At 36.5% G+C, this 117,163-nt stretch overlaps 10 protein-coding genes and 3 long non-coding RNA genes across 14 annotated transcripts; 9 read left to right on the forward strand and 4 right to left on the reverse strand.

Annotated features, from left to right (window-relative positions):
• Positions 1-11,485: 11,485 nt before the first annotated feature.
• LOC137716203 (indole-3-acetic acid-amido synthetase GH3.6-like) lies at positions 11,486-14,153 on the forward strand. Its single transcript, XM_068455617.2, has 3 exons — positions 11,486-11,986; positions 12,207-13,138; positions 13,260-14,153. Exons 1-3 carry the CDS (start codon positions 11,661-11,663, stop codon positions 13,844-13,846), a joined length of 1,845 nt encoding a protein of 614 aa, XP_068311718.2. The 5' UTR covers positions 11,486-11,660; the 3' UTR covers positions 13,847-14,153.
• A 32,908-nt stretch (positions 14,154-47,061) lies between these two features.
• Positions 47,062-50,176, forward strand: LOC137716177 (multiple organellar RNA editing factor 9, chloroplastic-like). 2 transcript variants are annotated; one of them, XM_068455586.2, is made up of 5 exons: positions 47,062-47,445; positions 48,278-48,375; positions 48,462-48,527; positions 48,609-48,785; positions 49,849-50,176. In XM_068455586.2, exons 1-4 carry the CDS (start codon positions 47,099-47,101, stop codon positions 48,746-48,748), a joined length of 651 nt encoding a protein of 216 aa, XP_068311687.2. In that variant the 5' UTR covers positions 47,062-47,098; the 3' UTR covers positions 48,749-48,785; positions 49,849-50,176. The 2 variants fall into 2 exon arrangements, with proteins under 2 accessions (XP_068311687.2, XP_068311686.2); XM_068455585.2 differs by lacking the exon at positions 49,849-50,176 and adding an exon at positions 48,864-49,175.
• An 8,795-nt stretch (positions 50,177-58,971) lies between these two features.
• Positions 58,972-60,976, forward strand: LOC137716303 (uncharacterized). Its single transcript, XM_068455740.2, has 2 exons — positions 58,972-59,577; positions 60,643-60,976. The coding sequence occupies exons 1-2, from the start codon at positions 59,127-59,129 to the stop codon at positions 60,693-60,695; spliced, it is 504 nt and encodes a 167-aa protein (XP_068311841.2). The 5' UTR covers positions 58,972-59,126; the 3' UTR covers positions 60,696-60,976.
• Positions 60,977-63,241: 2,265 nt separating this feature from the next.
• LOC137715171 (uncharacterized) lies at positions 63,242-65,639 on the forward strand. Its single transcript, XM_068454410.2, has 3 exons — positions 63,242-63,848; positions 64,521-64,707; positions 64,939-65,639. Exons 1-3 carry the CDS (start codon positions 63,484-63,486, stop codon positions 65,323-65,325), a joined length of 939 nt encoding a protein of 312 aa, XP_068310511.2. The 5' UTR covers positions 63,242-63,483; the 3' UTR covers positions 65,326-65,639.
• A 174-nt stretch (positions 65,640-65,813) lies between these two features.
• Positions 65,814-69,840, reverse strand: LOC137715170 (mRNA cap guanine-N(7) methyltransferase 1). Its single transcript, XM_068454409.2, has 12 exons — positions 69,395-69,840; positions 68,740-68,879; positions 68,577-68,645; positions 68,424-68,495; positions 67,953-68,054; positions 67,728-67,784; positions 67,477-67,615; positions 67,144-67,208; positions 66,910-67,023; positions 66,642-66,765; positions 66,476-66,537; positions 65,814-66,360 (listed from the first exon to the last, which is right to left on the reverse strand). Exons 1-12 carry the CDS (start codon positions 69,468-69,470, stop codon positions 66,259-66,261), a joined length of 1,122 nt encoding a protein of 373 aa, XP_068310510.1. The 5' UTR covers positions 69,471-69,840; the 3' UTR covers positions 65,814-66,258.
• A 662-nt stretch (positions 69,841-70,502) lies between these two features.
• LOC148697809 (uncharacterized) lies at positions 70,503-74,446 on the forward strand. The gene is made up of 5 exons (XR_015960562.1): positions 70,503-70,656; positions 71,563-71,750; positions 72,002-73,024; positions 73,283-73,949; positions 74,068-74,446. It is a non-coding gene; the product is annotated as an uncharacterized LOC148697809 (long non-coding RNA).
• Positions 70,942-74,307, reverse strand: BGLU41 (beta glucosidase 41). The gene is made up of 13 exons (XM_068454496.2): positions 74,167-74,307; positions 74,011-74,077; positions 73,852-73,910; positions 73,360-73,435; positions 73,202-73,273; positions 72,946-73,033; positions 72,615-72,870; positions 72,388-72,503; positions 72,085-72,308; positions 71,703-71,734; positions 71,517-71,619; positions 71,329-71,437; positions 70,942-71,230 (listed from the first exon to the last, which is right to left on the reverse strand). Exons 1-13 carry the CDS (start codon positions 74,281-74,283, stop codon positions 71,035-71,037), a joined length of 1,515 nt encoding a protein of 504 aa, XP_068310597.2. The 5' UTR covers positions 74,284-74,307; the 3' UTR covers positions 70,942-71,034.
• A 2,953-nt stretch (positions 74,447-77,399) lies between the features above and the next one.
• On the forward strand, positions 77,400-78,047 carry LOC148697810 (uncharacterized). The gene is made up of 3 exons (XR_015960300.1): positions 77,400-77,497; positions 77,598-77,759; positions 77,861-78,047. It is a non-coding gene; the product is annotated as an uncharacterized LOC148697810 (long non-coding RNA).
• A 6,141-nt stretch (positions 78,048-84,188) lies between these two features.
• Positions 84,189-84,836, forward strand: LOC148697811 (uncharacterized). Its single transcript, XR_015960301.1, has 3 exons — positions 84,189-84,286; positions 84,387-84,548; positions 84,650-84,836. It is a non-coding gene; the product is annotated as an uncharacterized LOC148697811 (long non-coding RNA).
• Positions 84,837-87,471: 2,635 nt separating this feature from the next.
• On the forward strand, positions 87,472-90,795 carry LOC137715917 (organelle RRM domain-containing protein 2, mitochondrial). The gene is made up of 4 exons (XM_068455280.2): positions 87,472-87,767; positions 89,123-89,191; positions 89,275-89,381; positions 90,406-90,795. The coding sequence occupies exons 1-4, from the start codon at positions 87,614-87,616 to the stop codon at positions 90,502-90,504; spliced, it is 429 nt and encodes a 142-aa protein (XP_068311381.1). The 5' UTR covers positions 87,472-87,613; the 3' UTR covers positions 90,505-90,795.
• A 4,693-nt stretch (positions 90,796-95,488) lies between these two features.
• LOC137714698 (uncharacterized) lies at positions 95,489-96,515 on the forward strand. The gene is made up of 2 exons (XM_068453841.2): positions 95,489-95,956; positions 96,241-96,515. The coding sequence occupies exons 1-2, from the start codon at positions 95,646-95,648 to the stop codon at positions 96,290-96,292; spliced, it is 363 nt and encodes a 120-aa protein (XP_068309942.2). The 5' UTR covers positions 95,489-95,645; the 3' UTR covers positions 96,293-96,515.
• A 1,192-nt stretch (positions 96,516-97,707) lies between these two features.
• On the reverse strand, positions 97,708-104,743 carry LOC137716454 (organic cation/carnitine transporter 4). Its single transcript, XM_068455916.2, has 2 exons — positions 103,254-104,743; positions 97,708-98,991 (listed from the first exon to the last, which is right to left on the reverse strand). The coding sequence occupies exons 1-2, from the start codon at positions 103,702-103,704 to the stop codon at positions 97,796-97,798; spliced, it is 1,647 nt and encodes a 548-aa protein (XP_068312017.2). The 5' UTR covers positions 103,705-104,743; the 3' UTR covers positions 97,708-97,795.
• A 3,162-nt stretch (positions 104,744-107,905) lies between these two features.
• On the reverse strand, positions 107,906-111,168 carry LOC137716102 ((-)-alpha-pinene synthase-like). The gene is made up of 7 exons (XM_068455496.2): positions 110,988-111,168; positions 110,503-110,779; positions 110,042-110,417; positions 109,538-109,756; positions 109,277-109,415; positions 108,540-108,788; positions 107,906-108,378 (listed from the first exon to the last, which is right to left on the reverse strand). The coding sequence occupies exons 1-7, from the start codon at positions 111,111-111,113 to the stop codon at positions 108,082-108,084; spliced, it is 1,683 nt and encodes a 560-aa protein (XP_068311597.2). The 5' UTR covers positions 111,114-111,168; the 3' UTR covers positions 107,906-108,081.
• Between the last annotated feature and the right edge of the window lie 5,995 nt (positions 111,169-117,163).

Below are 117,163 nucleotides of genomic sequence, written 5' to 3' on the forward strand. Positions count from 1 at the left end.
GCTCCGATTACAAAAAGTACTTTATTCATCATCACTTAACCAATTTGTGGTGCTAGGATGATCTTCTCTTGTGGTGCTAGTACCATCTTGGCTTACTCTCACTTCTTTTGCATGTCTCATTCGCACCACGTTCGCTTTCTCTGACTTCCAAAAAAATTTAGAATTTGGAGACTTCCCTTCTAAAGGCGTGTTCATAATTTCACGATCTCGTTGAGCCTGTCTTTCTTCTCTAACATGTTCCCTTTCTTGCCTAAGTAGCTCTCTTTCTCTCTCATTAGCCTAAAATTCTCTCTCAATAGCTTCAACTTTTGCGTCCTCTCTAGCCTTATCAGCCTCATATTTCGCCATTTCCCTCGCCAAAGTCAATTCATCTTGGCGAGTAAGTTCTTCCATGAACTTTGCATAATCATTCTTGGAAGCACTCCTTTTTCTCTTTGAAGCCTTATTACCTTGAGGCCTAATTGGATAACGGGTCGAACCCGACGCTTGTTCAGGGAGAGGCGTTTCGGGCACTTCTTCTGCATCATCTTCATGAACATGTGAGCCATGATCGGGTGTAGAGTGTAGAGGGGTGATGTTCATGAAAACTTCTGGACCGATAAGCACAACTCTAAATTTAGGACAATCTTTGACAATATTCCAACATTCCTACCGGTTGAATGATTTATTTTTGCTTTTGGTTTTGGCACCGTACTAAGCTTGTGCTTGAAGTTCCTACACAATGCGGGAGAAGAAATAATTATAATGAAAATAGGTAACAAATAAATAATACAAACAAATAATTATAATGTAAGTAGGTAACAAATAAATAATACAAACAAATAATTATAATGTAAATTTGGGTATAGTACAAACAAATAAATAATATATTGTTACCTGATCCGAGTAATTTTCCTCACTTCGAATATTAGTACTAGCTTGTGCCAAGACGTCTCTCCACGTACTAAACGATTGGCTAAGTAATTTCCAACGACTGGACATCGATTCTTTGGTTCTTTTCCCAACAATTTTCTCAAGATAATTGGTATGAATAAGACTCCACATTTCTCGCAACTGCATCTCATTACCCGTAAGCGAACTATGAGTAACTTCAACCTAGCTAGTACACAACGCAACATCTTCAAGAAGCGACCAATTCGTACCTGCATCAGTAGTCATTTTGTTGAAAAAAAAAATGGATTGAAATTTTGAGAGAAAGAAAGGAATGTGATTGAAAGTAGTTGAGAAAATATGAAATTGTGGTGTAAGGTAGATGATAATTAGAAGGTATTTATAGAAAAGTAAAAACAATTTTTTTTCGAATTTTTTACAATTTTTTTTTAAATTTTTATTCAACTAATTAATCTCTACCGTTGGATATAAAAAAAATTTGAATTCCAACACTCCAGATTATGCCATGTGTCACGATGATAACTTTTTTTAATTTTAAAACTATTTTTCTTTTATTTTTTTATTTATAAAGCAGATTAATATCAACCGTCGATCTCAGATCGAACGGATGATATTAAATAATTTTTTTTTATTTTTTTTACCGTTGAGATCGAACGGTCCAAGTTAAAGAGCCGTTGAGATCGAACGGACTGTGGGAAGCCACGTGGCTTCCAACGGTAACATTTCAGTCTGAAAAGTGGGTTGACTTTTCTAAAAATATGTCGGGCGACGCGCCCCCAAGCGCGAGTAGGGTGCACGTGTCTGACGAAAAGAAAAAAAAAAAAGGACCTAACACCAGGCTGACGTCAGCCTTGACGTCACATCCATTCGGGCTCTTGGGCTGTCAATTCTTCACAGGCCCTGAGCTCGGGCCTCCACCTCCACTCGAACTCCTTCACGCTGGAGCGAATCCACAGGGCCTCGGGCCCTTTTCTCTGGCCTGTCCCCCGAGCAATCCACCACGATGGAGTTGCTCTAATACCTATTTTTGTTTTCGACTGTGCGGTTTTAGGTCAGTGTCATGGTGGAATATCGAAAATTCTAGACTTAAGATTGACGTTTGTGATTGAACGTTGCATATATGCATTGATTGCTTACAACTTATAAGACAGTCTGAAACTTCCAGCTAATTAATTCAGCTCACTTCGTCAAAACTTTCTTATCATCAGTTGTCATACTTCCTTTCCCCTCAACTTGACTACGCTAGATGTAGGACTATTACAACTGATTATATCAAAGATTTTTATTACCGATTACATGCGTAGAATCGATTATACCTAATTAAATTTTCTCGTTATTAGTAGCTTGAGTTACATTGCATGGGGTTACCTACCAAATAGGCTAATAAAGGTGGACCCTTGCAAAAAAAAAAAAAAAGCTCAAGATGCAAGAGTAAGTTAGGGGTCATGGACAAGAGAAAAATTTCAGTGTGTGAGGAATACAGGCTGATATACCAAGTGTCATAATACAAATTGTTAGAAAATTTTCTAGTATCCAACTACTTTATATTATGACACTTGATATACCGAACCGTGTTCTTAGCACATTGAAAAATATCTCCATGCACGTATAGGTTAGAATTTGAGACAAACAATAGATTTTTTTTTTTGGGGTGGGGGGGGGGGGCGAGGGGGGCAGTTGAATTCAACGGATGAGGATCCTCTCTGAATTCTCTTTATGGGGATCCTCATATCATGATCGTTCATAGTATATCGTGCGATCAGTTTTCGTTAGGTACTATTTGTGTTTAATTTTAAATAAATAAATTTAAAATAATTTATAACCGTACGATGTACGATAAATGGTTAGGATGTGAGAATCCCTACAACTAGAATCCGGATGGGATCCAAATCCAAATTCAACTTGTACTTTCTTCAACAACTTTCAACGTGCCACATTTTTCCTGCTTGAAACATGTTTTACAGCCCCTCATCATTTTGTTACTTTGATTACTTTTTCACCTGAAGAAAATAAAAAGATTCCACCAATAATTCAACAAGGTAGGGCTTGCCATCAACCCATAAGCACCAGGGTCCTCATTCCATCATTACACAAATAGGAATTGCGAAAACAATATTCTTGCTTATTAATTTTCTGTGGGCTGGGTGCAAAAGCCGAAAAACTACCCACCATGTAAAACCATATGATTTTGCACCCTGTTAATTATAATGGTTTTTCTTATCAATATATAGGTTAGTTAAAAATTGATTAGAAGACTTTAAAACATGCATGCACAATCTCCAAAGCCCCTTTTCAAGAACTGTCAAATGTAACATAGAAAGTTTACCTTGATCGATCAGCCATGAATCCATAAGTTGCATGTGATAACTAATTGTTTATACAGATTGCATCAAAATTTGAATCCGTTGTGGCTAATTAACTTTTGAGTCAATTTATTTGGTGTCACCTTATTGAATCATGGTAGTTAAACCCAATATTTTACTGTCACGTTAGGGCAGCAGGAAGCTAGCTTTACGATACGGTAATTATTCCTTTTGCATATCCAATAAAATGCTTCCATGCATGTTTGTGCTGTCAGTGACAATTTTTTCCATGTTACACCCAAAGGGCAGCATGATATTAGGGACCACATTACGGGTCTATTAAAGTTAATCATATCTTAAAAAGCTGTTAAACGAAAGATTTAGGTTTTCTGTGTACTCTGTGCTGGAATTTGGTTTTATTGTACTATATATGTGTCAAAGTGATTTCTCATTTCTGCCATGCAACAAGAGAATATAATGTGAACATATACTTGCCCCACAAATTGCAGTACCATCATTGATCAATGTGAATGGTTGTGGCTTTGCGCCTTTTGTAGTACTTGTGCATGCACATTTTTTAAGTCACGCTACGTAGAGGCACCTATAAATGCATGAACGAAATGTAATCCCAACCAATTAATCGATAATTTTTTTTCATTTTAGTTATAATGCTAACACATGTCATTATCGATTTACACATGTTATAACATATAATATTTTAGTATTAATGTCATACCTTAAAATATAAAATTTTCATTCACCATGTTACAATTTTATGACATACAAATTAATAACATCACTTAGCAAACCTATTGTTACACTTTCGTCATCTATTAGTAACTTAAAAATAAGTCGGATAGCTAAAGATGATTTTATGCTAGCTGCCTCAAATACCAATTCCCACCATCTGTCTTAATATTATAATATTTGTGATTTTTTTTTTCCTGTTTGTCATACCATTGATTTTTATACCAAAAAATTAGTTAACAAAAGCAACCGGTCGGTTGTTCATTAGTTTTTTTTTTTCTTTTTTTTTTTTCTGTCCCTAATGTAGTTATTTACATTGACTTGTTGATGAAGAGCTAGCTCGCAGTACTCATTTTCCAAGTATTGTACATTTTCAATGGAGCAATATTGGGACTCATGCTAGATCGAATACTCCATTACTTATTGAATCAAGAAATGTTATATTGCCCAAAATTTGGTTCCGGTTACTCAGTTAATTTCACGCCTAAGTACTCAGGTAGATCACAACCACAAATCCCAAGGATTTTTGTGAGCAACGCATGATTCAAATTACCCAATAAACAACAAGAACATATTAGCTACCACATATTCCAATTGCATACATCTCGGTTTCAAAAGGCAATTGCAAATTCCAATTTGGAAATGCCTTTTAAGTTGAATTGTAGCCAAATTGAAAAAGATTCTTGGCAAAGATTTACAAAGGGACAACATAAAAAGAATTTACATTGATCAATTATTTCTATAACTCCAACGTATATAGGTTTATTTACTTATTTTTGAACAAACACTAGAATATTTACGTAGAAAGAATTTAAATGGGACAAAATAACTCTATAAAACAAAATCATTTCTTTGCATGAGTTGAACATAAAATATGTTTTGAGTAAATGAAGACAACTACCACAGAAATAAAATCGTAACCAATACAACAACCATTGTTGACCTCAAGTTATAAATAAAAGGTTAAATTATAGCAAAGGTCTCTAATTTATACCACAAGCTTAGTTTTGTCCCTTAACTCTACTAATAGTTTCTTCCATCCTTGAATTATGTCATTTGCTAATAGTCATTTTCGTTAACTCTGTCAACTTTTCCTTTAAGTTGAAGGATATAATATGAATTTCATCCAAAAATAAGAAAATGAATGTTTTTTAAGAGAAATACTTGGCTCTTTAAGGATTGAGGAGAAAAATCTCCTTAAAATACTCCGTGATCTATTCACATAACTTCGTGCTTATGTTTAGAGGATTGATTAAATGATTTTAGTCTTAATTGATTATTTGCAGAGGTAATATTTACATAGTGAGGAGTAACTCCTCCTTAAGCACGAAATTCTGATTGTAAGCACGAAATTCTATAAATAAGTCATGAAGTATTTTGAGGAGGAACTCGTCCTTAACCCTAAGGAGCTAAGCTCTTCTCTTTTTGAATAAATTAAATTCTTTCTGTATAAAACGACCATTATACCCTTAAATTTGACAGAAAATAAGACAAATTTAACAGAATGTACGAAAACAAAATATGAAATAAAGTTCAAAGACATTTGATATCACGAACTAGATAAAATGTGAAGAAAACTAGGATAATAACCTAATAAGAGAGTAGGGTTTCAAGAAAAGGATAAAAAGGCACGCACAACTGGACTAAAACGTGGATATATATTGACATATTATGTTTGTATAATCAACAATATACTCTACACATTCATTTCTTTTAATTATTGTCATTATGCAATACATAATGCTATCCACATATGTATCTTTCCGTCTTCCTCGAGATGTTAAATGAAAAATTACTTTTTATGAAAAATATCTGTGGTGGTAAAAGGTCAACGGTCAAAGATTTGCATTACTCGCTCTGTCTCCCACACAGGCACCACATTCCCTTCCTCTGTAGCTTCAGCTTGTATGCAGTGCAGAACTCTATCTCTCTCTCTCTCTCTCTCTCTCTCTCTCTCTCTGTAACATTGACACATTCATCGGTCAGTCGTTGGTATAAATAAACAATCCCAAAATCCTTCACACTCACACCAAGCACTATGCGTCCCACTTGGGCGCGGGCCTACCTGCTTCCTCGGTGCACCCGTCTTCTCCCAATTCTCCTCCCCCTCTTTTCCACCAAATGCCCTGTGGGTACCACTTTCCCCCGGCCCTTACAGTAGCCCTAGAGCTTTGGGTCACATTTTCCCACCATTATTTTGGGGTTTTCTGACCCTGAACTTGCTCGGTTCCCCGCCATCCGATCATATTACCAGTCGGGGGTTTGACCAGTCTTAGATTAGGCCAAAAGGGTGAACAAACGACGACTGAGGTGGGGCTTTGACACGTGGTCAGATCGAGACATCTCCCCGTGGAGTGTATATGGTGACGGGGAATTGCGTCAGATTGAGAAACTTTAATTTAGTTACTTTGTTCATAACAACCATTCTCTTTTGTATTTCTGAGTTGAAAACTTATCGGTTATATAAGAGTAAGTTCTTAACTTCAATTGTATATAAACCTCCATAGTTTGTGCATAGTCTTTCTTAGGGCCACAAATTCAAAAATATTTTCTTCCTTAGACCATCTTCAATAATTGGGTTAAAAGCTAAATTTTTTTAGTCCAGAAAATTTAGCTTTTAGCCCAGAAACAATTTTTCTACTCCAACCGTTCCAACCTAAAATTTTAGCCCGGAATTATTAAAGAATAAATTTAGGCTTTTTTTTTTGTTAAATTAAATTTAAAAATAAATAAATATGTAGACTATCGTACATTAATTTTATGAACATTTTAATCTAAAAAAATTTAAATTTCGATAAATATTAGGTGGAGTCCACTCCGATTTCTGGGCTAAATTTTGGGGGAAATTTGGCATTGGTTTAGCATTTAGCATTTAGCCCAAAATTTCTCCTTGGATTGGAGTGGGTTTGGGGGGAAATTTTGAGGGGTAATTTGACTTTTAGCCCACCATTGGAGTTGGTCTTAGGGTTGCGAATTCAAAACTCGGAAGCCTTTGTATAATAATCACAGATTGTTGTAGAATGCGTTGAATCTTCCATCGGTGAAATACTAGGTCGATAAGGGTTAGATAATTAATTAGTTGTTTTGACTATGATTAGGTGAGAGACTTCCAGACTCTAAATCACAAGAGATTGCGGTCAAGTTAGTAAGAGAAGGATCACAAAATGTTAGATAAGAAAGAATAGAGATGCACCAGGTGAGAATTGCAAAAGCATGTAAAAGGGGGTTTCAAATTCCTATTACATGTCTTTGTAATGCTCATATGGTGCATTTCTAATTCCACTTATCTAATATTTTATAATTCATTGCTTACTAAATTGACCTCAAACCCTCGAAATTTGGAAATCCCTCACCGAAACACAGTCTTGAAATTTAGCTACAAGGTAGCTAATGAGTGCTTCCTTTAGTCGTGACAACTTGGTAGCAATGCTACCAAATGACAAGACTTGTCATTTTGTATTTTAGGTTCAAATATCGTTAATAATGAGTTTGATACAACTTATGCTCCTACCTCTTAATGTAAATATAACATTGTATTAAAAAAAAGTATCATCTTTAAGTCCTTTGCCAGGAGTCATACTCTACTTATATATGTGCACATGGCTATGCTCTTGACTTCTTTGTTATTTGAAAGAGCTTTTTGTACTATGAAAAGCGCTTCATTTTTGTAAAATCATAAACTTGCCTTGCCCTTGCTTGTTTAAGGATAAAGAGGAATTGTTGTTTGAGTTAAAGTCAAATTAAAGCACTGTTGATTAAAATGGTCCCCTAAAATCTCTAACGTTGCCACATGCAATTTGGCATTGCCTGTGGTATGAATAGGATTATCTTTGACCTAAACTTCCTTTATAATTGGACACGTTAGGTATCGAATGCTAGGACTAATGACTGCTACCCCCTTGAGCTGTATGTATAATTTTCTTCGTGATAAATTAGATAGTTTATGTAAGTTGCAAAACAACTTTTTTTTTCTTGGATTCAACCCTATAGTTAACCATTTTCTAATTCCAACAGGGTGCATAACCATTTTCTTTCTTTTCTGTTACATCGGAAGAAATCGAACCCTCAAGCTAATCACGTTCTAACCCATTTTTCCAAACTAATTGTTATTTATTTCTAAGATTTATGAGTTATTCGTTGCATACGTGCAACTTTGAGATAGCCTGATTCCACGTGAAGGTTGACAAAGAAATGTGTTTGAATAAATAAGCTTAATATTGAGAGGAGGCATGTTTTTGCTAAGCTTAACCGAGTAGTGCCAGCTGGTGCTTTCGTCTTTATCCTCCTCTTTCTAATCAAGAAGTACATAAATAAGATACAAACGAATATCAAAACCTTAAGAGGGCAGACCAAACAATATAGGCGAAATTATTTTCTCCCTATATCTGGCATTTGAAAAAGTTAAGTCCACCTTGACGTGTGCGTGTGTCCACTCGTTTCTCTCTTCGTAGGAGCAAAGAAATCATGCATGCCAATCTAGTCACCCAACAATCTGAACAAGGCAAGCTCCAGCTACTCACATATGATGGAAATTCTCCACAAATTTGCTAGAGAGAAGAAAACTTTTGTGGCTTTCGATCTCTAAGGTTTTCTTTTCATATATCCCACTTAAATCGATCAAAGTTCTTCAAGGAGTAACAAAAATAAGATTTTATAAATAAATGACAAGAGTCTTTTTCTTCATCTACCCACTCTACTAGGGTTAGGTTAACTTTCTTTTTATCACTTTGTGTTTATATTATCAAAGATTCAAAATTCAACCATCTTACCACTTCAAATTAGGAAGCATCTCCTCAAACACACAAAAATCCAACCCTCTCGAGTCTTCCTATAATCGCATAATACTCATAATCCCTTGAATATTATGGAAAACGTTAAAGGAGACATCTTAGAAGCGTGTATATATGCAATTCCATGTACTAATTAATGTTCTTCTCTATATAAGGTACTCTTTTGTTATTTTATTATTTTAATTAGAGGATCCGTCATGAATTATAGGCTTACCAAGGAGGACATGGAATATATTGCAAGTCGTCTCAAACAAAATGAAGTTAACCCAATGTAGGAAATTTATGATCTTATCCTCACTCTAATGAGACAACTATTGGTTTAATTAATACGATATTCATTTAGCGAGTAATGCTAAAGAAATCACATTTTGATACCATATGCAGTATTAGTATAAAGCAGATAAAGAGAAACTATGCAGCGTAAGTTGAGATATATCCCTAAATTATATATAAGAATATCTTCCTATAGAATTTTACTCAGTTGTCGTATTCAATTATAATGGATGAAAGTCCAAATATTGGATTAAACTGAGTCGAAATCCCCAAATTTCAATGCCACCCATGATTTTGTTCCCTCCAAAATCATATATAGTTTATTTACTCTTTTGTCAAGCTCATTAAATATTCTCATTAGTAAATTGTCACAACAGTAGTTGGCCATCAATGTCTAAAAAGGTTTATATATTATCATTCATCATCTTTACTGAGCACCTTTAGTTGGATATATAAATGTGCCTTTTATATTGACACGTTCCGATTCTGATGTTCTAAGATATCGGGATGGTCACGTGCTGGCGGACATTCGAAGATGATGTAAGTCATTTAATAAATGCATATGCTGAAAACATCTAAATCATACGTATAAATTTTGTTTATGAAATGTAGCAAGATAATAGAATGTGATTATTTTGGATATCGATACGAGGGCATGTCATATATTTCAGGTTCCGCCCCTTCTTCAAATGGGATGAGATTAATGCTTTAATTATTGGGAATACTCACCATACGCATCAAGAACAAAAAGTAGAGATTAACTTGTCACGGGTTGTCGAGTCGTAGAAATAAATTCTTTGCAAAGCAAATCTGAGATAACATTTTGCAGTATTGGAGGAGTTCCAGCCGAAGAAAAATGTACTCCCCAACAGACTAACAACGTGCAGGCACAGGAGGTCCAATCATACACGTGTCGACAAACCAAGTTGGCAGCCAGCTGGCTGCTCCCACTTGGATACTTGAACAAGTAACCCTCCAAGTCTTTTACCGCACATAACTGCGCACATTATTCTTTTCTTCCGAATTATACTCGCTAAACATTGCTAAACTTGACTAAAGAGTAATGTTATATTTACTACCTATTTGCATTCAAGTTGGTAGCCAACTGGCTAGTCCCAATTGAATACTTGAACAAGTAACCTTTTACGTTTTTTTCGGTACACTATGACACACACTATTCTTCTTCTCTCAGATTATACTTGCTAAACATTGACTAAAGATTAATGCTACACATGTGTACCATCTCTTTAATGAAGGTAGGATCTGTTAACGTATGTAGATCTCATCTTTATTAAAAAAAAAAATAATAATACAAATATGTAGTAAAAATAATAGTAAGTATCACGTTAAAATATCATCGTTACGTCGTTTTTCAATTCTGATTACCGGGTAATGCAACACCACCGGCGATAAAAAATAAATGAAGCGACTGCCGGTATTTTGTGATACATCCATGGTACATGCGCGCATGTAAAGAGTGTACCTACTGCAGGTTTACCGGATATTGCCGGCTGTAAATATTTGTTTAAGAGTTTCAAAGGCCTTCAAAGTTTTTAATTTTTTTTTCCTTGTACGACAAGTACCCTTTGATATGCACTGTAGTAAGCAAGTAGTCCACTACTTTCGCAAGAGGAAAAAGGGGTTTTAAAATGGGTTAAAAACTTAAGCTTACTTAAGCTTCCAAAATGACAAAGTTCATATAAAGGTGATTTCATTTTAAGATTTTTATAAATTAATATTTCATTTTGAGCTAAAGTTAGTGGGATTTCCATGAAATAGAATTGTCCAATTGGGAAAGGGATTTAGGTTCGTAAAGATTTGATGTACATCATAGGAAAGTTGCTTCACTTTTGATTTTATTTTTGTGGTTGCTTTGTTATGTTGACAGAATTTGACTGATTGAATAATTTAGAATAATTGTACAGTTTAGCTAGTAATGTAGCATGTCGATAGTCTTACATGTTATATTCTTAAACTTTTTATTAAATGTGTAATACAATTTAAAAGTCTAATTCAACTAGTAATGTAACACGTTGGTAGTTTGATATATGATGTAATGTAACACTAATGTGGCATGTTATATTACTATACTCTTTGTTGAATGAACGATTCAAATTAACTGCCTAGTCTCTAACACATGTGTTTTTTTTATCGAACTACAATCTTGCATAGCATGTTGCGGAACTCTTAATTAAATGAGGGATTCAAGTTCACAATCTAGTCCAACAACGGAATGAGATACTTAGTGGAATTAGCCAAGGACGGCAATGAATGAATAGAAACTCCATGTTTTCATGTGAGAGTAGCAAATGTTGAGAAAAGGAAAACAAAATGATACTAATGGTGGATATTTACAACTATGCCCTTCTTTTTATTGTTGTATTTACTTTCCCATCCCCATATAACCCTCCAGGTGAAAGCAAAGCCACCTCCATTTTCCTGCTCTATATAAACACCGGTTCTCCCTTCTTTCTCCCCCACACCTAAACCATCATCTAGTTTTCATCACACCATCTCTCTCTCTCTCTCTCTCTCTCTCTCTCTCTCTCTCTCTCTCTCTCTCTCTCTTACAGTTTCAAACCAATCTCTCTCTCTCTCTCATACAGTTTCAAACCAATCTCTCTCTCTCTCTAATTCCAAACTACGCACAAACACCATGCCTGAAGCACCGAAGAAATTTCTGAATCCCACGGAGGACTATAACCTCCAAGACAAGAACAACAAGATCCTTCACTTCATCGAAGAAGTCACAAAAACCCCCCACGAGGTTCAAAAACGAGTCCTCGCTGAAATCCTCACCCGTAATGCTCACGTCGAGTACTTGCAGCGCCACGGCCTCAACGGTCACACTGACCGTGACACTTTCAAAAAAATCATGCCCGTTATCAAATACGAAGATATCCAGTCAGATATCAACCGTATCGCCAATGGTGACACCTCCCATATCCTCTGTTCCAAGCCCATTTCTGAGTTTTTGACCAGGTGCGTTTTTACATTTTACATTTCTTCATGCCTTTAGATTAACTTTTGTAATTGATTATTTGGATGGTTTTGTTGATTCAAGCGATATTAATATTATAAATAATTAGTAAACAACTGGACTGGGATTCGAACTTGGGTGGAGCATACTGTTGTAGCCAACTCACGTCTAGGCCTGCGGTTATTTTAATGGTTAGGCTAAATGGGCTTGTTTTTGTTGCAGTTCTGGCACATCCGGAGGGGAAAGAAAACTGATGCCAACAATTGAAGAGGAGCTAGAGAGGAGGTCTTTACTTTACAGTCTGCTGATGCCTGTGATGAGCCAGTATGTCCCCGGACTGGACAAGGGCAAAGGAATGTACTTTTTGTTCATAAAATCCGAGGCCAAAACCCCCGGCGGACTTGTGGCCAGGCCGGTCCTAACAAGCTACTACAAAAGCTCACATTTCAAACAAAGACCCTATGACCCTTACACTAACTACACCAGCCCCAACGAGACCATCCTCTGCCCGGACTCCTACCAAAGCATGTACTCCCAACTCCTCTGCGGTCTCTGCCAGAACAAGGAAGTCCTCCGAGTCGGTGCTGTTTTCGCCTCTGGCTTCATCCGGGCCATCAGGTTTCTTGAGAAGCACTGGACTATTTTGTGCAAGGACATAGCCTCCGGGACTCTTAACCCCCAGATTACAGACCCGTCAGTCCGCGAGGCAGTGATGAAGATCCTTAAGCCTGATCCGAAGCTTGCAAGTTTCATTGAGGGTGAGTGCCGGAAGGACTCTTGGCATGGGATTATTACCAGGCTTTGGCCAAACACAAAGTATGTGGATGTGATTGTGACCGGGACTATGTCCCAGTATATTCCGACACTGGACTATTACAGCAACGGACTGCCTCTGGTTTGCACTATGTATGCCTCTTCGGAGTGCTACTTTGGTGTTAATCTAAACCCTCTGTGCAAACCCAGTGAAGTGTCCTACACTCTTATTCCCACCATGGGATACTTTGAGTTCCTCCCAGTCCAGAGGAACAATGGGATTAATACTAATCCCGTCTCTGTCCGCAAATCACTCAATGAGAAGGAGCAGCAAGAACTAGTTGATCTTGCAGATGTGAAGCTTGGACAAGAATATGAGCTTGTTGTCACAACATATGCTGGTAAGTGGTAACTTTATTTTTTTTATTTAAATTTTTTGTGTTTTAAGTGGTTTAATTCATGAAATTACAAATTTTGTTATTTTTGGTGCTGAAGATTGACATGGGACTGTTTAATCCGCAGGACTGTACCGCTACAGAGTGGGGGATGTGCTAAGAGTGGCCTCATTCAAGAACAAGGCACCGCAGTTCAACTTCATATGCAGGAAAAATGTTGTCCTGAGCATTGACTCGGACAAGACTGATGAGGTGGAGCTCCAAAACGCAGTGAAAAATGCCGTGAACCATTTGGTCCCGTTCGATGCCACCGTGACGGAATATACTAGCTATGCGGACACAACAACAATCCCGGGACACTATGTGCTCTTTTGGGAACTTAGCCTCAATGGGACAACTCCAATCCCACCCTCGGTCTTTGAGGACTGTTGCCTCACCGTCGAAGAGTCCCTGAACAGCGTCTACCGGCAAGGCCGGGCCTCCGACAAGTCCATCGGACCGCTCGAGATCAAGATTGTCGAGACGGGGACGTTTGACAAGCTCATGGACTATGCCATTAGCTTGGGAGCTTCCATTAACCAATACAAGACCCCTAGGTGTGTGAAATTTGCACCCATTGTGGAGCTCTTGACCACAAGGGTGGTCTCAAACTACTATAGCCCCAAGTGCCCCAAGTGGGTCCCAGGCCACAAGCAATGGTGCAACATTGATTAGGAAGGGATTAAAAAATGAAATGGAAGGGGAATGGAGTAGCTTTTGGCCCACTGATTTTAGAAGAAGCTGCTTTCACGGAGGTTCACAAGAAGTGCTTTTGTAATCATCTTAGGGAAAGAGTAGTAACTACTACCATTTTAATTAATTAGGTTAACCTTATGTTTTTTATTTTCATCTCTCTCATTTTATTTTTTTTTGGAAGTTTTTAGAGTACTGCTTTTTTTTTTTGGAAGTTTATAGCTCCTTTTTCTACCATGTACAAAAAACTGTTCCAGTTTCAAGGAAACTCTTTTTCTTTATTGTTTAATTAGCTGTATTTATTTATTTATGGAAAAGAGTTATTTTTATTTACTTGAATTAATAAGTTTCATGGCCACTTAGATTGTAGTACTAAGTAGCCATGAAACTTTTTTTTTTCATTAAGAAAAAAAGTTTTTCGGTAACTTAGTACCATGGTCTAATAGTATTCTTCTTTACTTATAAGTGAGAGATCTTAAGTTTGCTTCTCGTCAAAGGTGAATTTGAACCACATTATTGTTAATCTATTATGAGGTTAAGTCCAACCGGATAATATTATTTGTTAAAAAAAAAAAAAAAAAAATTCATGGGAATTTGATTCCTAGATCCTGCCAGGATTCCTGTCCACTGAAGTCTCATGTGCTTTATAACGGCACTCGGTAAGTCTCAGAATTCCAAGTCCTTTCTTTTTCACTCAAGAAAAAGCGTCACAAACTTTTCCCATATTATATGTAGTGATTTTTTTTTTGTTAGTATTATATGTAGTAATTGAGTTACTAATATAAAAACAATGAGAAAGATAACACTTTTCTAAAGATAAAGTATCATATTCCTCCCAGTGACTTGTTCCAGGAGCTAGTCAAAGTGACCAAATAATGCGACTTAAGGAAAAAGGTTATGACCCAGATGGAGTATTGTAATCACATGAAGACAATATTGTTTAACCAAGTTGGCTACAGTATTGTACTTCACCATGTGTACTTAAATGTAATGAAACTATATAATTTTTAAACTTAGATTTAGATGAATTTAGTGTACTATTCAATCATTTGTCTAAAAAAAAATAATGTAGAATTTATCCAAGAAAATTAGGCATATGAAGATATATAGAATTGGATAAAGATAAACTAATTCCTTTCTTTGCTAGACAAGGTGACCAAGCAAATATCGTGGAATTTAATTCAAGAAATTATGTATATAGAAGGAATTAAATTCAAGAAACTATGAGGGCTGTATATGGTCATATTGCAAAGTTTGGATTTATATATGGATTAGTGAAAACCAAAATTTAATGTATGAGACAAAATTGCATGCAATAGCACCAATACTTTGGCATTATTTATTTTGTATTTGAGTATTTTTTTGGATTGGGGCATTGATAATTATCCAGAAATTTGGCGCAAACCGTCAAAGACTCAAGGGACAAAGAAGTGCTTGGTGCTTTGATTTGGAAGGGAAAGGACAGATAAGGTTGAAGCAGAAGTTGTTCCCTGTTTGGCCATTGTCTTTGATAGGAGAAAACAAAAGCAGTTTTTGATATTTTTGAATTGAAGGAAAAGCCAAAACGCATTTTCAGAGAGTCCATTAGGCAGACAAAATCATAATAACCATAGCAGACAAACCCAGAAAAAGATGGAGACAAATTTAGAGACAGAAATTCAGGTCTCAAATAAAAGGAGAAAGGCCATTTTCAGAAGCAGTAGTTATGGTACGAGTACTGTTTGCTTGTGAGAAGACAAGATAATTCATACAGCACCAGCTACTGTATTCATATGCCCTTGTCTTCACCATGTTGAATCAAAGCAGTAGTCAAGCACTAAAAATAACAAGACTGTCCACTCCTTTGTTCGCCACCCAACTAAATGCTACTACAACGGAGGAGAAGGATATGACACTGATTAACAAGTGAGTCTGTTGCCACGTACATGGCTGTTATAGAACAAATATTTGATATTTTTTATGACTTTCTTTGGAACAAAAGATAATCGTTCATTGGCTGGAACAAAAGATAATCGAACTCTTAACCTAACAAATTAAGTTCTGACCTAGTTTTCTCTCTCAACGACATACATGCATTCTTCAAATAATATAAACAATTTTTATCACTGAGTCGGAGGAATTCGAACTTTTCTATATTGTTGTTGAGAATAAAAGTTCCACTAGAATAAGAGCAAGATCGCAGAATTATGGGTTATGACTTAATTAATTATACCATGTGAGAGCTTATTTATATTTTACAAACTATAGTATTGGACATAAGAACATTGATTCCATTTTCCTTTTTTCGATAAACAACAAGAACACAGCATAGTGTCATTCGTAAAATAATTTTTTTTAGTTACTATTATTAAGGGGGAGATGGGAGGGTTCAAAAGTATTACATTAATTTTGAAAAGTGGGAGTTTTGAATCTGGAATGCATACGTAGAAACCTAATACCCTATCCTCATTACACATATATCCATCCTATATTCTAAAAAAACCAGGATGGTCAAGGATGTTTACCTAAGCACCTTGTTAGAGAATAATTCCATATCCAAGTTCTTATCTTATGCATGTGGTTCAATATCCTAATGAATAAGATGTTGGGTTTCTATTCATACGTTTTGAGTTTGAAACTCTCATGTCTCTTTAAATTATTGTAATAGTTTCCCTCTCATTCCCCTTAATCATAATAATAATCTCTATTAATTAATGAAACCCTCTTTATCAACCAAAAGACGGTGAAAAAACTACTTAATCTTCTATCACACAAAAAAAAATGATGGGCAATAATGTAATTTCACATGTCCAAATTTTACTGTTTTTTATTTAAACCTTACCTACAAGTGATATTAAAATACCTCTAATATAAAAAATAAAATAAAAAAATAAAAAAATAAAAAAACAAAAACCTCACACTCCCCCCCACGTTCTCTCTCCCTCTCCCTCTCTCCCTCTCTCCTTCTCATTTTCTAAAAAAATGTGTTCATACACACAAAATGTGTAGACAAATGCTAGTAATAATAATAACAACAATAATTTAAAAAAAAAATGGAAAACGTAAAATTATCCCCAATACCAACTTCAACTTACACACATAAGATAAAACAATCTTACACATGCGGTAAATTACAAAAATAGGATAACAACAAATCAATATATCCTATCTATCTTAATGAGAACTTCTAATTCGAGTGACAATCTATCCTATCCCACTATGCAACGCTACATTATGTGGGTTTTTTCTATGGTGGTTGATAGTTGGGTTCTTTCTTTAATGATTTAAAGAAAGAGTAAGTTGTAGTCATGATCCCTTAACTTTAATCAGATTGAAGCAATTGTCCCTCAACTAAAAATTCATTATCATTGGTCCTTTAACTCATTAAAATGTATCGCTATTCTTTTGATAGAGCAAAGTTAGGCTGAATGGCTTACTTCCTAGAGCAAATATAGCCTAAAAGATTTGGCGTCTCCAACTATTCTTCTGATAACGGCATGTAAACTATCCTCGCAAAAAGTTCTTCAAATTTTCTTGCCCATCACATATTTCTTTATTTACGACAATTAAATTAAATAAAGTAAACAAAGATAATGCATATAATTCCCAAATAAGTTTCGTCCTCGCGATTATTGCAGTCGTTGAAATATTTTCGCATGCGGCAAATCGGCGAGGAAGGCTGATTTCCAGGTACCGATTATCTTATACAGTTATATTTACCCTAATGTGGGTCCCGCAGTCCATGCAGTCACGACAAGGGAGGAGCATAGAATACTTTGCTCCCCTTCAACACGAAGGGGGACCGTGTTGGAGATCTGGCCACGTGGCTGTGAGCATGGTTGACCTGACTTACTGGTTGCTTCTGTTGCTCTAAAAGAGAAGTGACCCCACCTTGTTGGGCCAATGAGAGTAAAGAGATCCACGTGGGAAAGTCGTTCCGAGTTTTCATCTGGTCGGCCACAACCTAGACTGTGCAAATTCTCGGCGTAAATGGAATCCGGTGGTGGCAGTGCCATTGGAGGAAGGTGGCCTAGCTTTGGTTTGGTGCGGCCACGTGGCAGAACACGGACACTTTGCATTGATTGGTGGTACCATAACTTTTAATTTGGAAATTCATTTTAGGTGGTATTGACTAATCTCCCAACTCTTGTTATCGAATTATTCAAATTAAGTGTAATGATTAAGAAGTTATGGGTTGAATTTTTTTCATTTTGGTTCAACGGTTGAGATCCGTAATGTTTCTTTAGCTCCTCTTATATGCAAAGTAACACATGTGATCGAGTAGACAAATTCATTTTCATGAGTCACGCTAATTCAAATTAGTTTCAATAGAATAGTAATTGAGTTCCGAGATAAAGTAGGAGTAGCCGAAATTGAAGGAAAGATGAGAGAAAATCGTTACGGTGATTTGGACAGGTAAAACGAAGGCCTACTGACGCTCCGGTTAGAAGATGCGATTACATGGCAGAGGTTCAGGGCCGAAGGAGTAGAGGAAAACCTAGAAGGACTTTGGAAGAGACTCTAAGAAAAGACTTAGAGTACTTGGATCTAACGGAAGATGCATCATAGAACCAAGCACAATAACGTTGTATGATTCATATAACCGACCTTATTTAGTAGGAGAAAATTTTGTTGTAGTTGTTGTTGTTGTTGTATAGCAATTGAGTAGATCAACCGTAAAATAGGCAGGATTGCCTACCACACCATGCGGAGGCATTTCAGACCGACATTTCTTTTCTAATAAAATATTTCATATGCCAAAAGGTAACAAAACTCAAAAAATAAAACTACAAAATAAACAACTCCATATGAGGACGTGGTGTCGCCGTTGCAAGCTGAGTTAATTGCTGCAAGAAGGGCTGTCATGTTTGTAGAGGAGTTGCAAGCTACTGAAGTCGAGCTTGAAGGAGATTTTGCCCTTACAATAGCTACTAAGCAACAACAAGGTGATGATACCTCTAATTTGGAGCCAATAAATGATAATATTCACTTATTCCTTCAAGTTTTCTCTTAATTTAAACTTATTCATGTTAGACGAGAAACAAATTAAGCAGCACATAGGCTTGCAAGAGTAGTAATCGGAGAGCAACATGAGGTGACTTTTCAAGGAATCACCGGATATAATAGCAGACATCTTGATTTAAGATAGTTGTATTAAGTGATTACATCTTTTCTCTTTTATTTTGTAATATTGACCTTTTTTTTCCTTGATTCCGGTTTGAAAGTTTAGGCAAGGGTTTTTTTTTGTTTTTTTTTTTTTTCAAAAAATTCACTTCTTTTTATGTTTTATCCTCTTGTACATATTTTATCAACATATTAATATATATATATATAAACTATATATTATAGAGGAAAAAATAGTAAAAATATAAATTACCCACTTGATTTGCCTAACCTATTGGGAAAAAAAAAATTCACGAGATACAATTGAGTAGACATGTCCCGTCAACTTTTGTAGTACAATTTTGCCTACTTTAATTACCTCTAACAATAGAGATCCTCTTGTGCAGTAAATCATAGGGGATTTCACAACAAAAACTGTTTTGATTATTTAATATTTAGCACATAATATTTGTTAAAAAAATATTTAGCAAAGAATTAAAAAGTTACAACTTGCATCTAATAGACTCTCAAATTCCTCAAAAATAAATAAATAAATAAATAAAGACTCTCCTATCGTCTGAAGAAAAAAAATTCTTGTATTTTCTTCAAAGATATACAAGGAAAAACCAAACTCCAAGATATGTCAATTAGGTTAGCATTCAAGGCAATGTGCCTGCTCTTTACACCCAAGTTCGATTGTTCTTATCCTCTGAGTTATATAGGTGGTTTTATCGCAAACCATCAACTGTGCACTTGAGAAATTTCTAGGCTTTTGAAACAAAAATAATGCAAGCACAAGTACGTACATCATTACTAGCAGAAGGGGAACACCCAGCTATCAATTAGTATTGACGATCAAGGCCACATTACTGGAGCAATTACAGAACAACGACATGTGAGGGTGACTACAAGAGAGATGAATGAGAGAGAGGTGAGAGTCGAATATTGATAGAGAAATTAGACCATGCCTTTTGTTTTGCGACAATTTATCAAACAATGATGGACCAAAGGATGATTGAAGATCAAGAAGAGAGAAATTTAAATTATCGGTTTATTAACTCATAAGTGTTGCAGTCCTATTAGATTAGGAATGTGATTGTGTAAATCCTAGTATATCTAGGGATATCTCTTATATTCCTATTAGGAGTAGATTACCTATTAAGAGTTGTAATCCTAAAGGGTAAGGAGTTAACCTTCCCTACTACTATAAATAAAAGCACAATGGAGTGGAATAGAACACACCCACAATTACACAGCTCTCTCCTTCTCTCTCTATGCCGCACCCTCTCTCTCTTTCTGGCCTTTATAATTGTTCAGTAAATTATGCCTACAACACGTTATCAGCACGCTCTTGATACTGCGCTAAAGAAAGTTTGATTTTCAATCAAGGGAGTATTATGTTTTAATTATTCTTTTTATGATTAATTTATTATTTTGAATTGATCTACATGCTATTAATTCAATTTAATTTTTATGTGTTGAACGTGATACAACGCATTGGAGATGCAATTCCGCGCCAACGAGCAAGAGATACGCTAACACGCAACGACTTTCACGCAGCTCAATCCCTTGCTTTGTTCTAATTTGACCCGGAGTAAGACGAGTGTGTTTGCCCTTCCAGTATGTTTGGTTGCATCTTTGCTGGAGTTCGCTGGTCAGGGCAAGTAGATGGGTCTGAGGCGTTTGAACTTCCTCAAATCCTATTCAATCTAATTAGATATGTCACCAAGGAGGATCTTCTACAAATTCAAAGGCTTTTATTGTTTTCTGTCAATCAAGTACCCTTAAGATAAAGTAAGATACTTGAAATGACCTTGAAGCATAAAAACATTCCCTATGATGCATGAACCCCCCCCCCCCCATGTTTATATTTTCCTTCCGATATTTATATTGTATATGTTTATATATTTGTTAATATATATATATATATATATATATATATATATATATATTTGTTTCATGCATTACACATATATGCTATGTGGAATTGTGAGTCAAACAATAGAAATAAATTAGAAGTAATTAGGGTTTTTCAAACCCAAGAAATTTCGAAAAAGAAAAAACAAGGTTACGAGAATTTTTTGGCTAAGGCCACAGCCTGGGTTTTTTTACTGTTGCTGGATCCGCATACTTGGGTTCCACACGATTGGGCCTGCAGCTTTAATCCATACCTCGACACATCTCCGCAGAAGCTAGCCTTGCTAAGCTTCTTGGCCCAAAACTTGAAGCCAACATGCTGGGCTTCATCCATGCCGAGCCGCACCAAGCCAGTAGCTTGTGCCAGTGTCACGGATTGGGTTTGTGAAAGTTGCTAGGCCTGCAATCATTCAAGCAACATACCAGCACGTGTTGGGCTTTTCCCATCCCCTTGGCCCAATCTGCAACAAGCTTACAGCTTGCACTACAGCGAAGTGAGCTGCTTTGCAGCCATTTCCCCAAGGCCTAACAGGCCTGCAGCCCTGTCCCATGTACTGCAGCTATGTTGGGCTGCATCCCTTTTTTGACCCGATGCCATATTTTGGCATCCCCCGCTTCTTAACCATACCCAAATATTTTTGGGACGTTTTTGGTTAATGCTAATTAAATTATAATTCACTTGTCACTTGGCCCGCCGCCATCTAAAGTGAATATGACCCGAAGTCATTATTTTTGCTTCTACGATTGACCCCGAATGGTCATGATCTATTGAATTAATTAAAAGTGATATGCAGTCCATTAATCTGATAATTAATCTAAAATTATTGGCCTGAAGCCCACTTTTGGACATTAACGATTCAATAATTTATTTTTATAGTTTGAACCGTTGACATACTTTCGTAGTCCCGAAGCACTCACACTTGAGTCCCTGAAGTAACTCAAATCCACTACACTTATTGTATATTGCATTCTGTGTTTCTTGCAGGAACCTCTCTTTTATGAACTAAACGTTCATAAACTAAATTGAACATGTAGTTTTAAATTTAGTGCCTTTGAAACCCGAAGTTTTCACAAAACAATACACCCATGAAAACCTGAATTTTTCATGAAAACCATGTCTTAGAATCCGAATGTTCTAACTTTGATGCTTATGGATGATTCATTCCTATAGCACCAATCACAATCTTGTTCCCTCCAATTCAATGGATTGTCGAACCATCACAAGTTCGATTTTTCTGATTTGGATGTTTTCTAATAGAAACCACTTTATGTGAGGTACAAGACGTGAATCTCCACTTGACTATCAAGAAGCTGAGAAACGATTGAAGCCAACAATGGCATGGAAGAGTTGAATAAGCCTCTGTCATGATCTTCATTCGAAGACTTATGCCCGAAGCATTACCAACGGAAGTACCTCATGAACGACGATTCCATGGCTCTTTGGCTCGCTCCTACAGATTGTCTAATCATGAAAGACATTGCCTAGAGCACACCATGATTATGTCTATGAATGAGTACAATTCTGAAGTTTATAAATCCGATCGAATTTTGACTGCAGAATACTTTTCTCGTTCTTCCATGTTTCTAACTCGCCCCTAAAGCAGTAGTGTAGAAAACGGAAGTTTACCAAATTCTTGGATCTTATAACTACTACAAACATAGGGTAGAATTAGGGCCTGCCAAAGTATGGCATCATGCCCGAAGCATGATCCTTGGTACCTAAGACCTAAAACTTCAAGAATAAAGGATAATATTCTGGAACCTCAACCCTGCAAAATTTACTTCCGTATCGATGGAATAGATCATTGGTTATGCACATGTTCGTGCCCCTACCAAGTGTTAATTGCTAATCCCCGGCAACGGCGCCAAAATTTGATATGAGAATTATACGCACACAAATTAAACCCTCTTTTTATCAATTGTAGTGAAGAATGTAAGTAGGGATCGTTCTGGACCGGGGATTAGGAGGGATTGTTAATCACTTGGATTTGACTCAAAAACGTAAAAACACAATATAAAACACTATACTAGACTCAAAGAATGCAAAACTAAACTTTAAAACACCAAAACAAACCAAAAGACTCAAAACAGCAAGAAAACACTCAAAACTGCCTTAAAAACACAATCTGGGCAGTTTTGAACACTAGACACAACTTTGGACGAAAATTGGTTTTAACTTGACCTAAGACACTTCAAAACACAAACTAAAGTGATTTCTAACTACTATGACTCAACAAAGTAAAGGGGGATTGGTTTTGGACGAAATTAAAAACAAAACAAACTTTTTAAATTAGAACAGATTGTAAAACGAATTTGATGGAATTGAATGGATGGGAAGCTAGCTAAGGGGTTCATCTCCACACATGTTATACTTGCATATAAAACGATTTCCAATTGCTTTTCAATAACCCATGAATTCTCAACGCCCCAGATTAACCGTGAATTGCACTAATTAACCCTCAGACTTTCCTATATCCTTAGCCGTGCATAACATTCTGATAGGAGCATATTTATGCTACTTAGTTATGTTGTTGCCTTGCATTTAGTTACTTAATTACTATCTATTTTAGTCTTTTAAGCTATTTTCGTATGTTTTTAGGTCCTAATGGCAAAAGGAGCAAGAAAGTGCATTTTTAGGCTATTTGGAGCAGTTTTGGGCATGGATTGGATAGCTTAACAATGGAGCAAAGAGGATGGACGAAATTGAAGTCAAGAAGGGCTAGGAAAGGCTACAAATCTGGAGAAAGAAGTTCAAATGCAAAGAAGATAAGGAAATAGCAAGAAATAAGGAACCTTATCCAACCTTATCTTATCCTATCCTAACCAACCTTATCCTTTCCTAACTCTAACATTATCTTATCTTATCCTATCCTAATCTTTTCCGACCTTAATTCCAACTTCAAAGAGGACTCCTTTTCACATTAAATCACCTAAATATCAAGTTCTAGAAGCCCTATTTTCGTGCATTAAGTTTATGCCACATGTAACCCTTCTAGAAGTTCTAGAATCTGCCACAAAGACCATTCCTTGTCCTCCTTGGAATCTAATTGAAAGTATCCTTGTTCTTTGGTGATTTGGAGTCCTAATTCCTCTCCTTTTCAGCCCAAATTCGTGCCTCCTCTTCACCCTATAAATACTTGATGCCACAACACTCAAAAACCACCACCCTCTACCACAAATCCACACCACACCATCCACCACACCTCAAGAGCCTAAATTCACACAAATCCCCATTGTTGGCAGCAAGGAAGGAAGAAGGAGCCACCTGGAGCGTTTCTAGGTGTATTCAATCTTTGTTTTCAATGTTTAATTTATATTCTCTTTGTTTTGTTGTAAACATGAGGAGCTAAACTTGTTTTGGCTAGGGGAGACTTTGAAACCATGATTATATTTGCAATATGAATTGATTAATTCTAGTTGTGATTTCATAAATTGTGAATGCAATTTACTTAACCGTTTGATGGATAACTTATTCTTGTTTGTTGATTAAGGGTGCACACTTAGTTTGCATGCATGAATTTGGGGCTAGAATATAAGGGAGTTTCACATAATCGTTACAAACTTATATTCACAAGTAGTTAAGGTTGTTTTCACAATCATGTTAAGTAAATTCCTAGCATGAGTATCATGATGTCATAGTTACAAGTGCTTTGTCAATACTTATGATTTTCATAGAACGTAATGATCTTTGATTGTATCTCTATTATGATGTCATGTAGGGGACTTTTGAAGAATGCTTTGGGTTGTCGTATGATGTCATCCAATCCAATAACTTAAGGAAAATCTGAGGGTTAATTAGTGATGTCACGGTTAATCTGGGGTGTTGAGGTTCATGGTTTATCGAAAAGCAACTGGAAATCAATTTATATGCAAGTGTGTCATGGGTGGAGAAGGACCCTCTAGCTATCTAATCATCCATAGTTTTTCCTAAATTCGTCCAAATCTCATTTAAGTCTTTTAGTTACTTGTTTTTACATTAATTTCGTCCAAAACCCAATCCCCTTTATTTAGTTGTGTCAAATCTGTCATAAAGTGTGTTTTTGAGTCTTTTGAGTCAAAACCAATTCTATTTTCGTCCAAATTGAGTCCTAGAGTCTAGTTTGAGTCTTTTTGATTGTTTTGTGTTGTTTTGAGTCATATAAGTTTAGTTAAGAGTCTTTTGAGTTTGTTTAAGTGTTTTTAAGCATATTTTTGTATCTTTGAGTCAGTTTTCATTAGATTAGCAATCCCTCCTAATCCCCGGCCTAGAACGATCCCTACTTATATCTATACTACAATTGTCAAAAAGAGGGTTTAATTTGTGTGCTATTATATTTCACATCAAATTTTTGGCGCCGTTGCCGGGGATTAGCAAACTTGCTAATCCCCCGTTGTTTCCCTTTGTTTTTGTTCATTTATTTTAGTTTTAGTTTCTGATTTGTGTTTTGTTTTGTTGATTTTAGGTACTAGAGAAGCAAGACATGGCATTTGCTAATATTCAAGCACAAATAGCGAATCTTACTTCTCTTTTGTCACAAATGCAAAGAGTTGGTGCGTTTGATCATAATCAATCAAGGAACGACATGTTTTCCAATACTTACAATTCAGATTGGAGTGATCACTCAAACTCTATGTGGTGGGAACCTCAACATGTTCAACAAGAAGGATATTGGCAGCCATATGAGGAGTTCTATTCAACACCTATGCAGCCACCACAATCTGCCCAAAACCATCAAAGTACGTCTTTAGATAATGCTACAATTCTTAAGTTACTTACCAATTTGTCTCAGGGGCAAGAAAATCAAAACAAAGCAATGCAAAATCAAGACAAAAGGTTGGACCACTTGGAAAAGCAAATTGGGCAGATAGCGGAGTTCGTAGGACAATTTCGCGACCAAGGCCAACTCCCTATTTCAACCATTGCAAATCCGAAGGGAGGATTTGAAGCTGCCAAGGAAATCATCTTGAGAAGTAGCAAGGAGGTTGGAATAGAGCCTAAACCATCAAAATCAAATTACAAAGAAGATGAAAGATTGCAATTTGAGGAAGAGGAACACACCCAACCCACGGCAAGGGTGGAAACACCTTTGCCGCAGGCACCTATTACCCCTACGCCATCCAATTCAGGTAAGGTTGTTCCAAATTTCATTATTTCTAACCCCGTTCCACCAAATATCCCTATTCCTTGCAGGTTCATGAATTCCAAGGAAGAAGAAAGTGAAAAAGACATCTTGGAAGCCCTTCCAAAGGTGCAAAGTATGGAATATCAAGAATTCGTCAAAGAGGATATACTTGAGACAACAATTCGCAAAGAAATTGGATTTTATGACACGGGACAAGTCATAACTCTCAAAACACCAAATCTAGCTGAATTTTCTAGTCCTACAACTTTCGAAGGGGTGTTTATTCTTGAGTTCATGTCGGAGCACACAGGTAAGCCACCTCCTCCAATTTCAATTTCGTTTTATACTAATATGTTGTTAATGATTCAGGCACCCACTCTAGAATTTAAACCATTACCGGATCATTTCAAGTATCACCTCCCATTCAAAGATCACCTCCATGCCGTGGGCACTAAGGGAGTTTAAAAGGAGGTATCGTCCAGCTGGAAGACGTTAAAGCAAGCGCTTCTTGGGAGGCAGCCCATGCATTCAAATAAAGAAGACCTAGGAATCTCCGGCTCCATAACCAGATTTGCGTTCCTAAACCCTACTCTTTATTGCTTTTATTTTGCCATGTTTGTCGTGTTTGTTAGTTGTGTTATTTGGTTGTTTGTTTGTGAGTCTATGCTTAAAACATTGAGGACAATGTTTGGTTTAAGTGTGGGGGGGTAAACAAAGTGTTTTTCATGCAAATTCGTGGGATTTTATCACCCATCATTTCTAAAGTTGTTTTGCACTGTTTTAAGTGTTTTTAGTGTATTTTGAAGTGTTTTTATGTGTCTTAAACAAAAAATCCGAAAATTTGAAAAAAAATCGAAAAAGAGTGTTTTAAAAACCCAAAAAGAGTTGTTTTTAGAGTCGTTTTTGTTTTTATGTTTGTTTGTGTCTTAGGATACCTTCCAACACAATGATGAGGATTTGGTTTTTAATTGCATGACTGTTGAAGAAAGTTACAAACATGGATGGAAGTTTGATTTGCTCTTTGGTTTATGCTTGGTTGTAGTTGACATTTACGAATTCACATGTAATCACAAAGGAAAAAAAATCAGTTTTTGTAACATGCTTGAAGGAAGGAACTCAAACTAACGCTACAACCCTGAGAGACTTGAGCCTAAACGTTTATTTGGAGAGTTATTAATCTGTGTTCTTGTTTTTTAAAGTCGTTGCATGATCTCATTATTCTTTGCTTGGTTGCTACTTAGAATGCGTTTTATCACTATAGTTCCAAATACTAGAACTCATACCTGTTTTATTCAAAGCATAAAATTGAGTACATAACATAAAACAAGATGAAGTTGTTTAGTTAAAACGAGAGCCAAAAAGCCTTACCCTTTGCAGATGTATTGTATGTTAACCCCTTTGAGCCTTAATTAGCCTAATTTTCTTTGTTAACCACATTATCCTTACCTAGCCTAGAATAGGACTATCCATACCCTTGTTCTTAAAGTATAGTAAAGCATGACTTAGAGGTAATTCCTTTTGTTCTACAATTTGTAGAAAAACAAGTGTGGGGGAAGGATTTTCGTGGGAATCTAGGGGGATGGATGATTTATGTGCCAAAGAAAAGAATAGGGCACGAAAAAAAAAAAAAAAAAAAAAAAACGTGAAAAAGAAGGAAAAGAAAGAAAAAAGAGAGTTGGAAATAAGTGAGAATGAACTCACAAGTGTTAATTGTTGAAGAAAGGGTCCAAAATTTGAAGAAAGGGTCCAAAATTTTGGCGCCGTTGCCGGGGATTAGCAACTTTGCTAATCCCTTGGATTGTTTTATTTTCGTTTGTTTTATTTTATTCCAGATTCTTCATCTTGTTTTGTTTCTTGTTTAGGTACTAGTTTATGACTCGGAGTTCTCATCCGATTCGTGAACATATCTTGGACTTTGACGACGATTTTGAGCGTGAGTTGAGACGTAAGAGGAAGAACCCGGAACCTAGTGAATCAAGTGCAAGTTCCGAGTCCGTTTCTGAATTTGAAGAAGAAGTGGAAGACATGGCAGCAGACAACCGAACAATCAAGGAGCTTTCCGCTTCGGGATTGGCCAATGCCGCACCCCTATGTGTTCAATATCCTAGGGCGGCTCCAGATAAGACTGCCGAGTTCGAATTGAAGTCAAGTTTGCTACATCACATTCCGAAGTACCATGGGCTGTCCATGGAGGATCCAAACAAACACTTGAAGGAGTTTGAAGTCGTTTGCTCAAGCATGACTCCGGTGAACGTGGATGAGAGCATCTTGAAGATGAAGGCCTTTCCCTTTTCTCTCCAAGAGAAAGCGAAATATTGGTTGTACGAATTGGCTCCCGGAACTGTCACATCATGGGAGAGCATGAAACGAGCTTACTTGGAGAAGTTTTTCCCAACTTCTCGAGTCATCCTCCTACGAAAAAGGATAAGTGGAATTCAACAAGATGAAGGTGAATCCTTTCCTACTTATTATGAACGTTTTAAATCTCTTGTTGCTTCATGTCCACAGCATCAAATGAAGGAGGAACTACTTCTACAATACTTTTACGAGGGACTTCTACCTATTGAACGTCAAATGCTAGATGCCTCAGCGGGAGGAGCATTGGTGGACAAGACCCCCACGGCTGCAAAGACCTTGATTGCTAATCGAGCATTGAACGCTCAACAATACGAAGGCGTTGGACAGAGGAGTACCCCACGGCAACACCAAGTCAATGAGGTAAGTGCCATAACCGATCTTCAAAATCAAATGGCTAACCTTACTACGTTGCTTTCTCAGGTGGTGGAAGGTCCAAAAGTCAAAACCGTAGCTTCCTGTGGCGTATGCTCCATGCACGGACACCCTACGGACAAGTGCCCACAATTGATCGAGAATGGAGGGTGGGAGACACTCAATGCCGTGGGATATGGCAACCAATACCAAACACGTGGTGATCCGTTTTCTAATAGTTACAATCCCGGTTGGCGTGATCATCCGAATTTCAAATGGCGAGACCCCCAACAAAGTCAACAACAAAGCGGATTTAGGCAACAACCCCCGGGTTTCTATCAAAAGCCGTTGGCACCACCACAAGCCCAAGCACAACCTGCCCAAAGCAATGTAGGTAATTCAAGTGATAATGATAAGATTTTTCAATTACTTACTACTTTGACGCAGGAAGTCCAAACTCAAAACAAAGAGAGGCAAATCCAAGACAGGAGGGTGGACAACTTGGAGAAGCAAGTGGGACAAATTGCCGAGTTCATGGGGCAATTTCGTGAGCAAGGAAGGTTGCCTAGCTCAACGGTGGTCAATCCGAAAGGTGGATTCGAATCTGCAAAAGCTATGCATTTGCGAAGTGGAAAGCAAGTCGGATCTGACCTCAAACCATCCAAATCACGTTCCAACGAGGAGGACGAGTTGAGAATTGAAGAGGAGGAGCAAAGGCCACTCACGGCCAAGGTGGAACCAAATGTGCCGCAAGTTCCAAGTGATCCCAAGTCATCCAATTCATCCAATAAAGGTAAAAACGTGTCAAGTTCGGTTCCTACTAATGATTTTCCTGCGAATGTTCCTTTTCCTAGTAGGTTTAAGCAAACAAAGAAAGAAGAAGCGGAAAAGGACATTTTGGAGATGTTTCGGAAAGTTCAAGTCAATATCCCCCTTTTGGATGCAATCAAGCAAGTCCCGAGGTACGCCAAGTTCTTGAAGGAACTTTGCACTAATAGGAGGAGGATTTCGACCGAGGAGGTTGTAAAAGTGGGTGAAAACGTCTCAGCCATCTTGCAACGCAAACTGCCCCCTAAATGCAAAGATCCGGGTAGTTTCACAATTCCGTGTGTTATTGGTAATTCTAGGTTTGAATCTGCCATGTTAGACTTAGGTGCATCCATAAACGTCATGCCATATTCAATTTATGCATCTATGAATCTAGGAGCATTGAAAAACGATGGGGTTATTATACAATTGGCCGATAGATCTAATGTTTATCCCAAGGGAGTCCTTGAGGATGTTTTAGTGCAGGTCAATCATCTCATCTTTCCTGCAGATTTTTATGTCTTAGAAATGGAGGATTCGAGCCATGCTCCATCATTGCCAATCTTGCTAGGCCGTCCGTTCATGAAAACAGCCCAAACAAAGATTGATGTGGCCAAGGGAGCACTAACAATGGAGTTTGGTGGTGATATAATTAAATTCAATGTTTATGACTCTAATAAGAATCCTAACGATAGTCATTCTTGTTTTGTCATAGATGTGCATAAAGATATAGAGCAGGAACAATCCACACCTATCAAGAAGGATGCATCAATAAACACCATTGAAGAGGGAATTGGAGTGGTTGCCCAAAAACCACCCAATCGAGCCGAGAGTAGCCATAGTGACATTGTTGATAGGGCTGCCACTTTTGAGCCACCATCACAATATGTTTGTAAGTCTCCAACCCCAATTCCAATTCCCATTTCAATTAATAGGTTGTTACCTTCTTTGGTGCAGATTCCCAATCAATTTCAAGGTGGTGGGAGCATTTACATGGACTTCCGGAACCAAAATACCACCATTAGGGAGGATCACTATCCCCTCCCATTCATAGAGCCATATTACGAAAGTGTTGAAGGGCAAGTTGTGGAGGACATCCCACTCCATGCCGTGGGCTCCAAGAGAGGATAAGAAGAATGTTCGTCCGGCTGTACGACGTTAAAGCAAGCGCTAATTGGGAGGCAACCCATGCATTCAACAAAGGAAGACCGAGAAAGCACTCCAATTCCAGATTTGCGTTCCTAAACTCTTCTCTTTGCTGTTGATTTTGTTTCTGCCATGTTAGGTTGTTAGATGTTGTTTTGTTTGTTTGTTTGTTATTTGTGTGAGTCTATGCTTGAAACATTGAGGACAATGTTTGATTTAAGTGTGGGGGGGTAACCAAAGTGTTTTGATGCAAATTCGTAGGGTTTTGTCACCCATAATTTCAAATGTTGTTTCTTGCTGTTTTTAGGAGTTTTTAGGCTGTTTTGGTGTGTTTTAGTATTTGTTGTTTTAAAAATCCGAAAATCCCAGAAAAAATTGAAAAAATTGTTTTGAAAACCCAAAAAGAGTTGTTTTTGTGTCTTAGGGTACCTTCCAACACAATGATGAGGATTCGGTTTGTAATTGCATGACTGTTAAAAAGAATGATTAACATGGATGAAAGTTTGATTTACTCTTTGTTTATGCTTGGTTGTGGTTATAACTTATGACTTCACATGTAATCAAAAAGAAAAAAAAAAAAAAAATTAGTTTTTGTAACATGCTTGAAGGAAGGAACTCAAACTAACGCTACAACCTTGTGAGACTTGAGCCTAAACGTTTATTTGGAGAGTTAATAATCTGTGCATTGTTGTTTTCTAAAAGTCGTTGCATGATCTCATTATTCTTTGCTTGGTTGCTACTTAGAAGGCGTTTCATCATTTAGTTCCAAACACTAGAACTCATGCCCAATTCATTCAAAGCATGTTATTGAATTGCATAACACATATTCAAGATGAAGTTGTGTAGTGACCACCATAGCCAAATTGCCATATTTCCCTATTTCATTTGTTTTGTAGGATTTAACCCCGTTGAGCCTTGTGTAGCCTACTTTCTTTGTTAACCCACAATTATCCTCACCTAGCCTAGAGTAGGACCAGCCATACCTTTGTTCTTGAAGCATAGTAAAAGCATAACTCAAGATGAATTCCTTTTGATCATTGCATTGCAGAAAACAAGTGTGGGGGAAGGATTCTTGATATATGGGTGTGCCAAAGTCTTGAATAAGGCACGGCAAAGAAAAGAAAAGAAAAAAAAAAAATTTCGTGGAAAATAAGGAGAAAAAAAGAAAAGTTGTGAAAAGAATGAAAAAGGAGTTGAAAAGATGTGAAAAAGTGTTCTCAAGTGTTGTTTGTTGAAGGAAGGGTCCAAAACATTGAATTCGGCCCTAATTGATTGCTTGAACCTTCCCTTTGAGTTTAAAAGTTGATTTCGGCATTCTAAGGGGAATTCTAAGTTCAATTTCATTATGTTGCTTACTATTGCTTTAAAGAACGTTTGTTTTCCCTATCCTTTCATTGTTAGCCAATTCCCCAAGCCCCGTTACAACCCTTGACTTTAATCTTGAGTGTTGTGTGTTTCAAATTGTGGAGTTTGAATTTGGTTTGAGCATATGGTGTCACTGGTTCTCGCATCTAAGTAGTAGCGTTCCATTCATGAGATCATATCTAAACATGTTATTAACTCCGGAAATTGCGTTCTTTGTTATACATATATGTGAGCATTCGTTTTTATATTTACATCAATCTTCTCACATATAACTAAGTGTAGGGTGTGTAGTTAGAGAATCTGAGTGAAAATAGAGTGCATATCTTTTAAGGAATTGAGGAAATTCTCTAAGGCATGTTACTACATTCAAAATCATGTTTTAATTGGTTATTTGTGAACTAATGAGGAGTGACCATGATTAAGTAAATGCTTAAGTGTAAAGATGGCTAAAATCTGTGGGAATGATGATTTTTAACATGTCATGTGCATTGGAAATCCCTGAGGCGATTGTTGGAAGGTGTAGGTTGTGTTTTACTCGTTTTACTTCGTTTATTTACTTTGTTTCATTTTGTTTTGCTCGAGGACTAGCAAAAGCTAAGTGTGGGGGAATTTGATAGGAGCATATTTATGCACCTTAGTTTAGCTTGTTCTTGTGCATTTATAGTGTTTTTCCTTAGTAAAGTAGTCTTTTAAGCTAGTTTTATGTATTTTCAGGTTTTAAGGGCAAAGTATGCAAAAGGATGCATTTTGGAGCCTTTTGGAGCAAATTAGAGCTTGGAATGGACATCATATGCTTGGAGCCAAGAGGATGGACGAAATTGAAGACTTGAAGATGATGATTCCTACTTGAGCAAGGGTTCCTAGTTGAAGTAGGAAAGTCCCTAATGGAAGATGATTTCCTAGTTGAATTAGGATTCCTAGTTAAAATGGGTTTCCTAGTTGAATTAGGATTCCTAGAAGAACAAAGTTGCCTACTCAAACAAGGTTTCCTACTTGAAGTAGGAAAGTCAAAATCCAAATGGTCTCAAGAGAAGCAACAAAGAAGTTTTCCAAGTCCAAGAAGGAAAAGGAGTCCAAGATGAAGAAGGAATGATGAAGACAAGGTTTCCTAATCCTAATAGGCAAAGTTTCCAAGTGCAATGAGGAGTCCTTATCCATTTAGGGCACCTTATCCATTTAGGGCACCTTATCCATTTAGGACACCTTATCCTAATCCTATAGGGATGCCATGCACTTTACCTTATCTTGGAGGGTTTCTAGAAGCCTTAGATGCCCTATCCTATCTTTGCCGTGGGTTTTATCCAAATCCCCTTAGTTTTTAGGCTTTCTAGAAGCCCTAACATTATCCCTACAAAGGTGCCGCACCCTTATCCCTTTTTCCCTACAAATTTGGCCCTTAAAACATGTTTCTAGGAACCTTATCTTATCACCTACAAAAGTGGCGCCCCAAACCCTTCTAGAAAGCTGATTTCCCTTGCCTTGCAAGGCATTCTAGAAGCCTTATCACCTTATCTCCTTACCTGCCGCACCTAGGAAGCATTATCCCTTTCTATTTCTGATTTCTAAGCCTATTTCCTTGTGGATTTGGGTTATTCAAGTCCATATCTGATTACCCTAGGGTTTTAAGTGCCTATATATATACTCATATTAACCCCTAGATCAGATCACCACCTCTCATACACATTCATTAATTCCAGAAATTCGTCCAACTTTCTCCACACCCTTGCCGCAGCCACCAAACACCTTTCTCCTTAGTTTTAAGCCTTGCCGCACCATCCCCTTCCCCTAAACACTACTATATCCCTCCACGACCATACATCCATACACCTAAGGCTCTAAAACCTGTCCCTAGACCTTTGCCGCACCAAGGAGGAGGAGAAGGAAACTCGGAGGTTCATGCAATTCGAGTTCGCGTCGCTGGAATTTCTAGGTGTTTCTTTTCCTTTGATTTCAATGTTTAATTTCAATTCTCTTTGTTTTGTGCATATGAGGAACTAAACCCCCCTTGGCTAGGGGGGGATTCGAAATACATGTTTATGCTTGCAATATGATTTGATTACTTCTAATTGCGTTTCATAAGTTGTGAATTCAATTTACTTATCTATGTGAATTATATTGATTTGTGTGTGTTGGTTGAGAGTGCACGCTTAATTATCATGCATAAATTGGATGCTAGGATATAAGGAAATTTCACCTAATCGTTATGGAATTATATTCACAAGTAGTAAAAGTTGATGATCTCAATTGCGTTAAGTAAATTCTTGGCATAAGTTTCATGCAATCATAGTAACAAGTGCTTCGTCAATGCTTATGGTTTTCAAAGAACTTAATGATTCTTGCTTGTATCTCTATTATGCAATTCATGTAGGGAACTTGTGGGGAATGCTTTGGGTTGTCGTATGCAATCATCCAATTCAATAACATTAGGAAAATCTGAGGGTTAATTAGTGCAATTCACGGTTAATCTGGGGCGTTGAGAATTCATGGGTTATTGAAAAGCAATTGGAAATAATCAAATCATATTGCAAGCATAAACATGTATTTCGAATCCCCCCCTAGCCAAGGGGGGTTTAGTTCCTCATATGCACAAAACAAAGAGAATTGAAATTAAACATTGAAATCAAAGGAAAAGAAACACCTAGAAATTCCAGCGACGCGAACTCGAATTGCATGAACCTCCGAGTTTCCTTCTCCTCCTCCTTGGTGCGGCAAAGGTCTAGGGATAGGTTTTAGAGCCTTAGGTGTATGGATGTATGGTCGTGGAGGGATATAGTAGTGTTTAGGGGAAGGGGATGGTGCGGCAAGGCTTAAAACTAAGGAGAAAGGTGTTTGGTGGCTGCGGCAAGGGTGTGGAGAAAGTTGGACGAATTTCTGGAATTAATGAATGTGTATGAGAGGTGGTGATCTGATCTAGGGGTTAATATGAGTATATATATAGGCACTTAAAACCCTAGGGTAATCAGATATGGACTTGAATAACCCAAATCCACAAGGAAATAGGCTTAGAAATCAGAAATAGAAAGGGATAATGCTTCCTAGGTGCGGCAGGTAAGGAGATAAGGTGATAAGGCTTCTAGAATGCCTTGCAAGGCAAGGGAAATCAGCTTTCTAGAAGGGTTTGGGGCGCCACTTTTGTAGGTGATAAGATAAGGTTCCTAGAAACATGTTTTAAGGGCCAAATTTGTAGGGAAAAAGGGATAAGGGTGCGGCACCTTTGTAGGGATAATGTTAGGGCTTCTAGAAAGCCTAAAAACTAAGGGGATTTGGATAAAACCCACGGCAAAGATAGGATAGGGCATCTAAGGCTTCTAGAAACCCTCCAAGATAAGGTAAAGTGCATGGCATCCCTATAGGATTAGGATAAGGTGTCCTAAATGGATAAGGTGCCCTAAATGGATAAGGTGCCCTAAATGGATAAGGACTCCTCATTGCACTTGGAAACTTTGCCTATTAGGATTAGGAAACCTTGTCTTCATCATTCCTTCTTCATCTTGGACTCCTTTTCCTTCTTGGACTTGGAAAACTTCTTTGTTGCTTCTCTTGAGACCATTTGGATTTTGACTTTCCTACTTCAAGTAGGAAACCTTGTTTGAGTAGGCAACTTTGTTCTTCTAGGAATCCTAATTCAACTAGGAAACCCATTTTAACTAGGAATCCTAATTCAACTAGGAAACCATCTTCCATTAGGGACTTTCCTACTTCAACTAGGAACCCTTGCTCAAGTAGGAATCATCATCTTCAAGTCTTCAATTTCGTCCATCCTCTTGGCTCCAAGCATATGATGTCCATTCCAAGCTCTAATTTGCTCCAAAAGGCTCCAAAATGCATCCTTTTGCATACTTTGCCCTTAAAACCTGAAAATACATAAAACTAGCTTAAAAGACTACTTTACTAAGGAAAAACACTATAAATGCACAAGAACAAGCTAAACTAAGGTGCATAAATATGCTCCTATCATTGAGGAGTACCATTCTAGTAGTCAATATGTGAGACTAATTTTTCTCCACCAAACATTGTTGGAAGAGTAAAATTTTGACATGGATGGCCTTGTTGGCCGAATCCCCTTAGTAAACCATTTACTTTGTGAACATTTTTCCATGTTCTTGGATTCAAGCTTGGTGTATGTTTTATTTATGGATAATCTTATTGATATTATCCTCGAATATGAGTTAATTGAATCATGTTTCTTAATACATGTGACCAATTCAATTAAACACGTGATTAGGTAGGAATGTGGGAAAGTTAGTTGTCTGGATTAATGCGTACTACGCACACTAACTTTACACCTAAATCACATCTCTAACAATGACTTCAAGTCTATCCAACCTGATTAAGAGCATTGACACGCTCCTCGTTGTATGAATGGTACTGAATTACCATTTAAGGGACCTTAAATTCTCCATGATATTGAGTTTTTAAGGATTTTTTAGATGACAATTATCATAAATGAAACCACTGAAGAAAATAAAGTGAAATATCTTTGCACCACCTCCAAAAATGAGCCTGAAGCTTTGATTTGGGGCCAATGGGTTGTCTTCCAATTGGAAATACACCACATGTGGCCGACCTGGAGCCTAGTGATTAAGCAGTTTACTTGTTTTGGCACGACTTTTTGGGACACTTAGGTCGAACAATGATGATACAACGCATCTCCTTATCTAAGGTAAGGATATTATGCCTACAAGCACAATTTGCCAAGCATGCTCATTAAGGAAATTGATTTTCTATATCATTCCTCACAAAGATACGACACGACTCTCTTTTCACAGTAGATTCAAGGGAATATATGTGAACTAATCCAACCAAAATGCGAACCATATAAATACTTATGGTTTTGGTTGATGAATCGACAAACTCACATGTTTGTCCACACACATTGCTGCTAAACCTCATGGCCGATTAAGGGTTCACCACCCGACCTATCCCTTAAGGTCTGGGAGACTGGATAATGCCGGAGAGTTTATTTCAACGGTTTTCGATAAAGTATTGCATGTATTTTGGGTTTATAATTGAACATTGAATTCCTATGTTCACCCCAAAAAGCCTCGCCTAGTGATCATAAAGCACAATTTAAATGATCGCCTGAATTTTGGTAAACATACCAAGTTTTCGGTTTCTGCCTAGGGCTATGCAATCTTTGTACGCAGTTATATTGTTCTGCCTTGAGGCTCATTGTCACCCAACCTATATGACGTTACAGTTGGTTACTGGGTACGAACCTGACGATTTTCGTATTTACGCATTTGGGTGAGCATTCCATGTGCCAAGTTGTGCCACCACAACGTACCACCATGGGTCCTCAAAGAAGGATGTGTATCTTTTGTCGATCATGATTCTCCTTCACACTAGCTATCTTAGAGCCCTTGCATGCGATCTCTTTACCGCTCATTTGCAGGTTGTCACTTTAATAAGACAGTCTTCCCGCTGTTAGGGGGAGATAAGAACATCAACGTTCCTATAGAATGACGCTAATTTGCATGGACATTGCCCACTATGTCTCATCTCGATCATATACCGCACAAGTGTGATAAGCAAGTGCAATGAATTATAGTTTTCAGAATGTTGCCCCAGACACATTCCTCTGATCTAGTTAAAGTGACAAGATCATATACTAGTTGCAAACATGCCTGCAAGGATAGACATACTCAACGGACGTCGAGTCAACATGGAGGGTGTGCCGCCCCTGTTAAACGATTTGGACGCCCCTGTTGGACGGTCCGGTACATCGGCGGATAGCCAATCAATCTGTCTTGGCCTGGAGCACAACAAATCATTCTGTTCATAGGATTCACTTCCCTGGAAGAGGAAGACATGGCACAACAATGAATCTAAACTCAATTGATGTCTCAAATCATTTTCATCTCATGAGATTAATCCGGATTTCTCCCGAGACTTAAAGTTCTTAGTCCAGTATACTTTGGATGAGCTAAATGAAATTGAAATGAGATTATCATCGATGATGTTTTCACTTATATGGTAGCTACCGACATAAATGAAAAGCGACGATATCGAACCATGTTCCGTTGATTAAGTGGCAACATAGAACTGATTGAACAACTGAAATTACAATCCAGGTCAAATTTCTTACGAAAGTGTGTATTAGACTTGCTGTTCCTACACTGCCCAAGGTAACCTTGTTGTGTTACAAGTGGAAAAAGAAGTGTTATAAGATGAATGAAATAGTGCGATATGATGTACGCCTTACGGCGCAAGGTTTCTCTCAAAAGGTCATGTGATTGATAGCAGCATTCTAAAATGTGGTTGGTGTTTTCTCCATGGGGATATAGATATGGAGATTTACATGTAAGTTCCTAAAGAATTACATGGATTGGTTCAAATAGTTCTAAAACCACGGAACACCCTCTTAACTCGTTTTGAGGCGTTCACTTACAATTCGACTGATGTGGTATACTCGTCTAAGTGATTATTTGATCAGTCAGGGATATGAATTATGCCTTTGCGTGTTAAACTATGAAGTCTTATTCCAAATTGCTAGAGTTACAATTTATGTATTTGACACGAATATCACTAAGACTCTGGAAGAGCTTGAGAAAACTACCTCGCACTTGAATATGGAATTTGAGATGAAAGATCTTGGGAAACTCGTTTATACCTTGACCTGAAGTTGAAGCATTGTTCTAATAGTATTTTGGTCTACCAATCGAACTACACCTTGAATGTGTTACTTTTGAGTATACCTTTGATCGTCCATACGTTATATGCAAATGAGACCCTTGAAGAGGTTATGGAATCCGAAATTCCATATCTAAGTTCAACTTTGCGCTTCGTTGTACTTAGCTCATTGTATTTAGACAGGACATCTCCTTCACGGTTGATCTTAGTAAAGGTGCAGCACAGCACCTACACGCAACCACTGAATTGGTATTAAAGATGTACCCTGAAGGTATTACATGGGCAATCCCAACGCATCTCGAGCGAATCCAACCCCCCTGATCCTTGAAATGATGCTTGTCTTGTTTGTTATGCTGACGCTGGTTACTTATCGAACCCGCACAAGGTAAAATCCCCAAATGGTTATGTCTTTACTGTTAGGGATGTCGCAATATCTTGGATGTCCACGATATAACCTTAGTTGCGAAATCTTCGAAACATTCCAAGACTCACCTCACTTCACTACGCCACAGGTGAGATATGGTTAAGAGTTCTTGTTGAGCATATTCGAAGTACTTGTTGTGTTTTCATCCATTGTTGAGTGCCAACGACGATTCATAAAGACTATATCGCATGTATCAACCCGACGAAGCCATGATACATCAACGAAGTCAACGCTAAGACATATTGCATCTATATCTACATCAGCAAAGCATCAGGAGATTGAAGTCATGAAAGCCGATCCTAGACAACCTTGCCGACCTCTACATGACGTCACTGCCGAAGTCAACCTCCCAGAAGCTTGTCCGAGGAATTGGTATGCCTAACTATCATATGCAATGCTTGTGTTCTCATTTGGAAGTTATGTCAAACTCAGGGGGTGTATCCAGAAGTATACTCACTTGATCTTAATGTACTCTTTTTCCCTACGATTAGAAGCATTTTTCCCACTGGGTTTTTTGCTACCTAACTAGGTTTTAACGAGTCACCTATCCTAGGCTGATCATACCCTTGTGAACTCTTCTACTTGCGTCCAAAAGACGTATAGCTTTGACTTAATGCAACTTCTCATTTTTCTCCTTAGTCTATGAGTTTTTCTCTCATCTTGGGTTTTACCATAACAAGGTTTTGTGAGTTTTACTTTTTTATGCATTCTTCCGTTTATTTGAAACTCGTATTCGCTCATTGTGCCAACGACTTCATCAACTATACTTATTTCATCATTGAAGACCTGATGCGCCATTTACTTGAGTATCTATACACTCAAGGGGGAGTGTTGCAATCCTATTAGATTAGGAATGTGATTGTGTAAATCCTAGTATATATAAGGATATCTCTTATATTCCTATTAAGAGTAGATTACCTATTAAAAGTTGTAATCCTAAAAGGTAAGGAATTAACCTTCCCTACTACTATAAATAAAGGCACAATGGGGTAGAATAGAACACACTCACAGTTACACATCTCTCTTCTTCTCTCTCTATGCCGCACCCTCTCTCTCTCTTTCCAGCCTCCATAATTATTCAGTAAATTATGTCTACAACAATAAGATTATTTATCGAAAATGCGAGAAGATAAAATTTGTCATGTTTATTATATGTTTAGAATAAACTTTTTTGTTTTTTGTATTTACGCAACTGTATATAAATGTGTAAAATAAAATGAGTAAATACGGCATGAAACATAAACCTAACTATATTAATTGAAAATATAAACCTAAGTGTGTCTGACGTAGACGACCCATTTAAAGACAAATTTAAATGAAAGATTTTTGTTCACATTAACAATATTCAATTTCCAAGTGGCAAAATTTGTTTTTAGGGTAAATGATTTACGTATGCCTGCAGAACACTCATCCATCCATATCAACCACATGCTGCACTCTGCCATTTTTATAAGAATTAGCTCACCTCACCGTCATTGTGGGATTCAGAATACGTACTTCGAAGGGTTCCAATGTTAAAAGTCTATATTTTTTTTTATTTTTTATATAGAAATAGAGCATGAAGCGCGTGAAAGAAAATTTCAGTTTATTCGCTAAGATATTTTGTCGAATACTTGGTGGTGTTGTTGTTATCAACCAAACCAAGTTGCGCACATATCAAAAGATATTGACATCTGTCGAAGCAATTTGATGGGGGCTATTGGGAGAATTTGTCGAGTATTGTCGAAGTAACATGAGAGAGTCATTTTGTCAGATACTTAGTGTGCACAAACAGGATCATAACAAACATTCGTAGAGCCTCGGAAGATTTTCACATGTATATTTCTCGGAGGACCACCTTGATCCCAATATGCACCCGCTACTATTCACAATGGCATCTTCACATCACACAATCTCTCAAGAACAGAACTAGCAATTATTACAAAATTAAGATTTTATTTTCAACGATTCTAATGTGTGAGTGACAGATTGGTATTATCTAAGAGATACAGGAATGGAGTTAACTATTTTTTTCTTAATATTGAGGTTTAATTTCTATTAAGTGGGGTAAGCTTCCTGAAAACTTGCATTAAGCTAGAGTCAAACCCTAACCTAGGGTGCTCTCGTTATCTCCTTCTAGCTTGCTGCCATTGAAGTAGGAAAAGGATCCCGAGATCGTGCAGTTCATCGTATATCGTGTAATTAGTTTTTGTTAGGTACTATTTATATTTAATTTTAAATTTTAAATTTTGAAATGATTTCTGATAGTACAATATACAATAAACGGTCACGATTACGAAATTCCTAAGATCCCCAGGAAAAAGATCCTCTTCAGATCATTTTCTTAAGGATCTTAAGGATCCCATGATTGTGAATGAAGCATATCTGACTCAAAATTCAGACCTAGAATTTTGAACAAAAATTAAATAATCATATTTAGTACATAAAGCAAAAAATTTCAAATCACAAGGACCCTCCAAATAGCAAAACGAGTGTGCAGCAACAAAACACCACACGAAAAGCATTATTATATTTTAAATGATTGGCCAAATGAGGCAAACGGCCAATTAATTTAACTTAATTTAATTAAAAGATCCGAAGAAATGGCCCAAATTTCACGTGAAATGTCACCGTCGCGTCCGATTGAGGATGGCGACTGCCGAACATTGGCCGTTGTAGTTGTGGCATGTCACCTCACACGTAGGCTGTGGGCCCTTGCGTAAGCCTTCGACTTTCCCCACCCCTCCACCACCCGCACGTGAGACATATCTGATTTATTTTCTTGCCAGGCTCACACCATGGGTCGGGTCGGGCCCAGAACTTTGGTCATCCACAATCTTCTTGTTACTTGTTGCTGTTACTTTTAAAGTTGCAAGGGAAGAAAGAAAGAACATTGTTCTTCTTCTCCTCTTCTCTTCTCTTTTCTTCTCTTTTCTTCTCTTCTCTTCTACTAGGGTTTTGAATCTTGATCTTTTGTACTTGCTTTTCGTATATAATTGGTTAGTAATAGTTGAGAATTGTCAATTGTGGGATTCAATTGTTTCGTTTATGTATTTATCGATCTTTCACGTATGCGTGAACGACTGACGCTAGCATTTCTCTCAAATAAACAACGTGACTTGAACGGAACTAAAACAACTGAAACGTTGACAAATGACAGAACATGATGCAACCTCAATGCTACCTACCTCCTACAAACGCGCATTGGTTTTGATTGGTTAATACCCAATTAATTATTTTTAATTAATTTCAACTATTTGGACTTTGGTTATCATTTTTATGAGAGGAACCTGATGGTTATCTTTTTTATATTCAAACTTCAAATACCATGTGTCAAAAATGTAGAGAGAAAAAAGAAAGAAAACATGTCGTATGTTCAAAGATGGCGTCCTCAGACTGTAACAACTTAAATGAATAAACCCTAATTAAACTAGTCCATTAGTAAACCCTAAACCCAGGAAAGTCTGCATTTTGTAAAAACCTTTAAGAGCGTATTGTTCTATTGTCATACGTGTATTGTTTAACAAATGTTTTACGTAAATATTTTAGATTGTGAATCTGAGCCACAATGAATTATATTTAAATCAACAATTTACTTAACTAATTATAAATAAAGATTATTTCCATCGTAGTTTAGCAACAAAATATTTCCAATCTTTAAGAACAATTGCTACACGTATAAAATAAAAAGGAAAACTGAAATTATATGGGAGATTTACTAGTTTGTATCTCTTATTACTAGAAGCAGTTCAACCCATTGATAAAGTGAAATTATATGGGAGATTTACTAGTTTGTATCTCTTATTACTAGAAGCAGTTCAACCCACCATCGACTATTTTTCCAGAATTAGTTTAATCAGTTCTCATCCATTTTTACAGAATCAGTTCAATCAATTCTCGTCCATTTTTGCAAAATCAGTTCAACCCATCTTCGACTATTTTTGCAGAACCAGTTCAATAAATCCTCGACTATTTTTGCAGAATCAGTTTAATTAATCCTCGACCATTTTTGCAGAATGAGTTCAACCCATCCTCAACCATCTTTACAAAATCAGTTCAATCAGTTCTCATCCTTTTTTGTAGAATCAGTTTAACCTGTCTTTGACCATTTTTGCAGAATCAGTTCAACCCGTCTTCAACCATTTTTACAAAATCAGTTCAATCAGTCCTCATCCAGTTCGACCCGTCCTCACTCATTTTTGTAGAATCAGTTCGACCCGTCCTCAATTATTTTTGCATAATCAGTTCAAACCGTCCTCGACCATTTTTGCAAAATCAACTCAATCAGTCCTCCACCATTTTTACAGAATCAGTTCAACTCGTCCTCGATCATTTTTGCAGAATTAGTTCAACCCGTCTTCGACCATTTTTACAAAATCAATTCAACTCGTCTTCGAGATATTCAGAGGGGCAAGGATGATTGTCCATGTCAAATTTGCATCAGGTATATAATTAGACACAATTAATTCAACACATGCAGCTGCATACTGATGATTAATTAATGTTAATTGATTGAGATAATTGATATATATATATATATATATATAAGTGTTATTGGCACTCTAAAATTCTCATTCTACACTCATCACAAGTGCATTTTGCTTTCTAAATATATAAAGTTTGGAGTGTAGAATGTAGAATGTGAATTTTGGTGTGCCAATAACAATTCCTTATATATATAGGAATCATTTAATAAGAAGAATTCCCATTTTTCTAAAAAAAAAATGGGGACATCCTCTTGACTGTTGGATTTAATTTTAATGAAATTGTGTGGTTGAGATTGTGTGGCATGTGATTTAATCTCAACCACACAATTTCATTAAAGCCAATCCAACGGTTAAGATGATATCTCCATATTTTTTTTTTAGATGGGAATCCCTCTCTTTAAAGGGTCTGTGCGTGTGCGTGTGTGTGTATATATATATATATAATTGATTAGATAAAGAAGTGGGGGTGATTGAAGGTGGACTTTTGGATTTTGGACTTGGCTTATACCATGTTCGGTTTGAAATCACATAGAAATTTGGAGTTACTGGGGATTCGGAAAGCTGCTGCTGCTGCATCGTCAAAACCACAGTCGATCATGAAGTCAAGGAAGAGACGACCGAGGCTCCCAACGCTACCTCACTCGTCTCTATTGAGCCATTCGTTACCATTGCACAAGCATCAGGGGTGGGAGGGCTTAAGGTTCCAATGGGGTTTTAGTACAGATGGAAAGGAATACGGCTGGTAGGCTGATTAAAAAGTAGGTAAGAATCTGAACGATTGTAATTTTTCCAAATTATATCTTGTTAAGCAAAAAAATCCATAAGTACATCTCTAATGGGAGATGTAAAGTAAAATGTCTTGAATGGGCATTTTGTATTTTTTCTTCGCCGGAAAAACTCTCTAATGGCGAAATATAAACTATTTAACTTCGACAAATGATGTAAATAAAATTTAAATTTATAATATTTTTTACATCTTTTCGTGATGGGTCCCATTAATCATAAAGAGAAAGTTAAATGAAATGTCAAATTTACATTCCTCGCATTGGATAGAACTTTCATTCACATCTCCCGAAAATATAAAATGGAATGTGAATTATTTTGCATCTCAAATTTGAGGTTGCTTCCTACCATCAAACAATTCTAAAAACTACTTGGTGACGCAAACAGCTGCGTCTTCAAAGTCATAAATTATTAACAACTAATTATGTATTACATAAATTAGTGGATAACCAATCATGCAAGACACAATTGAACGAGTTAGACTTGAATATGATGCATGCAGTTAATTATTCTTCTCAGTTTATATCTTCAGTTTTGACCACTTGGGTGCTGGAACGTGGCTAACTTGGACTGCTTACACTACTCACTGTTATTTTTATTTTTATTTTGTTTTATATAAAAATATTGAGGAAACGAAGATTTGAGTTAAAGTCACACAATAAATAAGACCGTAGTGTTAATATTGAGAATGAATTTCACATCTATGAAAAAAGGAACCTTGTATGAAGTATAAGACGTTTGATTACTCTTCATATTGTTAATTAATTTAATACAATCATTTAAAAAAAAGCTCAATTACAGTGTCTTATTGTATGTCGTAATTTCTTCGCTTCCATGGAAATTGGACTGGCAGGAATAGGAAGCATGGAAATGTGCAAAATAAAATAGCAATGGCAAAACCCATCCCATGACCGAAAGAAGGAAAAAAACAATCAACCGATCCAGCCCAAAGAAACATCGTCGCCCAATACTGGGCCCAATTACAACTTGGGAAGTCAATTCACACACATTTTTTAGCCTCCGACACATTTATTATTTCTGATATTTGATTCTGCTTGATTTATTCAATTCGATTACCATAAATAAAGAGATGTGAGAGTAAAAATCATTTCCCATCCAATTTTAAACTAAATTTGCGCTTAATTTTGGTTAAAGTAGACCTCAAACATTTTTTATTACAATGATATTTGTTTACGCGAAGAAATTTATTTACATTATAGAAAAATTTGGATTGAGTTGCTCAAACTCACCTTCAGAGGAGAATGGTAATAGAATTAGTGACTTTTCGAAGAAACATGGTGTGCAGAGGCATTCTTTGGACGCCCAAAATAATTTTTCTAACCTTTCGACATTACCTCGTCCCATATGTTCAAAACTGGGATGCAATAAGTTAAAGATTAATCTTTTATTTACCAGTGCAATTCACCACTTGACTCTCAAGACAAAAATTGACTGTAAATGAACTTTCCCTTGTTAAAGAATTTTTTCAACCAAAGCTTTCATGAAAACGGTTTGGGCTAAGTTTATTTTAACAAAAAATCATGCTATAACTTTATTTAATAAAAAAGAATTAAATATTAATGAAAACCCCTTCACTTTTAATAAAAAGGATAAACAAACTTAAAATTTAATGAAAAGTACAAAAAAAAAAAACCTAACGCGTGGGACCTTTGCGTCCATCACATACACTGTTTATGACACTAAAGACTATTTATGAAACTAAACACTATTTATGAAACTGAACACTACTATACTATTTAATGGTCTAGTTTCATAAATGGTGCCAAGTTTTTTGTCATGTTTCATAAATAGTGCCTAGTTATTGGGTCCCGTTTCATAAATAGTGTATAGTAATTGGTACAATTTCATAAATTGTGCCTCTTTCTTAGTCCAATTTCATAAATAGTGTCTAGTTATTGGTCCACTTTCATAAATAGTGTCTAGTTCGTGATCCAGTTTCATAAATAGTTTATAGTCTAGTTTCATAAATAGTTTTCACCTATTGGTTTAGTTTTAGAAATAATGCTTAATTCTTGGTTTCGTTTCATAAATAGTGTATATTATTGGTCCAGTTTCATGATTAGTATCTACTTATCAAGTTTTATAAATAGTGCCTAATTCTTAGTTCAGTTTCTTAACATTTGAAACTTATGTCATTTATCCCCATTTTGTACTTGACCATCTCCTACGTTACCCCATTTTGTCACTCTTGTCAATTATGTTGTTTACACCATGTGACGGTATTTTTTTATGCGAATACTTTTACAACTAATTCATTGTTTCAGTGACACAACCGATGATATAGATAATTGTTTGTTAAATAGTTATCACATAGTGTCACTAATTGCAAGAAGAATCCCTTCTCTAATACAAATATTTGTGATTTTGTGTCAATAGAATAAAGATGTGTGAATAAAAATATACACATATTTATCCTTTTGTCGCAAAACATCAGCGTGACAACGTATTTGTACTGTGCATACAAATTTCTCCTCTACGCGACTTGGATTTTTTATGTTTTTTTTATTTTTTATTATTTTATCCTTATCATTAAATAAAATTAGTATATAATTTTTTTTTATTAAAATGTAAAGATTTGAAGGCATTTTCATTAATTTTCTTAAATATATATTTTTTGCTCTCTTCAAAAATTGTTATGGGCCTTACACAAACAAAAAGCCGAATTCTCATGGCCCAGCCCAAAAATCAAAATTATTCAACGTAAGACGTGGAAAATATCGCCCCTTCTCTCTCCTTATCTACGTTGTCTCTCTTAGTCTCTCTACTTCGAACTGTGAAAATGGCAATGGCGCCGAGCCTCTATCTCACATCCAAAGCCCTAATACCAACCCCAAGACCCTCCTTTTTGCCTCCTTCTCTGCAACCCTCTTTCTCTACGCTCCGATTCAACTCAGAGATTCGGCCTTTGACTCGCTCGGTTCCCTCTAAGCTGCCCGTTCGAGCTGTGAACGACAGTGACTACTCGTCGAGGAGAAGCAGCAGCAATGAGCAGAGGGAGACGATTATGTTGCCGGGCTGTGACTATAACCACTGGCTTATTGTCATGGAGTTCCCTAAAGACCCTGCCCCAACTAGGGAGCAAATGATTGAGACCTACCTCAACACTCTCGCTTCTGTTCTTGGAAGGTACTTCTTTACCCTTTAATCTTCATTCAATTTCTGTGATTTTACAGTTTTTTTTGTTTTAATGGAAAATGTTCCTGGGTTCTGTTTTTTTTGCGGGGAAAGTTATATCTGTGGAGAAATTTTTGGTGAAATATGGTCACGTATAAGGCTTTCTGGGTTGTTTTGTTTTGGTTGGGAGTAGTTGCTGGATGTTTCGTGCGGCGGAAATGCGTTCAAATTTTGCGTAAATAGAGTTATTTGTTTTGAAATCCCAAATTGAATGAAGTATGCTTTATATATTGCTGTAGTAGTTGCAAGGAAATGAAGTGTTTATGCAGTTGAGTGGGTGATTAATCTGTTTGTGTTTATGTAGAAATAGTAAATAATTGTTAGATAAGCGCGATGTAAATTTTCTTCGAAAAAGGTCCAACAAAATGACAACAAGAGTAATGCAGTGTGGCTTGGAAATTGTAGTATTGTTTCATTCCTTATCATTAAGCAAGAGATTTTCTTTATTTTCAAAGCATTTTTTGTAATTTTGTACTCTAGATATTAAGCCATCTTTTAATTTTGAGTGATTGAAGTTGCATTTTTATTTATTAAATCAAGTTCATTATCGTATTGCAAACCTCATAATAGTATGCTAAAAACTTGATGGTGTGGGACGATGGAATGGTATCATCTCAAAATAGTTTTGGTTGATGATCGTTAAGGTTCTGCGTGGATTAGTTAACTTAAGATTGTTTAACTTAACGTGAACCTGTGTGGGTATCAGTACTCTGCTAGGTTACGTACTTAGTGAGAGGCGCTTAGTTATTAATCTCACAACCTCCTATGGTTCTTTATGTTACAGCATGGAAGAAGCAAAGAAGAACATGTATGCTTTTAGCACCACCACCTACACTGGATTCCAATGTACTGTATCTGAAGAAACATCTGAAAAATTCAAAGGTATGCATCGTAGTCAGGTGCATCCTTGTGCGATTTTCTCGTATAACCGTGAGTTTGTAAAGCTAACTTGGTTCAACCTGATGCAGGATTGCCTGGTGTTCTCTGGGTGTTGCCAGATTCATATATAGATGTTAAAAACAAGGATTATGGAGGTATGTTAGGTCGCAAACAAATGGTTTTGTTTTACCGCTTACGATTCAGTTTAATGATTTCATGTTGGGGGTTACATATAGGTGATAAATATGTTAATGGAGAGATAATTCCTGGAAACTACCCTGTTTATCAACCAAAGAAACGGAGAGAATCAAAATTTGAGAGCAGAAGATATGAAAGACGAAGAGATGGACCTCCTCCTGAACGAAGAAAACCTTAACAAGAAGCAACTCCATCAGACTCAGCATCTGAATGAGGTAATCAGAATGCCATTTATGCAAGCAATTGTATTTTTCTTTTCAAGTTGTTTTTTACTATATTTTTCTACTCCACAGTTAGTGAACGCAGGACTGCAAAAACAAATAGTACTTTATTTAACTAGTAGTGAAGGTTATCCAATGGAGGAACTCATCCAGGGGTGCACATATATGTGCTTAGATTTTTCTGGTGAAGTCTTCTTGTCGTCTGCTTGGATAAGGAATGTTGATGAGCTTGTTGTCAAAGACATAATTATTTGTGAATTATCTGGTTGATCTAGGATAACCTTTGTAATAGTTTTTTTCGCATTAACACCGGGAATTTGAGTTCAGTTAGGTAGTTGAGTTTAGTTGTACGGATGTTTGATTTAATGTGATTTTATTTTCTGATTTCTTTGATTTAGCCATTCTGGTTACAAAGCTTATCTCCCCTTAACTTTCCTTACCCTCGCCGATGTTATTGTGCATCCAAGCTCTTAGCACCAAACACGCATACTGCTGTGTTGATTTCGTTCTCATCGGTGTGATTTTGTTGAAAGGAGGTTTTCTTGTTTTATGTTTTTCCTCGTACTATCTCGAAATGTTTGTTTAATCTGTGCTGTCTAGAAGTGACTCTGGCTAAGGTTCTTAAACTTGTGTTAACGGTAGTAATGTTTATTGATTCTTCCTTTGTGGGGACTCCACCCCCATCTTCACTTGGTACTTAACGGGAGCAAGATTTCTTGAACAGAGACCGTCTTTTCTACCTTCCGTATAGTTAACGTGCTTATTTCCTATTGGTGACACATCATTTGGTTTAAAATTTTGGTTTCCCTAGCATTATCCTTTTACATTTATTGTGGTCGTGCTTCTTCAAGGTAGCCTCGAGCAACTGCGAAGAAAACCATTGTTCGATTGCGTTGCTAACATGTACATTATATTGAAAACTCAATTTTCATTGCCCGCAATATTTGTGTGTGTATTTATAAGCTAATATTTCACCAAAAGAAAGTCGAGTTATTATCTGCTTGCAGTGGAAAGCGGTCTTAACCTTGAACTTTATGCTTGTGGCTTTTGACTGTAGATTTTCTTTTCCGTGAGATCTCAACACAATTCAACTATGCCGGAAATGGCTCTCTACTACAATGGCGGAAAGAGTGTTGGCTTTGCAGTACGGCATGGGTTTGAACTTTGTTGGCTTTTTAATCTAACAAATCTATTGTTTGACCAAAAAAAAAAAAAAAAAAAAAAAAAAAAAACCATGCCTTATCAGAACAGTTGGCGTCTACGAATACACTAAAGCACTGGCGGAGCCACCATGTAGCTACCATATATTTTGTCACTAATCCGAATTCTCTCGATTTACTCATATAAAATTATATAATACAGTTTACAAACTGTAATTTTTCTTACATCATTTTTCTCATCGCTATTTGTACATGTACAAGTTTGGATTCGTTTGAATTTTAACACGTATTTGTTTAATAACGAAAATCCTTGGATCACCTTGTGAAATGTTTTCTTAAGTTAGCTGATACTGTGAGTATCAAGTTTCTTTGTTTATAAAGATTTAAATCTTTAGCTAGCCCACCTGATAAAAAATTTCTAGCTCTGCCATTGCACTAAAGCAATCCATTATCTTGGTCACCTGGTGAATAAAAATTTATAATCACTCGTTATTTGATTTTGATATCAAGGATTGAGATTAAAACATTAAAAAAACGCATCAAACTATTTTCCAACTTTAATGGCAAATCAAAGAACTGAGTGGCGATACATTCATTTCATTGACCCTGATATTGAAAATTGGGCGCAACAAAATACAAACAGAGAAGGCTCGAGCATTGAAATTCGCCAAACACCAATTATTGCAAATGAAATAAGAAAAAGAAACCAAGAAAATAAGTTAAAAGGACAACTACGAAACCCAAAAAAATTCTTTGAAATGTTGATCTTCAGATCCATGAAAACTGAAAAGACAATGAAGTGAAAGCATAAGGGAGCATGTTTCTGATTCAGATATTCACAACACAAACGTTCAGATTCAAAACTGTGATCTCTGTGAAGGAGTCTGAGATGGTGGATGTACAAAGCTGACAGAGTCCTTCCCTGCAAGTATGCAAAACTATGACTGGCAATGCTCATACGAGCTGTCTCGTTACCTTTGGTCTTTATATATCTTGAGTTTAAAGGCAAGGCCTGTAGGTCCGACTAACAAAGCTCTTTTGAGTCCACGAGTATGCGGCAGAGCATCCGTCGAGTAGGATGACAAATCTATCCGTTGGGTTGTTACAGTATCTTCAATGAGGGGCTTTATATGGTGTTGAAAAAGTGATAGATATAGTCTATTTTAGAGCTCCAAAAAATCTTGATAGAAGTATCTCTCCCAATGATAGACTATTTCTTTCAGACTCTATATGGGGCTCTCTATCTTTATTTATGTAGTAATTTGATTATGCGATAAATTTTTTTTGTGTTAACTTTTCTTAAGTTGAATTTTGGACTTCCTATCTTTATTTTTATTTTTTTATTTTTTTATGAACCTTTCAACCTAAAAATGTTCAAATTGTGACAAAGTTAGATTTAATCACTTATGAACCGTTCGTTGGATTAGATTTTCTTATCTCAATCTTATCCGTTGAAAGATACAACCACCACTCCGTCCTCTGAAATAATTTGATTTTCACGTACAACACAACAATTTACCTAGCACCAATTGACAAATTAGTATCATACAATTTTGATAAAAATTATTTGAAAATTTCACCTACTTATGCCCATGAACGTTAAATCAATTTGAAATTTTGATTATGGAATTTAAAACAATCATTAATTAGCCAAATTGCAAGAAAAATATGTAAGAAAAAAGAATTAAAAAAAGAATAAAAGGAGAGTATAAGCGTATTTGCAAGGGAAGGGAGAGTTATAAAATTTTGCCCACATACGTTGCTACTTTTTTTGTGGGACCCACTGTTTTTTAGGGCTAGATATAGCCCAATTTTATGCTACTCTAGAAAGGAAGTTGCTAGCCCCAGTGGTGGATCTAACTCCATTTTCTGACTTATTGGGATGAAATTTCTCACTAAGACTTGAAATGTAGTAGTCTCATGAAGGATAAAGCCCCCATTGGGGATGCTCTTAATGAGGACCCATTAAGACTCGTTTAATTTGATATCACCAAAATATAGATGTGAGATTGGTAATGGTGCTAATAGTGTAAGGTGAAATCAAGCTAAATTAGTCTTAATAAGTACCCATTAACAACCCAACGAGTTAATTTGCCAGATTCTACAAAAGTTGATTTTTGCTAAATTTCAAAGTGCTACTTAGGATTTTGTTAAAAAAAAAAAAAAAAAAAAAAATGTTACTTAGGATTTTTCTGCTCGAACAAAATTGTCCAATTTAGTCTTCAAGTTTACGACTTGTACTACACTCTCTAAATTGGAAGACTTGCTGTCCCACTAAGCAAACATTTTTTTTCTAATGATTCAATACTAAAATTTGTAGTCTGTTGGAGTGTAAAATTGTGAAGTAGCAAATTTTAGTCTTTAAATTACCATGTAGGCTATCAAATTTGTATTTGAAGAAGTCACATTTGTGTACTTTCTTAGAGATGCTCTTATTTGAAAGTTTAAGTTCAATGTAAAGAAAACAAGGACAAAGTTCGTCAGAATTCAACGAATACGAATATCGGTGTATACTATACAATGATGCATACTAAAAAAACTCCACCATTTAAACCAACTAAGGGGAGAAATTCTTTGATGCGGCTGCTATATCGCTCCCACATCCTTACGAGTGTGCTGCGTATACGTGAGCCGCACAATAAAATTTCGCCACTGGGGCACCATCACGGCACCCGGGCCTACGAGCTAATTAACAAGCAATTACAGTTGAAAATCACTCAACATGAAATCTCCATTCTATAAAAACAGATCTAAAAGTTATTAGAAGGTGAAACTTCATGATGCTTGTGAATTGACCTCGGTAGGGTTACACAATTGTGATTTTTGTCAAACAAAGACAAGTATCGAAGGGACATCCACATGTTTGTTGAGTCGGCAGAGTGATATATGTTTTTGAGGGAGGAGGAAGTGGTCCTAGTATGACTAGAGCTTGGCGCTATTCGCTTAATTTCGTCCATGTACATATTTTAGTATAAGTGATATTCTAAATTAATTTAGACTAAGAAAAGGGAAAAAAGTTTAAACTCAGAACACAGTGAATTGAAGAGGAAGATCTTAACCACTAGATCAATCCACCACATGCGTCCAGGTAAATATTAAGTGAAGTTAATAAAGGTTCTACATCGAAGAATTAAGAACCTTGCATAAGCTTATTATTAAAGATTTGTATTATTCCCTGTAATTGACTAATTAATTATGAGGTGGAACCCCAACTTCCATGTCTTCGTTAATTTTTAAACAAAAGATAATAGCTTTGACATCTTGGTTACACAATGGGCTTTCAAGACGGGAGATCAAAGTGAAGATGATAAATTTTCAACTTTCATGAATATCATGTGGTGGATTTAATAGGGTTCCATAAAAGGATTCACCAACTATAAAGGATTATCAAAATAGTACGATATTCTACGTTTTTTTTTTATACAATTAATATGTATTAAATTGATCTAAATTATGAGAAGAAGATTCAAACTTGAATGCGTAAAAAATATACACTACCATTACTAGCTTGGCTAAGTTCAAATATGCTCTTATATGCCTCTTGTAAAACAATTACTCATATATTGGGGTTCCTTTAATTTTATAACACTAAGTTGTGCGAAAAATAAATAGTTAAGATTATAAACTGTTTAAAAAATTAACAACAATCTTTTGTTTATAAAAATCTAATAATTCTTTTCAACGATTAAATTTCATATAAAACTCGTTCTACTGAGTCGAACATACTATTGTAGCCGGATCCGATAGACACTTCAAAGGATGAATAATATGGAATAAGAAGTGGCGCATGGGACCTGCAAAGCAACTACGTGGGGCCTATACTCACATTAGATTAGTAGATTTTATTCATTGTCAACAGTCAATCACTCACAAGATATCTCTGTATGTGGGGCCCCAGGGGACATTTACCAGGTAACTTTTAATCATTGCCTCGTAAAAATTTTATGTTCAACGCAGGTTTCTTCTTTCACTATTCGAGTCTTGACTCTTCAACGGCAAAATAGACTCGATATTTGATAGGATTACGAGAGCGTTCATTATGTGGGTGGCTTGATCATCTTCATTTTTTGTTGATTTAGTTGCTTTGTTTGGTTAAATTTTTTAGTGATGGTAGTCTTGCAGGTGGCTTGATCATCTTCATTTTTTGTTGATTTAGTTGCTTTGTTTGGTTAAATTTTTTAGTGATGGTAGTCTTGCAACAGAGGCGCATCAAATTTGGTGGTGGCTGTTAGTTTTCTCTTTAATTTTAAGGTTTATGTTGTTTTTCAGTTTGGTCCCTTTTAGACCAACTCCAATGGTGGGCTAAAAGTCAAATTACCCCCTAAAATTTCTCCCCAAACGCACTCCAACTCAAGGGGAAATTTTAAGCTAAATGCTAAATGCTAAACCAATGCCGAATTCCCCCCGAAATTTAGCCCAGAAATCGGGGTGGACTCTTCCCAATATTTATCGGAATTTAAATTTTTTTAGATTAAAATGTTCATAAAATTAATTTACGATAGTCTACATATTTATTTTTTTTAAAAAAAATTAATTTAACAAAATAAAAACCCTAAATTCATTCTTTAATAATCCCGGACTAAAATTTTAGGGTAGAATGGTTGGAGTAGAAAAGTTGTTTTTGGGCTAAAAGCTAAATTTTTCGGGCTAAAAAATTTGACTTTTAGCCCAATAATTGGAGATGGTCTTAGGCTTTGATGTTGTATTTATTTATTTTTATTGGGCTTGCATTTTGGTTGTGCGATGCCTTTTGAGCTCTCTTTTTCTTGTACTAGTATGTTTTTTTTTTAATAAAATGGATCATGGAAGTAACTTAGTTTGACCAAAAAAAAAGACTCGGTAAATGTTAGAAGCCTTGAGTGGTGGCATTATTGAGTGTGAACTTTATATCAGAAAAAAGGAGTTTTGCTAGACTTCGTATTGCAATCAAGATTCTAATAGATACTATGTGCTAGTCGGGCGGTGAGTTAACGCTTGTTGCTTAAGCAACTAGGTGGGACTTAGGCGAACTAGACGGATTTAGGTAATTTATTATATATCGTATGAATAAGTGCTTATTTATACTTATAACAATGTATAATTGTATTGAGATACATAAATTGCAAGATAAAATGAAATATAGATTAAACTATTAAGTATTCGACAAGTTTCTTACAATTTATTCAACAAAAATAAAATCATAAATGAAAGTTATTGTTTTTCTGTCTAAATGAGAGTCACAAGTCTAGGAGGTCACTTAAGGAGGTCTAGGCGCATTTTCTTAATTTTCAAACCCCTAAGGGTTAATAGGGACGGTAACCAGCCGCTTAACACCTAAGCAGGGATTTTTCGAACACTAATTGCAATTGGTTTGATAGCAATACCAACTTTCTTCACGTACACAAAATATGAAGAAAAATTTGAGTGGTAATTTACTCTCGTACATCATGTAGAAACCTTCAGTTACACAACACGTGTTAAATAATTTGAATTATAATTAAAGCTCGTAACACTTGTTATGTTTTAGCTAGATAAATGTTTGCCACACGCAATGTTCTAAAAAGCGAACTGGGCGCACACCTAATGCTTCGTGATTTTTAGAACATTAGCCACATGACATCAAATGAAAAAAACCCTGTACAGCCTTTTATTTTTTCTGTAGATCAACATGAACTTAACAGTAAAAGAAAATAAAAAAAAGGGTATGCAGCAAGTCTGCAGTTGTTGCCTATATATTCACCATCCCTTCCCTTATACAGTTGCAGAATTCATATGAGGGACTTCCTGGATTCTGACTTTTCCACTACAGATGCAGCCGTTACTCTCTGGTTAATTAATGTATACTCCATTGGTTCATATGGGATTGAACACTTTTTTATATACCCTTACGCGCAGTGGTGGAGTCAGAATTTAACAACAATAGCGTCACAATTTTATCAAAAAAAACTTCATTGAATCATTTGGTTGAGCTTCAAGTGGGTATCTACCAAATTATGCCGCATTCTGTTGCTTCATGCGTAGGACTATCGAGTGAGGCTTTTTATCGAACATTTGTTGCACACCATAAGGTCGTGCACAAGAAATAGGAAAAGAACGACGGATGAAAGAAAGAAAAAAATTTACAAATAACTATATGGGGCTCGGGGGGTTGCACAAAAGAAGCAGCAGTTTGTAGTTCAGTGTTTTGGTTCTTTTTTCAGTTTGCCACAATTGTGTGTAGTCATACACAAATATGTGGAGTTATGAAGCTATTGAGGTCACGAGCTGCTAATGACTTTATGTTGGCTCCGTCACTTCTTACATGCTAATGGTAGCACTCTTCAATTATAATTTTTAGATGGAAGTATTTATTCGGTGAGTCTTTTCTACATTTAGCTGCTTGACCTGCAAACGCAAATAGACTCTGATGTTATAGTATGTTACTTTGGGTTGGTTATTAATTAATCGAAAACGTCCAAGTATCGTTTCCTGAATTTTGATTTAATTTGATATTTGAATTAAAACTTATCACAATGTGGGTTAATGATATTTTTGTGTAACACCTTTTGTCCAAAATAAAAGGATTTTAAGAGCAAGGAACCAAAGTTATAACAATGTGACAAATCTAAGAACCAAAAACTCTAATTAGCTCCAATTGAAAGACTAGTATTTTTCTAATTATTAGTTTAGTTAATGAAATAGTATTCATAATATGTAGTCATACTTTCTTTGTTGCCAATTTTTATGATGAAATGGCCAGGAGGAGGTCCTTTGGCTGAGCTGTTTGCACCACCTAGGGACCTTTTGTGGTACATTTTTTGTATTTAAATGAAGATTGTGCAAACTACCAAATTTTTTCTTTTATTTTTGGAACATTTTAGTCTTTAGTTGGCTTTTATTAAGAAAAAAAATAGTTAACTACGAATCATTTGGTACAAAATGATGGTATTCTTAAAATTTTATTATACAATGTGAAATCATGTATTTCGTAAAGCTAACTTTGTTGCGGATATTGTTATGAATTTGGGAATATATCACTCGTATATAGTCTCTTTAATCTTAGAAGCGTTGTTACTTACCTCTTTTGATTGTTACTTCTTTTTTAGTTCTGTTATTTAGGTTTTTCACTAGAAAAAAACGAAAAGAAAATATTTTGAACAATCTCGAAAAGATCATGGGCCTTTATATGGGCGAAGTAGATGTTCTCGGCTCTGGGAGAATTAAATTTCAACAGAAGGAGCCGCTCAATCGAGCGAAATGAATCCCCACCTATCATTTCATTTGGGTGATAGGGAAATTTTTCTTCTGGGGGGACCAACTGCTCTTTCCTCCTAATCTGATGGATTGACCTTGCCAGCTCGCTTTTTATAACTATACGGTGATATATCAACCAACATGAGTTAACAAGAGCAGACCTATTAAATTGCAAGGGTGGATAACTCCCCAGCCTTGAAGAAAATCTCCTCATAGGTATTGAATTTTGCCCATCCAATAATTGGGCAAGGCAGGGTGCCACAGTGCTACACACAGAGCATATCCATTCATAGACTTGGGTGGTCTCAGGACCATTCGAAAGTCTGAAAAGGTGTCGGTAAGGATCTCCGATGACCACCCAATGATCTTGGCAGATGATGGAAGAGAGAAGACTACTATGGCTATCTAGATGTTGTGCAACCAAAGCTTTGAACCAAGAAGAAAGATCTACTTTCAACGACGAGGAATACGAAGAAACCATCATGGCTCTGCTATTCTAGGATCTTGTTCTAACGAAGAAGAAAGACTCTCTCCATTCCCTAAGTGACCGACTCTCCAATTTTTTTTTATAATTGTTGTCCAATTAGGTTGTGCCACCTAGCATTTTAATTAATAAAAGGATGATGTATTACTCAACCAATATGTTTGATGCTGTTATTTTTCTTTTAAATTCACTATAAATTCATACAACCTTTGAAAAATATTTCGTAAAGTACTACGAACTCATAATCACTAGAACTTTCATTTCATACCATCAAATTCATTAAACTACTTAAGGAAAATTATGATATTTTTTTTATTTTATATGTTAAATAATAAACATAAATTCTCAAACAAGTACAATTTTTTTTAAGTGTAAATAGACATTTATTTATATGATATATAATAAATTTACTTAAATCATCCTAGTACTCAAATGCCCGTCTAGGCGCATAGGCGCTACACTCGAGCCCTCCACCCAATTAGTGTCTAGTATACCTTGATTAGGAATATCTGATGTTAGAATCCTGGATCCGTCACTGGCTATACATCCCCTTTTCTACCTAAAATCAACAATCATTTTCAACTTTTTTTTTTCTATATTGTAAACTCCTTTCACACATATTCACCGACTTCACTCAAATTTTTGCATCCAAATCCTTCATTCAATCATTCAGATGACACCATTGCTAAGACTCGCCCACCAACAAATAAAACTTAGGCAAGAACGTCTTAAAAACTTTTAAGACGTACCTCAGTTAAGTTGTACCTACAAAAGCTTACAGATAAACATTAATTTAAGTTCAAGTAAAATATTATAACTAAGACTAAAATAAGATACATGATTAGTAGGTAAGAAGAAAATGGAATAGATATTTATGAAGGTTATGGTGTAGAATGTAGAATTGTAGATACACTTGACTAGATACAACTTTAAGAAACAATTTAGCACGTCAGCAAGCAAGACCGCCAATAATAATAAGGTGCTACAGTACAAAATGATTAAGCTCTTGGTCCCCCGGGGAAAGAAATCCTATGTGGATCTCTTCCATCAAATTCATCTCATCAATCAATCTGAATTCTTGAAATTTGATCTAACGGTTAAAATTATTATAACTTTTAAAGAAGCTTTTTGTTTTTAATCATTTGATTAAATTTCAAAAGTTCAGATTGATTGGTGGGATAGATTTGATGGAAGGGATCCGAAGATAACCCTTCTTGGTCCCCCATCACCTCACACAAACAAAGCAATCACCAACTAGGGTAATAGAGTAACTTCACCACACAATCTCTTTAATAAACAGTTTCAACTTTCCAACTCTACCAGTCGGTCCAGTTCTCCTTTAATAAACAGTTTTCTAACTTTCCAACTCTCCCAAATACATTTCATCGCCCCTTAAAACCCTCCAAATCCTCTCCCTCCCTCTCTCTCTCTCTCTCTCCCGCTCTCCTCTCTCTGAACATTTTCCATCCAACCACCATCATGTCCCTGTTAAACACCCACTTCTTCTCCTCCTTCCTCAGAGTCTTTCCATGGACCTTTCTCCTCCTTCTCTCTCTACCCCTCTCTCTCTCCTCCACCAACATCCACGACCTCCTTATCTCCCAGGGTCTGCCACCTGGCCTCCTCCCAAAGGAGGTCAAGTCCTACACTCTCTCAGACAATGGGGAGCTCCAGGTCTTCCTTGATGCCCCATGCCTCACAAAATATGAGAACAGGGTTTTCTTTGAGAGCGTGGTGAGGGCAAATCTCAGCTATGGCAGCCTCATTGGGGTTCAGGGTTTGTCTCAGGAGGAGCTCTTTCTGTGGCTGCCGGTCAAAGACATCATTGTTGATGATCCAAGATCAGGTCTCATCCTCTTTGACATTGGGGTTGCTCACAAACAGTTTTCCCTCTCACTCTTTGAGGATCCCCCTGACTGTAAACCCTCAGGTAATCAAGTCTCGGAAGATTGACTTTCGCACACCCTTATTATTTCAGTCCGTTGATTTTCTATTAATTTATTCAGTCCGATGACGGATATAGACAGAAGTTTCTAGGTGAAGAATAGGGCGTGCAGAATCACTTCTCTTAATTTAATTATGTTTCATAAGTTTTGTTTCTGCAGTTATTTTGTAACATGTGCTGCAGTTTCTATGGACATTGGTTTCTGTTATTTTTTGGTGTGCTCAACACTTGAACAGTTTCTTTTGGATTTTAACGCATGTCATGTCTCATTTCTGGTCATAAATATTGCAGAGACAAACATGTTAGTGTTTCAGATGATGGAGAGAGATTTGTTTTTTCATTTGTTGTTCTTTGTTTGTTTTATAACTTTTATTCATTAAAGAGATATTTTTTATTTGCCCCTTTTTTCTGTTCCCACACATGGTGTATCCAAATTTCCCTATAAACAATACAAAAAATGATTATATTGCTAGAAATTTCCTATATAAAAACAAAAAAAACAAACTTTTGTTGTTGGCTATCTTTTGAGGGAATTGTTCTACACAGTTCAATAGTGTAGCTCCTGGGCTTTTATCTATTAGCATTCTATATTGAGTGATTATATTCACACATTCCAAATTACTTTTCTCACACCTTTTTAATTTTTTTAATATTTTCTACACACCACTAACACTTGACCGTTCGATAGAGAGAGAAAGATATTCAAACTGTAAAAGATTTTGGGTTTTTGTGAAGTGGATCAGTGTGATGGGTTAATATGGCCGTATGATTTAAATTGAGTGGTCATGATCTCTCAGTATGCGTGCTCTGGACACAGATTTAAAGTGGATCTCAATCCCCATATTATGAGTGTAGTACTAATTAAAATCATATAACTTATACAAGCGAGAGTTTAAAAAACTGTGCGAGTAGGGAGATTTTTATACGGGTGCAAGAGGACAAGTAAAATCATGACCAACTCTTTCTATGAATACTACATCCCTAAGAGTGCATGTAAGATGATGGAATTGATTCTTGAGCTCCTAACAATAATCATGTGACTGTTTGCAGGTGTGTTGAAGAATCATGTGAGGAAGGAGAAAGGCTTTTGGGGTCTGAGATAGGGAGAGGAGATGCCAACTTGTTTCCCAACTTTATCCTCTTCTTTTTCTTTAGAATATTAATGCAAGTTTAAATATTTTAATTAGCACTAAGTAGGAGCAGGTTGGCTTGAGATTATCAGAGGATTTTGAGCAGGAAAAAGGGAGGAGTTTGTAAAAAGATGTCAGATGTGAACTCCTGGAATCAGATTAGCAGTTCTAATTAATCTTCTAACTTTTTTGTTAATTCCAAATCTAATGTCACCTAATCTTGTTTAAGCAAAGCAAAGGATCAAATTTCTTTATTCCCTTCGGCTAATTATAATATCTTTTCATGTTTAAATTGGCACGGCAAGAATTATTGTTTTATACCAATATTTGATAGCAAGGTTTTGACCTTGTTTTATATATTATCTTCTGAGTTTGTATTTTAGTTGCAAATCAGCAGATATGACGTAAATGGTATTTTCTATCAAACTAATCTCTATCCCGAAGCTGCCGACTAGGGATGATATATGCACACCCATTTAATTAAAATGGAGATGATGGTGATTTACAGAATATTCATGGGCACTCATTGATCATCTCTGTAGCCGACTCTCAGTCAGCTTGGAGAAAATTTTTATTGTGATTCGAACACGGGTGATATACCATGTGATGTACTATCCCGTATTCTATTTTTTAAATTGTTAATTTTTTAATACAAGTATCTCACCACACAATAGTGACATATGATGTACTACCCATATTTTGGGCACAATGAAAAATCTCTCATCACCTTGGAAGTAAATGAGCTACTTTGAAACCATCAATCTGCATCCTAATCTGCATCCAGATTCAAAATTATAGAGGCTAATTATTTAATCTTTTGTTTTGTTCTCTTAATGAAGGTGGTTTGAAAGAAATAATAATGGTTTTGTTCTCTTAATGAAAATTCAAACTTAGATGAGTACCACTTAATTAATTCTATGATAATAGTTTTGGGTACTGGCATTTGTGTTTCATTGGCACTGGACGCTTTGAAATGGGCGTCATTTTCCTAGTTATTTTGCTTGTGTAAGTTTGTTTTGAATTAGGGTTTGTATCTCGTTGTTTTGTATTAAACTAAGACGATGATATTTTGATCTTGTTATTACTTAATATTACGATATAGTGGTATTCATCTTCACTTGTAAGTGAGAGATCTTCGGTTCGATTCTTGTTAAAAGATAAATTTGAATCACATTATTGCTAGCACATTGTGAGGCTTACCTCACTCCATTACCTCCTTAATGTGGATAATATCGTTCGTTAACAAAAAAAAAAAAAAAAAAAATGATTAGATCATGTTGTTGTTATTGGCATTTGGCATGAACATAGTTGTGATCAGGACCGGGCCTTCATATTTTCAAGGCCCTGTGCGACAACGATTAAGAGACCACGTTTACATATATAATTTTCCATTTCAACTTGGTCGACCTTTTCTTTTTTTTATATACAAACAATAATTAAGAAGAAGTGATTTGAATTCGGAACTTCGGATGCGAGAAAAAAAAAAAAAAAAAAAAAAAAAAAACCAATTGGGTTATAAGCTCTTTGCACCTTACCAACATTTTACACCATAAAAAAAGTAGATGAGTAAAATTAAAAATATGTCTAATTTCTATGATACTTGGAGATGGAGGAAAAACTTAGGTTTGTCTACTAATCATCTGGTGCAGGAAACATCATTTTAATTAATTAATTTTTTTCTTATCTATAAACCAACTTAATTGCATGATCAAGGTATGCATTTCTTCAAGCGATTAGCGTGATTCTTTCATAAACAAAATACAAAACTCAAATCGCATTTGCAAGTAGCGTATCTTCACCAAAGTTTATAAAATATGATGTTCTGAGGTGCTATTTGCAAAGACAAGCTCATAGGGGCAATGGGGAATGGGGATAGGCCTCAGTGATGATGGCCTCAAACCGTTGAGTTCGAAATGGATCGGCCCAACTCTTCCAAATTTTAGTTTAAACCTTAAGGAATTTTAAAGTTATGTGTATTAAGTGGTTTTTTATGCCGCTTAATACTACGGTATAGTGATATCATTTGTAAGTGAAAGATTTTATGTTCGATTCTCGCCAAAAGTGAATTTGAACCACAGTATTACTAGATCATTGTGAGGCTGAAACCACCCTCATTTCCCCTTAGTATATATAATGTATCGTTTGTTAAAAAAAAAAAAAGCACCCTCTATTGTTTCTTTGATGTCACATGTGTCAAAAAATTTGATTATAAATCTCTATTATGCATTAAAAATATTAAAATTGAGTTTTACAGACTAAAATAAAAAAATGCAAAAAATATTATCTCTTCCCTATGCGTTAACATTCAATATAACCAAATTAACAGAATTAGGAGTAAAATGATGACTTTTGAGTTTCAAATAACAAAATAGGATCCAAAATCGAGCTCCAGAAGTGAAGTGGAGAAAATTTTAAGATTTAGGAGTAAAGTTATAATTTTAGAGTTATATGGACAAAATGAGATTAAAAACGAGTTGCAAGGTGTAGCTAAAAATAAGCTTAAAAACTCGGTTTTCCTTAGCTTACAAGTAAACGCAAAAATATATTAATTACCACGTGGCAGCCTAGCAGCGATCATCAAGGATAACAGTGCCAGTGTCCAGAGAATAAGGAAATTCCTTATTCCTCTTTCTCTCCTCCACAAATTCTTATAAATTCCGATTATCCTCCGACAAACATCAATCGGAAAAAGAGAGAGAGAGAGAGAGGTTTTGACTCTCTACTTTCCAGGGTTTTGCCACACTCACAGCCACAGAAAACTATGGGAGGCAGCGGAGTCATGAGGTCGGTGGCAAAGGTGGCCGGGATCGGCGGCGTGGTACACGGCGGCATGCTCCGTGGCGCGCCGGGGGTTCCTTTGCCGACTGGTCATTCGGTGCGCAAGGCCTCAATTCCCGTGGCAGCGACCCTCACGGCTCAGAACTACGGCGGAGGTGAAGTGGCAGCAATCGAGAAGCCTGCGTCGGACGCGGTCGACGACTTCGTCGACTGGCAGGTGGTCAGCGCCGGAAAAGATGACCTGGTGATGTCGGGCGGCGAGCCGATGCCGAGGGTTGTCTTCGACGCTGCGCCGAGCTTCAAGGAGGCCAAAGAGGCCACCGCTGAATTGAAAGACGCCCTCGATAAGTATAATTTCTCCACCAATTAAAATGATAAACTAATTTAATTGTTTTATTTATTATTTTCCAATGAATTTCCATTCTTTTTTTGTGTTGTTTGTGTTATGCTCTGTTTGGTTAACGAGAAAAGAAAATTGCAAAATTATGAAAATCTACTTTTTTTGCAATTATTGGAAATTTACATTTCTGCTCTGGTATTGTGGAATTGCTTTGTTTGAATTACAAATTGCCAAATAGAAAGAGAATGTTTGACATTGTGTTTTTCTAGTTTTTGGGAATTTTCATTTGGGATATATTTGTATTTGTAGAAGCCGATTTTGTTGTTGAACATGAATGGTCGAAGAAATTAATTTCCTTTTTTTGGTCGAATGTGGAAGAAATTACTTACTGAAATGGTTTTCGGTGCGAAGAAAATATGTTTGAGTTTATTGGTTTTTGAATGGAATTAACAATTTCTTGTTATCCAACTGTAGATGTGGTTGTAGTCTTGTTGATGTCTTCTTGATTTCGTATTTTGGGAGATCAGAAGTTATCCCCCTTCTATAAGCGTAATCGGTTGCACTGTTACGAGGCACCAAATTTATAAGATTGAAGGAGTTTTTCTTCATTTTGTTGATGTATATGTATAATCTGTAGACTAATGTTGGCTCTATCATGCGTTCCGTACATGCACTTTCAGGGTGTATCTTTCTTCGCCCAAATCTACTGATTTGGGGGAGCCGTCTGCTGCTGCTGGTGTGGCTGGGCTGCCTCTGATAAAAAACCCTGAACCTGAGGAGATGGGATCCCTGCTTCCTACTAGGACTTCGGTGCCGAAACATGCTCTTCAAGCATTTGAAATGCTGAGTAGAAGTTCTGAAGCTCAGGTATTTGAACGGTCACGGTTAAGCCACGGTCACGGTTAAGCCACGTCAAAACAACTGGATCCCGGAAATATCCCTTGCCCTTTCCGGGATCCAGTTGCTTTGAACATGAAATTTAGTATGTGTCTTTTCTTCTTAAAATGTCAAGTGCTTTAAGCTACCCGAATTTACGATGACTGGCTTCGTACGATTTGTTAGGGGACTTGATTTATTTTCTTGGTTTCATGCCCCCAGAATGTTGTTGCTTCAATTACAAGTGACCCAAATATCTGGAATGCTATGATGGAAAATTCTGCGGTCAAGCAATTTATGGCCAACAAGAACTGTAATCTTAACACGGAAGAGTATGCTGCAGATACTTATCCAGCTTCACCCAAGAAGCTTGAAGATGAATCAGAGAAATCTAACAGCTTGGAAGATATGCTCGGTGGTTTTGTGCAGAAAATCAAGCTTACTGTGGATAAGTGGGTCAATGATTTGTCGTCATTCATCCAGAACATTTTCGAACCCCCTGCAGCTGAGACTGAAGCAGACGGAGGGAATACAGGAGCGGTTGTAGCATCTGCGTTCATGGGACTGGCGGTTATGGTTGTTATGGTGGTCTTGACGAAGCGTGCTTAGTTAATTCTAGCTCAATCTGCCGAAAAAACAATCCCAAACATGCGCGTCGCTGCGTAATGAGCGTTTGTGGAATAAATAAAAGCAATTTGATGCCCAAAGCATTGCTAATAGATGAGCAATCTGCGTGCATATTTCTTTAGCGTACGTGATTTTTTTTTTTTTTTTTTCCTTTTTCAAATACTGTATCAGAAAGTACCGCGTGTGAAACCTTCGTTAAGCAACAGAGAAGGTAGTGACATAATACGTACAGCTTATGCAGTTTCGGTAGTATGGATTTTTGTCATGGTTCACTTTCTGAGAATGTTTTGTGGTCAGATTTTCGTTATGATTTATGCATTTAGAATGCTTGATCTTGACTAGTTTGGCGTCTTAGGTTGGCTTGCAGATGCTTTTAACAATGCTCTAAAAATCGCTCACATGCTAGGCGGTTAGCCACCGTCTGATCAATTCCTAATCGCTTAAAAAATGACAAACTTTGAGAGATGTCCTAATTGAAGTGTATGGTAACTTTTATTCTCCAAATCTCAGGAATAATATAAGTATTTAGTTTTTAGACACTTAGTATTACAGTCTAATAATTTTCCTCTTCACTTGTAAATGAGAGGTCTTAGAATCTCGTGAATGACGAATTCAACAAAATTAGATTGTCCATTGTGTGACTTACCTTTGACTAGTTAAAACTATTTCTCATAGCAGAGATACTACAAACAGTTATTTCCTCTGCTGCTTTGATGACAATGAAAATTACAAATCTTAGATCATAATTAATCTACAAAACTGAACAATTACATCCACTTGTAATCGTAGCCAGTAGAACGGTGCGGGGAGTCGAGCTCTTCACTTTCCCATACCGCCAAGCAGGCTTCTCCTGCCGTTCAAATTCATTGCTCGTCTGCTGTAAAAATGGACGTTCAAGACATAATTGGTGTTGCATTAGTCATTACTTATGCACATGACGTCCTCTTTTGATATGTGCATCTTCCCCTTGCCTCTCCTACCGTTTACTTGTGTCCGATCACGATCAGGTTCCCCTCGCTGGAAAGAACATGGATTTAACGCACATCAAATGCTAACGGACTGTAATAATGGTAACAGCAACATAAAAATGGAAAATCGCATCGGTACTAGGAGTCTAGGAGTGTGCACTCACCTTCCTCAAGACAAATGCCAAATAGAGATGAGCTACTTCCCATTCATCTTTCGATAGTGTACCTGGATATTGCAAAGCAGAAATGAGAAGCATTAAGCTAATTAAAAAAAAATCATAAATAAGCAACTGAAACTAAATTGTCACAGTTGATAGGAAACAAACTTACTTTGATCTTGGTTACCATCACCCAATGCACCAAGCCTCCGCATTAACTCCACAAATTCTGGTTTTTTCATATACTCATGCACAAATTCGTGGTTGTTCTTCACCAAAACTAGCTCCATATCGTACTGCAACAGGTCAATTCATTTATATGAATACGAGAAGATTTTTAGCGAAAAGTAGATAAACGTTTCAAATAGCTCCTTTCAATTAGCAGGGTGTGCTTCTGAATGCACTTCTGTCACCATCTGTGATGAAAGAAGAAAGTATACCTCTTCGACCAACGATTTGAAAACATGAAATGGGACAATCCATTCCGGGCAATCAACAGCATCCTCCAGGTGAAACTTGTACTTGATACCAAAGGGGCTCGAAGACTTGAATTTCTGCACCATACATGAAGTATTTGTCAAATTAGGAATAATTGAAAAAAATAGTTTATAAATACTTGTCTCAGATTGGAGAATTGCCAAATTGAAAAACAAAGCATCTGAGTAAATTCATACCTTTTCAGAAAAGTCTTCATCAAAGCGTATCCAGTAGACACTATTACCAAAGACCAATCCTTCAGCTGGACATCACAATGAAAATACCATCTCCGATAAATAACGGTGAAAGTAGTCTGCCATGCCCAAGATCTTAATGCTAAACATACGAGAGTGAAATGGGAAATTCTTTCTTTTTTTTTTAATGAATTTTCACTATCTACTCGGCCAGAGAGAATATATTGCTTATGAGACAAATGACCGCAGTTAACAGTGTCAAATTTGTTTCTTTTTCCTAGGTCACAGTTTAACATGACTCTAAAAGGAAATGAATCATCAAGGCATAAGATAAACCTTCTCTGAGCTTTTTGATAATCACATTTGCATCAGGCATTGTTCCAATAAAAGTACCGCCAGGGCGCAGTAAAGCCGATACATTAGCCAAGGCTCGCCGCGCACGTGCCTCAGTAGACCAGGAATAATGCAAGGCAAACTGCAAAATAAAATGTGTTTTAAGCAGTCAGTTTCAAAGGCTCTCCTCCCCTCAAATCTTTTAATTACATTACAATATAAGGTAGAAAGCTATTAGTGCATGAGAGGCTCACCTGGCAACTGACAACATCAAAGGGGGCATCATCAGCCAGGACTTTATCCAGGCGAACCTGAAACCATGCACATACATAGCATTAATAATCATACATTACAGACGCACTAAGCAGGGTAAACATATGCTGCTTCCTAACGGCTTCTTCTTTGATTGAGTGAAGCAAAGGTAAGCTCCCAAGGAACAGAGCAATGGCTTAGTTAGCAGCTATCCAATTTGCAATTACCTCATAGCAATCTCCACATATAAGATGCGCAGGAAATGTAAACTTTTTACGACGCTGATGATGGTCAGCATCACCATTGTAACGAGTACGACAATCTTCTATCTGTACAAATATTTGAACACAATAATAAGGTTGTTGATGATGGCACACTTTTAAAAATAATCACACTAAGGACAAGAGGCAGACAACAAGACTGACTTCCAACATTCTTGATAATACGACACTTCACCATAGCTCTAATGTCGGCCAACTAAAAATCTATTACTACTAATGCAAATTTATGCATCCTGAAATGTAGGTCAGCAATTGAGTGGGAAATACAGCAAAATATGGTCCTAGAATAAGTTTTCTACTCCATTAAACAATAACTAGTTAACTGCGATAAAGAGATTAGACAGACTCAGCGAAGCTATTTATCAAAAAGAAAAATGCGAACTAATAGGCCAAGTATAACCAAATTTAAATACTTACCGAGCCTTCAGCAATATCAATTCCAACATAATACCCAATTTTTGCCTTGTCCCATTTGATGAGATCACCCCCCTAGACAATAAATTACATTTAAAAGAGAATATTTAGTTGCAGGGAGGGGAAAACGAAAAGATACAAATGGACCACCAATACCTTGCCACATGCAAGATCCAGAACAGCATCTCCTTTGCGAGCATATAGCTGGATTAAAACACTCTTAATCTGCTCAACAAGAGAAGGAACTATAACCAACTGAAAAGTATGAAGTGTGATCAAACAATTTTGAAGTATTAATTAAGGAGATTAAAAGACAAACCCAATTGTTAAGCTTCTTTAAATGGATGATTGGACTAGCTTCTCGTTCTTCTAGAGTTTGATTCGTCCTTGCACTGTAATGATCGGCCACTTTACGTGCAAATTTTTTTGTGGTTTCATCCTCCAAGAATTCGGCATCACCTAAGACCACAATGTAATAAACCATGGTTAGAAAACCATGAAGATTTCAAATTTTCAATATTGAATTTTCCTATTGTATGGCTATTAGATACACACACACACACACACACAGAAAATGCATATATTTATACATATACATATACATATATATTTCCTTTGCTTTGTTTCAGCTAAAAAAAATAGTAAGAAATAGGAAATTCAAAATTTAGTCGCATTCCCTTCTTGTCCATTTCCTCTGTTACCAAATAGTGGGGAACTAAAAATCCGAGGTTCGAATTAATCCCCCACACTAATCAGACACACAGAAACATTCAATAAATTGGCAATCGAAAACACAAAAACAAATAAGAAAAAAAGTTTTCAACTTATGCAATTCTCTTCCTCTTCCTTCATTTATCAGCAAAACCCCACAAAACCCAGATCCAAAAACTCCCGAAATAACCTAAAAGATTACCAATTTACCAGAAGAAATCACAAATCCGAACCAGAAAACAAAAGGGGTTTACGAATTTCACCTTCTGGGTTGTGTTTGAATCTCGACTGGGGAGGCCCGAGGGAGGTGGACGACGATTCCGAGTACCCTCGTTTCATGGGCAAAAATAGAAATTGCACCGGGACACAATCGGGGTTCTGCGAGGAAGAACCGAACGCCGGCACAAAATTAAAGCTTTGATATCAAGAAGCAACCACAGACAGACAGCAACGTTAATTTTCTTTATATTTTTGCGTGTTTTTATTCTTGAGGCGTATATTTGTGCGTGTTTAATTATTGGTGAGGTGAGAGAGAAGGACAAGGAACGAAGGAGAAAGGCCTGAACAGATTTGAACGGTGGCTCCGAGCAGTGTTTTTCTGTATCCAATTGTTATGTTTGCAGGCCCCGTGGTGCGGTAGGGTGCGCTTCTGATTTTTATTCTAGTTTTATGAATATCTTTTCACCTTTTTCACTATGAGTCAAAAGATTATTCAAACCCGCCCTTCCTTTTTGTCCCTTTAAAATTTTAAAAGATGATAGCCCTGGTCGGACGGTTAGTTGAGATCTTTTGCGTGTAGCCAGTGTAGGAAGGAGATTAGGGGAACACAATTGTATTGAAATACATCAATTACAAAGTAAAATGGCATAGAATTAAAGTATGAGAATTTTAACGAAAAACTTCCGATGAATAGACGAAAAATCATATTTTTACATTAAAAAATTAATCATTATACTGTTTACTTTACTATTTATTTTGTCCTTATCGTTAAAACTCAAAGTTTTCAAATCTTTTTTCATTAATTTTTCTTTAAAGTATTAGGTCACATTGAAAATATGAAAAACAAGCAAATAATGAGTTTTCATCTAATTATTCAATAAGTCTCTTATAATTTATTGAAGAAAAATAAAATGCCTAAGCAAGAGTCATGACGTAAACCGATGCATAGACGGATCTAGAGAAACAAAATGAACGGCTAAAAAGACCTAGCCATATTTTTTTAATTTTTAAATGTTTAATAATTCGGATTAGGATTCTCTTTCAAGCCTATCGGATCTATCGGATCGTTGAAATTTTATCCAATGATTATAATTATTAGAGAGATCCTTTTTATTTATAGCTGTTGAATAAAATTTTAACTCGGATGAAATTGTTCATGAGGTTCCGCACCTTTAGCTCGGGAGAGGATGCTAATCCTAATAAGAATCCTTTGGGAGGGTCCTCCCAGAATACGGCCGATGGCGTCCTGCGACGGTTCCGACCTCATCGTTTCGAGTCCTACTCCGCCTCTGCGGGCGAAATGCCGGTATGCATGCCATTCTTGCCGCGCTCTTTAATTCTTTCTCCACAAATTTTGCATTTTTCTTTTTGTTCAGAAACACAATTAAAGTCAGTTAATTGAAAATTTAATCAAAGCAATTTGGGTTGCTGTAAATTGGAATCTACCGTATCTGATGGACATCGATTTTGTGATGCTTGATTGTGAACTCATGTCTTTTGTTTTAGTTAATGTCTTTTTTGTTTTGGTTCAATGTTGTCGGTCTAATTTGTTAGTTGGAATAGACAAATAAGAAGGTTTGGACTTTTGGGATTTCATCATTGAAATTTCATAGATTTTTGCTTTGATATATTCATTGCATCTGTACAAATTGTTCTTTATAGCTTTGTAGCAAAAAAAATGTTGTTAGATGTGGTGTCTCGGGTCATCGTTAACTTGGAGAAGTGTTCTAAACCACTGTACTGAAGTTTTAGGAATCCTTGTCAGGTTCTTCTTGTAATCCACATAGTAAAGACCGAACCGAACAGTGTATCCCATGTTCCATTCCCAGTTGTCGAGCAGTGACCACACAAAATAACCACGCACGTCACAGTTGTCTTGCCTGCATTGATTGAGTTTTCTGTTAAGTTACAATGTTGGAGTTCTAGAAATGTCACGAAATAACCTCACAAAGATATTGAAGTGGGGAGTGGTTATTACCTTATAGCAGCAGATAGGTTCGAGAGATAGTCCCTGTGAAAGGTTATCCTCTTTTCGTCGTTTAAAGCCTTTTCTAAAGGTATGAAACGTTTATTTGGATCATCCATACCTGTGCTCATGCATTTGAACATCTGTTATTTCATGAAACTTTGAATTGTAAGTTGTGAATCTGAATCTAGTCTACTCACCATTTTCTGTTATTATCATCGGGGGGTTCCCATACTTATCTTTCAGGTGTCTTGCCAACTTTCGGATGCCCCATGGGACTATGCGCAACCAGCGGGAAGCTGCCTGGAGGAGGAAGCACCGACGAGCTTTCTTAAATATGAAATCAGTGACTGAATTCAAGGTTTTAGGAAGGGTTTGAGACATACTCTTTCTCCGATTGCCACTCCTCCTTTGTATGCTACAACAAAAGCCAGGTATAATAATAATCAGTTGACATCCTGATTTTGATTCTTTTGTAATTAGGTAGTGCTTGGTCTTCTGGAATGGACCTTGGAATGGAATAGACATTCCATACGCAGGAATATGCCGGACGGAATGCCCATACCATTGTTTGGTCGACAGGGAAAAAAAAATTGGAATGGGCAATTTCCCTTCGCCCAAAGTGTTTTATAATTCCAATTGCTTTCCTTACCAATTTGTCCTACTTTGACCTTAACTCTTTCAGCGTTCATTGCATTCAATTAGATGCCGGTGATCATTCCAGCAACCAAACACTACAAGTGGGTAGAAAGTGTTTTGGCATCTTACGGGTTGAAATGACTGCAGCATCAGATGTAGCATCCTGCATTATGAACTTTCGAATCCGAGTCCTGTCATTTCGAGCATAATATGTGGTGTAGTGGTTTAGGCCAACAAAGTCCAAGGTTCCAACCAGGAAATTTGCGATATCCTGTGAAATCTCTGGTAGTCTCTTATCCACAAGCTTCTTCATTGAAAGTGGATATTCGCCAAAAAATAGTGGATCAAGGAACCTGATTCACTTTTCTGTGTTATTTGTGTTTGTACAATTTTTGGTCTCTGTGACTCATAGAACATTTACAAAGAAATTACCATCCCAATGAAAAATCGATTGCTCTGTGTGCTGCATCTCTGTCCTCATCATTATCAGATGCAGGCTCGTACCATTTGGCATCCAATGAAATTCCTACTTGGCCTCCTTGTATTTCCTAGATGGTTCAGTAAAAAAAAACATAAGTTCCATGTGTCATTTTCTTTAACATGTGGCATAAAGTTTACTATTTGAGTTAGGAAGTATAATTTTACAGAAATGAGGGTACCTTGAAAAATTGCCGGTAACTATGATAAGCGGCAGCATGAGACAGGAGGATGTTGTGAGCAACAATGTACGGTTCAGCAGATGAATTTCCCTTCTTACAAAACAAATGGCCAAGAATAGAACATCTCCCCGGAGCTTGTATGCCCAAGTCATAACCTTGGAGTGCGTTACCATGAGGCTCGTTGAAGGTGATCCAGTTCTTAACTCTGTTGCCAAAAGTTTTGTAGCAGGTGAAGGCATAATGTTCGAAGTCTTTTCTGTAAGCAAGTGAGGTAAATGTTAAGTCTTTTTCAGCATTTTCAAATCCTTTCCTGCAGCTGTTGGATACTTACATTATGTTTGCACTCAACCACCCTTCGTATCTGTCTTCAAGCACTTGTGGAAGATCCCAGTGATATAGAGTTACAAAAGGTTTGATCCCTAATCGAAAAGAATAGTTTGACCTTCAATAACATTGTCATTGAGAAAGAATTATTTTCTTAAAATCAGTTATGGATTTCAATGGCATTGTTAAAGCAATCGAATTGTATTCTTGAAAAAGAATTCTCTATCTAAGAATTATATTCTTGTTGAGGTCTCATTGCGTACCTTTTTCGAGTAAAGCATCTATAAGGCTGTTGTAGTAGTTTATTCCTTCTGAGTTGGGTTCTCCTGTTCCATCTGTTTCAGGTTATTTTCGAAAGCAGTAAGTAATCAGAAGACAGTGAGATAGAGAAAACGAAAATCTGGACAGAATCAAATCTTACTTGGAAAAATTCTCGGCCACGATATTGAGAATCTGTATGCATCCACTCCCATATCCTTCATCAACTCTATATCACTCTGCAAATATCAAGTTTAGTTTAGTAATTTACAATATACTTGAACTCTGCCATTTGTTTACTCTGGATATGTTTTGTGTTGTGCTATTATAGTAACTCCGTTATAACTTCTATAAAAAATAAAGAATTTTAACGGGGTAAATAAGGGATGGAAGTTCTAATAGGTTACTCAAAATGACCATTGCACCACTGCGACAAGTTCAGGGGGGGGCCAATAGTCACTGATTTTTTATTAGGGACCCAAGCTCCAATTAGCCTAAAGTTAAGGGACTGTTGCTCTAATTTTCTCTTAATTTATTATGAAAGACTTGTCTGAACTAAAAAAAGACTTGGAAGAAAAGAAAACTTTGAGACAATCTGCTATCGCTTGTAAGGTTAAAACTCCAGAAAGTCAACTTAGGTCACTGTTATGTTCACCTGAAATCTGTGATATTGATCAACTGCTGTGTCTGCATTGCTGAAGTCCAGAATCCTCCCTGTTAAACAAACAAAACAATCTCAAAGCCGCTTCTTCCGTAAGTTTCTCTTTGTTTTTTGCATATCATTTAAAATGCCTCATTGAATTTGAATTCATACCCGGTTCTTTCGCGAAAGTGTCCCATACGCTAACTCCCTTGTTTCCTTCATTTGCAGCGCCCTCAAACTACACCACATACAAGACCCCATGAATGGTTAAACTGCTATTTGACATGCAAGCTCTGCCGAGATGTTGAAACAGAAACAAAGGAATACCTGGTATGCTGAAGAAGCTGTTCCGAAAACAAACCCGTCGGGGAAATCAGCTCTGCTAAGAGACTCCGCGTTTGCGAAGAGCCTGGCTATCAAAACCAGGACGAGGCATAGTCTCATGGCGTAGTCTTGAGGTTAGCTTCCAGCTTCATGGAGGATTCTGAATTTATAGAGGAAGTAGAATAATAAGCTAGCTTAATTTTAAAGTGAAGGATATGATCCCATTACTCACCAAATTAAAATAAAAATAAAAAATAAAAATAAAAATAAAAAGATTCAAAAATATGTTGGAGGCAGAATTTGGGCAAAAGGGTTCGATATGAGGCAATTCTCTTGCGCTGGAAGGTGACGTGGGGAGGTTGGCTGTTCTTTGTGTGCACGTTACAAACGAAAAATTTGGAAATTCAGGCGCTTCTCAGAGGAAGCAACTTTCATGTTTGGTAGGTACTTTAAAGGTTTTTGTTTTAAATATTATTGTCACTTGGCGGTCTACCAGTAGTTTTTCTACTTGAAATTATGAGATCTTAGATTCGAGTTATTTGCTGGACGACTTTGCTATCAAATTATTATGACTATTTATTATGTGACTTAGACCAGATTCTACGTCTCTAAGCACAAATATCTCGTTGAAGGAAAAACAATTTTGGAATTATTATAAAATAATTTCGTTGTCGAAATGATAAGATTTAAGCAAGAATCTAAATTTCGAAATTCAGGCGCTCCTCAGGGGAAGCAATTTTCATGTTTGATAGGTACTTTAAAGGTTTTTGTTTTAAATATTATTGTCACTTAGTAATTATAGTCTACCGGTACTTTTTCTACTTGAAATAATGAGGTCTTAGATTCAGTTATTTGCTGGACGATTTTGGTATCAAATTATTATGATTAATTTATTATGTGACTTACACCAGATCCTCCATCTCTAAGCACAAATATCTAGTTGAAGGAAAAACAATTTTGGAATTATTATAAATAAAATAAAATCCTCATCTTATTTATTTGTCCAAATGATAAGATTTAAGCAAGAATCTAAACGAAGGACAATCTTAAACCTTGAGCAATGGTACCGTCCACGTCAACCATATAAGTTCTAGTTGGTAGGGAAGATGACTAATATTATATTTTCACCTCCATTGCCTTCTTTCAATTTTTTAATTTTTTTAATTTTTTTTAATTTTGACACCGTGATAGGATAGATACAAGATATTGATGGTCATCTCATCTTACACATAACCTCATAAAGATTGAGAAGGATATAGGGCCTTGGCGTTCATGAATTGCGTGGAAAATACAAACTTATCGCCTTTCAACCGCCAAATCTTGGGAACAAGACGAATATAAGAACAAAGAATATGTGATTTGGGTCGAATAATTTATTTTATTCCTTATTTTTATACTTTCTCTCGTTACAAAATTATATCCATTCCATGGCTAATAAATAAAAAAGTAGTTTTGACTAGGACATACAGAGATATGGAAAATTAACATTTTAGTGGTGGAGCATCCAGCATCCAGCATTTTGCTTTTGTGACTCGTGAGCGAGTATATTCACATCCGTTTGTGTTTGTGTATATTTTTATTTTTCAATTTATCTTTCCAAATTAGTTATTTAATTATAGTCCACGCCCTAATTTTAATTTCTAACCCCAGAAATTAAAAAAAAAAAAAATTGTTTTTAACTTGGGGCTATTGGGTAGCTTGCTTTCCAAGAAAGCTAATATAAATTTCGGAGACAAGGCCCTGGCTCCCCTTGTAAGGCCTCCGGTTAATCCCTGCCAAGTTGCGTGCCCTCGACTCAGTGTGCCCTGTAGTAGTAGAAGTGAGTTTGGTTTCATTCGATTTTTGGTCCGATTTTGGTTTGGTTTGGTTTCTTTTTATTTTTTAAATAACTTGTAAATAAAATTTAACACAAAAGGCCCATTAATAAGTAGCCCAACAGCTTCTTCCTCTCCACGGGTTGAAGTAGGCCCCGAGAGGGCCGTTGCAGATTCTGGCGACTACGACAAGGTCGGTGCAGGAAATCAGGAAGGATAAGACACCCCGGGAAGGAGAAAAACCGTTTGGCCGCGGAGCGTAAATCTCCACGGCCCGGTGAGGATACCCAAATCCAAGTCTTCACCTTCCCACATCCTGAAGACGCCACCCAAGTCCCCAACATCTCCGTCTTCCTCTCTGTCGTGGAAGCTCTAAGGCTTGACTTCCAGCTTTCCCTGGGTTCGCAACGCCACCGTCGAGCGGGGCAGGTCGAAATCGACGACAGCGGGGAGGACGGTAGTGAGCCCTGATTGGACGCTGACATTATCAGGTTTTCGATCTCGTCGATGTCGGATTGGGAGGATGGATTATAAGAAAATTTTCATCAAAAATGCATTTTGTAGAACATGAACATAATAGTTTGGCATCGTGGTATGAGTAAAATAAAAATTTTAAAAAAATAAAAAGTAAAACATAAAATAAATAAAATTAAGACGTAGAGAGACGCAGCTCAAACTTATGCCCTCAAGAAAGTCCAAAGTGCAATTGAAGCAATGAAGGCTCGTGAGGTTTAGAGTTTAGGGGTATGTGAATGGTAATGGAAGAATAGTAGCAGGCTGTAAAGATAACACTTCGTGTCACAACCCGTCCCAGAATTTTAATTCCGAGGACGTGAAGTTATGAAAATGCCCTTAAACGGGACTAAGGGGCGTAAAATTTGTTGTAACTTGATGATTTGGGGATTGGGTAGGAACCCCACATCCCTCAAATCTCTCCCTCATTCCCGTACCTTGTCTCTCTCTCCTCCCTCACAAATCTCTCATTCTCTCTGTAAGTTCTTTCTCTCTCTCTCTCCTTCGAACTCACACGGACCACCCACAAACCACCCCAAAACTATACCAACGAAGGATCTAAGACCACCATCGTACTCCTGAGGACCACACGAACACGATGGTACCAATTTCAGGTGAGTTTCACTTCGGAAAACATGGATTTCAATTTCACTGTGCGTGTGCACTGTTCATGCACACGTAAAGATTGATGTTTTTTGGGATTTTGAAGCTTGTAGGAAGCTTGGTGAGGTCCTAAGGAAGCTCGGAGTGCTTCGTTTGAAGGATTTGGACGTCGGGATCACGAACTGTAAGTCCGGCCGAATTTTCGTGATTTTTGGAAAAATTTGATTCCGTTGTTTTTAGGCCCTAAAACTAGTCCAACGTGGTAGATTATGATTAGGGCTTCATTTTGGTATAGATTACATGAAAAATGGACGAAAGAACAAGGAGAATGACAAGTTCAAAGTTTGGCCGGAGCTTTCGGGGCATTTTCCGGCGAAACCACGGCGAGTTAGGGGTCAAGGCAGGTATGGATGTGTTCGTCTCGTCAATACCTTCATTTTGATATATAGTACGTCGAAAATGGTTAAGAAATGAAGAAGTTATGACACTTTGAAATTTACCCAGAAATTCCGGCAAAACACTATTTCCGGCGAAACCAGTCCGGCGACGCGAGGAAGAAGATGCGCGCGTGGGCAGCGCGTGAACAGTGCGCGTGGGGGCGCGTGAGAGCTCCAAATTGAGTTCTGAAAATTGTCACGCGTTCGTGACGTCGTGTAGATCACCGTGGTATATTCATACACCCAAATTGAGCAACGTATGAGAAAGTTATGGACGAATGTTTGGTGTATGCGCGTTAAATAACGTCAATTTGGTTACTTTTTGTATAGGTGAAAATTATACAGAGGAAGAATGTAACCAAGCTAGGGGAGGTTCAGGGACCTATGAGACGTCGATGTGATCAGTGAGTGGGCAGTTATTTTTCAGTATATATATATACGTATGCTTGACGTATTTTAAAAGAAATACGAATTAAATATCCTGTCATATATGCATCATATTTTAATATGTGCATTACCATAATTATGCATACTGTTGCATGGTGCTGAGGAGGCCCAGGTAAGCTACATTTCAAATACATTTGATATACGTATGAAATACGTTTGGGATACGATTGAAATACTATCATCACATGCATTAGTAGTGGCATACATTTATATATGTGTATTTGGTGCTGTGGACGCACAGGTAAGTGCCAGGTAAGTGGTATTTATGTTTGTATGCAATGGTAGTTTGAGAGGTTTAGAGAGCTCATAATCTGCACCCCCGGTGTTAGTGCTCCCGCCCGAGGCCAGGGCCCAGCCTTCACGTGTATGTTCACCAGCACCGCATGCTCGCCTTGGATCCAAGTTAGGTGCAAGCCTGTCGTACAGACCACATTAGGTGGTTCCGACTTGTAGGTGACCCGCGATTTATCGCACAGCTTCACGTGATCGTAGCACTAGAGCATATATATATTACACCCAGCCTGTCGTACAGACCACAATAGGTGGTTCCGACTCGTGTGCAGATTCAGTTATTGAGTTGAGAGTGGAGCTCTAGATGCAGCCGTACAGGTCACGTTAGGTGACTCCCGGCTGCTAGATTATATGTTATTGATGTGAATTACGCTTGAGCATTTATATTTGATTATGAGATTCGGTTGTGGCATATTCTCGAGCATAAATGGCATACTGTGAAGCATGAATGGCATATTATAGAGCATGAATGGCATATTCTTGAGCATGAATGATATACCCTTGAGCATGTTGGCATATCTATACATACGTATATATGTTATTTTCTGGGAAACTATACTTGTTTTACGGCGAGGGGTTAGTATATGCAAAAGAGAAAAGAAGGTTTTGAATACGTTCGTTTTGCTGACCCACTCAATTTTGTTTTGCGCCCCTCCAGGTTTAAGATATCAGAGCTTGGTGGCTACGAGGAATTCAACGGTGTTCTGACAGAATGGACCAAATAAGGACTCACCTTCGGGTGTTTCATCTTAGAAATTGTATCTTTAAAGCTTCCGAACTGTGCAAATGGTTACGTCACTCTCACGTGACGGCCAGCATGCCCTCCTTCGGGACAGGGTGTGTCAAGTTGGTATCAGAGCCTAAGTTTCAATCTTGGACATCTTGAGAAGTTCTAGTGAATTCTGTCAGAACTACACCGCCTCGTAGCAAACCACGTAGTTAGAAGAATTTAGTCTCCCTGATTTAGCTGTTAGGGGAAACTATTATTTTGGTGATTCAGTATATTATTTAAAAGGGACATTTTAAGATGGGTTATGAGTTGAATTTGAATCACCTTATGAAATGATGAACCTGAGGGAGCAAAGTGATGGATTAACCAATTGGAAAAGATGTTTTAGATTATGCAAGTCAAAGGAATCTTCCTTTTGACAGAAGGGTTGAGACGACTACCTGGTTTGAGTTATGAACTTGTATCCTGGTGGAAACAGGAGTATAATGCGTTGTCACCAAAGGAAACAGCCGATTGAGAATTGTTTAAGGACTTGTTTAAAGAAAAGAATTATTTCCTTTGGCATCTTATGATGGTAGAAAGCAAGAGTTTGCAAATGTGAGACAAGGAAAGCTGACGATCAATGAGTATTATAAAAAGTTCTCAGACTTGCCTTGTCCCATTCGAATATTGCCGTTATTTTGATTGAAGTGTTATATTGTTTTAGGCTGGGTGGCATAAGGCAATGGTATTTTGGGTGACCACTATCCATTGTAATTCTTACCAGGAGTATACAAGATGTTGTTGAGCCTTAAGGACTCTGAGAACATGTTCAGCGAGAGTAAAGAAGAATGATAAAAGAATGGGAATCAAAAGAGGACGATAAAGTTAATGATTCGTCATATCAAGAATATAGAGAGATTCGGAACTTCAAAAGAAGTGAAGCTAATTCTAGTTCTTTTGGCAAAGGTTTTAATGCCATTGACCAGAAGCGAAGTGATAGATGTATTGGTAATCCCAGATCTCAGAGACAAGGTGATTTTGGTAAAAGAAATGTACCCTTGGGCTGTAGGTACAATAATGGACACCTTTGAGAATATAGGCGAGAAAGCAGTGGACGTTTTACAAGTGGATAGATGGGACATAGAACTGCAAATTTTGTCCAAAACCAACAGAAGCCCTAGCAGTTTTCTTTGCCATAACTGGCGCCGATCCAGCAAGTTCCTGGATCTATTAATTATGGTCAGTTAGGCCGTGGTGTACACGAGCGAAGTATTTACACTAATAGAGGTTGTGGGAGACAACAACAAGCCCAGGGATGTGTTAACCACACATCACTGCAAGATACTCGGAATTATTTGGATTTGATTAGGAGTACGATAATTATTCTTAATGACTTAGCTAAAGTCTATTTGTTGTTAATGTAGAAATTTTACGTTATTAATGTTATTACCTTGAAAGTAGTATTTAAACGCGGTCGAGACGTGTGTATGTATTTCCTAATGAGTGGCAAAATAGTAATATTACACCCTCGAGAGTTGTTGCTTACTTATCGAGATAACGATGATTTATCAGTATTGCGGGCTGCAGACCGTAATATTAATAACTTATTCGTGGATTCGTTAAGCAAGTAAACCGGTAGGTTATCCTATGTTAGTATCGTACTTATTCAGAGTGCTCAGTATTAATAGAGTATGTATTGTTGCTAGCTACTTTTGTTCCATTAGATTGTAGATTTCGATGTTATTCTAGAGCATATTATGTTATATACATGATATGACGAGTTGATTATGAGCCATATATGCAGCCGAGGGCTGAGTTGATTAGAATGAAAAAGTATGAGCTATGTTTATAGCCGAATGTTGAATGGATTATATATTATTTTCCATCGGTCTGGATGACTAGAGATTACTTTTGTAAGTATGCAAAGTGAAGTGAGGCAGACCGTTAATTATGTTGTGAGAGCAAAGAGATTATTATCAAAAGGCTGCCAAGGATACTTATCTCATGTGGTGCTAAAAGATGTCACTTCTAGTAGCGTGGAAGAAGTGGGAGTAGTCAAACATTTACCTGACGTTTTCCCTGAGAATTTACCTGGATGGCTACCAGTTAAAGATGTAGAGTTCACTATGGATTTGTCTCCAGGTACAAACCATATATTATATAATGTTGCCTTTTGAACTAAGAGAATTGGAAATTGGTTGATAAAGGTTTTTATTCAACCTAGTACATTACGTTGGGGGAACCCCAGTTTATTGGTGAGAAAGAAAATGGACGTTAAGGCTGTGCTTTGATTATAAGCAGTTGAATCGAGTAACAATTGAAAACCGTTATTCGTAACCTCACATTGATGGTTGTTTGATCAGCTTCTAGGTGGTTGTATATTTTCTAAGATGGACTTGAGGTCTGGATATTATTAGCTGAAGAGTATCGGTGAGGATGCCCTTATGATAACTTTCAGGACTTGTTAAGGTCATTTCAAGTTTTGGTGATGCCATTCGGAGTGACGAATGCATCTACTACTTTATGAATTTGATGAATGAAGTATTCCAATGATATCTAGACCGATTTGTTGTTGCTATTGAAAAGATTGATAAGACTAGAGAAAAGTATGCTAAACATCTTAAATTGGTATTGCAAAGATCGAGGGAACGTCGATTGTATGCTAAGTTTAGCAAATGCCAATGTTGGATGAATCAAGTTGCATTTTTTAGATCTATTATATCTACTTCAGGTATTCAAGTGAATTCATAAAAGGTAGCAGAAATTGAGAATTTAGAACAATCACGAATCGTGATTGGGATTCGGAGTTATCCTAGCTTAATAAGCTATCATGGACGGTTCGTGAAAGATTTTTCAGTCATTGCCTTGCCATTGACGAGAAAAGAGGTTAAGTTTTGAGTGGGATGATAATTATGAGTAAAGGTTTCAACAGTTGAAGTATTCCTCACTCATGCACGTATTTTAGTATTCCCAGAGATTAGTGGTAATCATAAATTTTTAGTGATGTTTCTTGAATGGTATGGGATGCATGTTGATGCAAATGTTAGGGTGATTACATACGTTTCACGACAAAAGGAACCTCATGAAATGAATTACCCTACTAGTGATTTGGAAGTCATGATTACCATTCTTGCTGTGAAGTTATGAAGACATTATATTTGGTAAGAATGCAAGATTTTTACGAATCCAAAAAGTCTCCAATATCCATTACTTGGAAGGATTTTGATATAAGGCAGCGAAGGTGGATTGAATTGTTTAATGAACATGATTGTACGACCTGGGTGATCGTAAAATTGTTCTAGCTGATGCACTTGGTGAAAAGACGGTGGTAAGAGTTGATGTCTGGCACGCTTGCCAAGGTTGTCTTCTTGTGGATTGGAAATCAACTGAAGTAAAGTTGAGAATGGAAGTTTGAGAAGAAGTTGTAATTGCTAATTTTCAAGTTAAGTCTTTTTAGTAAGGTCGTACTCAAGACTCAAATGGTTAACGAAGAAAATTAAGAATTAACCAAGGTAAAGAAAGAAGGGAAAAAGAAAGATTGCTGAGTTCGAGAATAGGATGGTTATGATTGAACTTGAAGTGATAGTTGATCAATGTACCAAGTTAGTACATTTACTCCAGTGTTGAGTAACAACCACAGTGCAACAATACTTATATGTTTTATGGAGAAGAGATTTGGGTTACGGAACTGCTGAGTTTCTTAAGTATGTTGGTTGCACAGTTTCCAAAGTAACGCCATAAGGACCATGAAATGTGTCGATTTTTGGCTGATTTGTGGGAGAAATGCTTCTGGATAGAGAAGATTCGATCACGAAAGAGTTTTGGTAGGCCCTGAAACTATGGATGAGTCTTCTCAAAGTATTCAAGTGATTAAGTTTAACCTGAGAGTAGCCAGGAATGGCAAAAGAGATTAATAGTTGAACATGTCACTAATCGAGTGTTTAACGTAGATGATTTTATACTTTTGAAGTTTTCACTTTAGAAAAGTATGATACAGCTGGGAAAGGAAAGCAAATTAAGTCCTAAGTACATCGGACTTTATGCGATCATCGAAGAGTAGGTGAAGTTGCTTGAATTACTTCCAGAGTTATTGTAAGAGCATGATGTGTTTCATGATTCAACATTTTTAGAAATTTCATCACGAAAAGAAATAGTGAGGTTTGGAAAGGAGACAAATTAAGTCTTAAACACATCAGACCGTTTTTGAACACTAAAGGAATCGATGAAGTTGCATACAAGTGGTGATGTCTTCAGAATTGGCTAAGGTGCATAATGTATTATATTGCGATGCGTTGTCACTAGGTGGCAGATTCGTCACATGGAGTTCCGGTGCAACTATTGAGAATTAATCCGGATTAGACTGGTTGAGGAACCAAGGACGACATTGGATTGGAAAAAGAATGTATTGAGAATTAAGACAGTGTAATTGGTAAAGAATTTGTGAAGAAAGCAGTCAATAGAAGAAATTACGTGGAAGAAGGAAAATTGGATGAGAGAGATTTATCCGAAGCTATTGTATGAGTTTAGTTGATTAAGTTGGTTGTTGGAATTTCGGGGACGAAATTCTATAAGGAGGGAAGGTTGTCACAACCCGTCCCAGAATTTTAATTCCGAGGACGTGAAGTTATGAAAATGCCCTTAAACGGGACTAAGGGGCGTAAAATTTGTTGTAACTTGATGATTTGGGGATTGGGTAGGAACCCCACATCCCTCAAATCTCTCCCTCATTCCCGTACCTTGTCTCTCTCTCCTCCCTCACAAATCTCTCATTCTCTCTGTAAGTTCTTTCTCTCTCTCTCTCCTTCGAACTCACACGGACCACCCACAAACCACCCCAAAACTATACCAACGAAGGATCTAAGACCACCATCGTACTCCTGAGGACCACACGAACACGATGGTACCAATTTCAGGTGAGTTTCACTTCGGAAAACATGGATTTCAATTTCACTGTGCGTGTGCACTGTTCATGCACACGTAAAGATTGATGTTTTTTGGGATTTTGAAGCTTGTAGGAAGCTTGGTGAGGTCCTAAGGAAGCTCGGAGTGCTTCGTTTGAAGGATTTGGACGTCGGGATCACGAACTGTAAGTCCGGCCGAATTTTCGTGATTTTTGGAAAAATTTGATTCCGTTGTTTTTAGGCCCTAAAACTAGTCCAACGTGGTAGATTATGATTAGGGCTTCATTTTGGTATAGATTACATGAAAAATGGACGAAAGAACAAGGAGAATGACAAGTTCAAAGTTTGGCCGGAGCTTTCGGGGCATTTTCCGGCGAAACCACGGCGAGTTAGGGGTCAAGGCAGGTATGGATGTGTTCGTCTCGTCAATACCTTCATTTTGATATATAGTACGTCGAAAATGGTTAAGAAATGAAGAAGTTATGACACTTTGAAATTTACCCAGAAATTCCGGCAAAACACTATTTCCGGCGAAACCAGTCCGGCGACGCGAGGAAGAAGATGCGCGCGTGGGCAGCGCGTGAACAGTGCGCGTGGGGGCGCGTGAGAGCTCCAAATTGAGTTCTGAAAATTGTCACGCGTTCGTGACGTCGTGTAGATCACCGTGGTATATTCATACACCCAAATTGAGCAACGTATGAGAAAGTTATGGACGAATGTTTGGTGTATGCGCGTTAAATAACGTCAATTTGGTTACTTTTTGTATAGGTGAAAATTATACAGAGGAAGAATGTAACCAAGCTAGGGGAGGTTCAGGGACCTATGAGACGTCGATGTGATCAGTGAGTGGGCAGTTATTTTTCAGTATATATATATACGTATGCTTGACGTATTTTAAAAGAAATACGAATTAAATATCCTGTCATATATGCATCATATTTTAATATGTGCATTACCATAATTATGCATACTGTTGCATGGTGCTGAGGAGGCCCAGGTAAGCTACATTTCAAATACATTTGATATACGTATGAAATACGTTTGGGATACGATTGAAATACTATCATCACATGCATTAGTAGTGGCATACATTTATATATGTGTATTTGGTGCTGTGGACGCACAGGTAAGTGCCAGGTAAGTGGTATTTATGTTTGTATGCAATGGTAGTTTGAGAGGTTTAGAGAGCTCATAATCTGCACCCCCGGTGTTAGTGCTCCCGCCCGAGGCCAGGGCCCAGCCTTCACGTGTATGTTCACCAGCACCGCATGCTCGCCTTGGATCCAAGTTAGGTGCAAGCCTGTCGTACAGACCACATTAGGTGGTTCCGACTTGTAGGTGACCCGCGATTTATCGCACAGCTTCACGTGATCGTAGCACTAGAGCATATATATATTACACCCAGCCTGTCGTACAGACCACAATAGGTGGTTCCGACTCGTGTGCAGATTCAGTTATTGAGTTGAGAGTGGAGCTCTAGATGCAGCCGTACAGGTCACGTTAGGTGACTCCCGGCTGCTAGATTATATGTTATTGATGTGAATTACGCTTGAGCATTTATATTTGATTATGAGATTCGGTTGTGGCATATTCTCGAGCATAAATGGCATACTGTGAAGCATGAATGGCATATTATAGAGCATGAATGGCATATTCTTGAGCATGAATGATATACCCTTGAGCATGTTGGCATATCTATACATACGTATATATGTTATTTTCTGGGAAACTATACTTGTTTTACGGCGAGGGGTTAGTATATGCAAAAGAGAAAAGAAGGTTTTGAATACGTTCGTTTTGCTGACCCACTCAATTTTGTTTTGCGCCCCTCCAGGTTTAAGATATCAGAGCTTGGTGGCTACGAGGAATTCAACGGTGTTCTGACAGAATGGACCAAATAAGGACTCACCTTCGGGTGTTTCATCTTAGAAATTGTATCTTTAAAGCTTCCGAACTGTGCAAATGGTTACGTCACTCTCACGTGACGGCCAGCATGCCCTCCTTCGGGACAGGGTGTGTCACTTCGAGTTTAGAATGTTTCAGCACCTGACGCACCAAAATTCTTTTCTCTCACCACAGCTTAGCGGATAAATGTTTTTTTTTTTTGTCTTTTTGAAAGAAGGAGATACTATGTTAAAAGTTACAAATTTAGTGTGAATTTTATAATGAGTAATGCTAGAAAGACTAAATTTATAAACTAAAAGATGTGTCACCAATAAGAAATTAGTACGCTTATCAACGTTTAAATAATAATCCAATCACTAACTTCCATATTATTTAATTTACAAAATTTAGTCTACAATTTTTTTTAGTACATTAATTATTTTACACTAAGGGAAGAGGAAGTTCAGTTAAACCACAAAATGGACAGTCTAATTTGGTATCGAATTCGTCATCCATGAGATTCGAATCTAAGACCTCTCACTTTCAAGTGAAGATGAATACCATTTGTCCATAGTATTAAGGGCTGGTTTGGTATTGTTGTGCTTTGAAAAAAAGTTGCTTCTGCTGTGCTGTGAGAATAAGTAGCTGTGAAATAAAGTAACAGAGTGTTTGGTAAAGCAGTATTATAGTGTTTGGTAAAATTTTATGTAAAACAGATGTGAAAAAAGTCGATTTTTCAAAGTTGGGTTTTGCAGCTTCTTGTTTTTGGCTATTTTTCACCAAAAACTGTGAAAAAAACTGAAGCTGAATGTTTACCAAACACAAAAACAGCTCCCAGATTTTTTTGACATCAGTTTTTTTCATAATCACCTCAGTACCAAACCAGGCCTAAGTAGCAATTTAGCCTACAAATTTAGTTTCTCTAATATTACTCTTTTATAATGGATGATAGTTGCTTATAAGGGGACCCCACCCCACAACAATATTTCATTCAATGAACCATTGATTGACCCATTAGACCATATCTAAAGGAGATGTCAAATTTTTAACATAAAATTTAAATTTGATAACCTATGTGGTATTTTGACATTTTTTAAGTTTTACTTTCCACCTGATATGTCAAATTAAATTATTTATTTTTTATAACATAAATGGTTAAATGAATAAAAAAATTAATAAATGACATTTAATTAATTATTAAATTGCCACCAACAGGAGAGATAGAATCTAAAGGACAACATTCAATATTAATTATAAGAAAACTAATGAAAATGACTTGAAAACTTTGAGTTTTAATGATAAAGACAAAATAAAGAGTAAAATAAATAGTAACATGATTCACATTTTAGTGTAAAAATGTGATTTTTCGTTAAAGTGAACTGTACCGTGAGTTTTTCGTTAAAACTCTCTTAATTATAATAATGATTAAATTAATAAGAAAACATTTAATAATTAATTTAAAATATTTGAAGCTACTGTCAAATTTGACAACAACCTCTTTGTTGCCAACAACCTCTTTGCTGCCAATTCATGTCAGCGCCACATAGGAATTGACATTTCGTTTGGAGAATATTAGTGTGGTATTTTATTACTGTTATAATTTATGTGAACTTTTTGACATCTCCTTTTAAAATGCTCTTAGATTGAAACAAAACCCTACCCTTTTAGGCATTACATACTAGAAACGGAGGCCAATTTCGTAACTTCAGCAATTAGCTTTCCAGTCTCTCTCATATAGCTGACCTTTCTCTGTCTCTCTCGCTCTCTCTAGAATATCTACATCGGGGTTTATCGAATAGGGTTTTAGCTTTTAGGCCGTTGCAGCATAGACTCTCAAGCACAAAGACAATGGCTTTGACACTGCGAGCAGCGGCGGCGGTGGCCGCCGGTTCCACTCGTGGCTTGGGGCGGCTCTTCTCAACAAGTTTCATTCCCTCAATGAACTCTGCAACGCCTTCGGCTCGAGAGCAGGCTGAGCCGAGCACCAACCTCTTCGTCTCCGGTATGTCAATCTCTTCCTCTTTTCCCGCTTTTCCCCTCATTTCCTTCATGTTTACCGATTTATCTCTTATGGGTCATCGGCGTTTTGGTCTATTTTGAATTAATTTGTAAAAAGATCGCATCTTTGTGTGACTTGTTCAATGATTTTTGAGTTAGCTGCTGAGAAAATGATTACAGGAAATCATAATTTTGTTTAGACTTATTTTATATGTTAATCACTTTTGGGCAACCTAGAAACTGAACCCCCACTAAATTGATTGGTTTGCTTACTACGATAATTTAACATTTTGTTTTTAATTACAGAAATCCTAATTAGGTACTAACTGTTGCTTTTCAATTTTCTATGCTTTTGGTTTTTTTTTCCTGACAAGCCAAACAGAGTGTTACAGAGTTAAAAGTTTGTAACTTCTTAATTATAGAGTGATATTAAATGTTGGATATCTACGGTCCGTTTGATAACTACTTCGTTTTTAGTTTTCAATGTTTATGCTTGAAGAATGGTCGTGGAGGTGGGGAGGGAGGGGAAGTAATATAGAAGAATGAATGAAAACAAAATCTTGAAAGTGAACAAACTTTACTTTTTTTGTTTTAGTTTTCATCTTCTGTACCCATACATTTCTTCTACGTCTGTCCGACCATCCTTCCTTCACTTATGTATATCCCTCTATATCTCTCATTTCTTCCATGCATTTCCCTCCATCCCTAACAAAAAAAATTAAAAACTAAAGGCTAAAACCAAAAATGAAAGTGTTATTAAACGGACCATAAATTTCGAGTTTTTGTTTTCTCTTTCTTTGACATTTGTCTTTAGCAGTTGTTTTTTTTCTTTCTTCGTATAGGTTTACTGTCAGGTATAATAGAATAAATAGTATCTTTTGGAAATGATTGTTTATTCCTCAGTCAATGTTATTTGTGAATGTGCAAATGACTGATGTATTTAGTGAGTATGAAAGTTGATTCTGAAAATCCATGAACCACTTGATGCTAACAATGGATAGGTGACTCTTCATTAACGAGCTAATGTTTTGTTTCCCATGGCCCATCAGTCAGATGTAGTTTTGAATTTTTTTTTTTTTTTTTTTTTTTTTTCATTAGTAAGGGTTGGAAGTGCAAATTTATTTTTTAAGGCAACAATTTATTTTTGTTAAGTACAGGAAGAGTTTCGGAGCTTATCCATGTACATTGATGATCTTGAAGGCAATTTCTTTGTCTTCCATGTATTTTTAGATTAAATCTTTCATCTTTTGTTTAGTTGATAAGTGCCTCGCAGACTTTAGTAGTCTAGATTCATTTACACTTGAGTTTCCTTTTGGTTTACTATGATTTTTATTAGGTCACTTATCTGTTTGTTTTCAGGGCTCAGCAAACGTACTACTACAGAAAAATTACACGAAGCCTTTTCTCAGTTTGGTGAAGTAGTTCATGGTGTGTAGTTATCCTTCACAATTGTTATCTTTATTAATGATTTCTATAGTAAATATTTACTAATGATTCTCTGCTGTTTACAGCTAGGGTGGTAACTGATCGAGTATCAGGATATTCCAAGGGGTTTGGTTTTGTAAAGTATGCTACCCTAGAAGATGCTGCCAAAGGCATAGAAGGGATGGATGGAAAGGTCAGTTGACAGTATTCCTTGCACCGTTAAAGTTTGTTAGACACTACACGATAAGTCAGTGAAAACACAATATTTTGGCGATGCAATATGGATTCTCCCAACCCAACAAAAGTGTTCTCTATATTTGTTGGGGTAGCCTTGTTCCATTGGATGTACTGACACTCAAACTCCAGAACTATAAAAAAGAAAGATGTTTAACAAATTGAAAATCTTCCTTCTAAAAGATATTTCATCAATTCTTCAGGAAAATGTTTTCAGTTCCCGCTGGCTCAAGGCAAACAGAATGCACATACTTTGCTTCCTTTCAGAAGGAAGCTCTAAGACTGATATGAGCACAATATAAGAAATTTCCAGTCGGGGCCCTCATGATTACATTACCTTAACATTTCAAGCACTGAAGCAGTTTTAGCATACTTAGTTTTCTTTCAAAGACGTATCTGGAACTCTCCTTGAACCAAAAAAAATATGTTTACTTTTTCTGACTAACAAAAAGCCACTTTCACTCTATGGAGTTCCGTGGCATGGAAGTTCCAATAAGCTAACGCAATTATCTCATGACCAAACTTTGCTGCATGTTCATCCCATAACCTGCGGACCACATGGTCTGGTGTCCAAGGATCATTAGCCACCAGATTGTCACGTTGTTCAAACTCACAATTGCGGGAAGCTTTTACAAATTTGAAAATAAGATTTCATAATTTTGACATTATATATGTTTAGTTATCTTGTTATTTGTTATTGCTGCAATGTTTTTTTTCTTGCATTCATTGAACAAAACAAACACTATTGATGCTTGTTTGGGAATTTACTTAACTTGTAAGGCCCTTTAAATACGAAAGTGTTCAGATATTACTTATCACCCTTTCTCTGGCACTGCTACTTTTTAGGGGTTTTGTTTATTAATGTCGATTCAGCCTTCCTCCTCCATTGATAGTGGGAATGGTTGTCCATTTATTTGTTATCAATATTTAGTATACACACTTTTCTATCCTGGAACTGAAGTTTTTGTTTTGTTTGTGTGTAGTTTCTTGATGGTTGGGTCATATTTGCTGAATACGCAAGACCCAGACAGCCAACTCCACCACCTCAGAACAATATGGCTTCACCATATAGCCGTTATTAAATCCTGTGTCCAAGGCGAGAAAGCTTGTTAGGTTAATAATATTTATCACCAGCTAGAATTCATTGATCATACTTCATCATTTTTCGGTGTAAGGTTGGGTGGTCTTCATTGCCTGGAATTTCATAAATGAGGTGGGGATTGTCCTAATCTGACAACCAATCAAGATTGGGAAGTCAAATGGAGCTTCATTCATATGTTTTAATGTAGTCTGCAAGACTGTTTGCTTTTGTCAACATGTAGCGGAACTTCTACTGATATATCATATATTCTCGACCTCTTTTTGAACTTGAACGGTAGATGACTTTGCTTGTTGGGCTGTCTGGTATTGTATTATTCTTCGAAAAAAAAAAAACTAGAAATTAAAGTTCACCGATTCCTTTGTATCTTCAATTTGTGTGAAGGGTATTCAGTTTCTCTGAGCTTGAGGCTGATGCCTCGTAAGCGTTTCAGGCGTGAGGCATCTACAATTTGTTGAGTAGTTGAAATCCGAGTTTGAGTTCATTTATGAGGTAGGAGTCCATGCTGCGATGTGAGCCGATCATTATTATTGGCCTTTCTATGTAAGGTATGTGGCTTCCTTCGTCATCTTTGTGCGATATGTGATTAGTGCTACTGATTGGCATTAAGCCTAAGCTATTACTCAATTAAGTAGTGATGGTCCCGATTGTCTTCCTCAGCAGTGCCAAGTCCTAATCCTCGTGATAATTATCCTTGGGGCTATTGATTAATTGTTGCCATTAGGCCTAAGTCGGTACTAGTCCATCCTGTGTTTCTCATCGATGCCAAGTTTCTTATTAAGGTTATCCTAACCATGTTAGCTCCCATCAAGTCGGCTTTTGTGGTGTGTCCTGCCTTGTCTCGTTGAGATCGTTTGGTATGTAGCGATTGGTCGACCCGATTATCAGAAAGAAATCCTCATTTTCCATGGTTTTCCAGTTGCAAGTTTGTAGGGTAATTCAGTGTCGTAGATCTGGCACTTCAAGTTTAGTGTGTTTTGGACTTTTGATAGACACATACATATGGTGGCTAGATGCAGATGAATTTCGCTAGAACAGTACAAACTCAGTCTTTGATGGCTTCTCCTGCCCTTAACTACACGAGTGCAGGTGTGGCCTTAGTCGGCCAATTGCATTCACACAATTTCGTGACATGCCCCAATGGCCGTCGAGCACCGCCTTGTGATCGAAGCAACCGGAGAAAATTTCTGGCCGTGAAAGTGACCAGACATTGGATATTTTGAAGTTAAGGCCTCGTCATCGAATTAGGAGAAACAAATCGTTTTTTGGTTGGATGGAAATTAGAGGGGGAATGAGAAACAATATTAGATGAGTCCTCGTTTCTCAGCAGCTATGCAGCAAGCATTTTTGGGGACAACTGGTCCTGTCAGATTTAGTGAGTCACAGATGCTTGAATTGTGGCTTTCTTTCAAGAATGATATTTAGCAGAAAGAAAGAATTTTTTGGTAGAAGTTGGGATTAAATGAATGAAGTCTGAGACGAGTAGGCTTCTCTTCCTGTTTTTTTTTTTTTTTTTACTTTCCTTTTCTCCTCTCCTATTTGAACGGTCATGATTAAATCACGTTAACATGTTATATTAAGTTTTTTTTATAGAGAGAGAAGGACAAAATGGGAAATGTGAGAGGAGGGAAGGAAATGGAAGGAGAATAGAAGGAAAGAGAATCATGCTTGGTCTAAGAGCCATCGATAAACTACTGTTTCGTTTGCTAGAATCAAAATTGTGGTGGAAATGAATTTGGATTGTTGAGAAGGGTGCATATTGTACTCCCTTCACTCTTTTACGTGGTTCAAAATGAGGAATGCTTTCATTAGTTATTCGCATTGTATCGGGCTGTCTCTGACTGATACGAGTCTTATGGATGCAACTCATAATACTATTGGACAACTGTAAACAATAATGTAAGAGGAGGGGTTTTACAGTCAAAACAAACTCGAAACCTCTTCCAAAATTAAGAAAAATATTGCAGAACTAAAATCATAGAATTAGGTCTAAGAAATAAATGAAAATAACTCATTGCCAGGCTGCTAGGCATTTCTATAAATAACAGGTTCAAATGTGGCACGTTTTTGTTGATTGATCCAATTCGCCTTGTTATTAATATACACAAAACGTGTAGTGTACTTGTTAGATTGTAGTGGATGGAGCAAAACTTGGCCAACATATTGTTTATCCCCGTAGGCAAAGCACTGCGAGTAACCTTTTGTCATGTGGTAATCCGACGTCAAAGATTATGACCCATCAATTGAATTTATTTATTTTATAAGGATTAAGTACCTAAAACTCTTTAACGATTTAATGTCATTCTAAATTGGTCTTAATTTTTTGAAACATTCGAAACAAGTACCCAACCTATTGAAAATGTCATATCCGTTAAGTTCAGATAATTTTTTTGTTAAATGTACATGTGGCAACAATGAGTCTCACTTTTTAACTTACCGTGACACAAATAATAATAAAAATAACTTAAAAAACGACACGAAGATGGAAAAAAAAAACAAACAAACAAATTCACAAATAAAATGAAAGACAAAATGAAGATCGGGAAATATTGAGCCCCTGCCACCTCCAAGCTCAATCTACCACCGAAACCCCATCCCAACCTTTGTGCTAATCTTGAAAGCTGTGATTAGCCTAGTTAATTTAACAAAAATTAAATTAGGGTCTAACGAATGTGATATTTTAATAGGCTAGATGTTTTGTTCGGAATGTTTAAAAAGGTTAAGATCAATTTGAAATGATACTAAAAGGTTGGGGGGGTTTTAAGTACTCAGTCCATTATATAATTTAGAGGAGTTTAAGAATTTGTTGAAAATATTAATACGTGACAATAATCAGATGGGGCTTGTAGGATAATTGGGTTTTGTGGGTGAGGTTCTTGAATAAAAATGCCCTCTATTGACATAAATTTGATTAATTTGTCGCCCTTTATTTGGGGCATGTTTATGCTTTTTTAATTTAGGTTTTGGTAAGTTATGCACACCAAGTAATATTATTGGTAGAATTTTAAAAAAGTCATAAGTGGTGTGTTATCTTGGGGGATGGTGTCTTCTTGTTTAAACTTATTACGTTTTATGTTTAGACTTTAATTATTATTTTTTATTTGTGTAGCATAAAATAATAATATCGGTGGTATTTAAGAATAAATCCAAATTCCATACCTTTGTCATAACTTGATTACCCACCACAAGTCCAGGACAGCAAACCACATCAAAGCAATTTGTAATTACGTATCAACCATATACAAAGTGACATTTTTATTTTTATTTTTTTACTTTTATTTTTTTATTTTTTTATTTTTTTTTTGAGGAAAAAAGTGACACATATTTTGAATAAGAAAAGTGGCATTTACAAGTCACTTTACGAAGGAATTAGATTCCATCTGGATTGATTCTTTGAGATCTTAAGAATTCTTATATTTTAATCATTTATTATGTATTATGCGGTCAAAAATTATTTAACTTTTTTTTATTTAAAATTAAATAAAAATAATATCTAACGAAAAATAATAACACGATATACGATTAACAATTAAAATATGAAAATTCCTAGAATTCCAACAAAATGAATCAGGAGAGAATCCACTTCCTTTTCTTTCTGACGTTCACATTCTAAATATACAAAATTTAATAAATTGAAAAGCTGACGTGATGTAACCTTTCTACAATCACAGTTGGCGATCATTAATTTTTTATTTTATTTTTTATTTATTTATGTTTTACGGTGTTGTTTTCAAGTGATTACATGAAGTATTTAAAGAGTTAATTGCCTTGTGTCATTTAAGAATAAGCATGCCTTTCAACATGAAAAATAAAATGTCCCACATATTATTATGTTAATGGTACGACGTGGTTAGGGCGGCTATAGGGAGAATCCACTGAGGCAGCCAACTTAAGTGAGAGACATTCATTTTTATTTGTAGGTGAAATGTCTTAAGTTCGATTATCGTTAAAAACGAATTTGAACCACATTATTACTAGTCATTGTAAAGCTAAGCTCATCCCCACTCCTTTAGTGTAGATGACATCGTCTGTTCAAAGAAAAAAAAAAAGTTGTTCGTAAATGCATAAATAAGAATGAGACTCATTTCTTACAATTTCATTCATCAAAACACATGCCATTAGTCCTAACAAATCCAACCCTTTACCACAGTGATGGAAAGGTGATGAGCTATTGTATGACAGCGAAAGTTCAAATTATGTCGGTAACTAATTTAACATCTAATCTAACAAAAATCTAGCGTTTAACAAAAAAAAAAAAAAAAAAAAAAAAGCATGTAAACTCTCTTTTATGCCATTTTTTTTGTCCGTTGTACGCCTCTACCACTTGCGCTATAAAATACGTTTTTACTTGCATATCTTACCCATTAAAAATTTATTTGATAATTAAGAAGTAGATTTGAATTGATAAGGGATCAAAATCATGGGGCTCCTTATATGTATTTTCTATACTTCCTCTTTCCGCAATATTTTATCATAACAAATCATGTGGCCCCCGAATATTGAATCAAATTGAACATTGAATATTGATTCAATTTACCAAAAAAGTATATTGAATCAAATTGAAAATGTCAAATTTTCTTTGTAGACAGAGCCACAGAGATGCACTACTCTACACACCATGTCATTCCATAAATTCATTATGATTGGAAATAAGGAAAAGACGTATATGAAATAGATTCACTTTTAGCATAACGTTTCTATTTAATAATATAATATATGTAAGTTTTTGTTCAAATGATTTTACTATTGAATCATAATGCCACTTGCAAACATGACAGTGAACTAGTTCCATGCAAATTACACGATCGAAAACAGGGGCACAATTGTAATAATCCCACAAAACCATGCCCAGTCTGATCGCATGCTTCAGATAAATCCCAACAACATATCCACCCAAACCAAACGCATATTATAAAATCCTCGCTCTCCCACAAAAACCAGAGGAGAGCCAGGAACAAAGTCCACTCCCCAAAACCTTCTATCTCTTCAGCCTGAAACTAAATAGCCTGAACCCTAGACGAAAATGAGATCCCGCCAATGGCACAAACCGTAAATCTCAACAATTTTGAGCCCCTCTTTCACACAATTCTCAGGTAACGCACATCGTAACAGCAAAATCACGCCATGAAGTTCTTTTTAGAGTTCGTCTCGTGCTGCAGGGCCACTCGCCCCGCAACATCCACCAGCGAGCCGGCTCCGCTTTCTGAGGAGACGAGGTCGCTGGTGAGGGCGCCGAGCCGAATGATACGCTGCAGCAGAAAGCGCAGGAGCTCAGTAAATTCGTGCGATTGGAGGCCGTCGCTAAGCTCAATTTCCGAGGATAACGTTGCTGCGATGGTAGTGGATCGAACGGCTGGGATCGAGAGATCCGTGAAGAGGAAGAGCGGTCATGATCGAACAAAAGTTCAGGTCCGCAGCCACGACGAAGATTACTGGTACGTGAATAGTAAAATATAGTACATAGCAAAATAGTAAAAGCATCGGATGTTTTGCTTTCTTTAGACCACGACGTTGTTTCATTTGTGTTTGGTTTTGTTATTAGAAAATTGTTAACCACACTCCCATTTTTTCCCTAACATACTTCACTCTTTGTTTCAAATAATGGGATTTAATAAATCAAACGAAACCAGGAAAAATAATTAAATTAAATTGATTAGTTATCATTTCTCTTATTATTGGTTGTAAAATTGATTACATATTGTATGGAATTTTTTTTCAGGCGAGCTTCATTTGCGATTCCGGCGTTCTCTCCGATGCCTTTTATGTTTTGATATCATGGGATGAACTTGCAATAGCAGCCGGTTATTCATGCTCGAAACTGGGTGGGATAATGAAATGAGAGTGTGTGTATATGAACTTTAGGAAAATAACAACTAAAAAGCCTTCTTGTATTGTACCATTGTACTCGAATAGTACATTTGTATATTTTCCATTTATTTGTTTAGGTTTCCAATTGTTCATCCAATCCACTTACATTTGGCTTTTGTTTCATAACTCAAGTTGAGTCTAATTAAATGCTAGACTGGAAATTAAGTTTAACTGGAAATTGTTTTGTTTATAATTTTAATAAGGTAGAATATTAAACTTAAAAAACAAAACAATTTAAGGCAGAATATTGCTCTTAAAAAAACAATTTCCAATTAAAATTCTCTTCAAGAGTAAGAGATTTCAAATTCAATCCGACCACGACAAAAGAAAAGAAAATTTTCAAATTTCATGACAAAAGAAGAGATCCCAAAAATTAATACAGAACCTTTCAACAGTCTTGAAACAAGGTTTCCTATATCGCATCACTATCTTAGTCTGTCCAAGGTGTATAGTATTAGGGAGTTGATGCAAATGTTCATACATGGTAAACCGTTGGATATCATATCATCATGGACTGGCAATATTTGTTTATATTAACGTAGAAAGTGAAGAGCGGGATATAAATATGTCGTTTTAATTTTCATTGAGCCTGCAAGATTAGAGATAGATAAGCTGAGCAGCCATAGATCGTCAAATGAATCACCCCTTCAACTTAACAAAGTGACTCATAGTCTAGTGCGTAATCTGTTGGAAATGGAGCATAATCTAGTTCATTAACTTTTTTGTTGACTAAATTTGGAGGGATTCATATTTTTGCCCCAAGGGTTGGGAGAGTCTAATAGACGGATCCATGGGGCTTTGTTGTTGTTGTGATCGTCAACTACTAGCTAAAAAGGCACTTCACTAAAAAAAATGCACATGCATGGCAATTGGCAAAAGTAGTGTCTGATCCAATTCAGCCTTGTTTGGTTTGTCAAAGTTATGAAAACTGAGGTCACTCTAGTTTATGTTTTATTAGAATATCCTAAAATTAATTGGCAATAACGTAGAGAGGCTCAAAATTAATTAAACTATGTACTTAGCAAAGCTTCATTTTTCGATGCATGTACTCTCAACAGGGGAGCTGGATTGTAGTCGCATCGCTTATATACGTCGTCAAAATTAAGAAAATATGAATTTAAGTAATTGGCAGCTGGATGGTAGGAGGCTAAGCTGTTGACAATGGGAGGTTTTTGCCTTCGGAAGAGAAGCAGATTGAAATTATAAGTGAAAAGCATGCAGTGTGGTTTCTGTAACCTCTTGCAGGGATAATTATTTTGTAGTGTGGTTTTTGGTCATATATATGCATTCGTACATTACCTGTACTATTTGCTACGGATTAACAATTTATGCTACGTACTGATAACGTTAATTAAAAAGATACAATGTCAATCTTACAGACTTATTATAATCAGGAAGTGACAAATTCACACACTTCTGAAAGCACCCTCCCCATCCTCCATCCCAGTCAATGTATCATACAAAGGCTTATTCAACGTCTCCGGCAAATAAAATGCAAACATCCCACCCACAATCCCACACATGGAAAACACTGCAAACGGCAAACCCCCGCCCAAAACCACCACAAACGGGGCCAAAATCGCCCCCATTTGTGCGGCTTGTGTGGCACATCCAAGCGCTGCATTCCTCACCACAGTCGGAAACAACTCCGTGGTGTAAATAAAAAGCAAATTGTAAGTCCCCGCCATCCCAAAAATCCCCAAAATCCCGCACACCATCCTAACAACTTTCCACACCCCAACATTCCCCACCAAGATCCCAAGAAAACAAAAAACCCCACTAAACCATAGTGTCCCAATTGCCAGTGGCTTCCTTCCATACTTGTCCAGTAATATTGCTGTGATTGTGAAAGCTGGCATTTCCGCCACGGCATTGAGTAGCACATTGATGTAGAGGTTGGTTTCGAGGTTGACAACGTTCAAACTCAAACCATAGTACACGACCGAGCACAAGAAATTTATGGTCACAGCTAGGAATAACCGAATTCGAGTAACTGGAGACTTCATCACATCAATTAGAGAACCACTTATTGCTTCTTTTCTCTCCAATAGTTCCTTGAACGTTTGGTCATCCTCGTTTGTAATAGTAGTACTATTATCATTGCTTGCTTCTTCGTCTAGGGTTAGGACAACTCCCTCAGGAAGGTAGTTCTTGTTGGACTTTGCAATTACGCGCATTAGTTTCATGGCTTCAGATATTCTTCCTCGTATGAGGTACCACCTTGGGGACTCAGAGACAAATGGTAGGACAACGAGCAAGAAGAGCAATGATGGGATTGAGGAGACAATGTAGAGCTCGCGCCATTGTGGGAAAATGTACGCAACACAAGAGAGGATTGCAATTCCTGTTGAGAAGAAGTAGAATGTGGACATTCCTGCTGCACCACGCTTTGTAGGACCGACAGGTTCTGTGGCAAGGACGAAGGCACATAGACCAACCCCACCTGTGCTGAAGCCGGTGAGGAGGCGGAAGAGGACGTAGGTCCAGTAGTTTGGGGAGAATGCTGTTAGGCAGCCGAAGATCGTATTCACAATGCAAACAACGGTTAGGGAGCCCTTTCTTCCTAAAAACGAGTCTGACAAATGCCCAAAGATTCCCGCACCTAAAATGAAAATACGTAAATATTAATCTTAGTAGCCAGTTAAAATATAATAGAAAAAAGAGAGTTCATTATCCAACATTAATTTACAATATTTGGTACATTGACTGAATTACACTAATAGTTTGTAATATCGACAATGTACCAAATTATATTTACTGGCACCTGTTACAGCCATTCACCATTTACATACACAGGTAACAAGTAGTACAACACAATGAAACATGAAGAAAGAACTAAAAGAGAAATTTGGGCCCTATTACTTGACATGGACCAGGAAAACGATAAAGGGCACTAACCAAATTTCCTCTATCAATTTGGTTGCTCTTCTCCTTCTTCTTTTTATTTTCACTTTTTTAATACAATGATATATTTATACCAGAGGATTAAAGATTATGCTAAATCATAATTTGGTACTAAATTTATCATCTACGAATTTTAAACTTAAAATCTTTTACTTACAAATAGAATAAAAATATTACTAAAATGTAGTAGAAGGTGTCATATGATGCTCCAATTGTACATGATTCATGTGCATGTAACTAGAATTAGCATGACTTACTATAGCTATGATTTTATGATAGGATCAACGCATTACTACTGACCAAGGAATAATAATGGCATGTGATGTCGACCTATATACTATTCTATATCGCCGGTTATTTGGGAACGCTTTGCACACATGCATGTAAAGGAACACAGATACATGCTACCTCTAGAATTATTGGCCTGCGGCTACGCTATTTGCAGGCTTCACCCGTATGAAAGCATCTTTAACTCAATCATGTAACCCCATTGTCGCCAGTTATTTTTTGTTGCATGTGAATTAACCCGTTAATGGGATGGTGTGCTCTCGTCTTTATGTCTACGTTCCAATCTTTTCTTCGTAAATTAAAATATATTGTTTGGTTAGAGAACAAAAAGGAAATTAAAGTCAAATGATTAATATTTGTTTTCTTCTTTGGGTAGGTACTTACGCGAGATATAATCATTCGAAACTAGGGTTTTGTTTTTCTTTTTTAGTTCAATGATATATTTTTACATTATAGAGAGGGAGAGTTCGGCTAAATTACACAATGAGTAACCGAATATGGTATTGCATTTACCATTCACAAGATTCGAATCTAATACCTGTCACTTTCAATTAAAAAGAAATATTACCAGACTGTAGTACTGAGTCACAAAACTAGGGTTTAGTTAAAGCCGAAAGAAGTGCTTTACAGGTAAGCTTGAAAGGATATACCTTCTATATGAAAAAAGCCTGCATTTGGATATACGTTCTACATGAAAAGAGCTTGCTTTTTTTTTTTTCGTTCGAAAGAAGCCTGCATTTTTGGATATGCCTTTGTATGTGGAAAAGTCTGAACTTTGTCCAATACATTTGAGTTCACTTTTAGAAAAGAATGAACCCATCTCGAATCTTTTTCATTGTTTTTACTTCTTATCTTTGCTACTTTAGATAAAGTGGCATCTCTCTTTAGTTTGTTAAATTCAGCTAGCTTGGACGTAATTATTGATTTTCCACTCCAACTTGTAATGAGTTGTCGATTTTTATGAACTTTAAATGTAGTCAATACACTCTTTCTGAATTTTTAAAATTGACTAATTTTCTTCTTGAACTTCAGTTTTAGCCTATTACCTTCTAAACTTTTATAATTGGCCAATTTTCTCTCTAAATTTTAGGTTTTACAATGTAAAAAGGTAATTTTATCCCTAATATGGACAACTTATTGTAGTTTTCTTCTTCTCTTTCTTTAGTTCACTCGGTACACTTTTTTTTTTTTTTTTTTTTTTTTGAATTTTAGGGTTTAGGAGATAAATTAAAGTTCGGGTGAGGAGGGGGGGGGGAAGAGAATTGGCCAATTATAAAAGTTCAGAGGGTAATCGGCTAAAATTAAATTTTCGAGGGGAGAAATTGGTCAATTATAAAAGTTACAGAGGAATAATCCATTAAAACTATAGTTCAGAGAGAAAATTGGTAGTTTCTTAAAAGTTCAAGTGAGAAATCGGCCAATACCTCATATTAGATATGAACCCATGGTTTTGTCTAATCTTTTCACATTTTCCCGTTTAATTCCATTATTTAAGCTAATTCCAAGAGTTCAGTTTACATATGTGTTTTTGTTTTATATTCTATGTTTGAGAATAAATTTTCATATTGGACATATGATAAAATAATATGCATTTAAATGATAGAATAAATTTTATATTCTATGTTTGAGAATAAATTTTCATATCGGACATATGATAGTAAAACTTCACACCTAATAATAATATGTAGTTAAGTTGGAGTTAATATCGATGATGTTAGTGGTATACATGCTAAACCTTAAAAGTGTATAATTTTACCCAAATTCATCCAAAATATACTAAAAGAGAAAAGAGATCAAACTTGAGTGCGTGTTCTAAGCAACATGGGATATGTTTTGTTATAAGTATAAAGAATGAGAGAAAAATTGAGCTTAACCTTATCTGTTATACAACCCAAAATGATGTATAGCAAGATAAATGAGAAGAACACGTGAGACCTCAGACCTGTTCCATATGTACTTAAGAAATGGACAAAATGACACCTATATCCTCACGCCAATGAAACCCAACCAACAAACTGAAAGCTACCTAGATTTCTCTGAGCTGCATGCGGACACAGAACATTCGTCGTCTTTCTCCAAAAGCATCCGCATATTTTGACTTCACTCACGCAAACACGTAAGTACCCTAGCTTGTTCTTCTCTCCACAGTCCAAATATTAATTAGTTTGTTTTACAATATATATATGTGTATATATATATATATATATATATTTACAACTAGATATATTTTTCTGTTCTCTCGCGGTCATATTCTGCTAGCTGCTAGTGATAGTGATGGTGATGACAAGACAAGCCTTCTAAAGTCCTGATTAAAAAGTGTAATTTGGACATATTAATAAGGATAATGCTAGCCGGACTCGCCGATCTCGTGAATCTGTTTCAATTTAGTGCTCCTAGGGTTCCACTGTTACAAGAACTTAAGAAAATTGTAATTTAAAATTTTCAGTTCTCTTCTCCCTTGCACAATGAATTGGTAACCATGGTTGTCGATTTGCATATATCCATCGAAATATACTGGGGAAACCTAGGATTTGAATCTGTAAACCAAAGAAACAACCCAAGATCTGAATTTTGGAACTGAAAAAAGTCGGGGGTCAGTCTGCAATTTGAATTTGTCTCTCTTTTCCAAATTATTAATTTTTATATGGGTTTCTCACCACATCTTTTTTTTTTTTTTTTTTTTTTTCCTCTAAATTTTTCCATCGGAAATTTGTGGATATTAGATACATGTTCTTGAACCATGAATAGTTTGTATATTTTGTGGACTATGAGTTAGTGGGTTTGCTTGATAAGCTTTTAATGGAGTTTTTATAAGTTAGGAGCCATGATCCTTTCATCGTTTGAGAGATGCAACGGGAAATTTTTTACAGATATCTGGGTTTCATCCGCATGGAGATAAATTGGGGAGGAGAGGGTGGGGAAGAGGGGACAAGAGAGAGAAATATCATTATTACAATTTTTTTTAAAATTATATTGAGGAACACATGGTTGGCGAGTCGGACTGGACCAAAAACATGCTGTAGACGTAACTTTGTACAAACTACTCTTTTGCAATATAACCGATTTTCCTATATATATTTTTGACCGTTTAGGCAAAGTACTAGTTACGTAATGCTTTTTGGTTTATTTTCATACAAAAATATTTATACTTTAGGCTAAGTCATATAGGTTAGTCGTAATAATTTGACTACACAAATCCACAAATGGAAAAACATGAACTATCTTCCACAACTAGTCAAAGACAGATTACTACTATATAATGGAATGGCTTAATCATTTAAAAATGTCCACATGCATATATTCAAAATAAAACTATTTGTACCATATTTACTGTGCGAAATATTCTTAATGTTCATTATATCTTCCTAATTCATGAATTTTTATCGTTACATCATTACTGATTATTTTATGTGAGTTGATAGTCTTTTCTAAAATCTATATTAAAAAAAATATGTATATTCCATTTGTGTGCTCGTTATATTCTTTGCACCTGTAAACATCTATCATCGACAAATTCGCTATCAAACAAGTTGGACCAAAAACGTATTTATATTTTCACAGTTGTAGAAGTTTATCTCGTATGTTATATTATCCCGTGATTTTTTTTTAAAATTATAAACTAACAAAACAACAGATTAATTTGAGGGGGAGAGGAAGAGTAGGAAAACTGACCAATCATACAGCCGCCGAAGAACAAGGCCTGAGCCAGCCCAACCTTATACTTCTCCTCACAAACCAACCCCCATTCAGCAACGGTCGAGCTTCCAAGACCGCCGATCCACTCCCATGAACCCGGTTCGAGCCCGCAAACGGTCCTCGCCCCGGCATCGCAACCCGAACCAGCTGCTCCATCCAAACACCGCCAAGCCGGTTCACGGTCCGCAAATATCATGACCATGGTGTGGAAGGCCTCCAGAGCCCAAGCCAAGCTGGTGAGCACGAAGTGCTTCATTTGGTACGGACCAAACTCCCCGCAATACTTTTGTAACATGTCGTCGATGCATAGTTTCTCTGATTCAGGCTCTCCGGCGGGTTTATTTGCATTGGAGAGCAGAGGTGACCGGAGCTCGGGGCTCTGATTGCCTCCCGAGTCAGATGACGATGATGATGAACGGGTGGGCATGTTATGAATTGACCTAATTAATTTCTTGTATAAGAGGTGGTCGTGGTGGCGTTTCTCATGTCGAAGGTTTAAGAGGTGGTGGCTATATATATACTTGTGTTTTTCCTTGTCACCAGGAGCGTGATGCTTTTGGCTTGACACGTGGAGGGAACTCTAGCCGTCGATTTGTTTCCTAGCTTTTCTGACTCAAATGGGTTTTGCGGGAGAAGTATTTACCTGACATAGGTAAACGGTCACCCAGACGTTTTGCACCAATTATATAATATAACGTGAAGATAAATTTACACTTCTCGTTATATTATTGTCACGAAATATTGTTGTGATGGTGTAAGTTTCTCTCTTACGTAGGGCTTAGGGGTGGCCTGGCAAGATTAGGGAATGCTGTTAGGATCTCTTTCCTTGGCATTACCCCATTTATCATGAAAGTAATAACTATTCTTTTGTTCGTGATAAATCACTATCTCAAGGACAGGGGTCGGTGTGAGTCACAAAGGGTTCATTAGGTTCATAGCCCAAATGCTGAAAATGTGAAGCTGTAGCTAAAACGCCTCAAGTCGTGTTAAAGAAAGAAAAGAAGAAGAAGGGGATTTTGCACCTTGGGTTTTTGCTTTAAGCTTTCCCACTGGGATTCCTCTACAATTTGTTCCCCAGTACTCTTAATATGTTGATTCGATATTTCATAACTCATTTGTTTATTTTATACGAAAGATCTTGATGGAGCCGAATATGGATATGTTAAACACTTTTAAGCACTTGAACCGCAAATTTTTTACAAAATTTCTTAAACTTGCAACAAGAAATACAGAGTAGTTAAATAAAAGAACAACGAAGAATGAGAAAGATCAAGAACTAGAAAGAAAGTTTATACAGAAATGAAGCTTCAGTATTATTGAGAAAAATGACTAACTAATTACATTTGTGAGTTATAGTTCTAATTAACCTCAATAAACAAATCACTTAACAGCCCAACAAATATGGTAACAACTTGTCTTCTTACCGGTTTGATACTACTATTCTTTAAAAAAAAAAAAAAAAAAAAAAAAAAACTGATTTTGCTGTGTCGTAACAAACACTTCAGTGCTTTATTCGCATTGGAGAGCAGAGGTGACCGGAGCTCGGGGCCCTGATTGCCTCCCGAATCAGATGACGAATATGATGAGCTGGCCGGCATGTTATAAGTTGGCCTAATTAATTTCTTGTTGAAGAGGTGGCGGTGGTGGCGTTTCTCATGTCGAAGGTTTAAGAGGTGGTGGCTAAATTGCTATACATATAAGCTTGTGTTTTCCTTGTCGCTAGGAGCGTGATGCTTTGGGTTTGATACGTGGAGGGAATTCCAGCAGTTGGTTTGTTGGATCAAGGTTTATGACTCAAATGGGTTTTGTAGGATAAATACTTACATGATGCAGAGTAGATTATCATTTCGCCGTTTCGTACCAATTATATAATGCCACATGAAAATATATCGTCATATTTTTGTCACAAGACGTTACAGGCGGACTGTGAAGATTAGGGAATGTTCTTGGGATCTCTTTCCATGGCATTACCCCATTTTTCATGAAAGTAATAACTTTTATTTGTTCTTCATAAATCAATACCTCAAGGACAAAGGTCGGTGTGGGTCACAAAGGGTTCACTAGGTTCATAGCCCAAATGCCGAAAATGTGAAGCTGTAGCTACAATCCAATGAAATCCTGTGAAAGAAAGAAAAGAAGAAGAAAGGGCTTTTGCACAAGGGGTTCATTAGGTTCATAGCCCAAACGCTGAAACTTTGAAGCTTTAGCTAAAATGCACTGAAGTCTTGTGAAAGAAAGAAAAGAAGGGGCTTTTCCACCTTGTGTTTTTGCTTTAAGCTTCCCACTGCGATTCCTCTACAATTTGTTCCCCACTCTTAATATTTTGATTCGACATTTCATAAATCATTTTATAGGAGAGATCTTGATGGAGCCGAATATGGATAAGCTAAACACTTTTAAATACTTGAGTCACAAACTCTTTATAAAATTGCTCAAACTTACGACAAGAAATACTCAGTAGTAAAATAAAGCTTATTTTTAGCTGCACTCCCTAGAATTTGATTTCAATCCAACTTTGCTCTCTGAAACTCAAAAGTCACTACTTTGCTCCCTGAAACTTGATTTTGATCCTACTTTGTCCCCTGAAACTCAAAATTCGCCACTTTATTATCTGGATTTTGATTTTAATCCCACTTTACTCTCTAAAACTAAAAACTCGCCACTTTACTTTTTAAAACTCAAAATTGACCTTACATTGCCTTGTTTCTATTTTTTAAATAAGTTAATCTCTTCAAAATTTATAATGGATAATATGCCAAATTTCTCATGAAATAAATAAATAGTAAAAAGAACAAAACAAACTATTTTCTCTCTTCACCATGCATCTCCATTAATAACATAACAAATAACAAAATCAATGAAACCAATGATAAGGTGGCTGGAGATGGAGGGAGGGGGATGAATGTATGGGCAATGATTAGAGAGAGGGAGAGAGAGGTCAGAGAGATGAAGCTCATTGTTGAATCTCACATCTGCCAGAGGGAAAGAAGAAAAAAAAAATCAATTTAAATAGGATTGTCCCACTTTAAGTAATATCAAGGTCTTTTATGATAAAATTTTATACCTAATGGATTTGACATGTAATAATTACTAAGTGAGGGATAGTATCAGTGTTGGTGGAGTGGGGCTTTCAGCCTGTTGACCTGAAAAATTCAACACTCATGAATTGTTTTTTTTCTTCTTCTATTTTTCTTACTTTTTCTTTATTTTAATATGTTCTACAATATTTGAAAACTAAATTTTCTTTTCTTCTTTTGTTTCAATCTACGTCTCACAATTTAATTAGATATGTAAACACTATTCTTGTGCCATGTCAGTCATAAGTGTGCCCTAATTATACCACATAAGTAAACTTAACGGTTATTTAACAGAATACATAGAAACAACCCAAAGTGGAGTGAATATTGAGTCTCAGGGAGTAAAGTGTCGACTTTTGAGTTTCAGGGGGCGAAAGGTGGTCAAAATCAAGTTACAGGAAGAAAAAGTGGCGACGTTTGAGTTCCAAGGGATAAAGTGGGATCAAAATCAAGTTTCAGAGAACAAAATGATGACTTTTGAGTTTCAGTGGGCAAAGTGGGATTGAAATCGAGTTCCAATGAGCATTGCTAAAGATAAGTCTAAAGTAAAAGTATAATGAAGAATTAAGAAATATGAAGAACCTGAAAGAAAGTTTAGAGAGAAATGAAGCTTCTGTATTTATGAAAAAATGCCTAACTAACTACATTTGCGAGTTGCAGTTCCTTATATACTTATATACTGAATACAGTACAAGCTTACATGTAATTAACTAACCAACTAATAAATCACTTAACAGCCTCACAAATATTGTAACAACTTTGACGGACCTGACTATAGAGTAACCTATAATAAAGAGACATGTGTCTTCACTGATAGCGTGCCAAAAGGGTGGGATGGGCTGGGCTTTTGAGCAGTGAAGGGATAGGGAAAGTGGTTGGAGTCGTTGAACTTGGATTAACTAGTCCAACGGAGCTGACTGTTAGCCCTCCATTTGTTGGTCCGCATATATAGAAGTAGAATCAATATAATTGTTAGCAAGTCCTAGCCTCTAGGAGACTAATTGCGGTTATAATTATTTGACTTTTTACATGTGATTAACTGGCAAGGTGAATGGAACATGGAACATCTTCCAATATTGTAAACACAAGTACTAATAGACTAAAATCTATTTGATTAAAAGAAAATAAACTGAATAATCTCGACGAATAATCTTCATTTTTAACTCACTGAATTTGAGTTAAATCCCCCACATATTATTTATAGGGCTATATATAATCAGCCTAGGTACATGTACATCAGTCACAAGTGGTATTTATGTGGAGATTTAAATTGGGTGGGAGGATGCGAATACCATGATTTAAGTTTGCAGCCAATAGAGGGGATCTTTTCATTCCTTTTTTTTTAAGGGATAATTGGTGGCAAGCCACGATTTTCCACCCCTTCTGGAGGCCGGGAAGACCCACAGAGGTATTTTAGCCCCCCTGACCTGAGGGCTGGTAAGTGACAAACCATATTTTACGGTGCAGTAGCAAGGTAACTGACAACTAGTTCATCAGTTTGTCATGAGGTAATATAGCAGCTAGGGTTCCGGTGCGTGTTCTGCTCTCTGATTCCATTAACCTCTGTTTTATTTTTAATATAATTTGTTGGTAGAAACACTATTACACACATTTGAAACAAACCAACCCAACACTCCTAGCAAACGTTTGTTCCAACGACACCAGGACAACGTCGGACCTAAATGCCATTTTATTTTCGCGAAGAACAAAAGAAGGATTCTGCCAACTCATATAATTGGCACTGGATCAATAAAAAGTGCAGCAATAATATCCTTCACCACTTTACCAACATGAGTGTAGCCATCTTCACCTTTGTAGAGGAGATCTACTACCCTTGTTAAATTGAGAACACGCATGAGGACGGGCATTGGCACTGCAGTTGGTCTGTGGAACTCCTCGTTTATATCCTTCCACAGATTCACGACTTGTTTGTTAAAAACCTCGATCGTCTCTTGCTCCGACACCCCATATTGCTTCATGTAGCAATCAACACTAGAAGCAACATGCCCTCTCTCTTTCTCAAACTGCAAAAACATAGATTTTCAAAATATCATACTTGGACGTAAGTTTATTACACTACTAACGTTGAAATTACATAGTCCTGATACTTTTTAGTTATTAAAGGGTACCATAGCATTTGTCAAAAAGTGGATGCAATCAATAGGTACTAGAAGCTGCTGTGTACCTTGGTCGTAACCATATCATCTATGAACCTGAAAAGGGTTGTTGAAGCTCTAACAATTTTGGCGTCATTGAAGAGCCACTCAAATGTCTCCTTGGTTACGATATCTCCCATACCAACCAAGGATACGGTTGAAAGCATTGGGTAGCCAGTGGACACAATAGCAGCCGGCAAATACTCCTCCATAGTTGGGGTGTATCCTTCGTTTAACCATTTAGCCTCTTCAAGGTACGCTCGAGCAATACCTTTCAACTACACGGGGCATGTGTACGTAGTTAGTAAATAATAGTAACTAACCCCATAAAAAAATAAAAATAAAAAAAAATAAAAAACTATAATCATGACATAATCTACACATGTGAATATCATTTCTACTTAAACGGCGTAGTTCTTTACTGAACAATGGATATTGTATTAATATAGGGAATTGTTATTGGCAATAAAAAAAAATTCATTTTACACTTCAAACTTTCTATAATTAGAAAGAAAAATACACTTGTAAAGAGTATAGGACAAGATTTTTCGAGTGTTAATAAAAATTCTCTTAATAAAGTGTCGATATCATTGTCAACAAACCCTATGACGTATTAATGTCAATACAAATCCTTTCGAACGTGCTGCATAGTGCATAGAGAATTTCTGATCATATATTCACACACACAAACACTTCAAAAAATTTCTTAGACCATTAATTAAAAGTAAGCGTTGAAAGCTATATATGTGTATGTTGGTATACATACGGATTCCTTTGTATAGTAAATTCGGTATGATCTTCCTTCCTTTACCATCTCTTCCTCAATTTCATTGATAACACTCAAAAGTGTAAGATAAAATATTTGCATATAGTCCGGGAGTTCATCTAAGCAATTCATATCCCACCTGAGAATTTCATAAACCACATTAATCTTAAGCATATATATAGTTAGGAGTACTCCTCTGCGACAAGAAGTCACGTTTAAATTATTAAAAAGCAAATACATTGAATTACTTCAGATTAGTACCTCTCAATTGCCCCGGTAAAGATCTCTAGTTCTTCGAATGTAGCATATGCGTCGTAGATATCATCCATCACTGATACCAGGGCAATCACTTTTGTAAGAAACTTTCTTGCTCTAACGTATTGGGGTTCAAAATATACTCCCACTATCCAAAGGTACAACTCCACAATCCTATCTCTTGCAAAAGGCAGCTTCTTTTCAAAGTCTAGATCTTTCCACCACCTAATCAAAGAAAATTAGTTACCAACTAAAAATACACACACACACACACACGGAGTACTAATTGATAAACATTTTAGGACCAACATAACCCACCTCCAAGATCACCAATATTTTTTTAATTTAACCATCTATTATTAACTATGAGGTTTATCACAAGGGTCTCAGTGATATATTTGTAGTGAAGTGAGACATATAAACTCTATATTTGTTTGCTATATTCGAGACTCTATTCTCCACCTCTAATTGCAAACTCTTTTATATATGCTTCCTAATTCAAAGACTTACCTAGTAATCTCACTAAGCTCCTTTTTGTGTAAAGATTGAACCAGATTGAAATCTAACTTTGCAAGTTTCAGTAGAGCTTCGTTATGTGCAGCTTCATCTTGGTAGATTGACATGTAACGCCTAGCACATACCCTCTCTAGATCCTTTTGCAAAGGTCTCTCTAAGGCTTGAGTTATTTGTTCTGTTAGCTGATAGCTTACATTTGTTGTTGAAGCTGACTCAAGGTGAGTGGTGGTGAAAACAAGAGCCTCATCAAGTATATCTTCACCCCGGACCCCAAGATGTGCTGCTTCATAAAGGCTTAGCATGCCCGGAATGTCGGCAGTTAAGCATTCCTTGAATTTGCCATTTGCATCTTTGAACTTGTTGAATATATCTGCTTGATTGTTATAAAAAATGAATTATTAGTTGGCAAAGCTCACTCACATTACACTAGTGTACATGAATATATTCAAACCTACCACATGAAACATTATATCCGTGTTGTCTTAGTAGCCGAAAACCAAGAGCAACAATGTGAAGATCACCACCAACATCTTCATGGTCATTAAATGTGCCATGCATACGTTTTAGTGTTTCTTCGATTTCACTTGCGAAGTGATACGCCACTCCAAGGCGTTGGATTGCATCGATCAACTTCAGGTGATGTGAAAAATCACTTGCCATAGTTTTGAATACTTCACTCCTCACTTCTTCTTTCAGCTCATCAATTTCTTGTTTATTACGGGCATGAGTTGTCTACAGCAAAAAGAATTTACTAAATAAGTGAAAATAGATTTTTTTGTCAAACTAAAATTGTTATTAGCAACTTAAAATAGTCATAATGCTCTATCTTTTATTTTCTCACTAAGTAAAATGCAGAATAATTTTTTTAGAGTACTAATAGCAGCTCTCAACATGCAAATCTGGAATATATGATCTAGACATGATAACTGCAAGAGATTACAATGTCTTGGGAATCATAGTTGATGAACCGATCTCCCCAAATGCTTGGTGGGAAATTTGCCGTCGGACGAACAATTTCGGGCTTAGCATTTGTCGAAAGGACTCCTGCACAAATTGGGATAAACATGATATGCTTCTTTTCTTTTTTTCCTTATCTATCTATTTGAGCTTTGCTATGCAAATATGAAAATCATTGATTATAGGCTCATCTATATATAGGAAAGGAAATGGTCCTTATACTATTTCTGACGTTTCATGGGGCCATTTGATTTGGAGCATATGTTTGGTGTTTATGTCTTCCTTAGAGATGACAGGTGAACAGATCATAAGGCTTATCAAGTATGCATCCATGCTTAATTTCTGCGTTGGATATGTATTCAAACAGAGGAGGATTCTCTTTCCTCCTAATCTCTCTCTCATTTCCTCTCCTCCTACTTGAATGGTTACGGTTAAGTCACATTAACATTTTATATTAATTTTTTTATAAAGATAATAAGACAAAAAGTAAAGTGTGAGAGAAGAGAGGGAAGGAGATGAGAATAGGAGGGGATAATATCCAACTCCTTCAAAAATACACATACCGACAAATATCACCTAGATCGCACTCAATCTAGCTTTATATGAATGACACGATGTCTTAGGACTTATATGATTCCGAAGTAACAAGTTAAAATGTACTTAGCATGTGTCTTATTTATTTTCCTCTTCAATTTTGGCTTAAAAGTGAGATTTGATATAGAAATTGAATTGTCTGCCCTTCCCATTTCATGACCTTTCCATACCTTCCTATATTATGTGGTTATGGTTAAATCACGTTAACATTTTATATTGATTTTTTTTATAGAAATAATAAGACAAAAGCAATGGAAATATAAAATATTGATGTGACTTAATCGTGATCACAAAAATAAAAGGATATGGGAAGGGCATAGAATGGGAAGGGCAAACAATCCAAGTCCTTTAAGATATATTATATTTTTGTCACTTGCATATTATATTTTTGTTCTCGGAAACAGAATAAGTCGAAAGAAAAGAGATATTAACAAGAATGTGAGATAGTAAAAACAAAAAAAATTGTGAAAATCTTTCCTTACTAAAAATAAAAATATGTGCCACTATAACACAAGGTCAATCGTGGGTCATATCAGATTATTTAATCATCTTAATACGTGAAGCAATCGTGGCTCTCTGTTCCTTATAAAAATAAAATAAAGGAAGCCTATCTTCAACGCAATCTCTTCTAGCATAATCCATGATATTATTGACAGTGAACCCAAAAATTGGCAGGTGAATACAAAATGGACCCATTGAAGACAGTGCGCAATTGTCGAATCCAATAGTTTGGTAGGTGAATACGAATGAGGATCCTCTCCGGATCTTCTTTGTGAGGATTCTAAAAAATTTCAAATCGTATTTGTTCATTGTATGTCGTACGGTTATAAATTATTTTAAATATTTTTATTTAAAATTAAATTTAAATATTATCTGATGAAAACTGACTGCATAATATACGATCAACAAATATAATTTGAGAATGCTTAAGATCATCACAAAAAGGACCCTCATTCGGTGAATACAAAAATGCACCCATTCAAGACACTGCACAATTTTCGATCGTTTCGACCTAATAGTACACCATCAGTCCACTTATTTTAAACTGTTAGATGTACATGCTCCTGGTCGTGGGTTGCACGAGTAGCAAATAAGGCGGTGGATTTCGTCGCGAGGAATATATCACCTGAGATGTGCGGTTTCGGCTGAGTTGTAAGACCTCCATCTTCGCTTGTAGGTATTTTGAACAAAGACGGTCTTTCATGTCCTCCATTGTAAGGGTAGGGAGTCTTTTTGCACGGGTAGATGGGACGACGCTGGTGTCCTGTGTGATGGCATCGCATTATGTTCTGTTTAGCTTGGTTTCTGCTCCCTGGGCTTGTGGGGAAGCTTTCTGTTTGTTGTTTGGCTTGGTGTCCTTTTGTTTTTATGAATCGTTTATTTCACCACAAGAAAAAAAAAAAAAAAAAAAAAACTGCACTATCACGTGCTTCACGTTTTTTTCCCATCTAAAAGCAATCCATGCTTTATTAAACTTCTTCACAAAATTCAAAAAAAAAAACTGCACTATCACGTGCTTCACGTTTTTTTCCCATCTAAAAGCAATCCATGCTTTATTAAACTTCTTCACAAAATTCAACTTCTTCACAAAATTCAAAAAAAAAAACTGCACTATCACGTGCTTCACGTTTTTTTCCCATCTAAAAGCAATCCATGCTTTATTAAACTTCTTCACAAAATTCAATATGATCTCCTCTTGTTTGTTTGTTTTTTTTTTTTTTTTTTTTTTTTTTTTTTGGAGAAACTGGAAAAGTTCACAATCAGGGCCGGAGCCAAAAACACAGGGAGGCCTAACAGGAGGCAATCAAAGAAAACAAACAGAAAGCAGTGAAGAGGGGAGCAAAGGCTAAAGACGTTGCACCAAGTGCCAAGCGTCGCCCCCTACACTACTCAAAAAATTACGGAGGACACGGGAGGTCATCCTTGTTCAAATATGAACCAACGAAGATGGAGATGGTTAATTCAAGTAAAACTACACATCTGCGTGTTACTTCTCGACGTCCTACACTACCCAAAAAATTACGGAGGGCACGTGATAGTGTAGTTTTGCAATTGAATCAGCTTATCAACTATGCATCCATGCTTTGTGATTGGGAGACGTATTGAAAGCATACATACCGACTAATATTACCTAGGTCGCACTCAATCTAAGATCTATAGAGGATCTTTTTCGACAAGAGAAAATAAAACTGTTATATTTTTCATTATCAAGTAATAGCATGTTTTATGTTGAAGAATTCTATAATAGCTCGTTTACTAATCCATAATCAGGTTAAAGAGAATTGAAATGAAGATGAATTGAATTGAGAAGGAAACATAATTAGATTCCAGTTAAAGTTGTTTACTATACTAACTGGAATCAGAGTAAAAATAATATTGATTTCATATAACTTGTTGACTAGCTTACCTGAATCGGAATTAAAACTAATTTGATTACTAAACTACCTTTGTATAACATAATTTTTTTTCATGTTGGTTAATGAGATTTAATTTTATATCATACTAAAAAATTTCACGTAAGATTTTGTGTTAATAAAAAGTATAGTTATTTAATAAAAAATAAAAATATTGGACCATCCTTATTCCACCCTTTCGCCCAAATGCATCCTCATCCATTCCCACCCATTTGTTATTTGATAAAAAACTCATTCTTCTTCCGGATCTTTCATCATCCTCATTCCACCTCTTTGCCCAGATGCATCCTTAACCTTTTCTTTCCCAACTACTCTCACTTGTTCAGATGCATAGACCCCACGCCTTCCCCTTTCATCCTAATCACTTGTCTTTCTCGTTTTTCTTTTCCAACAGCCCTCCCACTTGCCCAAATGCATAAACCTTCACGATGCCTCCTATCATCCTCAATCAATTTTTATTTTCATCAATAGGTTCTGCAAGCAACCAGGAGAACATGGTTTGGTGGCCTGAGTCCTCCAATAGAAATTGGTGGGATTGGAGAAGATAGATATAGTGTCTGCCTGCTGGTGGTGAAGTTGTAGATATAGTGTCTCACTCCACCACACGTAAGCTAATTCCTACCCAAATGAATCTCATTGATATTTGCAGTTAAAATGTTTGTCCTTAATTAGCTTGCAGACAATTGCTTGAATAAGTAATTTTTAGTTTAGTGTTCAATAGATTATTTATTTCTCACTATAGGCACAATTTATACGTCAATTGGCCTATTCTAAATATACAAATTACAAAATATTGATGAAACTTAGTTTTGATATTTGTAAATTCATCATTCCAGCTAATTTTTCAAACATCTATCCGAGATAAATTAAGAAAATCTGACAGTCTTATACGCTTATGATATGAGTTAACTACACATTCTATCAATTGAGCCTTGTTAGGAGCCCCTGCTCACTTGCAACTCAACCCTCTCCAATATGGATTTCTTGAGTTCTGGTTAGGAGCCTTCATTGCACCTAGCGAGGGTAATCTCGGTTTCCTCAAGCCCTGCTCCGCTTTTTATATTTTTTTTCTTCCGTCGGTTCTTAACGAATTCGTTTGAGTTACTACTAGGCATTTGAGTCTTCTTGATGACTTCCACAAGTCTCCGCCGTTCCGATTAGCAGCTTATTACTTCACTCTTTTATGCATGGTCTCCACCATTTCTTACGTCTAGGATTTTGCCGTAAGATTTTTTACGGCATTTGTTTCTATTAAGTGAGATTTTAAATATATTTGAAATTCTTATAAATAAAAGTAGAGTCTGCCAACACATATGGATTCCAACTCTATTAGAGTGTTGGTATAAATATGATATAAAAAAACGAAGATAATATTAGAGAAACCAAAATTTTAAACTAAATTTGCAAATCAAATTATGTGTCACAAATAGGAAATAAGCACGTTAATCAACAATTAATAATTCAATCATCTACATCTACATTATTCAGTTTACAAAACTTAGTTTAACATCTCTAATATTATCCATAATAAAATATCATAAAAATAGCATTTTTTAATATATAATGGACCAAAATAAACAAAGAACACAAAAAATAAAAGTGAGTGGCAATATTATTTTTCTTGAAGTCGGATGAGATGCACATGTCATATGAGGTGTACAAAAGACTTTTGCACCGACATGCATTGTCATTAAGACAAATTATTGCAGTCCGTCGATCTTTAAATATTATAATCTTCACATGTCACTGCTCACTAAGACAAATTATTGCAGTCCGTGGATCTTTAAATATTATAATCTTCACATTATGGCAGGCAGCATACTTATGCTTTAACTCTATAGGGTTGCTTATATTTATTTTAGAGTTATTTTGGTTGCAGTCTCTGGTGAACTCAATTGTTAAATTGAAATTGATCAAAGATTTTATTTTTTTTATTTTGTACGCTTCAAGATTTTAGTATTTAGGGAACATTATATATAGAGATAAAAACTTTCACTATATTTCAAGAAACTCCTCTAGTTTTTAAACATGTTAAGGAGATACAAAAATATAGGTGAGACAAAAATATACAAACAACTAAAGTACAACCCAAAAACATGGAAACCATGCTTTAAAATACCAGTTATACCCCTAAGACTTATAGAACCCAACTCTCACAAGTCCAACAAAATTAATATATGTCATAAGCTCAATCAATTCTCAACTATTTTTGCATAATCAATTGAATACTCCATATGAGGATGTGGTATCGCTATTGCAAGCTGAGTTGATTGCTGCAAGAAGGGTTGTCATGTTTGTAGAGGAGTTGCAAGCTACTGAAGCGTAATTTCTTTTTTCCTATCAAAATAGGCCTTACTTATTGGAGTGTAATTGGAAGTGTTCCTTTCCATATTCTTATCATCCATCTCTTGTATTCGTTTGGCCCGTTCTTCATGCCTACGGTTCCTTTCTTCCGCCTCAAGGGCAGTTTGCTCCGCCATTAATTGCAATGAGGCTGCCACTTCTTGTTGAGCGGCGTAATCATCATTTGCCTTGCCCTTTTTCTTCAACCTTCGTGTCTTGTTTTGTCCCATAGCCCTAGGTATGGAATCTTCACCCGAAGACGGATTTTCTACCCATATTTGTTGAATGGTAGGAGATCCATCTTCATCCATATATGCAGCTCAGGATGCAGTTCTGAACACCAGCGTAGGACCTACTCTATGTTGAGGTGGATCTTCAAATAACACCCACCCTTGACAAATGTCCCAACAACTCTGAAACTGAAAGGGTTTCGAGCTGCCCTATATATACAATTCCTCCGCTTGGCGTACCTAGAAAATAAAATTACAAAAATTAAAGAAAATTAATTTATGAAATTAAATGTAATATAATTAAACGTATTTACAAAAATTAAAGGAAAGTAATTCATGAAATTAAATGTTATATAATTAAATACTTAAAATAAATTGTGAAAACACTTACTTCGTCGTAGTAATTAGTGCCGTTTTAATGTCTACTTGCGGCTGCTAACAGTGCTTGATGTCATTTGTTCAAACTTGGGTGAAGATGTTTCTTCCATCTTGGAGAACAACTCTTGTGGTTTCAGACATTCAGTGGAGTGATGCCTTCGTAGAACTCTAAGTATTTTTTGGATACACGAATCCAAACA

Source organism: Pyrus communis, chromosome 3, assembly GCF_041283825.1.
Source record: "Pyrus communis isolate YQ-2024b chromosome 3, ASM4128382v1, whole genome shotgun sequence".
Classification (NCBI taxonomy): Eukaryota; Viridiplantae; Streptophyta; class Magnoliopsida; order Rosales; family Rosaceae; genus Pyrus; species Pyrus communis.

Coding starts and splice junctions, on each gene's coding strand:
- LOC137716177 (XM_068455586.2), top strand. CDS start 47,099: ATGGCAATGGCGCCGAGCCTCTATCTCACATCCAAAGCCCTAATACCA. Junction 47,446..48,277: donor CTCGCTTCTGTTCTTGGAAG/GTACTTCTTTAC, acceptor TTTATGTTACAG/CATGGAAGAAGCAAAGAAGA. Junction 48,528..48,608: donor TAAAAACAAGGATTATGGAG/GTATGTTAGGTC, acceptor GGTTACATATAG/GTGATAAATATGTTAATGGA.
- LOC137716102 (XM_068455496.2), bottom strand. CDS start 111,113: ATGTTTATCCCAATTTGTGCAGGAGTCCTTTCGACAAATGCTAAGCCC. Junction 110,418..110,502: donor CGGATATAATGTTTCATGTG/GTAGGTTTGAAT, acceptor ACAATCAAGCAG/ATATATTCAACAAGTTCAAA. Junction 109,757..110,041: donor GAGCTTAGTGAGATTACTAG/GTAAGTCTTTGA, acceptor TTCTTTGATTAG/GTGGTGGAAAGATCTAGACT.
- LOC137714698 (XM_068453841.2), top strand. CDS start 95,646: ATGAAGTTCTTTTTAGAGTTCGTCTCGTGCTGCAGGGCCACTCGCCCC. Junction 95,957..96,240: donor AGCCACGACGAAGATTACTG/GTACGTGAATAG, acceptor ATTTTTTTTCAG/GCGAGCTTCATTTGCGATTC.
- LOC137715171 (XM_068454410.2), top strand. CDS start 63,484: ATGGGAGGCAGCGGAGTCATGAGGTCGGTGGCAAAGGTGGCCGGGATC. Junction 63,849..64,520: donor TTGAAAGACGCCCTCGATAA/GTATAATTTCTC, acceptor ATGCACTTTCAG/GGTGTATCTTTCTTCGCCCA. Junction 64,708..64,938: donor GTAGAAGTTCTGAAGCTCAG/GTATTTGAACGG, acceptor TCATGCCCCCAG/AATGTTGTTGCTTCAATTAC.
- BGLU41 (XM_068454496.2), bottom strand. CDS start 74,283: ATGAGACTATGCCTCGTCCTGGTTTTGATAGCCAGGCTCTTCGCAAAC. Junction 72,309..72,387: donor ATCGATTTTTCATTGGGATG/GTAATTTCTTTG, acceptor AAAGTGAATCAG/GTTCCTTGATCCACTATTTT. Junction 71,735..72,084: donor TGCTGCAGTCATTTCAACCC/GTAAGATGCCAA, acceptor CTTTTGTTGTAG/CATACAAAGGAGGAGTGGCA.
- LOC137716303 (XM_068455740.2), top strand. CDS start 59,127: ATGTCCCTGTTAAACACCCACTTCTTCTCCTCCTTCCTCAGAGTCTTT. Junction 59,578..60,642: donor CCCTGACTGTAAACCCTCAG/GTAATCAAGTCT, acceptor GACTGTTTGCAG/GTGTGTTGAAGAATCATGTG.
- LOC137716203 (XM_068455617.2), top strand. CDS start 11,661: ATGCCTGAAGCACCGAAGAAATTTCTGAATCCCACGGAGGACTATAAC. Junction 11,987..12,206: donor ATTTCTGAGTTTTTGACCAG/GTGCGTTTTTAC, acceptor TTTTTGTTGCAG/TTCTGGCACATCCGGAGGGG. Junction 13,139..13,259: donor TGTTGTCACAACATATGCTG/GTAAGTGGTAAC, acceptor TTTAATCCGCAG/GACTGTACCGCTACAGAGTG.
- LOC137715170 (XM_068454409.2), bottom strand. CDS start 69,470: ATGAAACGAGGGTACTCGGAATCGTCGTCCACCTCCCTCGGGCCTCCC. Junction 67,024..67,143: donor ATGAAGACTTTTCTGAAAAG/GTATGAATTTAC, acceptor TGTATGGTGCAG/AAATTCAAGTCTTCGAGCCC. Junction 66,361..66,475: donor TGGCATTTGTCTTGAGGAAG/GTGAGTGCACAC, acceptor TGTTCTTTCCAG/CGAGGGGAACCTGATCGTGA.
- LOC137716454 (XM_068455916.2), bottom strand. CDS start 103,704: ATGCCCACCCGTTCATCATCATCGTCATCTGACTCGGGAGGCAATCAG. Junction 98,992..103,253: donor CTTCGGCGGCTGTATGATTG/GTCAGTTTTCCT, acceptor TTTTCATTTTAG/GTGCGGGAATCTTTGGGCAT.
- LOC137715917 (XM_068455280.2), top strand. CDS start 87,614: ATGGCTTTGACACTGCGAGCAGCGGCGGCGGTGGCCGCCGGTTCCACT. Junction 87,768..89,122: donor CACCAACCTCTTCGTCTCCG/GTATGTCAATCT, acceptor GTTTGTTTTCAG/GGCTCAGCAAACGTACTACT. Junction 89,382..90,405: donor TAGAAGGGATGGATGGAAAG/GTCAGTTGACAG, acceptor GTTTGTGTGTAG/TTTCTTGATGGTTGGGTCAT.